Raw genomic sequence first — 144179 nt, forward strand, 5'->3', positions numbered from 1 at the left:
GGATTCCTATCCCGGTCGGGAACAAATTTTCGGCTGTTACGATTGATACATTGCAAAATGCAGCTAAAGGCCACAAACCTTCGAACAATTAATCATATGGCCGCTAGGTTGACAAAGGTGTCTGTTCTTTCAGACATGTGCAAAGAAACAGACACCATACATACGCATATATTGTCTACATACATTTGTGAATAACCTCTTAGAACTTTGGACTTTATACACTAGATAACGGACAGCCAAAGTGATATGACAAAAGGCCTGAAAACCAGCTCAAACACACATGTAAGACTGGCAGTGTGCTCAACCATTTGGAAAGCTATTCCTGTGATTATAGTATGAAGGCTTTCACGACCGGATGACATATCTTCTGGTAAACCTTCCGGGATGTAATGTCGTGGTCCATGAAACTCTTCAGCTCCTAACGTTTCGGCAAGACTCACCGGCGGAGAAACACCCCTCTGAAGATGTCCAGCGCAGCTCTGGACGAAACGTTAGGAGCTGAAGAGTTTCATGGACCACGACCTTACATCCCGGAAGGTTTACCAGAAGATATATTCCTGTCATTCTTTCAACGCCACAATTGTTTTTCCAAATTTGCGTTTCCGTTGATGCCGCTGATACTAGGGAAATGAACGGTGTACTTTATCTGGAGTGTCCCTTCAACAATGCGATTTTATTTTTAAATGAATCCTTTTTAGGCACGAAATTGGAAATAAGTTGCTTCTCACTTTCCAGTCAGTGTTTTACTAAAGCCAGTCGGCAGTCAACTCATTCTAAAGTTCAATATTAGCAGTCCATTCCGGAACTTCTCATTTTTGTTCTTGCTTTCCCTTTTGCTTCAGAAATTCAACAATAGCGGCATAAGCAGCATGCTCCGTAGTAAGGTATAAGTTCCATCAAAAACCATTGGAACTGATCATATAACAATAGGGCGACTTCAGAGAATTTAAATTCACATCACCATGCCCATCATCTGTTACATGCTTGCATAATTAACACAAAGTTTTTCTTGATGTACTAAACAACGAATCCTGTACAAATCGTTTGTCTTCCGTTAGAATCTTCAGCTCTTTCAGCGTCAACTGAATCAACATGATGTTGTAATGACGTTGCATACAAAATTTCTGGTTCCCGGCGATAATGCAACTAGATATTCAGAGTTATCATCCCTCACCTCTGCGATTCTTATTCGTTTTTGAAATATTAATTACCTCTTTCTGTGTAACAGATGATCGGCCTGTGAACTTCCTTTGTAGCACTGTCTAATGGCGAAGGACAAACAGCGCGTGTTGTTAGGCCAGAAATAGCCGCTAGTCCCACTACATGTATTACAACGTACTCTACACTACTGATCTTCTGCTTCAAAATCATACGGCTAGATAGTTTGTTCAAATTCATTACTACTGACCGAAAGGAAGACGCTCCGAATAAAATCAATTTGGTCACACCCGAACTAACTTCTACGTTATAATAATTTTCTCAACTAAAAATTATGACCTGACCTTTTTTTTTTGGGTCAGCGCTCTTCTGACTGGTTTGATGCGGCCCGCGGCGAATTCCTCTCCTGTACCAACCTCTTCATCTCAGAGTAGCACTTGAAACATACGTCAACCATTATTTGCTGGATGTATTTCAACCTCTGTCTTCCTCTACAGATTTTGCCCTCTATAGCTTCCTCTAGTACCATGGAAGTCATTCCTTCGTGTCTTAGCAGATATCGTACCATCATGCCCCTTCTCCTTATCAGCGTTTACAACATACTCCTTTCGTCTTCGATTCTGCACAGAACATCCTCACTCCTTACCTTATCGGTCCATCGAATTTTCAACATTCGTCTGTAGCACCATATCCGAAATTCTTCGATTCTCTTCGATTCCGGTTTTCCAACAGCCCATGTTTCACAACCATACAGTTCTGTACTCGATTCGTACATTCACAGAAATTTGTTTCTCAAATTCAGGCCAATCTTTGATACTAGTAGATTTCTCTTGTCCAGGAATTCCCTTTTTGCCTTTACTAGTCTTCTTTCGACGTCCTCCCTGCTCTTCCATAATTGGTAATTTTACTGCCTAGGTACCAGAATTCCTTAACTTCATTGATTTCGTGACAATCAATCCTAATGTTGAGTTTCCCGCTGTTCTTATTTCTGCTTCTTCTCATTACTTTCGTCTTTCTTCGATTTACTCTCAGTCCATAGTTTATACTCATTAGATTGTTAATTCCATTCAGCAGATCATTTAATTCTTCTTCACTTTCCCTCAGGATACCAATGTCGTCATCGAATCGTATCATTGATATCCTTTCACCTTGAATTTTAATTCCACTCATGACCCTTCCTTTTATCTCCATCATTGCTTCTTCGATGTACAGATCGAACAGTCGGGGCGAAAGACTAAAATCCTATCTTACACCCTTTTTAATTTGAGCACTTCTTTCTTTATAGTACATTCTTATTATTCCCTCTTGGCTCGCGTACATATTTTATATTACCCGTCTCTCAATATAGCTTACCCCTATTTCTCTCCGTTTCACATTGTCAAACGCTTTTTCCAGGTCGATAAATTTTACGAACGTGTCTTTCTACATCTACATCTACATCCATACTCCGCAAGCCACCTGACGGTGTGTGGCGAAGGGTTCCTTGAGTACCTCTATCGGTTCTCCCTTCTATTCCAGTCTCGTATTTTTCGTGGAAAGAAGGATTGTCGGTATGCTTCTGTGTGGGCTCTAATCTCTCTGATATTATCCTCATGCTGTCTTCGCGAGATAAACGTAGGAGGAAGCAATATACTGCTTGACTCTTCGGTGAAGGTATGTTCTCGAAACTTTAACAAAAGCCCGTACCGAAGTACTGAGCGTCTCTCCTGCAGAGTCTTCCACTGGAGTTTATCTATCATCTCCGTAACGCTCTCGCGATTACTAAATGATCCTGTAACGAAGCGCGTTGCTCTCCGTTGGATCTTCTCTATCTCTTCTATCAACCCTATCTGGTACGGATCCCACACTGCTGAGCAGTATTCAAGCAGTGGGCGAACAAGCGTACTGTAACCTACTTCCTTTTTTCCGGATTGCATTTCCTTAGGATTCTTCCAATGAATCTCAGTGTAGCATCTGCTTTACGACGATCAACTTAATATGATCATTCCATTTTAAATCACTCCTAATGCGTACTCCCAGATAATTTATGGAATTAACTGCTTCCAGTTGCTGACCTGCTATTTTGTAGCTAAATGATAAGGGATCTATCTTTCTATGTATTCGCAGCACATTACACTTCTTTCTTTAGTATTGCTTCCCTTATTAATGACAACGTCAGAATTGCATCTCTGGTGCCCCTACCTTTCTTAAAGCCAAAATGATCGTCATATATCACATCCTAATTTTCTTTTCCATTCTTCTATATATTATTTTTTCACCAGCTTGGATGCCTGAGCTGTTCAGCTGATTGTGCGGTAGGTCTCTCGCTTGTCGGCTCTTGCAATCTTCGGAAATATGTGGATGATATGTTTCAGAAAGTCAGATATATATTCTACACACCAACGTGAATAGTCGTTTTGTTGCCACTTCCATCAAGCATTTTAGAGATGCTAATGGAATGTTATCTATCTCCTCTTCCTTACTTGTTCTTAAGTCATCCAAAGCTACCTGAAATTCTGATTCTACTACTGGATCTCTTATGTATTCTAAATCGACTCCTGTTTCTTCTTCTATCACACAGACAAATCTTCTCCCTCGTAGAGTCCTTCAGTGTACTCTTTCCACCTATCCGCTCTCTTCTGCACTTAAGAAATGAATTACCGTTGAAGTCTTTATGTTACCACTCTTGCTTTTAATTTCACCGAATTCTGTTTTGACTTTCCTATATGCTGAGTCAGTCCTTCCAACATTCATTTCTCTATTGGTTTTTCTTCACATTTTTCCTGCAGCCATTTCGTCTTAGCTTCCCTGCACTTCCTATTTGTTTCATTCCTCAGCGACTTGTATTTCTGCATCCCTGAATTTCCGTGAACGTTTTTGTATATTCTTCTTCTTCTTCTTCACAGTAACCTTCTTTGTACCTATGCTTTTTTTTCAACTTTTAGAGAACTTCAAGAGTATCTCGTCTCTCCTTAACACTTCCATATCCCCCTTCTTTACATATTGATACTTCCTTACTAGTCTTTTAAACTTCATCATGATCTTCATCACTACTACATTGTGATCTGAGTCTATATCTGCTCCTGTGTGCGCCTTACAATCCAGTGCCTGATTTCGGAACCTCTGCCTCACCATGATGTAATCTTCCCGTGTCATCCGGCCTTTTCCAAGTATACTTCCTCCTGTTGTGATACTTGAACAGAGTATTCACTATTACTTACTGAAATGTTTTACAGAACTAAATTAATCTTTCGCCTCTCTCATTCCTGTTCCAAGCCCATATTCTCATGTAACCTTTTCTTCTACTCTTTCCCCTACAGCTGCTTTCAAGTCCACCATGGTTATTTACATTTTCGTCTCCCTTTACGCACTGTATTACCTCATATACTACCTCCATCTTTTCATCTTCAACTGACGACGTCGTTGTCGGTCTTGGTTTGGTGTCGATTCTCGTATGAATAACCCTATCACTGAACTGTTCACATCTTCCTATTTATAACGAATCTTACTCCCGTTATACCATTTTCTGATGTTGTTGATATTACCCTATACTCATCTGATCTGAAATCCTTGTCTTCCTTCAATTTCATTTCACTGACCCCTACTATATCTATATTCAACCTTTGCACTTCCCTTTTCGGATTTTCTAGTTTCCCGATCAAGTTCAAGCTTCTGACATTCCAACCCCCCCCCCCCCCCCCCACCCGACTCGCAGAACCTTATCATTTCGTTAATTATTCAATCTTTTTCTCATGGTCACCTCCCAATTGGCAGTCCCCTAGAGGAGAACCGAATGGCGGACTATTTCGGAGTATTTTGCCAATAGAGAGTTCATCATAACACATTTTCAATTACGGGCCTCATGGCCTGTGGATACACGCTACGTGACTTTACTGCGGTAGTTTCCATTCCCTTGCGCATCCTCATACCGTTTATCAATGCTGATTTTTTCCGCCTTTAGGGGCAGTTTCCCACCCCAAGGACAAGGGTGCCCGATGAACCTCTGTCCGCTCCTTGGCCCTGTTTGACAAGGCCGCTGGCAGAAAGCGGGTAACTTCTTATGTGGGAAGTTTTCGGCCGCCAATGCTGATTACTAATCAACATTTAAGCAGCGGCGGGATTCGAACCCGGGACCGAGAACTTTTGATTACTAATGAAAGATTCTATGCCTTTCTCTTTTTTAGCATTTTTTTCATTATTGTTCATTATATTTGGTCGTAGCAGACTTCACGTGAGATCCATTGATCCCTTCACTCATTTTCCTTTTAATTACAGAAAGCAGCCATCCCTCTGACCGAAAACACTGGGCTTCCATGCCGGTAGTAACGAACATAAGTACGCAATGTATTCCTACGATTTTGAAGCCGAAGTTCAGTGCGGTAGACTACGTTGTAATACATGCGTTGAGACTGGCGTCTATTCTATAATTCCTGTGTGTCTTAATTACACTACTGGCCATTAAAATTGGTACACCGAGAAGAAATGCAGATGAGAAAACGGATATTCATTGGACAAATATATTACACTACAACTGACATGTGATTACATTTGCACGCGATTTGGGTGCATAGATCCTGAGGAATCAGTACCCAGTACCTCTGGCCGTAATAACGGCCTTGATACACCTGGGCATTGAGTCAAACAGAGCTTGGATGGCGTGTACAGGTACAGCTGCCCATGCACCTTCACACGATACCACAGTTCATCAAGAGTAGTGGCTGGCGTATTGCGACGAGCCAGTTGTTCGGCCAGCATTGACCAGACGTTTTCAACTGGTGAGAGATCTGGAGAATGTGCTGACCAGGGCAGCAGTCGAACATTTTCTGTATCCAGAAAGGCCCGTACAGGACCTGCAACATACGGTCGTGCATTATTCTGCTGAAATATAGGGTTTCGCAGGGATCGAATGAAGGGTAAAGCCACGGGTCGTAGCACATCTGAAATGTAACGTACACTGTTCAAAGTGCCGTCAATGCGAACAAGAGGTGGCACCCCATACCATCACGTCGGGTGATACGCCAGTATGGTGATGACGAATACAGGCTTCCAATGTGCGTTCACCACGATGTCGCCAAACACGGATGCGACCATCATGATGCTGTAAACAGAACCTGGATTCATCCGAAAAAATGACGTTTTGTCATTCGTGCACACAGGTTCCTCGTTGAGTACACCATCGCAGGCGCTCCTGTCTGTGATGCAGCGTCAAGGGTAACCGCAGCCATGGTCTCCGAGCTGATAGTCCATGCTGCTGCAAACGTCGTCGAACTGTTCGAGCAGATAGTTGTTGTCTTGCAAAAGCCCCCCTCTGTTGACTCAGGGATCGAGACTTGGCTGTATGATCCGTTACAGCCATGCGGATAAGATGCGTGTCGTCTCGACTGCTAGTGATACGAGGCCGTTGGGATCCAGCACGGCGTTCCATATTACTCTCCTGAACCCACGGATTCCATATTCTGCTAACAGTCATTGGATCTCAACCAACACGAGCAGCAATGTCGCGATACGATAAACCGCAATCGCGATGGGCAACAATCCGATCTTTATCAAAGTCGGAAACGTGATGGTACGCATTACTCCTCCTTACACGAGGCATCACAACAACGTTTCAACATGCAACGTCGGTCAACTGCTGTTTGCGTGTGAGAAATCGGTTGGAAACTTTCCTCATGTCAGCACGTTGTAGGTGTCGCCACCGGCGCCAACTTTGTTTGAATGCTCTGAAAAGCAAATCATTTGCATATCACAGCATTATCTTCCTGTCGGTTAAATTTCGCATCTGTAGCACGTCATCTTCGTGGTGTAGCAATTTTAATGGCCAGTAGTGTATTTGTGTTCGGTAAAAGTTGTGTATACCAATATAAAACTAAATATTCACTGTCTACAAGTAGCGTATTATCTTAGAGCGACCGCTGCGTCCTAACACTCTTGGTGCACCTTCCTTCAAAACGTCTGACCCCGTGTTACTAGACTGTCCATTGTGAACCCCTAGGTCATCGCGCTGCCATGTGCATGAATATATTGTATGCCACCAGGGAGTATGACATCAGGGAGTTCCGGTGACTGATAAATACTTTTGTCAGCGCTGAAGGTCTGCTACAGTTAAGAAACAAGCTTAGTGAGCCATTTTCTCTCCTATTTTGTAACCGCTATGCTTAAAACGTCTGAAAGTAATCTGAACTACTGCCGTTACTTTCCCTAAAAGCAGGCATCTAGACTGTATGGCTAAATAGTGGCAGCATCATGTAGGGAAAGGTACTCCTGAAGTAAATAAACACGATAGGATAGTGATCAGGAAAAACAAAACTGGCTTGTTACGGGTCAGAGTGTGGTATATTAGGTCAGTCAGTCTGGAAGGTAGGTCTCAGTGCATGTACTATAACGTAACCTAATGCTCCCAAATTTGGGTTCACAGTCTTACAGAAACACCTCTTGTTCATGTTCATTACGACGACCTGGAAAAAGCGGCAATGTAAAATGTAACAAGATGTTCAACATTCTGAGAAAATACCCGTTAGACGAATGATACACATGGAGAATCTGTACAAGGACCAAGACGGAACAATAAGACCAAGAACTAAGTTCTCCGGTTAAAACAATTGTAAGACTGGGACGTCATTTTACGCCCCTACTGCTCAATCGAAGAAACAACGACTGAAATAAAAGCTAACGTCCGTGAGTGGGACTAAAATTTAAGGTGAAAGGATATCAATAAAATCATTCGTAGATGACATTTCTACCTTAATTGAAAGTGGAGTTACAGGACCAGCCGAATGGAATGAATAGTTCAAAGAGCACAGAATGTGGTGCTAGAGTAAATCGAATAAAGACGAAAGTAATGAGAGGTAACAGAAATGAGAACAGTGAGTAACTTAACGTCAGAAGTGGAGGTCACGAAATAGACGAAGTTAAGGAATTGTAACCGTGGTTTTGGGGTAAAGTCTGTCCTTAGCAATTAAAACATACTCAGTCCCAGGTTCGAAACTAGCCACATCGTAAACCTTGGATAATAATTAGCTTTGGCGGTAGAAGACTTCCGGCTTAAGAAGTCACACTTAGTCTACCAACGGCTCAGTCAGTGAGAGCGGAGGAGCGGATAGAGGTTCAGGCCACTCACTTGACCTTGTGTAGAAAACTGCCCCTAAAGGCGGAATACTCAGCAACATCAACGGCATGAGGATGGAGAAGGAAATGGAAAGCAATGTATTGAAGACACACAACGTGTAGCCACATGACATGTGGCCTGTAATTGACAAAGTGTCATGATGCTCTCTCCACTGACAAAAGATTCCGGAGTAACCCACATTCTGATCTCCTGGCGGGGCCTACCAAGGGGGAGGTGACTATGAAAAGAAGATTAAATAAAAAAACGAAGGGGTAACGTTCTACGAGACGAGGTGCGGAAAGACAGAAGCTTGAACGTGGTAGGGAACCTACAAAATCAGAAAAGTAAATGCAAAGGTGCAATCTAGATGTAGCGGGGGCGAGCGAAATGAAATGTAAAGAAGACAAGAATTTCTGGTCAGATTACAGGTCAATATCAAGAGTAGCATAAATTATATTACGGGAGCAGGATTCCTTGCGAATAGGAAGGTAGAGCAGAGTGTGTTACTGTGAATAGTTCAGTAATAGGGTTGTTATCAGCAGAATCGACAGCAAATCTACACCGACAACAATAGTTCAGGTATACATGTCGACATCGCATGCTGAAGATCAAGAGATAGAAAAGGTACATGAGGATATTGAACGGGTAATGCAGTACGTAAAGGTTGATCTAACCGGCATGGGGGACTGTAATAAGTTGTAGGGGAAGAATTACAAGAAAGGGTTACGGAAGAAAATGGGAATATGAAGGAGAAGAAAGATTGATTGAGTTCTGTAATAAATTTCAGCTAGTAATAGTCAATATTCTGTTCAAGAGTCACAAGAGGAGGAGGTATGCTTGGACAAGGCTGGGAGTTACAGGAAGATTTCAGTTATATTACATCATGGTCAGACAGAGATTCCGAAATCAGATATTGGAATGATGGTCGTACCCAGGTGCAGACATACACTCGGATCACACTGTAGCATGATGAGTAGTTATGGTGAAAATTAGGCTTAAGTTTAAGAGATTAGTCAGGAAGAATCCATACGAGAAGAAATGGGATACAGAAGTACTAAGGAAGGACGAAATACGTTTGAAATTCTCTAAGGTGATAGGTACTGCAACAAGAAATAGCTCAGTAGGCAGTACACTAAGAGAAATGGACATATCTGAAAAGGGCACTCAGAGAAGTTGGAAAGAAAAAAGTAAGTACAAGGACGTAAATGCGAAGAAACCACGGATAACAGAATAAATACTTCGACGAACGAAGGAACTGGAAAAATTTTCTGGGAAATTCAGGAATACGGAAATGCAAGTCGCTGGGGAATGAAATGAATAGAAAGGAGTGAAGACGAAAAGGCTGCATGAAAAATATGAAGAAATAGGAAAATAAGTGGTTGTCTGAACGACTAAAAGTATAAAAACAACCTTCGGTGAAATTAAAAGGATGGGCTGTTGCATTAAGAGTACAGCGGAAATTTCTCTGTTAATTGCAAAGTAGAGAGGCGGTAGGTGGAAAGAGTAGAATGAAGCTCTCTATGAGGGGGAAGATTTGTCTGACGTGATAGGAGGAGAAACGGATTCGAATTAGAAGAGACAGGAGATTCAGTATTAGAATCAGAATTCAATAGAACCTTGGAAAGGTTAAGATTAAATGAGGCGGAAGGGACAGAGAATGTGCCATCAACATTTCTAAAATCATCGGTGGAAGCGGAAATAAAACGACTATTATCGTTGGTGTGTGGAATGTATGAGTCTGGAAATATACTATCTGACTTTCGGAAAAACGTTATCCACACAGTTCCGAACACTACAAGAACCGACAAGTGCCAGAAGTATCACACAATGAGTTTAACAGCTCAACAGCCAAGTTACTGACAAGAATAAAATACAGAAGAATGGAAAATGAAACTGAAGGTGTGTTACTTGACGAGCGTTTCGGCTTTAGGAAATTTAAAGGCGCCAGAGAGGCAATTCTGACGTTGTGATTGATAATGGAACCATGACCAAAAAAAAATCTAAACCCGTTCATAGTATTTGTCAACCTGGAAAACGCGCTCGACAGTGTTACATGAAATTGGTATGAAAATAGGGGTAAGCTGTATGAAGAGGTGGCTATTGTGCAACATGTACTAGAGTCATGAATGAATAACAAGAGTGGAAGAGAGAGAACGAAGTGCTAGGTCAGTGATGTAGTCTTCGCCCCTACTGTTCAATCTATACATCGAAGAAGCAGTGACGCAAAGGAACAACAAAGGAGTGGAATTAAAAGTCAGGATGATACCAATTATAAGATTGTTTGATGACATTGTTACCCTTAGTGAAAGTGAAGAAGAATTACAGAATCTGCTGAATAGAACGAAATGTCTAATAAGTACAGAATATCTGTTGAGAGTAAAACGAAAAAAGATGGACGTAATGAAAAGTAGCACAAATGAGAACAGAGAGAAAGTTGACATTAGGATTGGAGATCACGAATTATTTTATTCAGAATATCTTTACAGGGAGCGTGATTTAATCATCCTTCGCATCTGGTTTAACAATTTTGGAAGAAGACTGTATACGTCGATGAGACCTGGAAACGCTGACTTTCCAGGGGTAGTCGTGTCCTTTGACCTTAATTTATTTATGTGAGGTTGATAAGTTTGACGAACAGAGGTTGTTGAGAGTCTCAAAGAGAGCATTGGGCAAGGATTGAAAGAAACAGAGGAAAGCAGTTCAGTAGCAGATGAATCTGTAGTTTTTAGATGTGAGATAGTGAATGCAAGGGAGAATAACACAGGGAAAAGACAAGATCTAGTAGAAATCGTTCGAGATCATAGAAGATATTAAATTTTATGAAAGGAGAAGAAATATAAATGCAGAAAATGAAATAGGTGAAATGCAATGCGTAAGTCTAATAATAATAGTGACAGAAAGTGTAAAATCACTATGCAGGAATAGGTGGAGGACAAGTTCAAGTTTATAGAAGCATTTGTAATTAGGGGGAACATATGTACCGCCTGTAGGAAAATTAAGAGGGCCTTTGGAGGAAAGAGAACCAGCTGTACGAATATTAAAAGGTCAGGTGTATAACCAGTACTATGGAAATTAGGGATTATATGAAAACACTGTACAAGGGAAAAGAAATAGGAATGGAAGAAGTAGATGAAGGCGAGACGGAAAATATGATGTTTCGGTGATAATTTGACAAGGCGTTAATATCACCAAATAGAAACAAGGCCCCTGGAGTAGGCGACATTCTCTCAGAACAAACGATAGGTGAAAAAGGGGCCGGGGGGGGGGGGGGGGGGGGTAGGGCTTGTCTGATGAAGTGATAGAAGAAGAGATAGGAATCGATAAATAAGAGATAGGTAAACCAGTATTGCAATATTGGAGTCAGAATTCAAAAGAGCTTTGAAGGACCTAAGGTCAAGTAAGGGTAGACACCATTCCATCGGAATTTATAAACTGATCAGGACAAGTGACAACAAAAGGAATATTCACGTTGGTTTGTAGAATGTGTGAGACTGGCATTACACCATCAGACTTTCGGATAACATCATACACCCAGTTCCGAAAATTGTAAGAGCCAACAATTGCGAAAATTATCACGCTATCAGCTTTGTTAAGTTGCATACAAGTTACTGACAAGAATAATATACGGAAGAACTGGAAAAAAGATTAAGGATCTGTTAGAGTATCATAGAATATTTAGACCTGGAGAAAAGTTCAACAATGTAAAACGGTGCAGTATTTTCGAGATTCTGAGGTAACAGGGGTAACATACAATATGTACAAGAACCAAGAGGAAACAATGCGGGTTGGTGACAGTGAAGGAAGGGCTTGGATTAAAAAGAGTGTAAGGCGGGTATGTAGTTTTTCGTCCCTTCTGTTATTTATACGTCAAAGAAGCTATGACGAAAATACTGTGACGGAAAGATTTAAGACTGTGATTAAAACTCAAGGTGAAATAATATCAGTGATAAGATTCGCTGATGACATTGCTGCATTGGTACCCCCAGTGAAAGTGAAGAAGAATTACACAACGTGTTGAACAGAGTGAAAAGAGTAGTGAATACAGAATATGAAGTGAGAGTAAATCGAAGGAAGACAAAAGTAATGTGAATTATCCAGAAATGAGAACACCAAGAAATTTAACATCAGTATTGATAATCACAAACTAGATGAAATTAGGGAGTTCTGTTACCTAGACATAAAATAACCCATGACGTGCGGAGGAAGGACGGCATAAAAAGCACTGGCCGATACGGCATTTCTGGCAAAGAGAAATCTACTAGTCTCCAACATTGGCCTTAATTTGAGGAAGAAATTTATGAGAAACTACTTTTGGAGCACAGCATCTGAGATGTGGGACTGTAGAGGAAGGTTCAAAATTAGGTGAACTGGAGGAGAAAGTTCTTCTCAGAATCGGCGAAGAAAGAAATATATGGATACCTCTGACAAGAAGAAGGCACACAGTGATAGTGCATCTGTTAAGACATCACGGAATAGTTTCCATGGCACATGGCATTAGAGGGAAGTGTAGACGGTAAAAAACGGTGGGGAAGGCAGAAATTCGAATGCATCGGACATAGGTTGCAGGTGTTATTCTGAGTTGTAAATTTTTGCACAAGAGACAGGAGATGAATTCGTGGTGGGCTGCATCAAACAAATCAGAAGACTAATGAATAAAAAAAGAAGAAAAAAGCCGGATCTTGTCTTGTACCGTTGTCATTATTCCAGACTCATGACAACCTGGACCAGCAACATAAACCACACACAAAAAAACTTTGTGAGATTTTGTCACATATGTAAGACGTGTTCTGAATAACTTAATTAGTTCGTTTGTTATGCACTCTGACGTAGTAACTCAGCTTTTGAGAGTGCCTGTGTACTTCGCATATCCAGTTAATACTGCGTCTCCAGAACCATGTACCCCGATTGGCACACCAGCTCCCAAGGGTTGTGGTCACAGAGCCACTGCAGCATGTCACAGGCGTATCTCCGTTGAGAGAGACTGTCGTGAATGCTCTACGATACTTCTATGAGACAGCATGAGTGTCCCAAAATCGAAATTTTCAGTTGTTTGGACTCAGAATCCATAGTACTGACAATACGAGAGGGCTTAGTGTGCTGAAAGGTTATCAGGAGATAAATAACGAATCGTAGCTACAAAGAACCAAATGCAATGCGTAAAATCAAATAAGGAATAAAACAGAGGGAAGGACTGGAAGGTTATGAACACAGTCACGGTACACAGATATTAGCCGTTACCTCCGCAATCCAAAAGCATTCTACCGTCGTATGGCTACACATGTTTGGGATAATCGTAACTCACTTGCGCAAGGAATTTCTAACAACTGTAAGGAGTGTGTCAGAACTTCCCATCGAAAACAATATAGCCAAATTAAGGCTTTTCTTTGCATTGTGTAAGCACTCACATATCGATAGTGACAATCTGAGGGGGAAACATGTGAGCGCGATTCTAAGCACTGTTGTGAGATGAGTCAGTGGTGTCAGTCTAGGGCTCGGAGACGACGTGACATGCTGCCCTTAACACACTCAAGGCCTGGTTTGATCCACGCAGCCAGGAGAGATTTAGATGGCTTAACTACGCTTGAAGATGGATTTCGAGGCAAAATTCGCAAGCACAGCGTAAAGCGCAATTGCTGGGTTAGGCTCGTGATTGTTAGTCCGAGTCTGCAATAATCCCATGTTTGTCTTGTCAGTTAAAGAAGCCAAATAAATATGCCGTGGCTATTAAATGTTAATGTAACTTTGAAATTGAAATAATTTGTTAATTTGACACTCAGCCACTATTGATAATTATAAAGTCATTATCAGGCATTTCGCCATTATTAATACTTGTCAAACTATTATTGGTCATAATGATTTCTGAAGTTTTTAAATAGACTTAAATTACGAAATCCCTTCTTACAAGTTGTTTAGTTGTTAATAGGCCCAAGCAAACTCCTTTTTATTAAACTCATTCTTAGTAAGAATAAGCTTTCCCAGCTGCTGCTGCATGCTACTACAAATTGCTGTAAACCACTTGGAAAAAGCCAGTAATCTAAAGAGGTGAGTGCAAAACTTAGGGCCAAAACTAAGACACTGACACACCGCAACATATCATGAACTCTAATCCAATATATTCCGTTGCACAAGCCAGAGTCTGTATCACTTGTAAATTCTTATTCAAAGACGCAGCCAGATAGCTTAGCTGTTCATTGTTACAGGTTCATTTGTTCCTGTAGTTTTCCATATTCCAATACGCAGTCAGATAGCTTATCCAAATGTTAGTTTTAAGTTTTCATGTAACGATCTGTTGTGGGTTTAAATACAGTCAACTGACACTCATGCATCGCGCACACTGTGTATGCAGATTAGATTCCGATTACTGGTAGCTCAAGTTGTTTATCGAGCCCATTTTCACAGACGGTCATAGGCGTATAATTTGTTGTAGTAACGTCACATATTTGTTGTAGGTACGTTACAAAACCTATCCGCGTTCACGAAACCAGGTACTGCATCTCTAAAGGTAGGAAAAGCCCGTGTTATACGCTCCAAGGAGATCCACTACTTTCTTCCTGATTTAGAAACTTCTAAGCATCATCCGTAGGAAACTATGTAAGATTCTGATCTTTCACACGAGCTTCACTGTAAAACAATTCGATTGGCTTTCGACTTGGTGAATTGCTTAACCCCATCATTAATTGCAACTTTTTATTGGGTATTGTCTCCGCTGTGATATCTCCTCCTACCCAAAGACATAAAATGTCTGACAGACATCAAAGCTAAATTTGGAAATAAATTGAAAATGTTTTTCCTTGACAACACCTTCTGTTCTGTAGAATAATTTCCGTTTTTGTAATTTGTAAAAGATGATGGGTACGAATTATTAACTCACAACAACGCTGAAAAAATAATAACGCAACTGATCAGCAGTTGCCATATATACATACCAATGTGTATTGTGAATGAAAAATGAGTCGTCGCACATCATTAAGGTTAACTGTAGAAATGACCCAAGGGACATGAAACTAGCTAAACACCATTGTAAAAAATCCCCGTGAATAAACGATAACAGCGTTATTCAAATTATGTGTGCGAGATGACGTTGCAAAATATTTTGAGCTATGATAAAAACTCAAGTTATTTCAACTGAAATCAAGACTATCGACGGAAACAAGGAAAGGTGGTTGAAGGCTATACTGCCGCTGGAAAAATAGGTGTTCGTGGCATGGTTCAAAATGCTTCAAATGGCTCTGAGCACTATGGGACTTAACATCTGAGGTTATCAGTCCCCTAGAACTTAGAACTACTTAAACCTAACTAACCTAAGGACATCACACACATTCATGCCCAAGGCAGGATTCGAACCTGCGACCGTAGCGGTCGCGCGGTTCCAGGCTGAAGCGCCTAGAACCGCTCGCCCACACTCGCCGGCTCGTGGCATGGTATATGTTGTTCTTTCACTTGCCAATCTTACCGAACTTTGTTAAAGGTCCTACATCTCTTGCATGCCAGCGCAATGAGCAAGATGTGACTTATACCTCCCAAGGAGCACGCAAAACTCACTCACTAGTGAAATAAACTGCCCGAACCTGCGGTGTGCAGTACAGCAAAATCACTCTGATATTTACTTGCTATCATAAGGGGAAACTACAGCCGTAATTTTTCGCAGCTTTAGTGTATGCTTATATGATGACGGCGTCCTCTTGGGTAAAATATTCCGGACGTAAAACAGTAAGCCACTCGGATCTCCGGGCGGGGACTACTCAGGAGGACGTCGTTATCAGGAGAAAGAAAACGCGTTCTACTGGTCGGAGTGTGGAATGTCTGATCCCATAACCGGGGAGGTAGCTTAGAAAATTTAAAAAGGGAAATGGATAGGTTAAAGTTAGTGGAAATTAGTGAAGTTAGGTGGTAGGAGAAACAAGACTTCTGGTCAGGTGACTACAGGGTTATAAATATAAAATCAAATAGGGGTAATGCAGGAGTAGGTTTAATAATGAATAAAAGGCGTGCCGGTAAACTACTACAAACAGCATAGTGAAAGTATTATTGTGGCCAAGACAGACACGAAGCCCACCCCTACCACAGTAGTACAAGTTTATATGCCAACTAGCTCTGCAGATGACGAAGAGATTGATTAAATGTATTATGAGATAAAAGAAATTATTCAGATAGTGAAGGAAGACGAAAACGTAATAGTCATTGGTGACTGGAATTCGGTAGTAGGAAAAGGAAGAGAAGGAAACGTAGTAGGTGAACTTGGAATGGGGGCAAGGAGTGAAAGAGGAAGCCACCTGGTCAAATTTTGCAAAGAGCATAACTTAATCATAGCTAACACTGGGTTCAAGATACTGCAAGGTTTCAAATAGATTGTATAATGCTAAGATAGACATTTAGGAACCAGGTTTTAAAATGTATGACATTCCAGGGACAGATAAAGACTCTGACTACAAACTATTGGTTATGAACTAAAGATTAAAACTGAAGAGACTGTGAAAAGGTGGGAATTTAAGCAGATGGGACGTGGATAAACTGTCACAATCAGAGGTTGTTGAGAGTTTTAGGGAGAGCATAGGCCACCATTGACAAGAATGGGAGAAAGAAATACAGTAGATGAAGAATGGGTAGCTTTGAGATATGAAATAGTAAGCCAGCAGATGATCAAGAGGGTAAAAAGACGAGGGCTGGTATAAATCCTTAGGTAACAGAAGAAATATTGAATATAATTGATGAAAGGATAAAATACAAAAATGCAGTAAATAAAGCAGGCAAAAAGGAATACAAACGTCTCAAAAATGGGATCGACATGAAGTGCAAAATGGCTAAGAAGGGATGGCTGGAGGACAAATGTAAGGATGTAGAGGCATGTACCACTATTGGGAAGACAGAAACTGCCTACAGGAAAATTAAAGAGGCCTTCGGAGAAAAGAGAACCACTTGCATGAATATCAAGAGCTCAGATGGAAACCCAGTTCTAAGCAAAGAAGCAGAAAGATGGAAGGAGTATATAGAGGGTCTATACAAGGGCGATGTACTTGAGGACAATATTATGAAAATGGAAGAGGATGTAGATGAAGATGACATGGGAGATACGATAATGCATGAAGAGTTTGACAGAGCACTGAAAGAACTGAGGCAAAACAAGGCCCCCGGAGTAGGCAACAAGCAAAGGAGGGAAAGCTGAAAGGTGGAAGGAGTATATAGAGGGTCTTTACAACGGCGGTGTGTATAGAATCTCAGAGTACATGTTAGACTTCATTCTAGTGTTCACCCAAGCAGTGAACGATTTACCTCTAACGCACGAGGCTGCCCAAATTCCAACTTTTCCACCACCAAAATTTCTGCTGTCTTACGTGCTGCTTTGTTCTCAGATCATGCTAATATACTGAAATCCATCTAGCCCATATAAGTTAAACTTCTTCCCATCACTGAAGATCACTTTGTGTTATGAAAAAATTTAGGTCACTCTGTCATGATTGTTTTTATCTTTCGTGCTTCTACAGAGAAGTAGTAAATACAGTAGTGGCAGGATTCCTACGAAGGTATTTTACTGGGCCTGAAGCAATGTCTATCAAATTTGTTACGATGACTCTGTTGATCACAAGTGGCTGTTGGCTCAGATCGAGACTCCAGCAGATCGCCTCATTGGTTTTTGAACTAGCCACTCTGTTTTTTCCAACAGACTCTGGTATCAGTTGCTGCCTTCCTTTTTTTTCGTGGTGAGATGTCGATCTGTATACCATACGTGGGGGACCGCTACCACTGACTTCCAGGAGTGCTAGTTTCCTTAGATATTAGGAAGAACGTCTTTGTAGTTTATATGGTGGGATATGAGGTACTCGTTGATATCAACCTCTGAAAAAAATGGTTCAAATGGCTCTGAGCACTACGCGACTTAACTTCTGAGGTCATCAGTCGCCTAGAACTTAGAACTAATTAAGCCTAACTAACCTAAGGACATCACTCATCCAAGCCCGAGGCAGGATTCGAACCTGCGACCATAGCGGTCGATCGGCTCCAGACTGCAGCGCCTAGAACCGCATGGCCACTCCGGCCGGCTTCAGCCTCTGAGGTGCGCCTGAATATGTCAGCACTTGCAAATAAAACGCTAAAGTCCTCGGTTCGATTCTTGGTTCTCGTTGTTGTTGTTGTGATCTTCTGTCCTAAGACTGGTTTGATGCAGCTCTCCATGCTACTCTATCCTGTGCAAGCTTCTTCATCTCCCAGTACCTACTGCAACCTTCATCCTTCTGAATCTGCTTAGTGTATTCATCTCTTGGTCTCCCTCTACGATTTTTACCCTCAACACTGCCTTCCAAAACTGAATTGGTGATCCCTTGATGCCTCAGAACATGTCCTACCAACCGATCCCTTCTTCTGGTCAAGTTGTTCCACAAACTTCTCTTCTCCCCAATCCTATTCAATACATCCTTATTAGTTATGTGATCTACCCATCTAATCTTCAGCATTCTTCTGTAGCACCACATTTCGAAAGCTTCTACTCTCTTCTTGTCCAAACTATTTATCGCCCATGTTTTGCTTCCATACATGGCTACACACCATGCAAATACTTTCAGAAATGACTTCCTGACACTTAAATCTACACTCGATGTTAACAAATTTCTCTTCTTCAGAGACGCTTTCCATCCCATTGCCAGTCTACATTTTATATCCTCTCTACTTCGACCATCATCAGTTATTTTGCTCCCCAAATAGCAAAACTCCTTTACTACTTTCAGTGTCTCATTTCCTAATCTAATTCCCTCAGCATCACCCGACTCAATTTAACTACAATCCATTATCCTCGTTTTGTTTTTGTTGATGTTCATCTTATATCCTCCCTTCAAGACACTGTCCATTCCATTCAACTGCTCTTCCAAGTCCTTTGCTGTCTCTGACATAATTACAATGTCATCGGCGAACCTCAAAGTTTTTATTTCTTCTCCATGGATTATAATACATACTCCGAATTTTTCTTTTGTTTCCTTTACTGCTTGCTCAATATACAGATTGAATGACATCGGGGAGAGGTTACAGCCCTGTGTTACTCCCTTCCCAACCACTTCTTCCCTTTCATGTCCCTCGACTCTAATAACTGCCATCTGGTTTCTATACAAATTGTAAATAGACTTTCGCTCCCTGTATTTTACCCCTGCCACCTTCAGAATTTCAAAGAGAGTATTCCAGTCAACATTGTCAAAAGCTTTCTCTAAGTCTACAAATGCTAGACACGTAGGTTTGCCTTTCCTTAATCTTTCTTCTAAGATAAGTCGTAGGGTCAGTATTGCCTCACGTGTTCCAGTTCTACGGAATCCAAACTGATCTTCCCCGAAGTCGGCTTCTATTAGTTTTTCCATTGGTCTGTAAAGAATTCGTGTTAGTATTTTGCAGCTGTGACTTATTAAACTGATTACTCGGTAATTTTCACATCTGTCAACACCTGCTTTCTTTGGGATTGGAATTATTACATTCTTCATGAAGTCTGAGGGTATCTCGCCTGTTTCATACATCTTGCTCACCAGATGGTAGAGTTTTGTCAGGACTGGCTCTCCCAATTCCGTCAGTAGTTCTAATGGAATGTTGTCTACTCCGGGGGCCTTGTTTCGACTCAGATCTTTCAGTGCTCTGTCATACTCTTCACGCAGTATCGTATCTCCCATTTCATCTTCATCTACATCCTCTTCCATTTCCATAATATTGTCCTCAAGCACACCGCCCTTGTACAGACCCTCTATATACTCCTTCCACCTTTCTCCTTTCCCTTCTTTGCTTAGAACTGGGTTTCCATCTGAGCTCTTGATATTCATACAAATCGTTCTCTTAACTCCAAAGGTCTCTTTAATTTTCCTGTAGGCAGTATCTATCTTACCCTTAGTGAGATAAGCCTCTTCATCTTTACATTTGTCCTGTAGCCATCCCTGCTTAGCCATTTTGCACTTCCTGTCGATCTCATTTTTGAGACGTTTGTATTCCTTTTTGCCTGCTTCATTTACTGCATGTTTATAATTTCTCCTTTCATCAATTAAATTCAATATTTCTTCTGTTACCCAAGGATTTCTACTAGCCCTCATCTTTTCACTTACTTGAATCTCTGCTGCCTTCACTACTTCATCCCTCAAAGCTACCCATTCTTGTTCTACTGTATTTCTTTCCCCCATTCCTGTCAATTGCTCCCTTATGCTCTCCCTGAAACTCTGCATAACCTCTGGTTCTTTCAGTTTATCCAGGTCCCATCTCCTTAAATTCCCACCTTTTTGCAATTTCTTCAGTTTTAATCTACAGTTCATAACCAATAGATTGTGGTCAGAGTCCACATCTGCCCCTGGAAATGTCTTTCAATTTAAAACCTGATTCCTCAATCTCTGTCTTAGCATTATATAATCTATTTGAAATCTGTTGCAAGGCCAGATCAGTCAATCATCCAGACTGTTGCCCTTGCAACTACTGAAAAGCCTGCTGCCCCTCTTCAGGAACCACACGTTTGTCTGGCCTCTCAACAGATACTCCTCCGTTTGGTTGCACCTACGGTACGGCTGTTTATATCGCTGAGGCACGCAAGCCTCCCCACCAACGGCAAGGTCCATGGTTCATTGGGGGGTCTTGGTTCTTAAGGCAGCTTTAATCTGTCAGAAAGTTTCAAATCAGCCGAGGCTCCGCTGCGTGGTGGAAATTCATTCTCAACATTGTACGTGGCCTCCGATAGTGTGTTTCCGGCTGAGCCAGAACCGAGGCATTTTTCTTTCTCTCGATACCATATTGATCGTGCATGTGGACTAATTTACTCACACTGCTTGGTAAATACTGTTCAACCATTGAGATTCAGTAAGCCTTCCTCCGTATCATGCGGCAGCTGCGGAGCTGGCCATTGGCATGATGAGAATATTATCGAGTATGTCATTCTGTCACTCATATGTGATCTCTGCCCGTAATTCTATGAATGCCAATTACTTGTTAACTGACGCGTTCCCTTGACATTAATATCGATGTGAAAATGTGTTTATCTGCCGCTATCAGGAAATTACACATGTTCTCACATTGTGAAGCAGCAGGTGTCAGTGTCAGATAATAGGCGAATGCATCTGGAGGAATGCGTTGCTCCTTATCACTGATGCTGACGTTCATGCGGCTGTGTTTGACGGAAGAAGATAGCCTGTTGAGGAGTTATTTAAGCGGTGCGAGTGTAAGTGTAAGCCACCTTTTGCGGACAGTAACTGACCTGAGCAAACATGAGAGGTAAGAGCCACTTGCCGCGATATTGGCACTTTTTTTTATTTTACTATAGCTTCTGCTTGGTTAGAGAATATATCATGTATAAATAAACTAAAATGTTCGAATAGAGTTCGTGCCAAAAGTTCACTTGACTCTATGATTTGTTGTGTACTAAGGTTTCTCAGGGTTAAACAATCTCAGATATTTACTTAGTAAGTAAGGGAGTTGATTAACTCTATACCTGTAAAGCAATAGCTGAGATAAGTTTGGCTAGAGCCGACAGAGAGAGATTCTGAGACTTCTGAAAGCATGTATACGTTAAGGTCACAAGCTACTTATAACGACGTTAGCACATCTACATGCAGTGTATACCTTTATCTAAGTATAAGACATTGAAACTAGTTGGAGAGACAAAGCAAAGCGACGTTTTTCTCGTGCACAGCAGCGACAGCGGGAATTGCGGCACAATTCAAATGATATCTAATGTTTGCTAATAATAATTCCGAACAGACTACGATTACCACTGAAGTAACGTTAGAAGCAATACATTTGTGACAGCTGTATTTTATTATACTCCATATTTAGTAAGCCAATGACTAACGTCTAGCATCCCATTAAATTCTTATGCTAGTTAAGTTTATAAAGGATAGAGAAGTATGTCGAACGTAGAATATAACAAGGAATAGTTCTTCCGAATGATGTTAATTTTACGTTAAATACAGTTCATTCTGTAGCAGTGAGAGGAATATGAGGTGAGCACTGAGGCTTCCCAAGAGTATTGCTCACATCGAAAGAGCAAATCGTCGAAACTTCTTAGCTTTACTTAAAACGAAAATTTCGCACAGAGCATCAAATAAATGAATTAAGTGTTAGCAAGCTTATCTGATAAGATGCGTGTTACATCGTGCTTTACATTTCAGGATTTCCACTACTTGCGACCGTCGTGCTAGCAGCCTTGGTTGGAAGCAGCAGTGCAGCTTCCATCCGAAAGGTGACTGTGGTAAGTGTATCCAGCAACCTGCATATTATGTTGCGTGTTCTTTAGTAAGAAACTAGCTGCTCGGTTAATGTATTCGATTGAAAATGTGGATGGGTGTACAGAATTACTATGTGATTCATTGAGGATGCAAGCCAGCAAGTTAATAGTACTAACTTAATATTATTCACATTTACTCTCTCTAAATACAAAGTGCGTAACTGAAAATCAGCAAAGATGAAATAATGTTGCTAACTATTACTTAATAGAACCTTCTCGGTCCATTTCTTTTAGGAAAAGAGATATCAATTTTTAAAAAAAAGTTCAGAATTGTGGATTCAGTTAGGGGCTAAGTCTAATCTGCTATTATTTGTTGTCTTCGTAAAGCAATACTTCTATAGTTATATTCAGTCGTTGAGACAAAGAGAAATTAGGATAAAACTATTAACAATCCTTATATCTAAGGTGTGTTCAGAAATTCCCGTTACAAGCTTCTAGGACTTGTGGAGGGGGGAGAGTGTATAATATATTGAACTGGAACCCATGTTTGGAAACATACCGTTTCCATGCTACAACCATTTGAAAACATGTTGGAAACGCGACCACTTTACACGAAATTGATTAGGCAGCGCCAAGGACGTTTCACAACTTCATTCACTAATAGCAAAACAAGTTGCTCGTATACTCGTTCGTGGGTTCTCTTCAACGTGATGCAGAACAGCCTCTTCCAATTCAGGTGTGCGGCTTCTCCTTGGTGCATCGCAGTCACGTGTGCTGACGGCGAAGCTACCATTTCTCGATGCCGTTAGGTAATTGTTGCGCAAAGAGTATGCGATGTGTTCGGACGGTGTGGAAAACGATCTTGATAAAGACGACGAGCATCGCTTCCCCTACCGCGAGCATCGCCATTCAGAAGGATCCATCAGTGTACTCATCTATGTTGCTCTGTGCAGACATTTGCATGAGCCTCGAACCAGATCAGAGAGGCAGGACAGACGTCAAATGACAGCAGCCAATCAGACATAACAGCCTCCCACCATGGGTACCCTGTTGCATACTTACCTACCAATAATGTTTTCAAACGGCTGCAGCAAGAACACGGTACATTTCCGAACATGGGTTTCTATTCATAGATTATGTACTCACTCCCCTCTACAAGTCAAAGAAGTTTGTAACGTAGCCGGACGCTGGGGCCGAGCGGTTCTAGGCGCTTCAGTCCGGAACCGTGCGACTGCTACGGTCAAAGTTCGAATCCTGCCTCGGGCATGGATGTGTGTGATGTCCTTGGGTTAGTTAAGTTTAAGTAGTTCTAAGTTCTATGAGACTGATGACCTCAGATGTTAAGTCCCATAGTGCTCAGAGCCATTTGAAACTTTTTGTAACGGGAATTTCCGAACACCCTGTATATTGAAAGTGAACCTACTAGTAATTAAGGGAGAAAAATATTATTGGAACGGAATAATTATATACAGTAGGAATATAGATCTTGTTATCTTTCACTTAGTTAAGTTTTGCAGATTCTGTGTCTTACTGAGCACGGATTTAGAAAGTCTAGACTTAGAAGGCTTTCATTTGTACGAGCTCTTCAATGAAGTTATATATCTTAAACAAAGAATCTGTAAAAATTTTTCGCATTAGATTGTAAGTGCATTCAGTCACAGGTACGAGAAAACCACGATGAGTTAACCAGACACTATCATCGTCAGTGTAAAATTTGAGCTGGAAGTCTATTTTCGTGGTAATATTTGTCTTCCATTTTCAGAAATAAATGTCTTGAAGGCTGCTATGTCACACATTCTCGCTGTAAAATGCTGGGTCCTCTCTCTTTCGAACGTCTTCTCTAGTATTGATCAGTAAGAAAAAATCATATATTTTCTTGCAAGTAGCAAGAGTTTAGCATCCCGGAATTTGAGAAGAAGCGCAGAACAGTTAGTACATATAAAAAAATTATAAGCTAACTGGTTACACTAATATAATGCTATATTTAGTATTATGAAAGTTACAGATTCAGAGTGAAACGTTTACCGCAAATAGCTGGTAAAACACTAACAGCTTAAGAATTTTCGTACACGGTTCCATCCTGTCTACAGTAATACAGCCGGCCGGTGTGCCCGTGCCGTTCTAGGCGCTTCAGTCTGGAACCGCGTGACCCCTACGGTGGCAGGTTCGAATCCTGCCTCGGGCACGGATGTGTGTGATGTCCTTAGGTTAGTTAGGTTTAAGTAGTTCTAAGCTCTAGGGGACCGATGGCCACAGATGTTAAGTCCCATAGTGCTCAGAGCCATTTACAGTAATACAATTTCAATGAAATAGCACTGAATTTCTATTATATTTGTGTAGGATGAACCACATGTACACTGACAAAATTTCAAGCCGCGCGGGATTAGCCGAGCAGTGTAAGGCGCTGCAGTCATGAACTGTGCGGCTGGTCCCGGCGGAGGTTCGCGTCCTCCCTAGGGCATGGGTGTGTGTGTTTGTCCTTAGGATAATTTAGGTTAAGTAGTGTGTAAGCTTAGGGACTGATGACCTTAGCAGTTAAGTCCCACAAGATTTCACACATATTTGAACACAAAATTTCGAAGATAATCAGAGATTTTTTCTTAGTAGTTTGACAGAAGAGACAATTATTCTCTGGTGGCACATTACAGAGTAATACTGTAATTATTAATTATACTGTCGGTACAGATGTTATTGCTGCAGATGCAGGAACATCGGTTTTGGGACTGTTTTCCATTGCAATAACTGGAGCCAATTAAGACTTACAATCAGCAAACACTCTGTCAGTAAACGTATCCATAGTAATATATGTCACTGGTAATTTACAGTCAACACTCCCGTAAAAACAAAGCTGAATCGGATGCAAGTATTACAAATCACGCTTCAGGATGAATAGTAGGCATTACTTTTGTCAACAGAAATACCACTAGTGAATGCACGAAGTTTGTTTCCAAGTAAGTCACACAGCATGTACTACCGATATTTCCATAATGATGCAACCAATTTCAGTATACATACAGAGGAAAATGGCGATAAAAAAGTCAGAAGAATGGCTATGCCCCTGTAGCGATCTTCTGAATGCCATAGGCCACTGTACCAAAATATTGGGAACAAAATACCTAGATAAACGAGGAGATATTGCCGATAGATTTAAGAATAGCTCTGTGTATTGCTAATTGAAGACAGTGATGAGGATAAACCAGGAATATTAACAAATATACAATTTCTTTCAGATGAGTGCTACTTGCAAGGGAGCTTCTGGACCATTTCCGAACCCAGACAGCTGCAGAAGCTTCCTACAATGTGAGCCATCAGGCGTTGCAACCGTCATCCCATGCCCAGCAAACCTCGAGTTTAATCCAAATCTGAGGGTGTGTGACTTCCCAGAGAGAGCTGGTTGCTCCTCATCACCGTCTGCACCAGCTGACGACGACAATGGAAATGGTGGGGGATCAGATGATAACGGAGGCGATTCACCAGATCCACCATCTGGCGACGCCCCCACCTGTCCCCCATGGAATCCTAATGACGTCACCCAGCTGCCAAATCCGAATGACTGCAGCAGCTTCTACAAGTGTGACGAGAACGGCGTTGCCTGGGTCATCGAATGCCCAGCCGGTCTCGAATACAATGCAGAGCTGAGAGTGTGTGACTACCCAGAAACTGCTGGTTGCTCATCGTCTGCACCAAGCAACCCATCTGATGATACACCTTCTGAGGGGGGTGAAAATAATGGAAATTCTGACGGAGGTAATGATGTGAGTCCAAATCCACCAGCTGGAGATGCTCCTACTTGTCCAGCTTGGAATCCAAACGACGTCACACAGTTGCCCAATCCCAGTGACTGCAGCAGCTTCTACAAATGCGACGAGAATGGTGTGGCTTGGCTCATACCATGCCCAGCTGGACTCGAGTACAATGCAAACCTGAGGGTATGCGACTACCCAGAGAGTGCTGGTTGCTCATCGTCTGCTGATCCAAGTAACCCATCTGGCGACGATTCCTCTAATGGCGGTCAAGACAACGGAAATACTGGCTCTGGTAACGGCGAAAGCCCACAGGATCCTGCTGCAGATGCTCCAGCATGCCCACCTTGGAATCCGGATGACGTCACTCAGTTGCCTAACCCTAGCGACTGTGACAGCTTCTACAAGTGCGACGAGAACGGAGTTGCCTGGTTGATACCATGCCCAGCAGGCCTCCAATACAACGCCGAGCTGAGAGTGTGTGATTATCCTGCGAGCGCTGGGTGTTCCGTCTAACGTGCCTAACCATCCATTAAGACAATATTTGAGGAATCACCCAGTGTGCAGTCATCAAATGTTTGCCTCAAAGCATGTTTAAAAAGTACTTTTTTGCAATATCTCAGTTGTCCGCCAACAAATACTGAGGTTATGATGCAGCGTGATAATTCTTCTATGAATTCCATGTGATAATTGAATGAAATAAAATACACTGAGCAAGACATATTCGTTATTAATCTGTCCTACTATCCTATTATGTTTTTTGTTTTTAAAGAAATCAACATGAAGAAATGAAGTAACTTAGATGTAGCTCTATGTCTACGAAAGAACTTCTGCAGTATTTTGCTTTATATTTTATCTCTGTGTATTAAAGACAACGTCCCGACAGAGTGACTCATCATCTCCCAGCCCATGCCGAAACTTGAAGTTTGGAGAGGGATTTTTCGAAATACTACAGATTAGAGGGTGAAGTATGGTGAAAAGGTGTATCTCCATAGTAAAACAAGTTTGAAGCTAGAACTTCAAAATTTGGTATTTGGTTTCTTGGTCAGAAATTAAGGAATAATTGTTTCTGCGTTTCTGGAAATGTAAAGCATAGTGGGGTGAAATAGTGGGTGACAGCTTCTTAAAAAAAAAAAAAAAATTATGAAAGTACTATTAAACCATTTCCAAAGATACATCTATGGAAATTGGTATTGTACTTTTGGTTATGAATAAAAGTCGTATGTTTAAGACTTTTTAGAAACTGAATCTCTAACAGGGTGGAATGGGGTTGAAAATATTTATGAAAATATGTCATTATGAAAGCATTTTTAACTGTAAATCTAAAAAACTTGCATTATGTTTCTCTGCTGGAAATAAAAAAAATGAAGTTTCAGTATTATTTGGAAATTCAACTCTTAATGGGGTGAAATAGGACTTGGTTGATTCACTGACGTATCATCGACCTGACCAAGCTGCTAAGGACATAAACTTGAAATTTGGTGAGGTTGCTGATCTCGTACTGCAGGCATCATTCAGTAACTGTTTTTTTCGAAGTCCATCCATAAGGAGATGATATGTGGCTTGATTTATTTCCTGAAAATATGCCGGTTTTTAGTAAATTTGGAAGCCAGAACCAAGAATATTGATCTTTGATTACTCAGTGAGAAATAAAGAAAATCATGCTTCAGCAACTTTAGGAATTAAACCACTAAGAGTCTTAAAGAGCGGGTGAAGGTTTATTTTGAAAATAAGTAAATATTAAAGTTATAGTAAAGAATTCTAAAGCTACATCTATGACAAATAGTATTTGATTTGGAAGTAATTCTGGAAATTACAATTCAAAGGGGGTGAAATAGCTGATAATTTATTTTAAATATCTTATTAAATAAGAACTTTGAAGTTACATGTAAGAAAACTTACATTTGGCATCTCACTTAGAAATAAAAAATTATTGGTTTCCTTGATTTCCGAAATTAAACCCCTAGTAGGAAAATAAGCAGTCATTTCCTTCTACATTAATTTACGCGTCGCATACCTCCCACGACTGCACTGTGAGTAATATTGCTATGACGTTCGATGACGTCCGCCACATTCGGACAACGCCACGTACGCAATAATTTTCTGTCACAAGCAGTTTTGTCAGTTGGGAAGAGTCTTATTACACTCAGTGAATGGAACATGTACACAACCTAGTGAGCCCCTATCTACATGGGAACTTCTGTTTTGCCTGTAGTTGGACAAATGAAATGGAATGATCTGGAGCAATGGTTCAAATGGTTCAAATGGCTCTGAGCACTATGGGACTTAACATCTGTGAGTATCAGTCCCCTAGAACTTAGAACTACTTAAACCTAACTAACCTAAGGACACCACACACATCCATGCCCGCAGCAGGATTCGAACCTGCGACCGTAGCAGTCGCGCGGTACCGGGCTGAGCACCTAGAACCGCTAGACCACCGCGGCCGGCTCTGGAGCAATGATTGGCGATGAAAACACTTCTGGCTATTTTCAGGAATCTTATTATTACAAATATTTAAGGGAAGATGAGCAGTTTCTGTTTTAATGGATATACACTCCTGGAAATGGAAAAAAGAACACATTGACACCGGTGTGTCAGAACCACCATACTTGCTCCAGACACTGCGAGAGGGCTGTACAAGCAATGATCACACGCACGGCACAGCGGACACACCAGGAACCGCGGTGTTGGCCGTCGAATGGCGCTAGCTGCGCAGCATTTGTGCACCGCCGCCGTCAGTGTCAGCCAGTTTGCCGTGGCATACGGAGCTCCATCGCAGTCTTTAACACTGGTAGCATGCCGTCGACCTGGGACCGGACAGCAGCGACGCACGGATGCACGCCAAGACCGTAGGATCCTACGCAGTGCCGTAGGGGACCGCACCGCCACTTCCCAGCAAATTAGGGACACTGTTGCTCCTGGGGTATCGGCGAGGACCATTCGCAACCGTCTCCATGAAGCTGGGCTACGGTCCCGCACACCGTTAGGCCGTCTTCCGCTCACGCCCCAACATCGTGCAGCCCGCCTCCAGTGGTGTCGCGACAGGCGTGAATGGAGGGACGAATGGAGACGTGTCGTCTTCAGCGATGAGAGTCGCTTCTGCCTTGGTGCCAATGATGGTCGTATGCGTGTTTGGAGCCGTGCAGGTGAGCGCCACAATCAGGACTGCATACGACCGAGGCACACAGGGCCAACACCCGGCATCATGGTGTGGGGAGCGATCTCCTACACTGGCCGTACACCACTGGTGATCGTCGAGGGGACACTGAATAGTGCACGGTACATCCAAACCGTCATCGAACCCATCGTTCTACCATTCCTAGACCGGCAAGGGAACTTGCTGTTCCAACAGGACAATGCACGTCCGCATGTATCCCGTGCCACCCAACGTGCTCTAGAAGGTGTAAGTCAACTACCCTGGCCAGCAAGATCTCCAGATCTGTCCCCCATTGAGCATGTTTGGGACTGGATGAAGCGTCGTCTCACGCGGTCTGCACGTCCAGCACGAACGTTGGTCCAACTGAGGCGCCAGGTGGAAATGGCATGGCAAGCCGTTCCACAGGACTACATCCAGCATCTCTACGATTGTCTCCATGGGAGAATAGCAGCCTGCATTGCTGCGAAAGGTGGATATACACTGTACTAGTGCCGACATTGTGCATGCTCTGTTGCCTGTGTCTATGTGCCTGTGGTTCTGTCAGTGTGATCATGTGATGTATCTGACCCCAGGAATGTGTCAATAAAGTTTCCCCTTCCTGGGACAATGAATTCACGGTGTTCTTATTTCAATTTCCAGGAGTGTAGATATATTTTCAAACTAATATTACAAGAGTTATTAATAGAAAGTACAAAGTGTACAATAGCTAACATCAGTATAACTATGCATTAAAATGTATTGACGTCTCAGTATTATGCTTGATGCATTATCGCGCAAAACTAAGAAATATGTGGATGATTTGTGAAGCTGAGTTACTTGCAGTCCGAAAGAACAGGTAGTTACTTTTGTAATCTCGCGTTACACTACTTCCGCACATGCATTCCAGTGAATGTACTCGCTGAAGGAGTATCTCATCGTTTACAACTCATGGCATGTCACCGTACGTTGTTTTGAGAAGAAAATATCATAAGTCACTTCCATACACGAAATAGAGTCATATTCCAGATGATATTCCGGAATACGTGGCTTACGATGTTGAACTTTTGTGGTTTCTAGGTGACATACTATTTCACAGTTTTGTCGCTTGGAGGAGTTAGAGTTGTCCAGGAAGATTGAGGATATGTTAGATGACGATATGTTCAGCTTCAGGAAATGCAGATGCACTACCGACGCTGTTCTGAAGTTGCAGCTGGTAACGGAAATAAGACAGAAGAAAAATGGAGACTCGTTAGTAGGAATTGTCGACCTGGAAAAGCGTTCGACAATGTCAAATGCTACAAGAGGTACAAATTCTGACAAAAATAAGTTTAAGCTATAAGGGAAAACAGGTAATATGCAATATGTACAAGAACCAGGACGGAACAATATGACTGGAAGTGTAAGTCAGGGATACAGCCTTCCGCCCCTACCGTTCAATTTATTCATCGAGAAAGCAACGACGGAAATAAAAGAAAGGATCAAGACGAAAGGATAACAACGACAAGTCTCTCTGATGGCAGTGTTTTCCTCAGTGAAAGTGAAGAAGGATTACAGGATCTGTTGTATGGAATGTACAGACTAAAGAGTACAGAATACAGATTAGTCGATAGTGTTAAGTGTAGCAGAAATGAGAACTGCAAGAAGTTTAACATCAGATCTGGAGATCAGAAATTTAATAGAGTTAAGGAATTCTACTACCTACACAGCGAAATAACCCATCACGGCCGGAGCAAGGAGAACACAGAAGTATACTAGCACTGGCAAAAAGGACATCCTAACCAAGAGAAGTCTACAAACGTTAATTGAAGGCCTGAGAATGTACGTTTGGAGCGCAAAATCGTCTGGTTGTGAAACATGGACTGCGGGAAATCCAGAATAGAAGAAAAACGAAACATTTGAGATGTGTTGCTACAGAAAAAAGTTGAAAACTAGGTTGACAGATAAGGTAAGGAATGAGGACGTTATGCGAGGATAGGAATATACGGAAAACAATGACAAGAATAAGGGATGGGACAATAGGACATAAGTTAAGACATCAGGGAATAACTTGCATTACACTAGAGCGAGCAGCAGAGCTTAAAATCCACAGCTGAAAATAGACATTACCAATACATCCAGAAAACAATTGAGGACGTATTCCGAGGTGAAAATGTTGGCAGAGAAGAGGAATTCGTGGTGGGCCGCATCAGACCGGTCAGAAGACTAATGACTGAAAAAAAAAATTTATTTCTCCAGGATAAGTACACACTTTTTCTGGCGTAATTCACTTACTATTCTGTTCCGAATCTATTTTTTTTTTTTTTAAATGCAGTATGTTTGATTTCCCGTGTTCTTAATATCTTGAAATGGCTGTGTTTGCTAAGACCACCTATCAAGAATCCAATAAGGAGTATTGTTTTGCACCTGTGGTATTACAGAAATGTCATATTGCCTGCTAGTATATATCGCTTGTGTAATATAAATTTTATAAGCTTTGTGCGAGAACGCAGATGTCTACCACATCTGATTAACACCCACAATGGTCTACTAAGAGAGCAAGTTCCGTTATTCACTACTTCTATTATGTGAAGTACTGCTAAGGAGCAAGATTCGTAATTTACTACTATTATATGAAGTACTTTTCCCCAAAGATGATTTTCCATCTCGTCATGAACCTCCACTGTAATTGTAACATTATATTAAAGACGCACAGAGGGTACCGAATTAAGCAGTATGACAAACTTTAAGCCTTTCTGAGTGATGACATGTGTTCCGAAGGATACTTTTAATATTTGTACGTCACAAGAGAATGGTTCAAGGTTACTGTTCATACAACGAAAAGACGCACTGTGTTGTGAGTCACAGATTTGTTAGATATTATCTACATAGCAAGAGGACGCGTCGCGATATCTCTCGAGACACGGTTTAGATACATGTACAAGGAAGGGAAATAGTTACAGCAGAAAAAAAAAGACATTGACTTGAGGAGTATTCGGCATACACTGCTTCAGACACGTGTTTCCATTTCCATTTGCTAACCCTCATTAGTCACTGATAAATTCTAAATGGGTAGTAACAAGTCAGTTTATGATTTATTTACATTCAGATCATTGCACTTTCATTCATGGACAGTATTTCATCACTTCGTCCTGAAGGACATATGATGCAGGCGAATATTATGATCCAACATTGCCAGTCAGTTGGGTAACAGAGTAGTAGCATCTGTGATCCTATCTCCGACTGAGTATGTAATGAATGGGAAAAGAAACTATAGTAGTTTCAAAGAGACAGCTGATAGCTTTAACTTGTGAAGGAGATTGGAGTTCTGCTTCCAAACAATGTGTGACGATACAAACGGTGTCACAAACCTTGAGGGTATTAAGATCGACAGGTGGTTGTGGAGACTACTCTGTAAGACGATACTAGGTATACAATGAACAATGAGTTAGAGCCAAGTGACTGAAATTGCTGTTGATTATTAACAAGCAACTGCTTGACGCATCGCTGTTGATGGTTTTACCTCGAAAAATAGTACCCAATCGTCTGTGATGTGCACACTATTTCTAGTACATGGTTGGTTGTGAAATGGGAGCAATACTCGTTTCAGTAACTTCCAGACACCCATGTAACGTGGGATGAATTGCCAGGAAAAGCTAAATGAAAGTAACAATGATTATCTCTATAGAGAAAAGTCTGTAAGTAACTGGGTCGTCCAGGGCGCAAGACGTCCATCAAAGAACTGATCGTAAAATGTGAGATTTTGTTGGATAGTGTGTGAGACGATTCATCAACTAATAACCATTTAAGTATAAAGTAAAACATTTTTTTATGTGCCGTATGGAGAAGACAAGTCAAAGTAGCTGTGGAAAGCAGCCTTACAAGGACAACGTGGGGAACTTGGCACAGTATAGTGTTGACGAAGCAGAAATGCACGTCTGCAGCATCTACATCTATACTCTGAAAACCACCTTAGGATGTTTGGCGAAGGGTACGTTGTGTACAACTGCCACTTTCCCACATTCTCGTTCAGCCCCGAGTAGTGGATGGAAAGAAATATTCATGTCTAGTTGATGTGTGAGTTCGCATATCTCCGATTTTACGCTTACAGTTGTTCCGCTGAATACATTGGTTGACTCTCCTAGGGACGTACTGTCTCAGAATTTTAACAGGGAACAACATCCGTGATGCAGAACGGCTCTCTCAATGGCGTTTGATGACCATCTCCGTGACTTTATGGTGCTTACGATGACGATACACGACGCTCTACTTTGCATCTCAGGTATATCCATTATCTGCCTGTCCCGGAATTATGAGCAATACTCAAATAGTTCCATTCGTCTGTTCAGTCATCAAACATATGTCATAGCTGTTTGAGACTTGAAAAGGTTTCTGGAACTACAGGGCTATTACAAATGATTGAAGCGATTTCATAAATTCACTGTAGCTCCATTCATTGATATATGGTCACGACACACTACAGATACGTAGAAAAACTCATAAAGTTTTGTTCGACTGAAGCCGCACTTCAGGTTTCTGCCGCCAGAGCGCTCGAGAGCGCAGTGAGACAAAATGGCAACAGGAGCCGAGAAAGCGTATGTCGTGCTTGAAATGCGCTCACATCAGTCAGTCATAACAGTGCAACGACACTTCAGGATGAAGTTCAACAAAGATCCACCAACTGCTAACTCCATTCGGTGGTGGTATGCGCAGTTTAAAGCTTCTGGATGCCTCTGTAAGCGGAAATCAACGGGTCGGCCTGCAGTGAGCGAAGAAACGGCTGAACGCGTGCGGGCAAGTCGACGAATAAAGCAAGCGGGGAGCTAAACGTACCACAGCCGACGGTTTGGAAAATCTTACGGAAAAGGCTAAAGCTGAAGCCTTACCGTTTACAATTGCTACAAGCCCTGACACCCGATGACAAAGTCAAACCCTTTCAGTGCGAAACTTGTTTTCAGTGATGAAGCAACATTTTTTCTTAATGGTGAAGTGAACAGACACAATGTGCGAATCTGGGCGGTAGAGAATTCTCACGCATTCGTGCAGCAAATTTGCAATTCACCAAAAGTTAACGTGTTTTGTGCAATCTCACGGTTTAAAGTTTACGGCCCCTTTCTCTTCTGCGAAAAAAACGTTGCAGGACACGTGTATCTGGACATGCTGGAAAATTGGCTCATGCCACAACTGGAGACCGACAGCGCCGACTTCATCTTTCAACAGGATGGTGCTCCACCGCACTTCCATCATGATGTTCGGCATTTCTTAAACAGGAGATTGGAAAACCGATGGATCGGTCGTGGTGGAGATCATGATCAGGAATTCATGTCATGGCCTCCACGCTCTCCCTACTTAACCCCATGCGATTTCTTTCTGTGGGGTTATGTGAAATATTCAGTGTTTAAACCTCCTCTACCAAGAAACGTGCCAGAACTGCGAGCTCGCATCAACGATGCTTTCGAACTCATTGATGGGGACATGCTGCTCCGAGTGTGGGAGGAACTTGATTATCGGCTTGATGTCTGCCGAATCACTAAAGGGGCGCATATCGAACATTTGTGAATGCCTAAAAACACTTTTTGAGTTTTTGTATGTGTGTGCAAAGCATTGTGAAAATATCTCAAATAATAAAGTTATTGTAGAGCTGTGAAATCGCTTCAATCATTTGTAATAACCCTGTATATACAGTAGTTCCATTTGATTAAAGCGCCTATGCCTGGGACTCAGTCGGAACCCTCCTTTAGCTCGATGCTGAGATAATATTCCCTTACAGCTGAAGAGCCTCCGCAATGTTTTCAAGTTAGGGGCTTAAATTGGATTTAGGAATGTGGAGGGATGTGTGTTAGGATAGAACCTGCAGTTGTGCAAGCCCACTGCGCCAGTGTGGCTCAGTGGTAAGCGTTTCTGCTTCGTGAGCAGATTCGAATCCCGTCCGTAGTACAAATTTACATTCGTCGCTTCAGCCTACTTGTATACACATAAATGAGTCGAATAGAGGTTTTGTAAGCCTCTGCATTCGCAGATAGACTACACTCCCAGTTGATTCTTCTCATGAATCTCATTGCGACACACGCATTTACTACTACCAATTCCACTATAAATCGCTTTGTACGCATACTCCTAGATATTCGTGACTCTGAGAGCTTGCAGCGATTTTTCGGCAATTTTGCAGTCGCATAATCACTAGTCTTTCAACCTATTGATGCACAATAAGTTAGATTTAAATTGCGGATCATTAGCCAAACCCTCTGCTGTATCTCGATCGTCTCCAAATGTTCCTGCAATTCGCAAAAATTTTCTAGCCTTGCCGCTTCTTCGATACACATATGTGAACGGTCGCTTGTAGCTTTGAACTTTATGCGTGTTTTATATACATATACACTAAACAGGTATAGGCATACGTATTCAAATACAGAGAAATGTAAACAGGCTGAATACGGCGTTGCGGTCGGCAACTCCTATATAAGACATCAAGTACTGGGTGATCAAAAAGTCAGTATAAATTTGAAAACTGAATAAATCACGGAATAATGTAGATAGAGAGGTAAAAATTGACACACATACTTGGAATGACATGAGGTTTTATTAGAACCAAAAAAATACGAAAGTTCAAAAAATGTCCGACAGATGGCGCTCCATCTGACCAGAATAGCAATAATTAGCATAACAAAGTAAGACAAAGCCAAGATGATGTTCTTTACAGGAAATGCTCAATATGTCCACCATCATTCCTCAACAATAGCTGTAGTCGAGGAATAATGTTGTGAACAGCACTGTAAAGCATGTCTGGAGTTATGGTGATTCATTGGAGTCGAATGTTGTCTCTCAGCATCCCTAGAGATGTCGGTCGATCACGATACACTTGCAACTTCAGGTAATCCCCAAGCCAATAATCGCACGGACGAAGCTCTTGAGACCTGAGAGACCAAGCATGACGAAAGTGGCGGCTGAGCACACGATCATCACCAAACGACGCGCGCAAGAGATCTTTCACGCGTCTAGCAATATGGGGTGGAGCGCCATCCTGCATAAACATCGTACGTTCCAGCAGGTGTTTATCAGCCAGGGTGGGGATGATGCGATTCTGTAACATATCGGTGTACCTCTCAACCGTCACAGTAGCAGTTACAAAACCAGAATCACGCATTTCTTCGAAGAAAAAAGGACCGATAACGTTTTTTTTGGTTCTAATAAAACCCCATGTAATTTCAAGCAAGTGTGTCAGTTATTACCTCTCTATCTACATTATTCCGTGGTTTATTAAGATTTCAAATTTATACTGACTTCTTGATCACCCGGTATCTGGCGCAGTTGTTAGAACGGGTACTGCGGCTACAATGACAGTTATCAAGATTTTAGTCAATTTGATCGTGGTTTTATAGTCGGCGTACGAGCGATGCGACACAGCATCTCCGAGATAGCGATGAAGTTTCCCGTACGACCATTTCACGAGTGTACCAAGAATATTAGGAATCTGGTAAAATTTTAAATCTCCGACATCGCTGCCGGAAAAAGCACCTGCAAGAATGGGACCAACGAAGAGTGAAGTGAATCGTTCACGTGACAGAAGTGCAAACCTTCCGCAAGTTGCTGCAGATTTTAATGCTTCGCCGTTAACAAGTGTCAACGTGAGAACCATTGAACGAAACATCATCAATTTGGGTTTTCGAAGTCGAAGGTAAATTCGTGTACCCTTGATGACTGCACGAGACAAGTTTTTACGCCTCACCAGAGTCCGCCAACATCGATATTGGACTGTTGATGACTGGAAACAACCACATGAATCCATGTACTCTGCACGTCAGCAGGGGACTTTCATATTGGTGAAAGCCCTGCAAAGGTGTGAGGCGTGTGCCGTTGGAGTGATATGGGACCCCTAATACGTCTAGATACGACTCTGACAGGTGACACTGACGTAAGCATTCTGTCTGATAACATTCATCCATTCATGTCCTCTGTGCCTTCCGACAGACTTGGGCAATTCCAGCAGGACAATGCGACACACCACACGTCCGGAATTGCTACTGAGTACCGACAAAAACTCTCTTCTGAGTTTATACACTTCCGCTGGCCATAAACTCCCAAACAGTAACATTATTGACCGTATATGGAATACCTTTCAACGTGCTGTTCAGAAGAGAACTCCGCCCCCTCGTACTCTTACGGTCTTACGGACAGCTCTGCAAGATTCATGGTGTCAGTTCCCTCCAGCATTGCTCAGACATTAATCGAGTCCATGGCACGTCTTACTGCAGCACTTCTGCGTGGTCGCGGTGACCCAAACCGATATTAGGCAAGTGTACCAATCTCTTTGGCTCTACAGTGTATAATGAACAACAATGGTTCAGTTCGTTGGGGAACGCACGAAGGTACCTTAAGGTCTGGAGGTTTCTCTCGGTTAGGAAGTACACCCCTATCAGAAATATTGTGAGCTAGCAGTGTATACCAAAGATTATGAGCTCAGAGCTCTGGTCAGTTAATCAATTATGTTGTAACGCATGCACTGCGCTTGGCGGCTATTACTACGAACAGTTGCTACGTGCTGTATGTTACTTTTGTTGATCTAAATACTAATTTCGATCAGCAGTGCATTATCTCAGAACAACCAGTGATAGGAAGACGCACTTGAGATAGTTCACAGCCTTCCCCCACAGTTTCTATATGTGTTGAATTCAGTTTAGTAGGCTGTCCAACTTGACGCCAAGCTAACAAGCAGTCTCGCTTCATCGTAATGAGTTTCCTTGAGTATGGACCGGTTTTATGACAGCCTGAATATTCCGACCGCCACTGACAACAATTATTTTTTTCTGCGTGTAAATTCATCCTACAATTCAGAAGTGAGGTGAATTTCGAGTGTCATCTGACTCTCGCTTTTGGAGGTACTATATAATCAGTACAATGGATTTCGAGAACGTCGCAAGGGATTGGTTGTGGAGGATAAATGGAAACTGTGTATTATATAATAGTGTTATTTTCGTAACATGATTCTGTTTATAATGCTGACTCGTTAGAGACAAAGCCGATGAACTGAAGTAAATTCACTTAATTCACGGAATTCAAGACGTTTCTCAATAAGGAAGTATATAATTTACACATACAGCCAATACAGATTCTCCAGAATCATGTACACCACCTACCAAGGTCGGTGCCCACGACTAATAGCAACATACCACTGGCACCGTCTCACTCAAAGAGAATTTTCTGGATACAGTACAGTCATTTTATGAGATAGCGTGGCAGTCCCAAAACCTCCGTATTCAGGCGCTTCGAGTCCATAGGAGTGAAAATCATGTTGGCTAATTATGCTGAGAAGATAAGCAGTAGCTGTAAGAAGAAAGAATTAAATGATCGTAGCAACACAGAATCAAATGTAAATAATCGAAATCACAAGAAGAATAAAGCTATCGTAAGTAGTGGAAGGTTGAGTAAAAGATCATGGCATTCTGAAGGCAGCCGTTAGCTTCTTTCTTTCATTCTTTTTTTTTTTTTAAAAAAAAAAAAAAAGCTACGTCCACTTTGCCTAATCACAACTCGTAAGAGTTTCTAACCGCCTTTCCGTGCTCTAGAGGTCAAATCTTGTGTAGTTGAAGGTAGCAACGATCACTATCTACTCCCTGATTTTGAGAATTCTAAGCATCCGTAGGAAGCGCTTGTGCTGAGATTGCCAGTTAGCGTTTTATACAGCCTCTACTTGCCATTGTAAGTTATTTAGCATCCCAAACAGAAAAACTCATCTTCTACGTTTAGTAGTCTCTTTTCCTCTCAATCGCCTGATTTAATTCGACTGCATTCTATTACCCTTGATTTACTTTTGTTTGTATTCATATACGTGTACAGCCTTTCTTCAAGGCAAGGTTCTTTGCAATGTTTGACATAATTACAGTGTTAAAGCCAATCTCTCAAGGTTCTATTTCTTGTCTCTGACTGAAATTAATTCATTGATTTCTCACTTTAGAGATTGAATACTATGGCGAATAGCGTACAATAGCTTCTCACTCCCTTCCGAACTAAATAAACTGGTATCTGTAAAACTTTTACACCTGTCTTTCCCTTTATCGAGTGGAATAAATTTTATATGATTTAGGTCAGTAAGATAACACGTGTCTCAGCGTAACTGGAACTGAAAATGTGTTGTGTCTTGAGTGGTACGAGGAAGAGTATTGTCGTTTGTTCTCATTATGAAAAGACGGCTTTAAGTTTCCAGATTTGGACGAGGTATGTTAAATGGCTATTGAATGCCAAAAGTTCATCAGAAAACGACGATTTTGCATGATATGATGCTATGCAGTTGTCACTGATGACGCACTGTTTTATTCGTCATAGAGGATCGATTAGAGTGAACGTAATGCAAATCGACGCTTATTCATAATGTTAAGGCCGTACAGTGGCTAAAGCTAGGGGGTGACTTTCGATCGGTGCACATTTGCACGATCTGGGACACGTTACTACTTTACTCTCAACTTCAGCGGTGCAATTAATGCAACACCATTTTCATCCTGTACTTCCCCAATGCCGCAAGTGATCATGGTTCGCTAACTGTAGCACCCAATAGCCAGGTGTTACTTCAAACAAGCACTCGACTTCCATAACACACCTGCCATCGCGATGAGACCGAACTCACTCACAGCGACCAAAAAATGTTATTATGGTATAAGGTTACCGGAGAAAATATCATTCACGCCTTGAAACAGCACACTGATCACTATGGACCATTTTGGGCGTTGCAGGGCTGATACCAGTTGGTAATGTGTCCATCCATGGTCCACCGATGAATTACGTAATGGGAGCGAAAAGATGTGTAAGTGGCCAGTCGGCTGCAAGGAGTCAGCGCAGTGACGCGTCTACTTGGAGAAACTATGGCAGAGAACGGCTACCGCGTTTGGGTGTGGATGTGATCGTATTGTGAATGGAGTTCATTAGTCGTAATATCAGCGTGAACTGTAATACGTGTCATCAAGGAATGACATGTCATTAGCTGACATGTTACACGACATAAGAACATAGATCGTTTAAAGATCCTAATTGAGGTGGACTAGGGTCGAGTGTCACACCTTGTGAACGACAATCGGCTTCACTTCCAGTAAGACAGGAATTATTTCAATCAGCGAACGCAGGTTCATTTCAGCCGTTTCTCATCATACATTCGAATGTTAAGTGCTTTCAGTGTGATAATCGCTGTGGGGGAGAGGGGGTGGGGGGGTGGGGAAGAGGAGAAATTTAGTGCAAACTACCGGTGATAAATTTATTTGCTAGGAATATCGCACGAGATTTTATTGACAATTGTTTAAAACACAGTTATAGAAATTTTGAACCGTAAGATCAACATACAAGAGGCGTTTTAACATACAGCTACGAAAACTTTCTAATCAAAATATCATTAGATAACCTTTTTAAAATTACTGAAGAAAATTCAAACACTGGACAACAGCATCTGCAGGAGGTTCAAATGGTTCAAATGGCTCTGAGCACTATGGGACTAAACTGCTGAGGTCATTAGTCCCCTAGAACTTAGAACTAGTTAAACCTAACTAACCTAAGGACAACACAAACATCCATGCCCGAGGCAGGATTCGAACCTGCGACCGTAGCGGTCTTGCGGTTCCAGACTGCAGCGCCTTTAACCGTACGGCCACTTCGCCCGGCTCTGCAGGAGGCGTTCAGGAACCAGAAGACACTGCAATTTACAACATAACACTAGGCGGCGATATTGCGCAGAAGGTGACTTACTGCATTTAGAAAATATTATACTTAAAAAGTTTTTAATCAAAATATATCTATAATAACAGAACAGTTTGACAAGATCGCAAGCAGATTAGGAGCAAACAGAAGTACTGGTTAGCTGAAGGCTGTTAATGAAGTGGATGGCACTTTTATTGCATTACAGTTGTAAAAGAAATACTATTTTAAAAGAAATACAAATACACGGCAATTTCCCTGAAATGCGAGATTACTAGAACTGCTCAGGCGCCAACTTACAGCTTTGAGAAGTTAATGTTATGAATATATCCACTGAAACACAAATGCCTAAGCTAGTGAAATACCAAGTTTCAGCAAACTAAAGTTGAATGCCCTACGTAAACATGGATAGATTATACAATTAATTTTATTACCAATAGAAGAACGTTCCTAATCCAGTCAACATAGATTGCTTCCGCTTATTGGTGACAGTTCAGAGTTTACGGTGAACTACCTAACTCTAGGCCAATAGTCTCCCGGGCTTATACGCTATACTAACATACGGTATGCGGTTGACTGGACGACCAGCCAGCAAAAGTCTCAGAACAACAGTAATTTCAAGCAAGAAAACACTGAGCAATACTACAACAGATAAGACGCAAAACGAAACACAGTATTAAACCATAAATCTAGGCAAATCCGGGAAGTGCATCTATCCAGTTAGTACCCCTAATCTCGTTCTTATTGACTCGAGAATGAAGAAAATAGTATATCCGAACTGAAGTATTATTCATTGAAATTAAACAACTCAGTGACTTTACTGTCACATACAGATACGATTTTATGTATACAGACTGAAGCTACGAGTGAAAATTGGTTCCATGATCTGGAATAGCATCTCAGCATCGAATGTAAGTAAAGGAGCCAAGCTGAAACCCAGGTGCAACTACACCCCTGGAAATTGAAATAAGAACACCGTGAATTCATTGTCCCAGGAAGGGGAAACTTTATTGACACATTCCTGGGGTCAGATACATCACATGATCACACTGACAGAACCACAGGCACATAGGCACAGGCAACAGAGCATGCACAATGTCGGCACTAGTACAGTGTATATCCACCTTTCGCAGCAATGCAGGCTGCTATTCTCCCATGGAGACGATCGTAGAGATGCTGGATGTAGTCCTGTGGAACGGCTTGCCATGCCATTTCCACCTGGCGCCTCAGTTGGACCAGCGTTCGTGCTGGACGTGCAGACCACGTGAGACGACGCTTCATCCAGTCCCAAACATGCTCAATGGGGGACAGATCCGGAGATCTTGCTGGCCAGGGTAGTTGACTTACACCTTCTAGAGCACGTTGGGTGGCACGGGATACATGCGGACGTGCATTGTCCTGTTGGAACAGCAAGTTCCCTTGCCGGTCTAGGAATGGTAGAACGATGGGTTCGATGACGGTTTGGATGTACCGTGCACTATTCAGTGTCCCCTCGACGATCACCAGTGGTGTACGGCCAGTGTAGGAGATCGCTCCCCACACCATGATGCCGGGTGTTGGCCCTGTGTGCCTCGGTCGTATGCAGTCCTGATTGTGGCGCTCACCTGCACGGCGCCAAACACGCATACGACCATCATTGGCACCAAGGCAGAAGCGAATCTCATCGCTGAAGACGACACGTCTCCATTCGTCCCTCCATTCATGCCTGTCGCGACACCACTGGAGGCGGGCTGCACGATGTTGGGGCGGGAGCGGAAGACGGCCTAACGGTGTGCGGGACCGTAGCCCAGCTTCATGGAGACGGTTGCGAATGGTCCTCGCCGATACCCCAGGAGCAACAGTGTCCCTAATTTGCTGGGAAGTGGCGGTGCGGTCCCCTACGGCACTGCGTAGAATCCTACGGTCTTGGCGTGCATCCGTGCGTCGCTCCGGTCCGGTCCCAGGTCGACGGGCACGTGCACCTTCCGCCGACCACTGGCGACAACATCGATGTACTGTGGAGACCTCACGCCCCACGTGTTGAGCAATTCGGCGATACGTCCACCCGGCCTCCCGCATGCCCACTATACGCCCTCGCTCAAAATCCGTCAACTGCACATACGGTTCACGTCCACGCTGTCGCGGCATGCTACCAGTGTTAAAGACTGCGATGGAGCTCCGTATGCCACGGCAAACTGGCTGACACTGACGGCGGCGGTGCACAAATGCTGCGCAGCTAGCGCCATTCGACGGCCAACACCGCGGTTCCTGGTGTGTCCGCTGTGCCGTGCGTGTGATCATTGCTTGTACAGCCCTCTCGCAGTGTCTGGAGCAAGTATGGTGGGTCTGACACACCGGTGTCAATGTGTTCTTTTTTCCATTTCCAGGAGTGTATTTATACAAATGGAATGACAGAGTTTCAGAGAATTTATTGGTCTCATACAGATTTGATTTTATGTGCGTGTTATAGTGGAAGTAGAGGTTTCAGGGTAAGTATACTATCACTGGTGATAATGCACCTTCACTGCTCCGTTTAATGAAAGTGGATTACTGATTCCAGTTCTGTCAAATAACGCATATTGACTAGTGATAGTGCAATATTACTAGTGAATGTATACCTTCATTGCCAAGAGGCAAGGAATGTGAACCATGGCTACAAAAACAAAACAGTCGTGCTTCGAAAGTTGCATTTACCAACTGTAGTTTGAAAGTATAGTCATGTTATGTAAAATTCATGTACTGCAGGAAGGATGCGCACCATGGCACTTTGAGTTGCATAACACAGTTTTGTTTTTGCAAGAGCATATCAGAGTGTGACATTTTTGTTGGCAGTAGCATTTGAAGAATCCCTGGCCGCTTCCCATCGACTGAGACGTCGCAACTGTCCTCAGGGCAACAGTGTCCACTGCTGGGACTTCCTCCCCTGGTCTTATTCTTAGAGGGCAAATACTGAACTGGGTTCTGAAACAAAATGTTGTAGTTGTAGCAGCAGTGGAAGCGTATCTTCCCTTCCATAATTATTTGAAAACAAACAATTTATTAACGTGCGTATAGTTGGCTTAGCACACCGTCTCTCATCCCGATTCGGTAGAAGCTATCGGTCGTTGTTTCGAGGACGAAACCCAAGATCGACCTAGCATCTCCTCTTCCTCTATCGGAGTCGGGAACTGGAACTCTCACAGCACAGTCCTTTTTCCCTGTTGGAAAGCAGTGACCTCAACACTGCCGAATTCTTTGCGCTTGTTCTTCGAAGCGCTTGTAGGCTTCAGTTCGATGTTTTTTAATAGCACGAGTCGACTCGTCTAAATCAGGCAGTAGTTATTATTGTCACGAATAGTTTCTTTCTCTCTGTTCCCAACCTCTGTTCCTGTTGGTATGTTACCATCTTGCAATGGAGATTTACTGTTGTCATTATGCTGCATCGTTTCGAGCCCTGTCTCACTGCTAACACTCACTGGCTTAATTATGTGTGCAAGGTCATCCTCAGAATGAACGTCCATCAATGCTTCAGGAGGTAAACTTGTTGAAGACAGGGCAGCTAAACATCGCTTCGTATGGAGATGTTTTAATTCCAAAATGTACAGAAATAGTCTTCATTAGCTGCAAAAATCTTAACACATGGCTCCACTCCGCGGTGTTGTGCTCCTGCATCCAAGTAGTTGGCATATTTTCTGTGTCTTGATTTGCTCGCTCTACGCGGTCTTGGCTCTGACTGTGTCTAGGGTTACCGTGGACAATCTTAAAATTGGCCCATAGTTCAGTTAAGCTGCTCATTGTTTTATTAACAAACTCTCTATCATTGTCAGACGGCAATATTGAGGGGGCGCTGAACAACGTAAAAATGTCAATAATGTTATCGCAAACCTTTTCAGCTGTTTTGGATTTATGTGGCCTAAGAACGACGAATTTAATTGGGTAGTCCTGATAAACAATTACGAATTTGTAATATCCATCTGATTGCGATTGGAAGTCGATGAGATCAGATTGCCATATGGAATTTAGCTCCTTGAACAACATTGGCCTCACTACTATTCCTTTTTTCTGACTTTTTTGCTTTTGTAAACGAGGCTCACACAAAGATAAATCTTGACATCTCTGTATGTTATATTAAAGAACTATAATTTCAAGCATTTCATCATTTGGTTACGTCCATCGTGGCCAGTCATTACATGACCATCATGCAGAATATCACACACTTCATCATCATCAACACAGAATTTAATCTTACTTTCTTCAGTTACACGTTGTATTAATTCGGTTATCTCATTCACTTCTAGCACTCGATAACTCTTCATAACTTGTAATCGTTGCCATCCCTCTTTCGTTCAGTTTTTCGTGATTAAGCCTTACTGATAAGTGAATCGTACTTTTCTCTGTTCATGAAGACACAAATATAACTTAGATTTCCCCATTCCACTGTCAGATGTTGGTATAACTTCACTGATTCAACCATAGCTGCACTGATGTGAACCGTAACTGCACTACTGTCAACCATAACTGCACTGCTGTATAACATAACAATAACGAGCTGGGAGGTGACAACAATTACATTCAACTGATGTGTGATACCATTGTTGGACGCACTAGTAGTAACCCGGTAGCAGCGATGGTACACCTTCACTAGTGGATAATATGCTGCTGTACAATTTCCCTAGCGGAATACAGTGATGGTTCACATTCAGTAGTGGAAGAATTTTTGCAGTTTATGGTAGCTCTCACTGATCATACTATAGTTCAATTCTTTTACCTTGGCGGCTCGCGCATGCCCGCCTAGACGCGGGAGATTGCTGCGTTGCCAGTTGCACACGACGCACGCGCCAAGAGAAGCAGCGCCATAGTATAGCGTAGTTCGCAAGCTTACGTTTAGGGGGTGAGCTCGCAGTTCATGAAGTAAAGCCACCACGGCCGCATTAACCCTTTCGCTGTTACAAAGACGTGCTCCCTGCATTCCGCACTGTGGGCGATTTTGTCACTGCACTGCTCGCCTGTGCAGACACGTTGTGTTCCGACTGCTTTGACACTCTTTATCTATCATTCGATTCCACAAAAACTATTTGGCTCAAAAATTAGATTCCTGACTGATACCTTCCCCCCATAAATGACTTAATTTTGTTTCGATGTTCAACGCAGTTATTATGCAGCATTAAATATAGTAAACCATTGCACGAAATTTTGAAGAGTTTGCTGAGGTAAAGTCCATAGAGTATACTTTCCGGATGGTCGATTTTAGTTGCCACAATGTTGAGAATGAAATGTGGACAAGATACCTATACATTTCATTTAATTTAAGTACCACATAAGTATCGTATGTAATATTGAGAAATATTCCACCTTTCGCGACTGTAACAAAAGTTTTACTTACACTGGGCACGTTTGGCTTTATTTTAAAGCACTTCAATCAATCAAAAGGAAATAGACAAAATACATGAAATAAAACTGTAGACTTACAAAAACATTAGGACTTGAATATACCGTCTGTCAGTGAAGTGCTCAGAGCTATGTCAAATATAATTTTGTGTGTGGCACACACAAACAGCATTTATTTGCTAAAACACTGATGAGCCAACACAAACGTTGAATATTGTGCTACCGCAGCACAAGACTACAAAAGGTGACTTGGCAATGGAGGACACAAAATACAGTCCTCTTATGATGCTTCAAAAGAGAGAAACGCGCCTGGTCTAAATAAGTCGCTTTTTACAGTTGCAGAAGAGGTATATATTTCAATACCATTGGTAAAACTGCAACTGTGGAACAAAAACAAGAAATAGAACATGAATACCATTGTGTATGTGCCATACCTTTCACCAATGGAAGTGCTTTAAAATAAAGCCAAACGCGCCCTGTATAAATAAAACTTTTATTACAGTCGCGAAAGACGGAATATTTCTGAATATTACATACGACACCTATGTGGTACTTAAATTAAATGAGATATTGTTATACAGTAAATATTATATGAAATTTAGGTATCTTGTCCACATTTCATTCTCAACATTGTGGCAACTAAAATCGACCATACGGAAAGTATACGCTATGGACTTTTACCTCTGCAAACTCTTCAAAATTTCGTGCAATGGTTTACTACATTTAATGCTGCACATCAAAACAAAATTAAGTCATTTATGGGGGGAAGGTATCAGTCAAGAAGACGTGTAAAAATCAAATTTTTTGGCCAAATAGTTTTTGTGAAATCGAATGATAAGTGTGTCAAAGCAGTGGGAACACCATGTGTCTGCACAGGCGAGAAGTGCAGTGATGACAAAATGGCGCACAGCGCGGAATGCGGTGAGCACGTGTCTGCAGCAGCGAAAAAGTTAATGAAGAGGCAAAGCACTAGAAATTTCATTCAAACGAATAAAATTCGTGAAGAAAGGAACTCCAATATTGTTTTTAAATAAAGAAAACATTAAGCCTCGCACAAGGTTTGAACTCATAACCTTTCACTTGGCAGCCCAACACGTTCTCCATTCCGCTACCTCAGCTCATCGAACAGTGTAACTCCATGAGGACTCTAACACCTCACGCAACTACTTATAAACTCTGTTGGTATGACTATGAATTACTCACGCTTCGTCGAAGTACAATAGGAAATAAACAATTACCGCTGTTGTTTATTGCGAAAAAGCAGTTCGTGAGATTGAAACAAACACCTTTCCTTGCTATCGACTAAATTAGGAGTCTTATTGCTTGTTTGGTTTAATTAATTAATAGAATATGAAGCAATTCGTATAAAGAATGCTTTTTCCAAACTTTCTATAAAAGAAAGTCTGCTATCAAGACATTGCTTTTGTTCTATTACTTTATTTATGACTGAATGTTTCTAAAACTGAAGACACTCGTCCGTGCTCTGCACTGCAGTCGAGATCTGGCAACGTCGTTCTCTGTTCATTGGCTGACTGTGTTTTGTGACGTCAGATGCGCAGAACGAACCTAAACTCGGCCGCCAAGATATATGACGCGCACTTTAGTGATGGTGTACATCCACTTTCACTATAACATATACAGACCGAACTATAGATACCAGGACATGGAGAGCTGCGGCAATTCCGTTCGTGTGTAATGACAAATTACGAGTAGACTGTGGTGGCGGTGAGAATTTGGATGAAGGAGGGAGGTGCGCCAGGGTAATCCATGCAATTCTATGAACAGCTGTGGCAAGGTCGCTTCATGGCTAAAGTATCTGCCTAGTGAACAGGAGACCCTGGTTCGATTCCAGGCTATGGTACACATTTTCAGTCACTGCTTCAGTATATGTACGTAAAATGGAGTATCATTGTTTGCCTAACTATTTATCCACTTTATATTCCGGTAACGGAAACCACAAATGTGTTCCATGCCGAAAATTATAAGTCATCCTCGTTATAATGGTATAAGTGGAGTAGGATTCGTTATGAATAGAAAGATAGGGCTGAGAGTGTGTTACTGTGAACAGTTCAGTGATAAGGCTCTTCTTATCAAAATCGATACCAAACCAAGACCGACAACAGTAGTTCTGGAGTACATGCCGAGGATGCAAGTTGAAGTTGAAGACATAGGTAAAGTATATTGTTGTTGTTGTGATCTTCAGTCCTGAGACTGATTTGATGCAGCTCCTCATGCTACTCTATCCTGTGCAAGCTTCTTCATCTTCCAGTACCTACTGCAACCTACATCCTTCTGAATCTGCTTGGTGTATTCATCTCTTTGTCTCCCTCTACGATTTTTACCCTCTACGCTGTCTTCCATGCTAAATTGGTGATCCCTTGATCTACCAACCGATTCCTTCTTCTAGTCAAGTTGTGCCACAAACTTCTCTTCTCCCCAATCCTATTCAACACCTCCTCATTAGTTATGTGATCTACCCATCTAATCTTCAGCATTCTTCTGCAGCACCACATTTCGAAAGCTTCTATTCTCTTCTTGTCTAAACTATTTATCGTCCATGTTTCACTTCCATACATAGCTACACTCCATACAAATACTTTCAGAAACGACATCCTGACACTTAAATCTATACTCGATGTTAACAAATTTCTCTTCTTCAGAAACGATTTCCTTCCCATTGCCAGTCTCCATTTTATATCCTCTCTACTTCGAGCATCATCAGTTACTTTGCTCCCCAAATAGCAAAACTCCTTTACTACTTTAAGTGTCTCATTTCCTAATCTAAAACCTTCAGCATCACCCGACTTAATTCGACCACATTCCATTATTCTCGTTTTGCTTTTGTTGATGTTCATCTTATATCCTCCTTTCAAGACACTACGCATTCTGTTCAACTGCTCTTTCAAGTCCTTTGCTGTCTCTGACGGAATTACAATGTCATCGGCAAACCTCAAAGTTTTTATTTCTTCTCCATGGATTTTAATACCTACTCCGAATTTTTCTTTTGTTTCCTTCACTGCCTACTCAATATACAGATTGAATAACATCGGGGAGAGGCTACAACCCTGTCTCACTCCCTTCCCAAACACTGCTTCCCTTTCATGTCCCTCAACTCTTATAACTGCCATTTGGTTTCTATACAAATTGTAAATAGTATTTCGCTCCCTGTATTTTACCCCTGCCGACTTCAGAATTTCAAAGACAGTATTCCAGTCAACATTGTCAAAAGCTTTCTCCAAGTCTACAAATGCTAGAAACGTAGGTTTGCCTTTCCTTAATCTAGCTTCTAAGATAAGTCGTAGGGTCAGTATTGCCTCAAGTGTTCCAATATTTCTAAGAAATCCTAACTGATCTTCCCCGAGGTCGGCTCCTACTAGTTTTTCCATTCGTCTGTAAAGAATTCGTGTTAGTATTTTGCAGCTGTGACTTATTAAACTGATAGTTCGGTAATTTTCACATCTGTCAACACCTGCTTTCTTTGGGATTGGAATTATTATATTCTTCTTGAAGTCTGAGGGAATTTCGCCTGTTTCATACATCTTGCTCACCAGATGGTAGAGTTTTGTCAGGACTGGCTCTCCCAAGGCCGTCAGTAGTTCCAATGGAATGTTGTCTACTCCCGGGGCCTTGTTTCGACTCAGGTCTTTCAGTGCTCTGTCAAACTCTTCACGCAGTATCATATCTCCCATTTCAACTTCATCTACTCCTCTTCCATTTTCATAATTTTGTCCTCAAGTACATCGCTTTTGTATAGATCCTCTACATACTCCCTCCACCTTTCTGCTTTCCCTTCTTTGCTTAGAACTGGGTTTCCATCTGAGCTCTTGATGTTCATGAAAGTGATTCTCTTATCTCCAAAGGTCTCTTTAATTTTCCTGTAGGCAGTATCTATCTTACCCCTAGTGAGATAAGCCTCTACATCTTTACATTTGTCCTCTAGCCATTCCTGATTAGCCATTTTGCACTTCCTGTCGATCTCATTTTTGAGACGTTTGTATTCCTTTTTGCCTGTTTCACTTACTGCATTTTTATATTTTCTCCTTTCATCAATTAAATTCAATATATCTTCTGTTACCCAAGGACTGCTACTAGCCCTCGTCTTTTTACCTACTTGATCCTCTCCTGCCTTCACTACTTCATCCCTCAAAGCTACCCATTCTTCTTCTACTGTATTTCTTTCCCCCATTCCTGTCAATTGTTCCCTTATGCTCTCCCTGAAACTCTGTACAAGCTCTGGTTCTTTCAATTTATCCAGGTCCCATCTCCTTAAATTCCCACATTTTAGCAGTTTCTTCAGTTTTAATCTACAGGTCATAACCAATAGATTGTGGTCCACATCTGTCCCTGGAAATGTCTTACAATTTAGAGCCTGATTCCTCAATCTCTGCCTTACCATTACATAATCTATCTGAAATCTGTCAGTATCTCCAGGGTTCTTCCATGTATACAACCTTCTTTTATAATTCTTGAACCAAGTGTTAGCTATGATTAAGTTATGCTCTGTGCAAAATTCTACCAGGAGGCTTCCTCATTCATTTCTTAGACCCAGTCCATATTCACCTACTACGTTTCCTTCTCTTCCTTTTCCTACTACCGAATTCCAGTCACCAATGACTATTACGTTTTCGTCTTCCTTCACTATCTGAATAATTTGTTTTATTTCGTCATGTATTTTTTCAATTTCTTCGTCATCGGCAGAGTTAGTTGGCATATGAACTTGTACTAGTGTAGTATGCGTGTGCTTCGTGTCTATCTTGGCCACAATAATGCGTTCACTACGCTGTTTGTAGTAGCTTACCCGCATTCCTATTTTTTGTATTCATTATTAAACCTACTCCTGCATTACCACTATTTGACTTTGTATTTATAACCCTGTATTCGCCTGACCAAAAGTCTTGTTCCTCCTGCCACCGAACTTCACTAATTCCCACTATATCTAACTTTAACCTATCCATTTCCCTTTTTAAATTTTCTAACCTACTTGCCCGATTAAAGGATCTGACATTCCACGCTCCGATCCATAGAACGCCAGTTTTCTTTCTCAGGTAAAATATATAATGATATTGAAAGGGTAATACAGTACCTAAGTGGAAATGAAAATCTAATAGTCATGGGGGACTGGAATGAAGTTGTAGGGGAAGGAGTAGAAGAAACGGTTACAGGAGAATACGGGCTTCAGAGAAGGAATGATAGAGTAGAAAGGCTAAATGAGTTCTGTAATAAGTTTCAGTTAGTAATAGTGAACAATCGCTTTGAGAATGAGAATAGGATTAGTTATACTTGCAGAAGGCCTGCAGATAAGGGAAAATTTCAGTTAGCTTCATCATGATTGTGGTGTGCGTACTGTAAGACCTTCAGTACACACACCATGAGATTATTTGACCTGCCGCTCTAACGAAGTAGGCGAGTGTCAGCAATATGCCTCGTGGTCTTATCATGGTGTGTTTATCTTCTGCCGTTAGGTCAGACGATAGAAATGCCACTTGCACGCTTTGAGTAGCAGATTCACGGTGACCAACTTTAAACAGAGCTTGATTAATTTTCACACACATTTATTAAAATAATAACAAGTATAAAAATTACTTAACTTGGTTCTGAATGCAATTTAAAATTGACAATCTGAAGTTCCTTTGGTATTGGTACGTTAATCTTATTGTCACATATATCTCTGATATTTGACAAAAGTGTGTATACATTTATCTTCAGGGCTATGTACAGGAATATGGTAATCTTATTAGGCGCAGACTGAAACCTGACTATAGACTGGCACAGACAAATGTAGAACTCATACAGACTGGTACAGACTAATGCAGACTGGTACAGACTGGTGCAGACAATATCAGACTGCTTAATCGGAGGTCTGTACACTCGTTATAATACCTCGCGCGTTCATGTATCACTGCGCGAGTGAGATCTGTGAGGAGAAAGGTTCAAGCAGCAATCTCATTGGCTGCGTTACATATTAATACGCGGATTGGCAGAAGCAGGATTTGGCCCGTCTCTATGGCAGCGCCATCTCGTAGTGCAGAGACGGACGAGCGCTGCACCTGTGCTGTTGTGCTTAGCAGGGCGCGCTCTAGTGGGAAAGTTGTGTATGTGCTGACTACGCGGAACTATGTACACAACAATGATCAGGCAGAGATTCCGAAATCAGATAAGTGATTTAAGGTGTACCGTGGAGCAGATATACCATCAGATTTCAATGTAGTGATCATGAACAGTAGGGTGACATTTATGAGCTTATTCAGTAAGAATCAATAAGCAAACAAGCGGGATACAGAAGTTCAAAGGAATGACGAGATAAGTTTGAAGTTCTCGTATGCTATAGATACAAATAGAAGAAATATCTCAGTGGGCAGTACATTTGAAGAGGACATTTCTAAAAAGGGCAATCACAGAAGTCGGAAAGAAAAACATAGGTACAAAGAAGGTAACTGACAAGAAATAATGTGTAATAGAAGAAATACTTCAGTTGATTGATAAAAGAAGGAAGTACAAAAATGTTCGGGGAAATTCAGGCACACAGAAAATCAGATCGCTAGGGAATGTATGAGCCTGGTGACATACCATGTGTCTTTGGAGAAAATATCACCTACACAATTCCTAAGATTGTAAGAGCTTACAGGTGCCAAAATAAGGCACAATCCGCTCAACAGCTCACGCAACCAACTGGCCGACAAGAATAATATACAGAATGGAAAAGAAAGCTGACGACGTGTCAGATGACGATCAGTGTGGCTTTAGGAAATGTAAAGGCAGCAGAGAGACAAATGTGATGTTAAGGCTGATAATGTAAGCAAGACCAAAGAAATATCAAGACACATTCATAGGATTTGTAAAAAAAGAGATCAGCAATGTAAAATGGTACAAGATGCACGAAATTCTGGGAGGGGGAGACGGGTAATATACAATATGTAATAGAACCAGCAGGAAATAATAATAGCCAGCCAGGGTGGCCGAGCGGTTCTAGGCGCTACAGTCTGGATCCGCGCTGCTACTACGGTCACAGGTTCGAATCCTGCCTCGGCCATGGATGTGTGTGTTGTCCTTAGGTTAGTTAGGTTTAAGTAGTTTTAAGTTCTTGGGGACTGATGACCTCAGAAGTTAAGTCACATTGTGCTCACAGCCATTTGAACCATATGAAATAACAAGAGTGCTCGGATTAAAAGGTTATAAGAAAGGGATGTAGACTTGTATTCTATTCTATTGCATAGCACTGTGGACCTAGAAACGACAGAGAGGCTTTTTCCACGCCTTGTCCCTCAGCGGTAGACAACCCCATAACAGGCTGCAGCACTCCACTCACCCCACCGCCGCCCCACACCGAACCCAGTGTTATTGGGCGGATCGGCCCCCCTCGATAATGAACTGTTGACCGCCTTGCCAAGAGGAGTATTACAGAAGTCCACTTACGCCCAACGCCGATTCCTTATGCGGATCTCACATCGACGATACGGAAGGCTGCTTATCACGATTCAAACTGTGAATGGTTTGTCTCTCAGCAAGGTCGGCTACCTTCCGGCAGTACTCATTGTATGATGTACGGATTTTGTTCTTTCATTTTTTTTCTTTTACAGTAAGAGCATATGCAAGTTCGTCATAATGTTGCTGTATAGCGCTGTTTGTAACTCTGCTCCAATGTCACTGTCATCACTGCCACCGGCTGTCTTGTGTTTGTCTAATTGCACATCTAGTTTAATTTAAGAGTGTCTTAATATGCTAACTTCGTAATTTTGTGCTACTCTGCTTTTTTGCGTTTATGTTTCCTTGCCAATTTATAGTCGTTGTTGACTGTATGGTCTTTGTAACCCACAGCCGAAACAAAGATGTATATAAAAACTGAAATCAACGTGCAGTGGGTAAGGAGAATTCTAGTTCAGGTCGAAGGTGGTCATGTCATATGTTGGCGGTGTTCTAATACGTGTGAGGCTGGTCCAGATCTACCTTCCTACCATAGTTGCGCAAGGGCGCTGAGTCATTGTCTTAGGAATTTGGAGTTGAACCTCCGGCGTCCAACGTAGGTAGTACGGAGTTTGTCCTTTCATTTTTTCTTTTAGTATAGGAGTATTTTTTATCCATATGTATGTTCGTCATAAAGTTGCTGTACAGTGCTGCTTGTAATTCTGCTCCAGTTCCATTGTCATCATTGCCACCGGCTGTCTGGTGTTTGTCTAAATACTTTTCTATTTTACTCTAAGACTGTGTTTGTATGCTAACTTTGTAATTTGGTGCTATTCTGCTTTTTTGCGGTTGCGATTATTTGACACTTTATAACCGTTGATGTCTGTATGATCGGCGTAACCGAAAGCAAAAAAATAAAGATATTTTAAAAATATGATCTGCGGGAGTATAGAGGAGTCCAGTTCACGTCGAAGGTGGTTGTGTTGTGTGTTGGCGGCGTTTTCTGTACATAATTTGCGTCAACAGATTCAGATAAGCACGAAATCCCAGACGAAACGTGTGGACAGTTTTCCTCATCGAATTGAACCCATTATCAATGCTAAATGCAGTGTGATGGTCACAAGTTTCTTGTCCGATGTACATTGTTTTAAGGTAATTACGTCTATTACACCGAAGCCTCTGCTTGCCTGCATGCTGTTCACCAAGCCGGACGGATTTCCAAAATTTGATTGTCATTAGTTCCTACACAATTATAAGCTGAATTTCGATGGTAGAAAATGAAAACTTTGTATGTCGATTTTGTTAAATGTTACAGGGGAAGCAACAAAGGTCTCTTTAAAGATAAGCACTGAAAAGCCAAAGAAACTGGTACACCTGAGTATTATTTGTAGGGCCCCCGCCACCACGCAGAAGTGCAGCAAAACGAAGTGGCAGGGACTCGACAAATGTCTGAAGTAGCGCTGGAGGGAACTGACACCATGAATCCTGCAGGGATGTCCATGAATCTGTAAGAGACGAGGGTATAGAGATCTCTTCTGAGCAGCACGTTGCAAGTCATCGCAGATATGCTCAACAATGTTCATGTCTGGGGACCATGGTGACCAGCGGAAGAGTTTAAACTCAGAAGAGTGTCCCTGGAGCCACTCTGTAGCAATTTAAACTCACCAGACTGTTCCTGGAGCCACTCCGTTGCAATTCTGGATATATAAAGTGTCGATTTTCTTGCTGGAATTTTCCAAGTCCGTCGAAATGCACAATGGACATGAATGGATGCAAGGTGATCAGACAGGATGACTTGGTGCGTGTCACCTGTCAGAGCCGTATCTAGAAGTTCCAGGGGTCCCTTATCACTGCTACTCGCATTCGGGAGGACGAAGGTTCAATCCCGCGTCCGGCCATCCTGATTTAGGTTTTCCGTGATTTCCCCAAATCACTCCAGGCAAATGTCGGGATGGTTCCTCTGAAAGGTTTCGGCCGACTTCCTTCCCCATCCTTCCCTAATCCGATGAGACCGATGACCACGCTGTCTGATCCCCCAAACCAACCAACCAACCAACCTTATCACTGCTACTGCACACGCCCCACGCCATTACAGAGCCTCCACCAGCTTCAACAGTCCCTTACTAACATGCAGGGTTCATGGAGTCATGAGGTTGTTTCCATACCCGTACACGTCCATCCGCTCGATACAATTTGAAACGAGACTCTTCCTAACAAGCAACATATTTCCAGTCATCAACAGTCTAATTTCGATGTTGACGGCAGTCATCAAGGCTAGACGAATGGATCTTCGGCTCCGAAAGCCCATATCGATGATGTTTCATTGAATGGTTCGCACGCTGACACCTGTTGATGGCTCAGCATTGAAATCTGCAGCGATTTGCGGAAGGGCTGCACTGCTGTCACGTTGAACGATTTTCTTCAGTCTTCGTTGGTCCTGTTCTTGCGGGATCTTTTTCCGGCCGCAGCGATGTCGGCGATTTGATGTTTTACCGGATTCCTGACATTCGCTGTACACTCGTGAAACAGTGGAAAGGGAAAATGCCCACTTCATCACTACCTCAGAGATGCTGTGTACCATCACTCGTGCGCCGACTATAACACCACATTCAAACTTCGGTCCTGATAACGTGCCATTGTAGCAACAATAGCCGCAACGGCGCCAGGAACTTGTTTTCTTATATAGTCGTTGCCGACTTCAGCGCCGTGTTCTGACTGTTTGTATATCTCTGTATTTGAATATGCATGCCCGTACCAGTCTCTTTGGTACTTCACAGTAGTTTGCAGCGTTCTACGTTTCAAAGTCAGGATATTTATGCGCAGTACAACTTCTAACTGAATAACGAAAGTTACGGCTTTTAAATATAGGGACTGTATTAGAACATAAATAGCACTAGGAAAAAAAAACAACGAGCAAGTTAACACCGTAAGTTACATGGGTGGCAAAACCTCTTATCTAGAACAAGTGTATCATCAAGTAAAAAGCAATGCAAATGGCATCTGAAAAACGAAAAAAGTCTTATGACAGTAGATATTTGTATGAATTTGTGGATACTAACAAACTAAAAATATGCCGCACGTACAAAATGACATTCACAATAAACGTACACTGTATGTTAGCTATTGCACGACGTAATTAGAGCGAACATGATATACCGATAAAGAATAGAGGCCATAAGCGAGTAATAAGATAGTAAGATATTGAACGAAAAAAAGTATGAAGGAATTTGTATGTTGGTGAAATGGATAAACATAACGCGTGTATAAACGAAGGAAAACAAGAAGAAGAACAAAATGATGATGATGATAGTGATGATGTTGATGGTGAAGCTGATGATGTTGATGGTATCACACCTATGAAAATATATACTGTCATTGGATGAATATACACTGTGATTGGATGAATATTTAATCCGTATCTGCAGAGGAGGTCTTTAATAATAGATACTGGCCCATCCTGGTTCTCTACTAACTGAAGGAAATTTCCATTTCTACGTGCTAACATGCAGTTGGCTGAAGTCGCGTATTTCGAAAATTCAAGCGAAATCGGATGTTGTCGTCTGCTATCGTCCGCTATTGCTGTCACAAGATCTTCTTCAGCACCAGAGTCCAAATATTATTCACATTCATACAAGAGTCCATTTGATTAACATTACCGTCGTGTTTAGTGATCTCAATTGCCTCTCTGTACAGCCTCATAATATTTGCTACTGGCTTCTGTATCTGCGTATTATCAAACCCACATCTACATGTTCATCTACACGGACACTCTGCAAATCACATTTAAGTGCTTGGCAGAGGCTTCATCGAACCACCTTCACAGCTCTGATTTCCCTCATTTAATTACAGTGATCTTTTCCCCCTACGTAGGTTGGCGTTAACAAAGTATTTTCCCATTCAGAGGAGAAAGTTGGTGATCGAAATTTCGTGAGAAGATTCCACAGCAACGAAAAACGCCTTTGTTTCAATGATGTCCACCCAAAACCCTGTATCATTTCCGTCACACTCGTTCCCCTATTTCGAAATTATACAAAACGTGCTGACCTTCTTTGAACTTTCTTGATATACTCCGTCAAACCTATCTGGTTCAAATGGCTTTGAGCACTATGGGACTTAACATCTGAGGTCATCAGTCTCCTAGAAGTTAGAACTACTTAAACCTAACTAACCGAAGGACATCACACACATCCATGCCCGAGGCAGAATTCGAACCTGCGACCGTAGCAGCAGCACAGTTCTGGACTGAAGCGCCTAGAACCGCTCGGCCACAGCAGCCGGCTGCAGTATTCTAAAAGAGGATTGAGCAGCGTAGTATGGGCAGTCTCTCCAGTAGATCTGTTCCATTTTCTAAGTATCTTGCCAATTAAACGCAGTCTTCAGTTAGTCTTCCCTACAATATTTTCTGTATGTTCCTTCCAATTTAAGTTACTCGTAATTGTAATTTAGCAGTCATGTGAATGACCTCACACTTGTCGTTATTTGGAAACAACTGCCAATTTTTGCGCCACACAGATATCTTTTGTAAATCGGTTTGCAATTTTTTTTGATGTACTGATGACTTTACTAGTCGATAAACGACAGCGTCATCTGCAAACAACCTAAGACGGCTGTTCAGACTGACTCTTCCACCATTTATGCAAGAAGGAACAGTAAAGGGCCTAAAACAGTACCTTTGCCAACGCTCGCCCAGTTAGCCGTGCGGTCTAACGCACTGCTCTCCGGACGGGAAGGCGTGCCGGTCCCGGGCACGAATCCGCCCAGCGGATTAGTGTAGAGGTCCTGTATGTGGATGGTTTTTAAGATGGTTTTCCATCTGCCTCGGCGAATGCGGGCTGGTTCCCCTAATAACAGCCCCAGTTGCACTACGTCGGCGATTGCACAGCAAATACTTTCTCCACGTACGCATACACCATAATTACTCTACCACGAAAACATTATGGCTACACTCGTCTGGTGTGAGACGTTCCCGGGGTGTCCACAGGGGGCCTAACAGGGCAATAGCCATGAGTTCGGTGTGGGACGGTGGTGGGGTGAGTGGAATGTAGTAGCCTGTTTTGGGGTTGTGAACGACTGAGGGCAACGGCGGTGTCGATGCTTGTCCGTTGTTTCTAGGTCCCCAGTTCCATACAGTACAATACAATACAATACTTTGGGGAACTGCAGAAATCACTTCTGTTTTCCTCGATGACTTTCCGTCAATTACTACGAACTGTGACCTCTCCGACAGGAAATCAAGAATCCAGTCGCAGAGACGATGTCCCGTAGTCACACAATTTCGATAATAGCCGCTTGTGTGGTACACTGTCAAAAGCCGTCTAGAAACCCAGAAATACAGAATCAACTTGAAATTCCATCTCAATAGCACTCAACACTATGTATGAGTAAAGAGCTAGTTGTGTTTCACAAAAACGATGTTTTCTAAATCCGTGTTGACTGTGTGTCAATAGACCATTTTCTTCGAGGTAATTCATAGTGTTCGAACACAATATGTGTTCCAAAATCCTGCGATAAAAGCCTGTAATTTAGTGGATTACTCCTATCACATTTTTTGAATACTGTTGTAATCTGTGCAACTTTCCAGTCTTTGTATACAGATCATTCGTAGAGCAAACGATTGTATGTGATCGTTAAGTATGCAGCTGTAGTATCAGCATATTGTTAAAGGAACGTAACTGGTATACAGTCTGGACCGGAAGGCTTCCGTTTGTTAAGTGATTTAAGTTTCTTCACTACTCCTAGGATATCTACTTCTACCTTACTCATTCCATCTAATGTGATGAATAAATTTATAAGTTTGTCTTCACCGGTTTCGACTGGTAAGAGTGTCATCTTCAGATCTTGAAAAGTGCTTTTGGTTGCACGTCATGTTCCATTGTATGTTCATTACTCAGGCAACGTGAAGATTTTTTTGGAGAGTATAATGCACATTCCACACAGATTTGAGAAAAATAAAATTACAAACAAGTTGCCACAAGTAAAATACACCTGGTGTAACTTGTCATCTCTACATATGTAGCACCCCTTTGTTGCTTTTCAGTTGTTAAAATCCACAGTATATAGAGCAGTGCGCAATTATGCCAATGTTTGCATTTAAATGACGAGAGGAACACGTCTTGGAACCTTCTTACTCGTAGAACTACGTATTTCGAGTGATAAGATTCCAAGATGTGCTTCTCTCAACAAGTAAATGCAAACATTGCATAATTGTGCAGTTTCACTATTGCGCCGTGGTATGGTCGCTTTAATGCCGTTTTTCCTTTTGGTCATTTTGTCACCATCGAGTGGCGTCTTATTCCTCCCTGAGTTACTGTCTGAACGAGTTGCTCACTTGCCTCCATCAGTGGCAGCAGCAGCGTTTATCGATACTGGTACGGCTGTAACTTCTTTGGTGTGGCAGCTATATTTCCGTGTCATGGTGTGTGTGTGGCAGTTAGTCGGGCACGGAGCAGCAGTCGGGGACGGAACAGCGGTCGGGGACGAAGGAGCGTCGGGCACGGAGCTCCATGATGTGTGGACAGCCAGTATTTGCCGACCGCCGGCGACACGCATGGACTGTCCGACTGAAGAAGACTGGAGCGGGAACGACCGTTGTTTGGTCGTTCGGTCGGTCGTCTCGTCGGCGGACGTGTATTTGATCATTTGGCCGTTTCCGCGTGAGGGGAGTTGGTCGGTCGCGGCGGAGCAGCGAGGATGACTCTGCGGTGTGTGATCAGGCCGGGGCCGACCCTTGGAACACTTCTGAGCACCACTCTTTGTTGTTTGTGATTGTCATTTTATTTGGTCGCAGGTACTGTGCCATGTCCTCAGCCGTGTATTAATATTGTCTGTTTTATGTTTAGTATATGACCTTCAGCCGAACTTCATAACTACTTTAAGATTAGGCCTTCAGCCGTGTTTCATTTACAATTCTTGTTGCTCTGTATTTAGGCCTTCAGCCGATTTTGTTTCAGAATCTGTGGCCTCAATTGTAAATCTTTGTCGGGAAGGTTTCTCTTTAATTATTTTCAACTCTTGAATCGGCCTTCAGCTGAGTTCTGTAAATGTTTGTCTAAAGGTTGTCTTTAATTATTCAGTAATTGCTTGGGCCTTCAGCCGACGAGATACTTCAAGTTTTCTTAAGATGTTTTTCTGTTGTACTGTGTAAAGGCTTATTCTTTAAGTCTTTCTTTTGTTATGTAAAGAAAATTATGTAATTGCGCTTTCAGCAGCAGAAGTAACTTGAATTTTCCTTAATATGGCATTTAGCCGGAAGATATTGTAATTTTACTTAAATAAGGCCTTCAGCCGTTACTCTACATCCTGGTGTTTTAAAAGCAATCATTTAAATTTATTCCGGAGAAGTTACTTGGGCCCTCAGCCGTAAATTGATCTTTGTTGTTTTAAAGAGAAAACTGTGCATTGGTTCAAGGAATAAAGTAGTGTGTGTGTTCCTGTATAACTAACAGTAATTGACCAAATTCATCCGCTCTGTCCTGCGAAATCAGATTTCAACTACACAGGGTGATTCACGAGAAAATGCCAATATTTTAACATGTTATTTCAGAAGTAAAACAAAAAAAAAATAGTTCATATAAGCACAGGTCCGCAATTGTTCAGTTACGGAGTTACGCTTAATAAGAGATTTCGTCTGAAATTTAGCAACATCGCTAATAAGAAGCAATCGCAAAACTTTATGCAGTTAAAGTAAAGCACGATTCCAATTGTTTTGTTATTGATCTGGTGAATCTAACAAAAAACATGTCCCAGACGTGTATCTACATAGGTTTTCCAGAACATCCAGAGAAGCAAAGACGTAATTTCTCGGAATCCTCTCAGTTGGATAACGAACGCGATATTCGTTAACTGCAGCCGTAGCATTACCATCACATTTGCTATAAATAAAGACCATATCGGCGTATTCCTCTGTCGTAAATTTGAAAGACAACCATATTTCATAAATAATGTAGAAAGTACAACAGTTACTACGTGGTTTCATTTAAATACACTATTATTATCATGTTCTTTCACTTAAAGTTAGGAAACAACTGAAACAACTCACTAACGGTTGCCAACAATGACATAAATATTTCTACATTCTTAATGGAAAGAAAACAAATTTTATTGTATAATAATCTTTGCATCTCTAAATGTTCTGGAAAACTACTGCAGATAGACCTTTGGGATGTGCTTTATTAGATTCACAGGCCAATAACAACAAAATAACGGAAATCGTGCTTTCCTTTAAACTTATACAGTTTTGCGGTGACTTCATACCAGCGAAGTCGCTAAATTTCAGGCAAAATCTTTTATTAGACGTAATTCCGTAACTAGACATTTGCAGATCTTCGTTTATCTCAGTTTTTTTATTTAGTTTTACTTGCGGAATAACACATTAAAATATTTGCGTATCTACCTGAATCACCATGTATATTGTGGATTTTAACAAACGACAAGCATCAGAGGAGTAAAACGTTAGTAGACACCCCAATTTCCACAAGTTGTATTATAGCTATGTAAAATTTTACTTATGATTAACAAATCTGTAACAGTTTTGCATCGACCTTGACTATAAACAGTCTCTTTAAAGTACAGAGATACCCTATTCTCGTTTCGCGTTATGAGAAAAAAATGTTCAAATGTGTGTGAAATCTTATGGGACTTAACTGCTAAGGTCATCAGTCCCTAAGCTTACACACTACTTAACCTAAAGTATCCCAAGAACAAACACACACACACCCATGCCCCAGAGAGGACTCGAACCTCCACCGGCACGTTATGAGAAACTTGAATAGAATGATGTGGTCCAGTGGCTGCAAGGTGGGTCCTATAACGGCCGATCTGCCTTTTTCTCCCCTCCTACTATTGTTCTTGTATTCTTCTGCTCGTTTCTGGACCATTCATTTAGCAGTACCAACGTAATCATCTTCACAATTACGTGAAGTCTTGTAAATTCCTACTTCTCCCAGTAGTATGCGAGTATCTTTAGCTGACCTTATGTATTCCTCTATATAACGGGTAGGTTAATAGATTACACATACATTCCATCTGTTCAAGACTTTTCCAATGTTTTTGGTAATGTATTTGATGCACCCCAGGAATGCCTTGGATTTCGCACACGTTTGTACATGACTATAATCTTCCCGTGGTTGTCTCAACGCCTTCTTTATCTCAGCGGACGGATATTCAGAACAATGCATTGGACCGCTAACTCAAGTCTGCGTCGGAGCACACATTTTTCTAGCTTGAACAGCCGTCTTCCTGAATGCCCTATCCAAAGTAAAAGCTCTGTAGACCTAAGAGCATGTTTAAATTTCCATCTTCATTCAAGTGAAAGATGAATCTTTTTTTAGCAACTGGTATTTTGCACGCGAGAGTAGTAGCTTAGACTTACATCGATCGTCTTAAACTTCGCAAATAATTCCATTAAGGGCAGTAATAGTTCTTCTTGTTATCTCTCAGGAGTAGATAACCCAGCGTGGAAATGAACATCCTTACTCCAAGCGCTTCTAGTAACTGACATGTGCGTGTTACCCAATTTTAAAATCAGCAGATTACGTATATTGAGCCAAAGCTCACAAGAGATCCGACGTTTTTTAGTTGTTCCCAAGAAACTCGCAATCAAAGTAGATGCAAGAAAATGTTGTACGTTTAACGATTATGTTACTTTAATTAACTAAATTCGGTCTCATACCGCGGCAATGAACACTGAAGGAAGTGCAGTAGTTATTCAGTGAGGGTCAGGTAAGTTGCCAGTGGTCATGGTTTGTTGTCGTCTCCCTAAAACTTGTTAACGGGTGTCGTATGTGTATATACATTGCCTTGAGTGCTTGTACAACATAGCAGCCGCGCAGCGTAGCAGTGCGGTCTAAGGGGCGTCTTGATACGGTTCGCGCGGCTCCCCCCCCCCCCCCCCCCCCCCCCCCCCCCCCCGTCGGAGGTTCGAGTCCTCCCTATGGCCTCAGCAGTTTAGTCCCATAAGACCTTACCACAAATTTAGCAGTTTAGTCCCATAAGACCTTACCACAAATTTCCAATAACATAGCAGCGTCGTTGTTCCTAAGGATCACTCTGGGCATCGTGACATCATTTCAAAGAAGCGTCGATGAATGAGTGGGGAAGCCGACGGACAAATTTTCGAAGTGTCATTTAGTCATCTAGTCATTAGTCTTGCCCTAGACTATGGCCTGCAGGATATTAGATTGTTTATTTGTCCACTGAGAGAAAGGAAAGATGAATAAAAATTTAAAATAGAATAAGACGGGAAGTGCCTATGCCGACACATACACCTTTCCCTACGGACAGAGGCACTCTCAGTGCTGAGCACAGAATCCCCATCTTAATTTCGGATCAATATCCTCAGTGTTACATGCCTTAACAGCAGAAAGGGTTGGTGTTTGACCTAGGACGGTGTTACAAAATATGGTGTGTTGTAAAGCAGCTCAACTGGGTACTTAACAAACGAAATTAGAGCCCCATACATCTTCATTTACACGGCGAACATAGCAAAATATTTTATTGCCATCTCTTCGAAACTAGTTTAGTTTACTACAATGTTGAAATGGAGGGAAAAAATTGCAAATTTTATCGTATTTGGTACATTGTAGTAGGACAAACAAATTAATTCATTTGAGGGTATAGACGATGCTACGTTTATCGACGAAACAGTCACTTCTGTACGAGCAACGACTCTGTACCCGCTGACAATCTACCCAAGCTGAGCCTCGATGACAGATAAGGGCATGTAAGACCTTCTAGATCTCCATTATGCACATTTTATTTATAAAGTCGTTTCGTCTGCTGCCATTAACAATTCAAAATTTGGAACTTCTAATAAAACTTTCAGTGTCATTATCAAGAAAACCTCTTTGTAAACGGAGCATAGGTATATTAGATGCTGACATTAAACGTTGTTTTACAAGTCCTGGTTTTGGTACGGTGATGGGAGTAGTCGAAAAGAAGATATAGAAAACAAAATTTATTACGACATGTAGACGGTCTTGTGCAACAAAAACCTGCTAGGATCGTGGGGCCGGTGAGGAAATTAATTTCCTGTATTAATAAGACACCAGAAGGGTATTCCATGCAGCATCAAACTTACGCCAGAGCCGTCAGGGGTAATAGCTGGCTAGTAGTGGCACGAAATGGACTAACAAGCTAAGGAATGACGAGGTTCTCCAGAGACAAGGTGAGGAAAGGTATGTGTGAAAAACACTGATAAGAAGAAGGGACAGGATGATAGGATATCTGTTAAGACACGACGGAATAACTTCCATGGTACTAGAGGTAGTAGACGGTAAAAATTGTAGAAGAAAACAGCGATTGGAATATATCGAGCAGATAAATGGGGAGAAAGGTCACAAGTGCTACTATACGATGAAAAGGTTGGCATAAGAGAAGAATTCGCGGTGGTCCGCATCAAACCAGTCAGAAGATTGATAAAGAAATAAATAAACAACAACTAGTGGTATGACTTTTTCTCGGCCACCCAAGAGCACACGGTTCGAACAGGTGGGATAGCAGTGAACATGCCAGCTGGAATAACATTTCTCAGATGGTGTCGCATCGACTGTGAGGACTTAATCGAAAAGACGTCCCATGAAAGAATCAACCGAATGGGCTGAAACTGGAAGAGGTGAAGTACATTTACAGACAAACAAATCATAATGATTCCAGGAAAATTGGAGGATTTATTCAACAGAAAGAACTTTTCAAAATGAACAAGTCAATAACGTATTAGTCCACCTCTGTCCTTTTGGAATCAGTTACTGAGCTTGGCACTGTCCTTGCTGCTGTGGGCTACGTGCTAAATCCAGTCCAATAGGCGTGTTTAATTGTCAAATCCCGAGCTGATTGGAGAGCACTGCCCATAATGCTCCAAGGGTCTTAATTGGGGGAAAGATCCGTTGGCTTTATTGGTCGCGGTAAGGTAAAGCAAGGACGACGACCATCAGTAGAAACTCTTGCCGTTTGCAGTAGGTTTTTATCTTGCTGAAATGTAAGCCCAGGATGGCTTACCTTTAAAGGCAACAAATCGGGGCCAAGAATATAGTCAATGTACCTCCGCACTGAAAGCCAAAGTGGTAAAACTATGAAATAAAATGCCCCCCCAGAGACTATCACTGCTGATTGTCGATCAGTTTTTCAGGCGACAGTTTGGTGTACCACCTTTGTCTGCTGGTCATCGGGTATCAATTCCTAGCGGGACTCATCGCTGAAGATATTTCTACTCCAGACAATGAGATTCCATTCCGAATGTACCCAACACCCCTGCAGTCGGGCTTTCTGGTCTACAGAGGTCAATGGTAGTTGGCGCATGGGGCGCCGTAAACTCAGCCCTCTTTCTGTGAGCCGCCTATTAGTGATCCTTGTAGTCGCTGAAGCAAAAGTCAGATCAATGATAATGAGGAATGCGGTGTTCTGAGTGATTCTCTGACGTCTGCTCGGTCTAGGTCGACCATTTCCTTCTTCACTTTGTATTTGGCCTTTTTATTTTACGATATTTATTATATAATTAATTTATTTCTTGGGTCATTACTCTTCTGAATAGTTTGATGCGAGCCGCCATGAATTCCTCTCCTGTGCCAACATTTTCATCTCAGAATAACACTTGCAACCACTGTCTTCAGTTACTTGCTGAATACATTTCAGTCTCTGTCTTTCTCTACTGATATTACCATCTACAGCTCCATCTAATACCATGGAAGCTGTCTGATGTCTTAACAGATGTCGTCCTCTCCCTTCTTCTTGTCCATGTTTTCCACATATTCCTTTTCTCTTCAACTCTGCGCAGAATCTCCTCATTCCCTACCTTACCACTCCAACTGACTTTTAATCTCCGTGTGTAGCACCACATCTCAGACGCTTCGATTCTCTTATGTTCCGGTTTCCCCAAAAGTCCGTGTTTCACTATTATCCAATGCTGTGCTGCAAACGCACTTTCTCAGAAATTTCGTCTCGAGTTAAGGCCTATGTTTCATACCGGCAGAATTTTCTTGGCCAGGAATGCCCATTTTGCCAGTACTAGACTGCTTTCGATGTCCTCCTTCTCCGTTAGTCACGTTTATCTTGCTGCCTTTCCAGCGGAGTTCCTTAATAATTTCATCTACTTAATGATGTTAATTTTCTCGCTGTTATCATATCTCCTACTTCTCATTACTTTTACCTTTCTTATAGTTACTCTCAATTCACACTCTGTACTCATTAGCCGTTGATTCGATTCGGTAGACCATGCAGTTCTTCTTCACTTTCATTGACGATAGCAATGTCATCTGTGAATCGTATCACTGATATCCTTTCACATTGAACTTTTATCCCAACACGGTTTACCCATTGTTGCCAACATCGTCCAATAGTGGTATCGCTCCTATTGAATTTTCCAAAGTTTCGCCGATTACTCCATCCGTCTTGTTTGAACCCAACTACATGTCCTCTCTCTAATGTTGAAATCTACATATATAGTCCACGCGCCCGTCTGTTAGGCATTGTTACTATCTAACTGAGTAAATGGAATGGAATTTACGAAGACTTTATGCCGTGGAATCAGTATGACTCCAGTTGGTGCATTGTTTTCCTGTCTTAGAATGTGTTTTTCCCTCACTCAATGTTTGTGACGTATGTTTATAATTCAGTATTCCCGACGAAACAGAATATCCGTCATCTCGGGCGCTAATCCACGAGGGCGTTAAGATCTTACATGTCGTTGTATCCGAAACTTTTGAACCCCCGTTTCCACATTAGCATAACTGACGAACAAAGCGAGCAGCAATTTCGTGGTACGGTGAATCACTGTCTCAACACGTCATTTTCCTACTGCAGACCAAGCCTCATTCGTTCTGGTAGACGTTTCTGCTTCCTACACGAGACTTAGCATCAGCTTCATTAACGACCAGATATCTATTGCGTCTTGGAATGACAACGTTTGCATTGTTTCTGCTCATAAGTAGCATGTAAAAGCTGTCGCTTATGACTACTTTGTATACTATATGGAAGTTTCACGTTTGTTATGTGCCATCTACATTGTAGTGTAATTTAATGACGTGCATGGTAGTTAGGAAACCACATGACATGTTTGGTTACACAAATTAATTTTGTCTCATGAGGCGAGACAGTCCACAGATAACGTTTCAAAGCTGTTTGCAGGACAGAGGAAAGAGGAACCAAAACATCTGCTACAAAGGAAGCTATGTAATAGACTGAAGGGCTCGCAGGGTACTGTGTGCTTATCAACTGTCAGACAGCATAGTAGCAAGGAGTGCCAAACAGTTAGTATGCAGTTAATTCAGTATTTGTGCTGTGACCGTTGGGCACTGATGAAGCTTCTACGCAAGTCGCACAGGGTCCGCACTCGCAACAGGTCAATGTTGTCATAAATGTACTCCATTTGATTATACAATGAGAGCTATCTTTGTGTCTTTATACTATCAGTTTCCTCATTTTAGTCTGAGATTAACGTTGTGGTATAGAGCCACAGTCAATTATATTTGCTTAAGTAAAGGGTTCGCCAACATCGTGTTTCCAGCACTGTTGTGCTTAATTTAAGGTACATGATTAGAATTACCTCTCAAATGGTGTTTACCTATGGCCTTGCTTGTAGATCCCGAAGATTATAGTGGAAAATGGTCCAAGCCATTTTAGTTCCAATACACTCGTATGCGAGATTCTATGAGTGCGTCCTGAAAAGAAATGCCTCCGAATTTTTCAAGCGAAGAATCTTCAAACTGTTTAAATAAAACGAGCGTTATTAAGAATCCACAGCTTTGTTTTTCATCTTTATTCTTCCTTCGAGGCTAGAGGGTTCCGAATCGTAGCATGTAACATGGCAGGTAACATGGCAGTGAGTAACTTAGCTATGGTGGTGTGTGACAAACACCTTGTTGTAATCGAGTTTCGAATTCCAAGAGTTCGTCCAAACATGGAGCACATTCCTCCTTCAGCATCGCAACGCCAGACCACACAAGAGCTCTGTGACCTCTGCAACAATCCGACGTCTTGAGTTCACTGTCATCAATCATCCTTCATAAAGTCCCGAATTAGCCCCATCCGTGTTTCATCCGTTTCCAAAACTTACAGAACACCCTCGTGGAATTCACTTTGAAAGTGATGAAGCAGTGCAAGCAGATGTGACGTTGTGGCTCCGTCAACAAAGCCAAATACTCTACAGTGATGGTATTATCAAATTTGTCTCTCGTTGGGAGAAATGTGTTCGTCGACAGGGTGACTATGTTGAGAGATAAATATGTAAGCATGAGGGAGAAAACACAGCATGTTAATATCATTTGTTTTATTTAAAATCCCCAAGTGTTTTCACACATAGACAATTACTTTCAGTACGCCCTCTTAGAATTTAACACGTCCTGTGACAGGCAGAATTATAGATGACGCTATCAGGAAATTACACATGTTCTCACCTTGTGCAACAGCAGTTGATAGTGTCAGATAAGAAATGAATGCATCTAGACGAATGCGTTGTCCACAATGGCAGATTTGTTTCTTATCTGCGACGCTGACGTTCGTGCGGTTGTGTCTGACGAACGAAGATAGCCCGTTGAGGGATTATTTAAGCGGTACGAATGTAAGTCTAAGCCACCTTTTGCGGACAGTAACGTGACTTGAGCAAACATGAGAGGTAAGATCCAATTGCCGTGATATTGGCCCTTTTTTGACTTTGATATAGCTTCTGCTTGGTTAGAAAGTATACCACGAATAAATAAACTTATATTCTCGAATAGAGCTGGTGCCAAAATATTTACATAGCTGTGTGCTGCGTTGTGTATTGTGGTTTCTCTGGGTAACGTATCTCAGATATTTATTTAGTAAGTAAGGGAGTTGATTTATTCTACTGTATATCTCTAAAGCAACAGCTGAAATAAGCTTCAATATAGCCGACAAAAACAGATACTGAGAACTCTGAAAGCATGTATACGTTTAGGTAACAAGCAAACTAAGAACATCTAAATGCAGTGCGCACTTTTATCTAAGTATAAAATATTGAAACTAGTAACACAGACAAGGCTAAGCGACATTTGTCTCGTGCACAATAGCGATAGCGGGTATTGCGGAACAATTCAAACGATATCTAATGTTTGCTAATTATGATTTGTAACAGACTACGATTACCACTGTATATTATTACACTGCATGTTCAGTAAGCCCATTGCTAACATTTAACGTCCCGTCGGTCATGATTTCATTAAATTCTTATGCTAGTTGAGTTTATAAAGAATAGAGAAGTATGCCGAACGTTGAATATAACAAGGAAAACCTTCTGCCGAACGATGTTAATTTTATGGGATGTTACAAGTACGAGTGCAACTCATTCTGTCACACTGAGAGGAATGTGGGATGAGCGTTGAGAATTTCCATCAGTATTACTTATAACGAAAGAACAAATTGTCGAAATTTCTTAGCTTTGTTTAAAACGAAAATTTCACACAGCGCAACAAACAAATGCATTAAGTGTTAGCAAGCTTGTGTTATAAGATGCGTGTTACATCATGCTTTACTTTTCAGGATTTCCACTACTTGTGACCGTCTTGCTAGCGGCCTTGGTTGGAAGCGGCAGTGCAGCTTCCATCCGAAAGGTGACTGTGATAAGCGTATCCAGCAACCTGCATATTATGTTGTGTTCTTTAGTAAGAAACCTGTCGCTCAGTTGATGTAATCGATTCCAAATATGGGTGTGTGTACAGAATTATTATTCTACCCATTCAATATGTTAGCCAGCAGTTTACCAGTATTAACGTAGTATTATTAATATTTGCTTTCTCTAAATCCAAACTGCATAAGTGATAATGGCCAAAGATGAAATAGTTCTGCTAAATTTATTTCACAGAATATTATCGGTCCGATTGTTTCAGGAAAATAGCTGTTAATTTAAAATAACATCCAAATTGTGAATTCATTTAAAGGCTGAGTCTAATCTGCTATTATTTGTTATCTTATGCAATACTTCTACAATTATATTAAGTCGTTGAGACGAAAAGAAATTGCGATAAAAGGGTTAATAACCTTTATACCTAAAGGGTGTTTAGAAATTCGCATTACAACAACTGGTAGACGCGAGTGAATGTGTAATATTTAAAATTGAAACCTTTATGTGAAAACATACGTTTACGTGCTACAGCAGTTTGCAAACATGATGGTAACGCGACTACTTTTACAAATAATTGGTTGGCATCATTTGTTTCACAATTACACTTATTAATAGCCAACGAAATTGCTCGTTTACTCGTTCATGAGTTCTGTTCAACGTGATGCAGTACAGCCTCTTCCTATTCGAATGTGCGGCGTCTCCTTCGTGTATCACAGTCACGTCAGCTGACGGTGAAGGTACCATTTCACGAAGTCGTTGCGTAATTGTTGCGCAAAGGGTTAAGATGAGTTCTGACGTTGTAGAAAACGATCTTGACAAAGGCGACGAGCATCGCTTCCCCTACCGCGAGCTTCGCCATTCAGAAGGATCCATCGGTGTAATACGCAAACGTGTACTAAACTACACTGCTCTGTCACAGACATTTGACTGAGGCTCGAACCGGATCAAAGAGGCAGGACAGACGTCAAATGACATCAGCCAATACGACATTACAGTCCAGCCCCCCCCCCCTCCTCAACATGACTACCCTGTAGCACACCTACCCAACAAACATGTGTTCAAACAGCTGTAGCAAGGAAATGGTATGTTTCCGAAAATCGGTTCCTATTCATGGATTATGTACTCACTCCCATCAACAAAAGGTAGAAGTTCGTAATGAGAGTTTACGAACACCCTGTAACGGAGTAAAATATTATAGGAATGGAATGATTACACACTGCAGGAACATGGATGTTGTTACCTTTCACTTAGTTAAGTTCTGTGTCTTACTGAACATGGAATTTGAATTTCACAAGATTAAAAAAAGAAGCTATAATATGTTTTCGCATTTTGTTGGATGTACGTTTAGTGACAGTTGTAAGAAAATAACCATGAATTACCGAGTCGGAATTGTCTACAGTATGACATTTTAGATCGAAGTCAGTTTTCGCTGGTATTCTTGTCTTCCATTCTTATGAGAAAGCAGTGTCTTGAAGGCTGCTATGTCACACATTCTCGCTATAATATGCTGTGTCCTCTCTCTCGACCATCTTCTATGGTATCGATCAGCAAGAAAAAGTGTTATATTTTCTTGCAGGCAGTAAGAATATACCACCAAGGTAAGCACTGTGCCACTACTACTTAACAAAAAGTTATAAGCTAACTGGTTACACTAATATAATACTATATTTAGTATTATGAACATTACAGATACAGACTTACATGTTGGTCATATACAGTTGGTGAAACACTAACAGCTGAAGAATTTTCGTAAATGGTTCCATCCTATATACGATAATATTATTTCCGTGAATTAACACTGAACGTGGATCTGTATTTGTATATGATGAACCACAGCTCCACTGACAAAATTTCGAAGATAATCAGAGATATTTTCTGAATAGTTTGACGGAAGAGACAAGTATTGTCTGGTGGCACTTTACAGAGTAATACTGTGATTATGATTTATTCTGTCGATTACACAATACACGTACAATTGTTCGGCAGTTCCTTCACACAGACACCACAGGCGCTTATATACTGATGTTATTGCTGTAGATGCAGGAACATCGTTTTTAGGACTGTTTTCCACTGCATTGAGTGGACCTAATAAAGATATGCATATCTGCAAACTCTCTGCCAGTAAACGTATTCATAGTAATATGTATAACTGATAATTTACAGTCAACACTCATGAAAAAACAAAGGTGAATCGGACGCAAGTAGTAAAAATCACGCTTCAGAGCGAATAGTGGGCATTACTTTTATCAACATAAGTATCACTAGTGAATGCACGAAGTTTTCTTTTCAAATAAGTCACACATCACTACATCCTATATTTCCACAATGGTGCAAGTAATTTCAGTGCAGTGCTGATACAAAGGTAAACGGAGATAAAAAAAAGAATAAATGAAAAACACCAGTTTGCTTTTGTTCTACAATATTAGTTTTATTGTTAACAAGGCCATCTTCAGACATTTACTCAGACTCGTAAGACGAAAACCGTTTAACAATAAAAGGCCATCTTCAGACATTTACTCAGACTCGTAAGCCGAAAACCGTTCAACATTAAAACTAATATTGTAGAACAAAAGCAAACTGGCGATTCTCATTTATTATAATGTTGCTCTAGCAAGAACTGACGGAAGAATCTGTCAACATGACAAAAAAAAAAAAAAAAAATCAGACGAACTGCTATATTTCTTTAGCGACTCTCTGAAAGCCACAAGCCACTGTACCAATATATTCTGAAAGTAATCCTAGACAAACGAGGAGATATTGACGATAGAAATAGCCCTGTGTATTGCTAATAGAATATAATGATAATGAAAATCCAGCAATACTAACAAATACGCAATTTCTTTCAGATGAGTGCAACTTGCAAGGGAGCTTCTGGGCCATTTCCGAACCCAGACAGCTGCAGAAGCTTCCTACAATGTGAGCCATCAGGCGTTGCAACCGTCATCCCATGCCCAGCAAACCTCGAGTTTAATGCGAATCTGAGGGTGTGCGACTTCCCAGAGAGAGCTGGCTGCTCCTCATCACCGTCTCCACCAGCTGACGACGACAATGGAAATGGTGGGGGATCAGATGATAACGGAGGCGCTTCACCAGATCCACCATCTGGCGACGCCCCCAGCTGTCCCCCATGGAATCCTAATGACGCCACCCAACTGCCCAATCCGAATGACTGCAGCAGCTTCTACAAGTGTGACGAGAACGGCGTTGCCTGGGTCATTGAATGCCCAGCCGGTCTCGAATACAATGCAGATCTGAGAGTGTGTGACTACCCAGAAAATGCTGGTTGCTCATCATCTGCACCAAGCAACCCATCTGATGATACACCTTCTGAGGGGGGTTAAGATAACGGAAATTCAAATGGGGGTAATGATGTGAGTCCAAATCCACCAACTGGAGATGCTCCCACTTGTCCAGCTTTGAAATCCAAATGACGTCACACAGTTGCCCAATCCCAGTGACTGCAGCAGCTTCTACAAATGCGACGAGAATGGTGTGGCTTGGCTCATACCATGCCCAGCTGGACTCGAGTACAATGCGAACCTGAGGGTATGCGACTACCCAGAGAGTGCTGTTTGCTCATCGTCTGCTGATCCAAGTAACCCATCTGGCGACGATTCCTCTAATGGCGGTCAAGACAACGGAAATACTGGCTCTGGTAATGGCAAAAGCCCACAGGAACCAGCTGCAGATGCTCCCACATGCCCACCTTGGAATCCGGATGACGTCACCCAATTGCCTAACCCCAGCGACTGTAACAGCTTCTACAAATGCGACGAGAACGGAGCTGCCTGGTTTATCCCGTGCCCAGCAGGGCTGCAGTACAACGCCGAGCTGAGGGTGTGCGATTACCCTGCAAACGCCGGATGTTCCATCTAACATGAATAACCCCCCATTAAGACAATATTTGTGTAATCACCCAGTGTTCAGCCATCAAATGTTTGACTCAAAGCATGTTTGAAGAGTTCTTTGTTGAAATATCTCAGCTGTCCGCCTACAAATACTGAGGTTATGATGAAATGTGTTAAGTTCTCTATGGATTACATCTGATAATTGAATGGAATAAAATTATGATGAACAAGACATATTCTTTTCTAACCTTTCCTACTAATTATCCCATCATTTTGTGTGTTAAAATGAAATCTAAATGAAGAAATGAAATAGCTTTGATGTAGCTGTATGTCTACGAAATAACGTGTGCAGAATTTTGATCTAAGAGCTTATCTCTGCATATTAAAGAAAATGTCCTGACAGAGTCGCCCAGCCCATAGGGAACTTTAAGTTTGAAGAGGGCATCGTTTAGGAAGAGATTTTCCGAAATGCCACCTATTAGAGGGTGAAATAGACTGAAATGGTTTTTGAAAATATCTCCCTAATAACGCAAGTTTGAAGCTAGAACTACGAAAACTGGTATTTGGTTCCTTGGTCAGATATTAATAAATACTTGTTTCATCATTTTTGGGTATTTAAATCATATTTCGGTGAAATAGTGGGTGAAAGCTTTTTTTCAAAACAATTCATTATGAAAGTACTATCAAACCATTTCCAAAGATACGTCTATGGAAATTGGTATTTGACTTCTTGGTTAGAAATAAAAATCGTGTTTTTAAGGGTTTTTGGAAAGTGTATCTCTAACAGGGTGAAATGGGGGATGAAAATATTTATGGAAATATTTCATTATGCGAGCATTTTTAAAAGTAAATCTAAAAAAATGTTTGCTTTCTCAACCGGAAAAATAAAAGTTTCAGTATTTCTGGAAATTCAAATCGTAATAGGGTGAAATAGGACTTGACTGATTTACTGACTCATCATCGACCAGCCCAAACTGCCAAGGACAGCAAATTGAAATTTCGACAGGATGCTTATCTTGTACTGCATGAATGGTTCAGTAACAGATTGTTCGAAGTTGCATCCCTAAGAGGATGATATGTGGGACGACAGATTTACTGAAAGTATGTCAGGTTTAATTAAATTTTGAAGCCAAAACCACGAAAATTGATCTTTGGTTTCTCAGCCAGAAATAAAAAAATTCATAATTCAGAAACTTCAGGAATTCAATCACTAAGAGGATTGAGGAGTGGGTGAAAATTTGTTTTGAAAATACATTGTTATGAAAGATATACTAAGCATTTTTAAGGCTATATTTACGAAAAATGGTATTTGATTTGAAAGTAATTCTGGAAATTCAACCTCCAAGGGGGGTGAAATAGCGGATGAATTTTTAAAAATATCTTATTAAATAAAAATTTGGAAGTTAGAGCTAAGAAAATTTGTATTTGGTTCCCTACTTAGAAATAAAGAATAATGGGTTTCATTGTTTTTCGAAATTTAACGCCTAAGGACGAAATTAGGGGACGAAACTTATTTCGGAGATATTGCATCACGGAATCACTTTCGAAACAAAATCTTTGAAAACCAGTATATTTGGCTCCTCGGCTGGAAACAATGAAATATGTGTTTCAGTGTATTTTGGAAATTCAACCTCTTAAGTGGTGAAACAGGGGATGAAAATTTGTATGAAAATATCTAATTATATTAAAACGTATATAAAGCTAAAGCTATGAAAATTGTTGTTTGACTTCTAAGGAAATATAGGTTAGGAAATGAAAGGTTTCATGAAAATATCACCGCTAAAATTCAAAGGGCGGATTTAAGAGAGACCTCTGACTCCACCTACCAGAATTGCTTTTTGATCAGAAGTACATTAGGAAAGGAATCCGGAAGCTCCGAGGCTACTCCTACAATCATTTCCTTCTACATCCATTTACACATCGCATACCTCTCAAAACAGCACTGCGAATAATATTCCAATGACCTTTCATGATGTCCGCCACATCGGATAACGCCACCTCCGTAGTAATTTTGTGTCACAAGCAGCAGTGCTCTCTAACAAAGCACACGAAAGCCAATATAACGATCTTTACTAATTAAAAATGTGAAGAAGTATTGTTTATCTTCTTCTTTTTGTCTGTTTTGTCACATGGGAAGAGACTTATTAGACTCAGTGAATGGAGCTGGTACACAGTGAGCCCCTGTTTACATGGTTATTTCTATTCTGTCAGTAGTGGGTCAAATGAAGTGGAATGATCTGGAGCAACAACTGGCGATGAAACAACCCCAGGCTGTTTACGGGTACCTTGCTATTATAGCTATTTAAGAGATGACTATTAATTTCTGGTTTAGTGAGTGTAAGATATATTTTTCGAAATAATGTTATAAGAAATATTAATAAAAAGTAAAAATTGTAAGAGGACTAACATTTGCTTGATAGGTTATCGGACAAATGTAAGACGTACATAGAAGATTTGTAAAGCTTAGTTTCTCTCAGTCCAGAAAAAAGAAGCTGATATTTGTGTCAACTCTTGTTACATTATTTTCCCACATGCATTCCAGCGAATGTACTCACTTGAGAAGTATCTCGTCGTTTACATCTTCACCCACTCATGGCATGCCACCCAACATTATTTTGAGACAAGGAAGGATATCATAAGTCAGTCTGGTCAACGACGAAAGGGTCATATTCCAAATGATATTCCGAAATACTTGACCAATGATGTTGAGGTTGCGTTGTTACTAGGTGACTTACTTTTTCACAGTTTTGTCACCTGGATGAGCTCGAGTTGTCCAGGCACGTTGGGGACGTGTTAGATGATGATCAGTTCAACGTCAGGAAAGGTAGAGGCACTACTGAGGCAGTTCTGATGTTGCAGCTGATAATGGAAGCAAGACTGACGAAAACTCGTAACACCTTCATAAGAATTGTCGACCTGGAAAAAGGTGCGAAAAACAGGTGTAAGCTGTAGGGAAAAACAGGCACTACATAACATGTACAAGAATCAAGAGGGAACGAAGAATCGAGAAAGAAGTGTTAGCACATAACGGGGTGTAAGTCAGGGATGTAGTCATGCGCTCCTACTTTTCGGTGTATACATCGATAAAGGAAAGACGGAAATAAAAGATACACTCAAGAGTGGAATTACACTTTAAGATGAAAGGGTAACAATGATACGACTCACTGGTGGCAATGCTATCCTCAGTGAAAGTGAGGGAGTATTACAGAATCTGTTGAATGGAATGTACGGTCTAAAGAGTACAGAATATGCATTATGAGTAAATAGAAGAAGCAGCAGAAACAGAACAGCAATAAGTTTAACATCAGAATTGGGGATCATAAATTTGATGAAGTTACGGAATTCTGCTACCTAGGCAGCAAAATAACTAATGATGTACGGAGCAAGGTGGACATCAGGAGCAGCACTGGCAGAAAGGGCATTCCTGGTCAAGAGAAGGCCATAGTTTGACTGAGAAATTTCTGAGAATGTACATTTGGAGCACTGCATTGTATGGTAATGAAACATGGACTGCCGGAACCCGTACTAAAAGAGAATCGAAGCATTTGAGATGTGGTGCTACAGACGAATGTTGAAAATTAGGTGGACAGGTATGGTATGAGATGGGAAGATTCATAGCAGAATAGGAATATACGGAACACAATGGCAAGAAGAAGAGACAGGAAGATATGATGTACCTTACGACATCAGGGAGTAACTTGCATGGTACTAGAGCGAGCAGTAGAGATTAAAAACTACAGTCGAAAACTGACATTACCAATACGTGCAGAAATTAGTTGAGAATATAGGTTGCAAGTGTTACTCCAATGCAAAAATGTTGGTAGTAGAGGAATTCGTGGCGGGCCGCATCAGGCTAGTCAGAAGACTGATGACTCAAAAAAGAAAAATAAAACTTTATTCACGATAATTTCACGCTTTTTTGCATAATTAACTTAGTATTCTGTCTCGAATCGATTTTAAAAAATCACGGGATGTTTGATTTCCTGTGTTGTGAATAGCTGATACGGTGTGTTTGCTAGGTCAACCTATCAAAAATCAAATGAGTACTGGTTTGCATCTGTATAGTATCTGAAAAATATCATTTACCGCCTCGTATATATCGCTTGTATGATCTAAATTTTACAAGCTTTGTGCGAGGTCACAGAAGTGTACCTTCTCTAATTAATACCCGCAAAGAGAAGAAGTTACGTTATTTACTACTTCTATTACATGAAGTACATTTCTCCAAAGGTGATTTTCCTTCTTGTCACGAACCTCCATCGTTATTGTTGCACTACTTTTAAAGACGCACAGAGAATACCGAATTACGCAGTATGGCTAACTTTCTGAATGTCTCTGACGTGTGTAGTGCAGGCTACTTTTAAAATTTGTACTTTATAAGACATAGGTTCAAGATTACTGTTGGTATAAAGAGACGACGCACCTTACCGTGAGTCAAAGATGTATCAGATGTTATCTAAACAGCAAGAGAACGCGTCCCGAGATCTGTCTGTCGACACATTTCTTTTCCGTGTACAAATATCTGAATCCTGATTTATGCCACAGTTGTTATATGAAGCATAAATCACGATTTAGATATTTATACAAGGAAAAGAAATAGCTACGACAGCAAAAAGCAAATATCATCTTGAGGAGTATACAACATACACTTTTTCAGGCACGCGTTTTCCACTTGTTAACCCGATTATTTGCTGCTAAATTATAAATACGTAGTATCAAGTCAGTTTAGGTCGTTTTTAAATTCAGATCTCTTCACTTCCATTCAGGGACACTATTTCATACATCTTGAAAGGCTTATGATAATGCCAAATATTATGATCCAAAATTTCTAATCTTCTGGTTAACAGAACAATACCTTACTTACTTGCTACATCCTCGACTGAATACGTAATTACCCAGAAAAAACATTTCCTGTAGTTTCAAAGAGACAGCAGAGAGCTGTGGCTTCTGGTGGTCACATATACTTCCAAAGTATATATGACGATACAAAAGGTGCAACAGACCTTTAGGGTTTTAAGATCAGCAGATGGTTATGGAGATTATTGTGTAAGACCGTACGAGGTATTGAATGAGCAATGGGTCCAGGCCAGGTGACTGAAACCGATGGTGCTTATTAACTAAGAGCTGCTTGGCGCTTCGCTGTTGATAGTGTTACCTCGAAAAGTAAAGTACAATCGTCTGTGATGAGCACCCTGTCTCCATTTCATAGTTTGCTGTGAAACTGGGAGCATTATTAGTGGGAGGAGCTTCCAGACATTCATTTAATATGCGATGCAGCAGCCTGAATTACCAGCAAAAGCTAAATGAAGCTCGTAATATCTACCGCGAAAGAGAAATATCTGCAAGAATATTGGTCGTTTAAGTCACAAGAGTCCAACAAAGAATTGACCGTAGAGTATAATTTGAGATTTTGTTGGATCGTGTGTAAGACGATTCATGAAGTAAACCCCATCAGTGTACGAGTTACAACATTTTTTTATGTGTCGTCTGGAGACTAGCCGTCAAAGTACCTTTGGAAAGCAGGCTTCGGACAGTGTAGGGAACTTAGGACTACAGTTTGGACAGTAATGATGAACATAAATTTACGTCTGCAGCATCTACATCCACACTCTGCAAACCACCTTAGGAAGTCTGGCGCTTTGCGTAAAACTGACATTCACCTCCATTCTCGTCCCAGCCCCTTGTAGTGGACGGTAAGAAAGATTAAGGGTCAATTGCTGTGTGAGTGCGCATCCCTCCGATTTTACCCTCGTAGCTGTTTCGCTGAATACATTCGCTGACTCTTCTAAGAAGGTACTGTCTCAGAATTTTAACAGGGTACAACACCGTGATGTAGAACACTTCTCCCAATGCAATTTGATGAGCACCTCCGTGACTTTATGACGCTAACGGTGACGAAACACACTGCTATACTTTGCATCTCCCGAATTTCCTATACCTATCTGAAGCAGAAGGACGAGCAGTATTCAAATATTTTCATTCTTCTGTTCAGTCTGCATATATACGTCATAGGGTCTGAGACTTGAGAAGATTTCTGGAACCGTATAGTTTCATTTGATTAAAGCACCTGTGTATGGGTTTCAGTCAGGATCCCCCATTCAGCTCGATGCTGTGTTACTATTCCAATGCAGTTGGAAAACCTCGCCGTTGTGGCCGAGCGGTTCTAGGCGCTTCAGTCTGGAACTGCGCGACAGCTACGGTCGCAGGTTCGAATCCTGCCTCGGGCATGGATGTGTGAGATGTCCTTAGGTTTGTTAGGTTTAAATAGTTTTAAGTTCTAGGGGACTGATGACCTCAGATGTTAAGTCCCATAGTGCTCAGAGCCATTTGAACCATTTGTATTTTGAACCATTTTTCGATTCTATAACTATAACCAACACTACACAAGCCTCCGCAATATTTTCGAGTTAGGGGCTTCAGTGGGAATTTGGAATGACGACGGATGTGCGGTAGGGTAGATTGTGCAGTTGTGCAAACTCACTGTGCCAGCCTGGAACAGTGGCTAAGCGTGTCTGCTTCTTGAGCGAGAGATACAGATTCGAATCCCGGCCTTAGTACAACTTCAAAACTCGTCGCTTCATTCTGCATATATATTCATGTATGGGTCGAAATAGCATTTTGTAAGGTATTATCTTCACAGATGGACTACATTTCCTGTCGATTCTTCTCATGGATCTCATTCTGGCACGCGCGTTTACTACCACCATTGCATTCCCGTGTCCCATTTTGAAACGCTCCGTACGCATACTCCTTTCGTGAATACGAGTGCCTGAAGTGATTTTTCGGCAATGTTGTAGTCGCGCAGTCACTGGTCTTTCAGTCTATTGAGGCTTAATAATTTATATTTGAATTGAAGGTGAAGAGCCAAACACTCCACAAAACCTCCATCCTTTACAGGTTTCCCTACAGCTCTGCAGTTCGCTAGAATGTACTAGACCAGTAGCTTCTTCGGTACCATATGTGTGAACAGCCTTTTGTAGCTTTGGGTGATCTATATACAGGGTGATAATAATTATAGTTAAACTTTCAAACTGCTGTAGAAACAACACCACTGATTAGATTGAGGTTAAACTGCAACGTAATATTATCGGAGAAGGGGGAAAAATAGTGTGAAAATTGATCAATAGATGTCGCTGAATGTGTCAGAATATGTAAGTGAATACAATTTCAATGCGCACGACCCACTCAAGTTGTTATAAACACGCCGAGTACACGGCTTTTCCTCCTTTCGCGTCTCCGACGTTCGCCATGACTGTCTCAATGCAGGATCGCGCTCTGATTCTAAAGCTTTATTACAAGAATGAAGACTATGCACATGTCGCTCTGCAGAAGTTCCGGAAAGTTAGAAAAAGGCGTTGGTCCGATGACTGCCGCGGGTCTGGAGAAAATGATTCGGAAATTCGAAAAGACGGGTGCTTTTGGCGTTTAACTAGGTAGAGGGAGGAAACGAATTGATTCGTCGTCAGTGGAATGGCCACAGCAATGCAGGGGGAGATGAGTGGTGGTGTGCAAATGTGTAGTGCACGGAAAATTGTCCGAAAATTTGACAAACCCGTGAGCATGGTGCGTAAAATCCTACGCAACATTCTTCTTTGCTATCCATTCAAAACTACCTATGTGCACGAGTTGCTTCCTGTTGACCTTCCAGCAAGAGCGACCTTTGCTTTAGAATTTCTTGCTCGCATGGAAATGGACTATGATTGGCCATGGAAGATTTTGTGAACAGACGCAGCTTACTCCCATCTGACAGGATATGTCAGTACAGGGAATGGTCGAATATGGGCAACGGAAACCCACACGCAGATCAACCAGTACCACTTCTTCCTGAAAAGTCACTGTTTGGTGTGGGTTTACGGCAGCATTTATCATAGGGCCATATTTTTTCGAAGAGACAGTTCCATCCGGACCTGCTACTTGTACCGTCACTGATATGTTCTGTGAGTGTCTTTTGCACAACCACGGCGTTCCACCGCTCCGACAGCGTGGATGTGGGGATGAGATCAGTTTTATGCAAGATGGCGCACCTCCGGAAATTGCAAATCCAGTTAAGCAGCTGCTAAATTGCCATTGCGGAAACGCAAGAACTATCAGCCGTCATTTCCCTACACCCTGGCCGTTCCGATCACTTGATCGTAATCCGTGTGACTTCTGGCTGCGGGGTTATCTCAAAGATGCTGTATTCAGTGTTCCGATTGCCAACTTAGCTGAACTGAAGGCAATCATTGCGCAACAGATTCTGAACGTGACCCCGGAAACACTTCGATCAGTTGTGGAACATGCTGTTTCTCGATTTCTACTTGCTGCACAAAACGGTGGACAGCGTATTGAACACGTTTTGCGCACGTCACGCGTAAATTAATAATCCGATTTGATTTTGATTGATGTTTTTTATGCGGTTTTTGACCTCAAGACTATTATAAACCGCTGTGATTGATGCTTTTTATACGGTTTTTGGCCTCAGCACAAGTAAAAAGCGATGTGATTGATGCTTTTTATGCGGTTTTGGCCTCAGGACAATTAAAAATGAATTTTTCCCCATCTGATGAGATATGAGCTTGCCATGGTGGATGGGCTTACGTAACTAACAGTATCACACCCGTACACCCTACACCCATGCACGCTGAGTGATACAGTGTGTTTAACGTCAGACGCACCTTAGGCATAATTGTACGATTCATCTATCATTTGTAGTCAACCACTATTAAATTATGATGCTTATAGCACCATCCATTGCTACAATCGTAACTATTGTATTTGGTACCAAGAGCTGATTAATTAGAACATTAATGATCTGGTACAAACGAGAAAGGAAAGGCAATATAATAGCGGAACAAATTTTCAAACGACAGCCAGTGTCTTAGTGCAATACTACTGCCTATACTTACGAACAAAGAGCCGACCGAGTAAAACTCTGAGTTCCACGGATCCACGGATCCACGGTGCGTCGCAAAAGTTACTGAGTGGTGCCGATGAAGCTGAGGCAGAAGAGGGCAGTCAGGTCACAAGCGGTCGCCCGACACGAATGTTGCCAACCAACCGGCAGGATGTCGGCCTGCTGCTTATAGTCGACGGTGCCCTCTCGGTGAAGTACTCCGGTATCTCCGTTCTGCGCAGGCCCTCCTTGGGCAGCTCGTGGCTTGGGTCGCTCGGGCCTCGTGACCATCCATGGTTGGGACGCTACCGCCTATCCCCAAACTTCGTGTCTCTCTCTCGGGCTAACGAACGCCATATATACAGGGTGGTCCATTGATAGTGAGCGGGCCAAATAACTCACGAAATAAGCATCAAACGAAGAAACTACAAAGAACGAAACTCGTCTAGCTTGAAGGGGGAAACCAAATGGCGCTATGGTTGGCCCGCTAGATGGTGCTGTCATAGGTCAAACGGATATCAACTGCGTTTTTTTAAAATAGGAACCTCCATTTTTATCACATACTCGTTTAGTACGTAAAGAAATATCAATGTTTTAGTTGGACCACTTTTTTCGCTTTGTGATAGATGTCACTGTAAAAGTCAAAACGTGTAAGTACGTGATATCACGTAACATTCCGCCAGTGCGGGCGGTATTTGCTTCGTGATATGTTACCCATGTTAAAGTGGACCGTTCACCAATTGCGGAAAAGGTCGATATCGTGTTGATGTATGGATATTGTGATCAAATTGACCATCGGGCGTGTGCTATGTATGCTGCTCGGTATCCTGGACGACATCATCCAAGTGTCCGGACCGTTCGCCGGATAGTTACGTTACTTAGGGAAACAAGGAGTGTTCAGCCACATGTGAATCATCAACCACGACCTGCAACAAATGATGATGCCCAAGTAGGTGTTTTACCTGCTGTCGTTGCTAATCCGCACACCAGTAGCAGACAAATTGCGCGAGAATCGGGAATCTCAAAAACGTCGGTGTTGAAAATGCTACATCAAAATCGATTGCACCCGTACCATATTTCTGTGCACCAGAAATTGCATGGCGACGACTTTGAACGTCGTGTACAGTTCTGCTGTACAGTTCTGCCACTGGGGACAAGAGAAATTACGGGACGTTGACAGATTTTTTGCACGCGTTCTATTTAGCGACGAAGCGTCATTCACCAACGGCGGTATCGTAAATCGGCATAATATGCACTGTTGGGCAACGGAAAATCCACGATGGCTGCGACAAGTGGAACATCAGCGACCTTGGCGGTTTAATGTATGTTGCGGCATAATGGGAGGAAGTATAATTGGCCCCCATTTTATCGATGGCAATCTAAATGGTGCCAGGTATGCAGATTTTCTACGTAATCTTCTATTGTTGTTACTACAAGATGTTTCCCTGCATGACAGAATGGCGATGTACTTCCAACATGATGGATGTCCGGCACATAGCTCGTGTTGTTGAAGCGGTACTGAATAGCAAATTTCATGACAGGTGGATTGGTCGTCGAAGCACCATACCATGGCCCGCACGTTCACCGGATCTGACGTCCCCGGATTTCTTTCTCTGGGGTAAATTGAAGGATATTTGCTGTCGTGATCCATAGACAACGCCTGACAACATGCGTCAGCGCATTGTCAATGCGTGTACGAACGTTACGGAAGGCGAACAACTCGCTGTTGAGAAGAATGTCGTTACACTTATTGCCAAATGCATTGAGGTTGACGGACATAATTTTGAGCATTTATTGAATTTATTTGGTATTCACAGGTAATCACGCTATAACAGTATGCTTTCTCAGAAATGATAAGTTCACAAAGTTACATGTATCACCTTGGAAAAACTGAAATTAAATGTTCAAACGTATCTACGTTCTGTATTTTAATCGAAAAACCCAACCTGTTACCTACTATTCGTCTAAAATTGTGAGCCATATGTTTGTGACTATTACAGCGCCATCTATCACAAAGCGAAAAAAGTGGTCCCACTAAAATATTCATATTTCTTTACGTACTACACGAATATGTAATAAAAATGGTTCTTCCTATTTTTAAAAAAAACGCAGTTGATATCCGTTTGACCTGTGACAGCGCCATCTAGTGTGCCAACCATTACGTCATCTGGTTTCCCGCTTCAAGCTAGACGAGTTCCATTCCTTGTAGGACACAACCCACAGATACCAGCTTTCCCTCACAGATACTGGCAATGGGGCCGCAAGAGGGATAGTCGATGGTATACCTGAGCCAGTGAGCCAGACAGAATAGCCTACTAATTTGCGCCACAGCTCTAAGGCCACAAGCAAATACGAAGATAGTTCGATATTGAAGGAAAAAAAAGTGAAGGGATTTACATGTTAGTAAAATGGATAAACGTAATACGTGCATGAAAAGTAGAAGAAGACGATGATAGCGATGATGACGGCGATGAAACTGATTATGATGATAGTATCACACCTACGAAAATATACGCCGTGAAGAGATGAATTTCTTGTTGAAATTCAAAATTTAAGGCCCATCAGCGGAGGAGATCTGTAAAAACGTTGTAGGTTTTTCGAAGTTCCAATGCGCACCCTGATTCTCTACTAACTGAAGTAAAATTCCATTTCCACGTGCTCCCGTGCTGAGGGGTAAAGTCGCATATTTAGAAATATCGACCGCAATTGGCTGTTGTCTGCTGATATCGTTCGCTATTGCTCTCACCAGATCTTCTTTAGCAGTGGAGTTCAAATATCATTCAGATTCGTACAAGAGTCTTTTCGAATAAAATTACCGTCGTGTTTACTGATCTCAAGAGCCTTTCTGTGCAACCTCTCACAATATTTGCTTATGGTCTCAGTGTCTTAGTTTTATCAAATCTACACTTACATTTAAATCTATACGGATAGTCTTCAAATCACATTTAAGTGCCTGGCAGAGTGTTCATTCCAACCTCTTACAGCGCGCTGAGTAAACGAACGCCTATATCTTCCGTGCGAGCTCTGATTTTCCTTATTTTATTATAGTGATCATTTCTCCCTATGTAGGTCGGTATCAACAAAATAATTTCGCATTCGGAGGAGAGGGTTTGTGATTGAAATATCGTGAGAAGATTCCAATCCAACGAAAAAGGCCTTGTTCTAAATATGTCCGATCCAAATCCTGTATCATATAAATGACACTGTGAGATGCGCGACTTAACCCGCAGGACAGGACAGGTAGTTTAAATTGTGGAAAGGGGCCAAAATAAGGGGCTGTCAGTTACACTCTGACATACAACTTTATTATTTGATCAAACATTACAAGAGCCAAAAAATATTTTTTCTTGCAACACACAGCTTTAATCCTTGGGCCTAATTACCTGCTGAAAGCCACTTTAATTTAAAAACGGATGAAAGCCAGCAACTTAAAACGCAATCATAATCAGAAATTTAAAAGGCAAGCCTTATGTTACAACGGTTCTTTATTTGGACTGAATGCCCAAAGAATCTGAGATTTTCAGAGCAAACAATTTGAATTCAAGAATGGCTGAAAGCCCAACACATAAATCTATTTTTGTTTTTACGTAAGACATTTCTTAATTAGCCAGAACTCAACCAAAACAGAAAAAAGGCAAAGCCTTAAATTAAAACAGTTATTTAGTTAGGCTGAAGGCCCAAAGAATCAGATACTTCAAGAGCAAACATATTAAATTCAATCGGCTCAATGCCTAACACTTAAAACTCCATAAGATTATTTTTTTAAATACCATAGGCCTTACGTGAAACAGTTCTTTGAACTAGGCTGAAGGCTTTAAGAGCAAAACAAATCAAACTCGAAATCGACTGAAGGCCAAATACTTAAAATACAACAAAATTAAAATGTTTAAAATGCCAAAGGTCCTAGGTGAAACAGTTCTTTAAATTAGGCTGAAGCCCTAAAGAATCTTACGTCTTAAGGGCAAAAGAACCTTAATTTTAAAAAAAAATGGCTAGAAGCCATCCAAGTACAAACAACAAGAACAAATAAAAAAAAGTCAGTACACACAAGGTTGTTCAGATTTTCGAGGATCGCCCTGGAATTCAAACACTACCTCTCGCTTAGGTGAGACATTTAGTCGGGCCAACCATTCACGATCCGACAACAACCCAACCAACCTACAGTCAAAGGACCCACCTTTGCGGTGAATAAGTTTTTAATTGCCGAGATCGGGTTCAAAGCTACTGTTATTGGCCGGTTTCTACATGTCTTACCTGTCGAAGCCTTTCAATAGTAACAATTTTGCACTCGACCTTGGCTATAAAAAGTTTCTTTAAAGTTCTCGTTTCGCGTTATGAGAAACTTCAATAGAATGCTATGGTCCAGTGGCTGCAAAGCGTGTCCCATAACAACTGATCTCTCTTTTTCTCTCCTCTTAAAATTGTTCTTGTATTCTTTTACTCGTTTCTCGAACGTTCGTGTAGTAGTACTAAAGCACACGTCTTCACAACTACGTAGACTCCTGTAAATCCCTGCTTTTCCCAGCAGTATCCTTAGTTGACATTAAATGTTCATGTATCTACCGGGTGATTTAGTAGAGTGTATATATAAGCGGTGTGTTCAACATTTGTCCTGTGTTGTCAGAAACTTCTCTGATGAACGCTAGGAACGTCTTGGATTTCACCCACGTCTGTATAACACTATAGGCTTTCTGTGGCTGTCTTAATGCTTTCTATACCTCAGAGGAGGAATATTCAGAGGAATGCATTGAAAAGCTATCTCAAGTCCGCATAGGAGTAGTTCCGGTACAGAATTTTCCCAGCCTGAACAGTCGTCTTGCTGAATGCCCTTTCAAAAGTAAAAGCTCAGAAGTCATAAGCGTATGTTTAAATTTACACTAGTTTCCATCTTCATTCAAGTGCAAGTTGAAACTTTTTAAGCAAACGGTATTTTGCATAGAAGAGTAGTAGCCCACATTAGTATGGATCATCTTAAGAAACGCCAATCATTCCATTAAGAGCAGGAATAGTTCTTCTGTTATCAGTTAGGAGCAGATAACCCAGCGTGCAAATGAACTTTCTTACTCCAAGTGCTTCTGGTAACTGACATGACCGTGTTACGCAATTTTAAAACCAGTAGACTACGGATATTAAGCCGTCCATCACACGAAATCTAACATTTTTTAGCTTTTCCCATGAAAATCGGAATCAAAAGAAGATACAGGGAAGTGCTGCACATTGAACGATTACGTTAACTCAATTGCTCGAAACCTAAATATGGTCTCATACCGCGGCAGTGAACACTGAAACAAGTACTGTAATTATCCACTGCGGGTAAGGTGGAAGTTTTCTGTGGTCATGGTTTGTTGTCGCCTCATTAAAACTTGTTAACGGGTGTCGTATATGTATAAACACTGTGTACATGTTGCCTTGAGTGGTTGTATAACACAGCAGCCACGCGGGGTAACCGTGCGGTCTCGGGCGTCTCGTCACGGTTCGCGCGGCTACCGCCGTCGGAAGTTCGAGTCCTCCCTCGGGCATGGGTGTGTGTGTGTGTTGTCCTTATCGTAAGTTAGTTGAAGTTAAATTAATTAGTACGTAAGCCCAGGGATCGATGACCTCGGCAGTTTCATCACATAGCCCTTACCACAAATTTCCAATAACATAGCAGCGTCGCTGTTGCTAAGGAATACTCTGGGTTGGGTTGGGTTGTTTGGGGGAAGAGACCAAACAGCGAGGTCATCGGTCTCATGGGATTAGGGAAGGACGGGAAAGGAACTTGGACGTGCCGTTTCAAAGGAACCATCCCTGCATTTGCTTGGAGCGATTTAGGGAAATCACGGAAAACCTAAATCGGAATGGCCGAACGCGGGATTAAACCGTCGTCCTCCCGAATGCGAGGCCAATGTGCTAACCACCGCGCCACCTCGCTCGGTGAACACTCTGGGCATCGTGACGACATTTCAAAGCAGCTTCGACGAACGAATGGGGACGACGAAGTACAAATTAGCATAGTAGCATTTACTCGTGTAGTCTTTAGTCTTGCACTAGACTATAGTGTGAAGGATATTACGAGTAATTCGTTTATTTATTCATTGAGAGAAAGGAAAGGACAATAAAGATTTGAAATAGAATAAGAGGGGAAGTACCTAATGCCGACACATAGACCATTCTCTGCGCACAGAAGCAATGAGAGTACTGAGCTCAGAATCCCCATCGGAATTTCGGATCAGTATCCTCAGTGGTACGTACCATAACTGCAGAAATGGTTGGTACTTGACCTAGGACAGTGCTACAGAATATGGTGTACTGTAATGGTATGATAAGCTAAGAAATGGCGAGATTCTCCGGAGAATCTGTGAGGAAAACACTGACAAGAAGAGCGGATGGGATGGTAGGAAGTCCGTAAAGACATCCATGGTACGTCAGGGACCTACAGAGTTTAAAAAATGTAGTAGAAAGCAGAGATTTGAATACATTCAGCAGACAACTGAGGACATAAGTTGTGGGTAGTACTGCAGGACGAAGAGGCTGGCAAAACTCAAATAAAAATAAGGAAATAAATGAAATAAATAAAAATAAACTAAAATGAGAAAATAAAAAATACAGTGTTGTGACTGTTTCTAGTATATCCAATAGCAGATGGTTGGAATAGGTGAGAGATCAGACGAACATGCCGGCTGGAGTAACATTTCAACACAGCCGGCCGAAGTGGCCGTGCGGTTAAAGGCGCTGCAGTCTGGAAGCGCAAGATCGCTACGGTCGCAGGTTCGAATCCTGCCTCGGGCATGGATGTTTGTGATGTCCTTAGGTTAGTTAGGTTTAACTAGTTCTAAGTTCTAGGGGACTAATGACGTCAGCAGTTGAGTCCCATAGTGCTAAGAGCCATTTGAACCATTTGAACATTTCAACACCACCACTGTTGAGATAGATTAAGGCTCCACCATGTGGTCCTACTTTATTCTGTTGACGGATAACATGACAGAGGCATTTACACCCGGCTTGGCCGGCCGGTGTGGCCGAGCAGTTCTAGGCGCTACAGTCTGGAACCATGCGACCACTACGGTCGCAGGTTCGAATCCTGCCTCGGGCATGGCTGTGTGTGATGTCCATAGGTTAGTTAGGTTTAAGTAGTTCTAAGTTCTAGGGGACTGATGACCTCAGATGTTAAGTCCCATAGTGCTCAGGGCCATTTGAACCACTTGAACACCCGGCTAAGTCATCGGCCTTCAGTCAACAGGGATCTAATGGTTGTTGTCAGAATTAACGAGTGTGTGAACGTGAGGTGACTGAGCTGTGTACCCAATGGGAAGATCACGCTAGGCGTCGTTATTGACGATGAGTAATTCTATATGGAAATGTTCTTTCCCCTCAGAGCTTCCACAGGTGTTTGTGTCAACCGTGATACTGTACGCAGAGAAGGGTCTTATCTGAAAATATGACGTGTTGCGAATCCTGCGTCCACTGTTGCACGTGTGCGCCCTGCAGCCGGACCTCCTCTCTCCTCTGCAGTGTCAAGTAATCTGCAGCAATGGTCGCCATTCTGACACTCTGTGGTGGCTCAAATGGCGCCACATTGACTGTGAGGATATAATCAAAGACAAAAGACGTACCTCGAAAGAATCATCCGAATGGGCGGAAATGATAACTACTTCAGTAAAATTGGAAGATTTACTCAAGAGAAAGAGCTCCAAAAATTGTTCAAGTCAATTACGTGTTGGTCCACTCTGGCCCTTGTGTAGCCAGTTACTCAGCTTGGCATTGGATGTGCGCCTGAGACATACGTGCCAAATCCAGTCCAATTGGCGATTTGAGTAGTCAAATCGTGAGTTGATCGTTGGGCCCGGCCCATAATGCTTCAGCGTACTTAACTGGGGAAGATTCGTCGATCTTACTGGTCTATCGTAAGATATGACAAGGACGAAGACAAGCAGTAGAAACTCTTGCCGTGTGCGAGCTGTTATAATTTTGCTCATATGAAGGACCAGGGTGGCTTACCATTAAGGGCAACAAAACGGGGCTACGAATATCGTCGGCGTACCGCTGTGCCGTAAGGATGCCACAGACGACAGCCAAAGGTGTTGTGCTATGAAACTAAATAGCCCCTAGAGTGTCACGTCGGGGATGTCTCCAAACACATGTCTGCTGGTCACCGGGGCGGGACTCTTCGATGAAGATAGTTCTACTTCAAACAACGAGATTTCAGGCCGAATGTACCCAACACCTCTGCTGCCGAGCTTGCTGGTGTACAGAGGTCACAGTCAATCGGTGCATGTGGGCCCGTAAGCTCAGCCTTCTTTCTGCGATCCTTGTAATGGCTGAAGCACCACACATATCAGTAATTAGTGAGAAAGTCGTGCTCCTAGTGCCTCTCTGATCGCTGCCCCAACCTCACGTTCTGTCGTCTGTCTAGGTCGAAAGTTTCGTTCTTGACGCTGTGTTTGAAGTTTTTATTTTATGTCATGTTGTTTATTCTTTTAATTTTCTTTGAGTCATCGCTCTCGCGAATGGTTTGATGCGAGCCGGAAAGAATTCATCTCCTCTGCCAACCTTTTCATCTCAGAGTAACACTTGCAACCTCCGTCCTCAAATATTTGCTGGATGTAATCCAATCTCTGTCTCCCTATGCAGATTTTCGCCTCTACTGCTCTCTCTAATAACATGCAAACTTTTCCATGATGTCTTAACAGATGTCTTGTCATCCTGTCCCTCCTTCTTGTCGGTGTTTTCCACTTATTCCTTTCCTCTCCGATTCTGCGCAGAACCTTATCATTTCACCTAATTTTCAGTCTTCGTGTGTAGCACCACATCTCAGACGCTTCGATTCTTTTCTCTTACAGTTTTTCCAGAAGTGCATGTTTCACTACTATACAATACTGTGCTCCAAATCTACATTCTCAGAAATTTCTTCTCAAATTAAGGCCTACGTTTCATAGCAATAGACTTCTCTTGCCAGAAATGCCCTTTTTGCCAGTATTATGCTGCTTTTGATGTCCTTCTTGCTCCGTCATGGGTTATTTTGCTGACTTAGTAGCAGAATTCCTTAACTTCAACCGCTTCGTGACCATCGTACTGCTGTTAAGTTATTCACTGTTCTCATTTCTGCTACTTCTCATTACTTTCTTCTTTCTTCGATTTGCTCTCAAGTCACACTGTGCACTCATTGGACTGTTCAAAAAATGGTTCAAATGGCTATGAGCACTATGGGACTTAACATCTGAGGTCATCAGTCCCCTAGAACTTAAAACTACTTAAACCTAACTAACCTAAGGACATCACACACATCCATGCCGAGGCAGGATGCGAAGCTGCGACCGTAGCGGTCGCGCGGGACCAGACTGAAGCGCCTAGAACCGCTCGGCCACTGCGGCCGGCATTAGACTGTTCATGCCATTCAATAGACCATGTGATTCCTCTTCATATTCACTGAGGATAGCAATGTAGTCACTGAATCGTATCACTGACATCCTTCCACCTTGAATTTTCATCCCACTATAGTTAACCCATTCGTGCCAGCATCATCAAACAGTGGTATCCCACCTATTCAGTTTTCGGAAGTTTCGTGGATTACTCCATCCGGCTTCTTTGAACCCAACTACACGTCCTCTTTCGAAAGTTGACATCTTCGTATATTGTTCACGCGCCTGTCTACGAGGCATAGTTACGACCCAGTTGAGTACACTGAATGTATTTCGCGAAGACTTTATGCCCTAGTGTCGGCATGTCCTTTGTTTACTCATGTGGTAATCAGTTTCAGACCAATTTGTATAACTTCTTCGTGGTATGCTGTTTTTTCTGTCCTAGGATGTATTTTCTAACTGCAAGTAAGTCCATTTCCTCACTCACGTAACAGTATGTCTGTCATCTCGGGCGCTAATCCACCAAGGGGTTAAGATCGTGTATGTTGTTTCATCTGGAACTTTTGAACCCATGGATTCCGTAACGACATAACTGTTGAGCAAAGCGAGCAGTAATATCGCGCTACGGTGAATCATTGTCTGAACAGGTCATGTTCCTACAGAAGCCGTAATCTGATTCTTGCTGTCACACGTCTCTGCTTCCTACACGAGACTTAGCACCAGCTTCTCATAAACGCCCAAATTTCTCTGAATTTTCGAATGACAAACATTTGCGTTATTTCTGCTTATAAGTAGCATGTAGAAGCCATTACTTATGACTACTTTGTACATTTCATGCCAGTTTGACGTTCCTTACATGCCGTGTACATTGTACCGCAATGTAATGGCTTGCACAGTAGTTATGAAGCCACAGGATATTTTATGGTGCATAAATTAATTTCGTCTCACGTGGAGAGACAGTGCACCGAAAACGTTTGAAAACTGTTAGCAGGACAGAGGATAGCGGAACCATGAAATCTGCTGGAAGGAAACCTACGTAACAGACCGAGGGACTAGCACGGTAGCATGGAGTGTCAAACAGTTAGTATGCATTCGATTTAGTATCTGTAGTGTTTCCGTTCGGCACTAACCAAGTGTTCTGAGCTGGCCCCACAGGTTTCGTTCTAGCAGTGGGTCATATTCTACAGTGAGGGCTATCTTCGTGTCTTCATGCTATCAATTCCCCATCTGTAGCCTGAGGTTGTCGTGGTGGTATAGCAGCCACCACCAGTTAGATTTGCTGAACTAAAGGGTTCGCTAACATCGTTTTCCTGCCACTTTGTGCTTACTTTAAGATATATAGTTAGAATTACCTTTGTAATGGCGTTTACTTACGGCTTTGATTACACATCCCGAAGATTATAATGAAAAACTGGTCTGAGCCAATTTACTTCCCATACATTTGTATGCGAGATTCTATGGTGGTGTGATGAAAAAAAATGCCTCTGAATTTTTTATGCGACAAATCTTACAACTTTTTACATAAAACGGACGTTATTATGATGCTACAGCTTTGTTTTTTATCGTTATTTCTCCTCTGCTATTATAGGTCTCCCAATTGTTGCGTGTAACATGGAGGCGGCTAACTTAACAATGTCGGTGTAGGACAAACACCGTGTTGTAATCGAGTTTCAAATTCTAACAGTTTGTCTACAAGTGGAACACTTTTTCCTTCAGCTTCACAACGCCAGATCACACCCGAGATCTGCCACAATCCGACACCTTGGGTTCACTGTCATCGATCATCCTTCGTAACGTCCCGAATTGGCCCCATACCTGTTTCATCTGTTTCCAAAACTTAGAGAACACCTTCAAGGAAATCACTTTGATATTGATGAAGCAATACAAGCAGAGGTGACGTTGTGGTTCCGTCACAAAGTAAAATATTGTACAGTGATGTTATCATCAATCTTGTCTCGCATTGGGAGAAATTTGTTCGTCACCAGAGTGACTATGTTGAGAAATAAATATGTAGGCTTGAAGAACAGAGATGTAGAATGTTAATAACATTTGTTTTATTTAAAAATCTGTTAGTGTTTTGACATCAAGACATCGTTTTTCAGGACGCCCTCTTAGAATTCTACTGTGACCTCTGAGAGGCAGAACTAGGGATGCATGTCTATGACGCGTGTGTAGTGTAAAACATGGCTTATGATGCGTAAATTTTTTTTCTGCACGAGGTGCAGGCGTGCAGAACAAGTAAAAACTACTTGTCTCCAGGGTGCCACTGTAGAAATCAGCGATCTAATGAAGGTACAAGCTCTTAACGTGTTTCTGTGGTGCGTACTCCACCTGTTGAGCGTCTGACAGAGTTGGATGACTAGCATGCATTTGTTAGGCGACATATTGTTTGCGATCTCTGCAATCGGGCGGCGGGGTGAGCCAGTACCAAAACATTTTCCGTTGTCTCAGATGCGTTTTGGTCGTGAGTACCATATAGCGCGATTTTCTCACAGTGAGTACTAAATAGCGTTCCACCATACACATTCGGAACTGCTTCTCCAATATCAAGAGACAGCGTCTCAGTATGTGTAAGCGATCTTGGCTACGAAGGCTAGAAGCAACGTAGTTGGTTACCGTGATAGTAGTTTAATGTGTAGTCGTGCCACTCATACGCAGTTTCTGCGAATAGCGGTTTGTATCTCATCTACAGCTCATCCGATACATTTCCTGGGTAATCACTCTGGCAGAGTGTTTAAAAACCACCAACGGTAAATTATATATGTTCTCAGGTGATGAAATAGCAATTGTCAGCATCAGATAAGTAACTAATGCATCGGGAGTACTGCGATATGCATAATGGTACATTTGTTTCTTATCGGAGGAGCTGCTGTTCGGGTGGTTTCGTTTGACGCAGGAAGACGGCCCCTTGTGAGACTATTTAAGCGGTGCGAATGTAAGTCTGAAGCACCTTTTGCGGAAAGCAACGGACTGGCATCATGAGAGGTAAGAGCAACTTGCCATGGTATTTGCGTCTTTGTAACTTTTCATACATTTTCTATTTGGCTAGAAAATCTACATCGTACTTTTAAACTAAGTTGTTCGAACAGAGTTGTTGCTAAAATGTTCTCTTCTGTACTGTTTATTGAGGTTTCTCCATGCTAAACATTCTCAGATATGTAACAAGTAAGGGAATTGACCACTATCTGAAAATACATTAAGTGTAATGCTAAAGCCTGTAAAACAACAGCTTAAAGCAGTTTGGAACAGAACCGACTGAGACAGGTTCTGGGAACTGTTAAGGATATACACAACTGCCCATTAAAATTGCTACACCACGAAGATGTGCTACAGACGCGAAATTTAACCGACAGGAAAAAAATGCTGTGATATGCAAATGATTAGCTTTTCAGAGCATTCACACAAGGTTGGCGCCGGTGGCGACACCTACAACGTGCTGACATGAGGAAAGTTCCCTACCGACTTCTCATACACAAACAGCAGTTGACCGGAGTTGCCTGGTGAAACGTTGTTTCGATGCCTCGTGTAGGGAGGAGAAATGCGTACCATCACGTCTCCAACTTTGATAAAGGTCGGATTGTAGCCTACCGCGATTGCGGTTTATAGTAGCTCGACATTGCTGCTCCCGTTGGTCGAGATCCAATGACTGTTAGCAGACTATGGAACGGTGGGTTCAGTTGGGTAATACGGAACGTCGTGCTGGATCCCAACGGCCTCGTATCACTAGCAGTCGAGATGACAAGCATCTTATCCGCATGGCTGTAACGGATCGTGCAGAAACGTCTCGATCCCTGAGTCAACAGATGGGGACGTTTACAAGACAACAAATCTGCACGAACAGTTCGACGACGTTTGTGGCAGCATGGACTATCAGCTCGGAGACCATGGCTGCGGTTACCCTTGACGCTGCATCACAGACAGGAGCGCCTGCGATGGTGTACTCAACGACAAACCTGGGTGCACGAATGGCAAAACGTCATTTTTTCGGATGAATCCAGGTTCTGTTTACAGCATCATGATGGCCGCATCCGTGTTTGGCGACATTGCGGTGAACGCACATTGGAAGCGTGTATTCGTCATCGCCATACTGGCGTATCACCCGGCGTGATGGTATGGGGTGCCATTGGTTACGCGTGCCGGTCACCTCTTGTTCGCATTGACGGCACTTTGAATAGTGTACGTTACATTCCAGATATGTTATGACCCGTGGCTCTACCCTTCATTCGATCCCTACGAAACCCTACATGTCAGCGGGGTAATGCACGATCGCATGTTGCAGGTCCTGTACGGGCCTTTCTGGATACAGAAAATGTTGGACTGCTGCCCTGGCCAGCACATTCTCCAGATCTCTCACCAATTGAAAACTTGTCAATCGTGGCCGAGCAACTGGCTCGTAAAAATATTCCAGTCACTATTCTTGATGAACTGTGGTATCGTGTTGAAGCTGCATTGGCAGCTATACCTGTTTGACTCAATGCCCAGGCGTATCAAGGCCGTTATTAGGGCCAGAGTTGGTTGTTCTGGGTCCGGATCTCTCAGGATCTATGCACCCAATTGGGTGAAAATGTAATTACATGTCAGTTCTAGTATAGTATATTTGTCCGATGAACGCCTGTTTATCATCTGCATTTGTTCTTTGTCTATCAATTTTAATGGACAGTAGTGTGCATATTAGGATCAGAAACGCCTTAATAGAAACGCAGTACATCCGAAATTAATGCATTCTGTTGCCTAAGCAGCAGGTGCTGAAGTTAACTTTAGAGATAAAGTAATGGCTTTACAGCGATTTTTTTCCAGTTCACAGTGTTGTGTTGGAGATCAGAGACTACCAAAAGTTTGCTGATTGTGACTTATAACAGTACTCGGCTACCACCGCAATGATGTTAGAAACAATGCATTTGTGCAACTGTAGTTTCGTATTACATTTGTACCGCTGACACTTCATATCCAGCTCTCCGTCAGCCTCAACTTCAGAGAAGTGGAGAGCTAAGTAAATTTGATAAGAATAGAAAAGTGCTTCGGGTTTAGCGTTCAAGAAGGAAATCTCTTTCAAATATTCCGTTTTATGGAGAGATCAAGAGCAATATATATTATCCCACATAGAAGAATCTGAGATGAATAGTGAAGCTTCAAACTGTAATCGCTGTAATTCCTTTGCTTTACTGGAAATGAAAGCTTAGGGCAAACCGACGAGTAGGCGCATTAAATTTCAGCTTCATTTTGGAAAAATCGTTTGTATCTTTGTATTACCAATCTCCTCGTGTGAAAAGTTGTGTGTTGCACTGTGCGTTATCTTCCAGGATCGCCACTACTTGTGACTGTCGTGCTAGCGGCCTTGGTTGGAAGCAGCAGCGCAGCTTCCATCCGAAAGGTGACTGTGGTAAGTGCATGACAAGCATTTTGCAGAGTATGTGGCGCTTGCTGAGTCTAAAAACCAATAGCTCTATTAATGTTTTCAGTGCCTAATGTACGTGGGTGTTCAACTTCATGATTTACAGTTTACTTACTTCAATATACCAGAGAGCCATTTATTAGTGTGATTGTTCTGTTGAAATTCTTATCTCTCCAAGTAATACGTATGTAGGTGAATAGTAGCGAAGATGAAATTATCCTGCTTTGTATTTCTTAACTCGAATCTTCTCAGTCGAAGTGTTCTACGAATGTAGCTATTAATTACAAAAACAGTTCAAAAGATTGAATTCGGTTTAAGGTTAAGTCTCATCTACTAAACTATTTTACCTATGTAACGTAAAACTTCTATCAGCTATATTCAGTCGTTAATGCCTGTAGTATCTACATGACAGGTAACACTGTACGAAGCATAGAATTAATGCTACAGGATTATCCTATAAAGCAGAATATAGGCTTTTGATGTCACAGGCGTCTTGTACGGCCTCTGTATGAAGAAAAATTCTCTCTGTCGTCTGTTTCTTGCTAAGCGCGGAAATAGAAAGGTCTAGGTCTTGTGATGTATGATTTACAGGAGGCTTCTGATGAAGTTATTTACACTCATTTAGATCCATTAGTGTAAAATAAGGTGTAAAACGTCTTCCATTTAGGCTGCAATTACTTTTAATCACGGATATAAGGAGACTGGCTCTTCGAAATTTTGAAGGTATCAGGGAAAAATACAGGGAGCGACAGGCAGTTTACAAGACGTACAGAAACCAAACGACAATTGTAAGAGTCGAGGAACATGAAAGGAAAGCAGTGATTGAGAAGGGACTGAGACAATTACGTAGCCTATCCCCGGTGTTATACAATCTGCACATTGAGCAAGGACAAAATTTAGAGTAACAGTTAAAGTTCAGGAAGATGAAATCAAAAGTTTGAGGTTTGTCGATAACTTAATTCTATCAGAGACAGCAAATAATTTGGAAGAACAGTTGAACGGGATGGACAGCGTCTTGAAACGAAGAGAGTCGAATTAAATCAGGTGATAATGTGGAATTAGATTGCGAAACCAGATGCTTGAAGTAGTATATGAGATGAGATCTACCATCAGGGCGGATAAATAACTCGTGATGGTCGAAGTAGACAATATAGGCGATGGCAAGAATAATGTTTCTGAAGAAGAGAAATTAGTTAACATCGAACATAGATTTGTGTGTTAAGAAGTCTTTTCAGAAGTTACTTGCCTAGAGTGTAGCGATGTATGGAAGTGAAACGTGGAAGATAAACAGTTTATTAAAGAAGAGAATATAGGTTTTCAATTAGTATGGTGCTACAGAAGAATGCTGAAGACTAGATGGGCAGATCTTGTAAATAACGAGGAATTACTGAATAGAATTGTGGAATTCAAGTATTTGTGGCACAATGTGACTAAAAGAAGAGACCAGCTGATAAGGCACATTATGAGTCATAAGGAGATCACTAATATAATATTCGAGGAAAGTGTGGGACGTATAAATTGTAGAGGAGGAAGGACACAGACGAATATAGTAAGACTAGATTGTAATAGCTACTCACAGATGCAGAGGCTAGCACAGGATACAGTAGCAAGGAGAGCTGCATCACATCTGTCTTCAGCCGGAAGATCAGAACAAATGACAGTAAAACCACCTCCAATTACAGGGGAAGAATCGTCTGACTTTTAAAAAAATGATCTGTCTTCGCTCAGACGCCAGCCATTATTTTGAGAAGGTCTAGTTCACAGGCTGTTTCTCAGACGTTCTCGCTGAAGCAAGTTAGGTCCTATTTCTTGATGGTCCCCTCTGTTGACCTGAAACAAAAAAAATCTTAGGTTATTGAAGTGCACGTTTAGCGTTCTACCACTGGCCAGATACACTGAAATATCGAAACACAACGAAAAGTAAAAGATACGGTAGTAAGGGTACGATAGTTGGTCGAACTAAAAATGTAGTGTGACAAATACAATGAGAAGCTACAGGTGAGGAGAGAAATGTATGAAATATGTAGCCCACAAAACTCTAACATCTGAAGAATCTTTTTGAGTACTTGACATACCATTTATAGACAAATAAATTCCAAGAAATCACACTGAAAGTAGGTTTATAGTTGTACAATGTGAATCAGAACTCCTCCGACTAGGTTTTGGCAATTGGTCAGGAAAATTTTTTGTCTTTAGGTACAATCGACTCTCGACCTACTGTCGATCATTGGAAAGTAATAATTTAATTGTGATTCATTTGGATTAATATCACATCTACATTTATTCTCGTAAAAATATCTTCACAGCAGATGCTTGTATTATAAAATCACTTAAGTTTCCAAAACAAACACCGTGTCATGCAGGCGCCTGTACACAGATGTTGTTACCATAGCTACGTCGTTGTGCCGCTCTTCTATCGCAGTCAGTAAATCCTTGCACGAGATTCATATCTGACAATTCTCTGTAGGGAAACTTATCCGTACCTCTGTCTACCACTGTTAAATACCAGCTAACGCTGCTCTAAAGACAATACCAAGACAGTACCATGTAGTACAATGCATACATGGTGGCGATGAGTAAAGTGCATATTACTATTGTCAACAGCTTATTAGCTGGGTGAATGGAACATGTTTGTTTCCATACAGCATACACTGCTTACTGTCGACAATTACTCTATGGTGCAGAAATTTTCAGTGCAGTAGACATACAAAGATAAAAGGAGTAAAAATTCAATTGAATTGCAATTACTCTGTAATGATCAACTAGAGCGCCAAATAACTTTCCAAATACCTTTTAACGTACCATATTCCTGAACAAGCTCCGAAATATTGTCGATGGGGTTCGGTTTAACCACGTGTTTTGTATATCAGTGATAATGGAAGAACACTAACATGTAAGCAATTTTTTTCAGGTTAGTGCAACTTGTCAGGGAGCGTCCGGGCCATTTCCGAACCCGGACAGCTGCTCAAGCTTCCTTCAGTGCGAGCCATCAGGTGTCGCAACGGTCATCCCGTGCCCAGCAAACCTCGAGTTCAATCCAAAGCTGAGGGTGTGCGACTACCCAGAGAGAGCTGGCTGCTCCTCATCCTCGTCTCCACCTGCTGACGACGACAATGGTTCTGGTGGGGGATCAGACGACAATGGAGGTGCTTCACCAGCTCCACCTTCTGACGACGCCCCCACCTGTCCACCGTGGAATCCTGATGACGTCACCCAGCTCCCCAATCCGAATGACTGCGGCAGCTTCTACAAGTGTGACGAGAACGGCGTTGCCTGGGTCATTGAATGCCCAGCTGGTCTCGAATACAATGCAGAGCTGAGAGTGTGTGATTATCCAGAAAATGCTGGTTGCTCAAGCAACCCGTCGGAAGATACGCCCTCTGAGGGGGATGAAGATGACGAAAATTCTAATGGAGATAATGAGGTAAGCCCGAATCCACCAGCTGGAGATGCTCCTACATGTCCAGAGTGGAATCCAAACGACGTCACGCAGTTGCCCAATCCAAATGACTGCAGTAGCTTCTACAAATGCGACGAGAACGGTGTGGCTTGGCTCATACCGTGCCCGGATGGACTAGAGTACAACGCGGAGCTGAGAGTGTGCGATTACCCTGAAAGTGCCGGTTGCTCTTCGTCAGCTACACCAAGTAACCCACCTGGCGACGACCCCTCTGACGACGATCAGGAGAATGGTAACGCCGACTCTGGTAACGGCGAAAGCACGCAGCAACCACCTGGAGATGCTCCCACCTGTCCACCTTGGGATCCAGAAGACGTCACCCAGCTGCCGAACCCCAGTGACTGCAACAGCTTCTACAAGTGCGACGAGAACGGCGTGGCCTGGTTGATACCGTGCCCGGAGGGCCTGCAGTACAACGCCGAGCTTAGGGTGTGCGACTACCCTGCAGATGCCGGATGTTCTGTCTAACGTGCTTACCACTATATTCAGAAACTACGTGTCACATCATCGGATGTGCAGTCATCAAATATTTGCTACAAGATGTGATCAAAAAGAGGTTATTTATATTACTTGTGTTGTCCTATTATAACTACTGTGGTGTATGGCGTGATTTGTTAATACTGCAATGGCTTACATCAGATTCTTGCATGAAATAAAACTACAGTGATGTAGACTTATTAATCTTTAATACCAATTACCCTGTCGCTTTGTGTGTTTAATCAAAATCTCCATGAAGAAACGGAATCACGCGTGTGTAGCTACGCTTTTCTGGAACGACTTTCATTGAAGCATTGGTTCAAGATGTGCTGGGGCATATTGCTTCCACACGTTTGTCAACTACTAATGTTAACGTTGTGTTTGTTTGTACTGACGAAATCACTGGAGCAGTTAAAATTTGTTGTTACCCTCAGTTATTCATTTTTTTCCCTTTTTAACATTTGGCTTAGTTCATTATACTAGTGCTTCATGTATGATAGAACCTACGCTAGAAACCCTTCGAGTCGTGAGCGAATTAAAGACTTTGAGAGAGAGGAAATCTGTAAAATATTGTGCCTTGGTACGACTATGGGAGTGGTTTGAGCTGCAGTCCGATGAGGACCAAAGAATGCAATAGTTGTTTTAGGTCGCTTTGAAAATTATCTAGCAACTATGTATGCAGCGTAGAGCAACGAAATTTAAGTTTTACCTTTCACGCTGAAAGTATTTCATCACAAGTGTTGAATTTTAGAATCCTTTTGTTAGGTATTCAGCTACAAATTCGGAAAAATCAGGGAATTAGCTGCTCATTACATTTTGTTGTTATACTGACTACTACACGACTGGCCATTACAATTGCTACACCAAAAAGAAATGCAGATGATAAACGGGTATTCATTGGACAAATATATTATACTAGAACTGACATGTGATTACAATTTCACAAAATTTGGGTGCATGGATCCTGAGAAATCAGTAGTAACTGGCGTATTGTGACGAGCCAGTTGCTCGGCCACCATTTACCAGACGTTTTCAATTGGTGAGAAATCTGGAGAATGTGCTGGCCAGGGCAGCAGTCGAACATTTTCTGTATCCAGAAAGGCCCGTGCAGAACCTGCAACATGCGGTCGTGCATTATCCTGCTGAAATGTAGGGTTTCGTAGAGATCGAATGAAGGGTAGAGCCACGGGTCGTAACACATCTGTAATGTAGCGTCCACTGTTCAAAGTGCCGTCAAGGCGAACAAGGGCTGACCGAGACATGTAGCCAATGGCACCCCATACGATCACGCCGGGTGATACGCCAGTATGGCGATGACGAATACACGCTTCCAATGTGTTTCACCGCGGTGTCGCCAAACACGGATGCGAACATAATGATGCTGTAAACAGAACCTGGATTCATCCGAAAAAATGACGTTTTACCATTCTTGCACCCAGGTTCGTTGTTGAGTACACCATCGCAGGCGCTCCTGTCTGTGATGCAGCGTCAAGGGTAACCGCAGCCATGGTCTCCGAGCTGATGGTTCGTGTTGCTGCAAACGTCGTCGAACTGTTCGTGCAGATGGTTGTTGTCTTGCAAACGTCCCCATCTGTTGACTCAGGGATCGAGACGTGGCTGCACGATCCGTTACAGCCATGGGGATAAGATGTCATCTCGACTGCTAGTGATACGAGGCCGTAAAGATCCAGTACGGCGTTCCATATTATCCTCCTGAACCCACCGATTCCTTATTCTACTAACAGTCATTGGATCTCGACCAACGCGAGCAGCAACGTCGCGATACGATAAACCGCAATCGCGATGGGCTACAATCCGACCTTTATCAAAGTCGGAAACGTGATGGTACGCATTTCTCCTCCTTACACGAGGCATCAAAACAACGTTTCACCATGCAACGCCGGTCAACTGATGTCTGTGTATGAGAAATCGGTTGGAAACTTCCCTCATGTCAGCACGTTGTATGTGTCGCTACCGGCGCCAACCTTGTGTGAATGCTCTGAAAAGCTAATCATTTGCCTATCACAGCATCTTCTTCCTGTCGGTTAAATCTCGCGTCTGTAGCACGTTATCTTCGTAGTGTAGCAATTTTAATGGCCAGTAGCACAATATCACAATATCGTTATTAATGGGGAGTAGGAAGGAATAGAATCTCTGTCCCGCCAATAAATTAAATGTAAATATCGATCAGTAACTGCAATTCATCAAAGAAATGGCAATACGCCACGTTACCGCGCCGAAATTGTTCTGATTTGTTTTGACGAACATTCTGGAGAAATTGAGTGAATGATTTTGCTACCCACTTCACCAGACAATCCCGTCGAACAAGTGTGGGACGTAATCAAGAGGTCAGTTTGTGCAAAAACTCCTGTAGACGCAATTTTTTCACAATTATGGACGGCTATACAGGCAATTTGGCTCAACACTTCTGTAGGGGACTTGCAGTGGCTTGCTGAGTCTATCCCACGTCGAGCAGCTACACTGCGCCGGACAAGCGGAGGTCCACCAAGATATTAGGAGATACCCCACAACTTTCATCACCTCAGTGTATTACACTATATTTACAAATTAACTCTATTTGCAATAATATATAATAACACAAACACAGTTTACATTCGCACATGATAATGAAAATAGTAATTTCAATTTAAGGTAAGGTGGGTTTTAGGTATTAGATCTAGCTGCAGCCCGCACGAGAGAAAAAACTGGACGTGGGAGGGAGATGAGAACGAAATATCACATAGCAAATGAATGTAAGGCGACAGAACGTGCCATGCCTTAAGGAAAGGAACAAGACTTGCAACTGGGAGGAGATAGGGGCATGGAAAGTTATGTCATGAGCGTTACTTTTGACATTTCGTTATGAGGGTGACAGAAATAGGAGCTTTCACTTCTTAGAAGCTACAAGGCATTCAATCGTGTGCGGAGTGGACAGTATCTTGTTCTAGAGGCGGACAGCGATATCAGCAAAGGAGTTTGCGAATATCTTAGTTTTATAGGGGGGGTCTGCTAGACTACTAAATGAGTTGGAAATCCTGCTTCTGTTGTGATAGGATGACTGGTGTATAATCGCTGATGTGAGGTATTGGGGCGCTTGCGCACTGATGAACTGATAAAGTAGATATAGTGTATGTAGTTTATGTTACTATGGCCGCAACCAGCAACAGATGCAGGAGGCACTGACATGGTCATATAGATGAATATCGCAGATATAATGCACACAAGCATTCGTGTTAATTCTACTCGTCCAGTCTTCTCACTACTGGATCCCGACAGATTGTGTCGCAATAGTTATATAGAGCGAGTGGCTGTAAAAGTTTACGTTTCGCATCCTGCAAATATACGTTCTGGAATCTTTTGACGTCAAAGAGGCAAGCGGTAGTCTTCCGGCACATGGCGACAAAATCTTCTGCCCAGTTAAGATGTTCACCCTAAGTCTTCAGTATTTTCTTTAGTGATATATGATCACCGAACAGACGAGCATAATAGGAGGCCATTGTTCGGGTAATTCTGAACTTACTATTTTTTCATGGGCTACTAAAATGACTTGTGACTTTTCTGCATTTTCTTTGTGTCCTAGTTTACTGATATCTTGCAAGCAAAATTGAAAGAATGTGACTTTGTTGGACCTGACTTAAGAAATTGTGTTCGACGCTGTTTTACTATCAAAAGTGACTGAAACTGAGAGGGAAGCTTGCCTATCATTCAAAGAGTTCGTAATATCCAAAGAGACCGAAATTACAATTATTTTGTACTCAGCATGCTGGAAAACAGAACCTCGTTCGTAGCTAGACTGCTTAATGAGCCTTAAAATTCAGATACTGATATGAGCGTTGAGCTAGGTGAACGCTTTAACCGAGACGTCAGAGTTGTGAAGACACGGTATCGTGACTGTTAGATAACTGTACGGTAAGACCCTACAATTGGGATAACCAGCTCATCCTGAAACAGCTATACGAGTATTGAATGTTACTACGAGAAGACAGGAAGCAAATAAAAGTGGCTGTACACTATATAATAATTACAAAGTTGTATCACGTTCATACTGTACAAAAATTTTTGTTCATGTAGAAAAATTAAACTACATTTAATTCCGATTACTTGTTGCTTCGAAAAATTTCTAATTTATATCGACGTCACGTTGTGACAAGACTTTACGTGAAAGAAAAAGACACTGGGCTCACAAGTATGTTCAGTAACCAACAACCATGTGACTTAGATATCAGTTAAAAACGATTTTCTGTAGGTCTATGAACTGGTATATGTAAGTGATTCTTATCACCGCCACTTTTCAAAGAACTAGACAAGAGAAGTAATCAGACACTACTTCACGAGTAGAAACTATTAAACCGTATTCTTGTTGAAACGAAGATTGGAAAAAGTGGGTCTTACAAATTCTCTCAGTGAAATAAACATTATTGTGCTCAGTAATCAGTAAAATGACAACAATCAATAGCACCACCTCTCTGTCAACGACACCACTATTAGAATACAGAGAAGCTTATCATACATTTAAAGCAATAAGAGGAAGTCTATATCTTCTGGAATTCATTTTAGCCAGAATATCTTTGAGATAATTTGGCTGTCTCAGCTTCTCGGGCTTACATATATGCCTCGAAGTGACTGTGCTTTGTCACCACTCAGAAAACACGAGAGACATAAGAAATGCCATAAACACAGGAAAGTCGTGGTCCCACTAAGAGAAAGTGACGGCTTATGTAGTAATATTGTTAACAAGTATTGTAATACGATTTTAAGTGTGAATTAGGACTGTACTTTGCTATAAAATGATCAGGAGGGGCAATGAATAGAATACAGGTAAACAGGTGAAAGGTACCTCTTATTAATGACATTATAAGAAAATAATCTGAAAGGTAAAGGAGGAAAATGAAGAAGAATAGACGTGAGAGGCGTACTGAGAATGTGCACCGATTTGTGTGCTGTGAGAGTTGGAAACTGAGTTTCATCTGCTTCTTAAGTACGATATGAAGCTGGAAGTTATGTAAGCAGAACCAGATAGTTTGATCGAGAGGTAGATGCATTTTTTAGTGGTAAGCTATTGATCTTTCTGATATGGCGTGGATTACGTGCCTCAACAATATAGAGAGCCATATCATACATGCAACGACAGTTGAGGGGTATTTATGAAGATGCCAGATGAACGTGTGGTTCCTGAAGAGCAGTAGCAACCTTTTCAGTAGCTCCAGTGGCAACTGTCTACACGATTAACTGAGCTGGTTTTATAACATCAGCCAACATGGTCCTGCGTGCTGGTACTGCGAACGGCTTTTCCCGACGTCATGATACTCTCCTGTACGGTTAAATAGTGATCAATCCTGTGGCGTGCGTACTGTAAGACCTTCCGTACACATACCATCAGATTATTTGACTTGTTGGTCTAATGAAATAGGCGAGTGTCAGCAATATGTCTCGTGGTCTTATTGTGGCTTCTTTATCTTCTGCCGTTAGGTCAGACGATAGAAATTCCACTTGCACAATTAGAGTAGCAGATTGACGGTGACCAACTTTAAACAGAACTTGATTAATTTTCACACACATTTATTAAAATAATAACAAGCATAAAATTACTAAACTTGATTCTGGATGCTTTTTACAATTGACAATCTGAAGTTCCTTTGGTCTTGTTACGTTAATCTTATTCTCACATATCTCTGATACTTGACAAAGTGTCTATACATTTATCTTCACGCCTATGTACAGGAATATGGTAATCTTCTCAGGCGCAGACTGAAACTTGACTATAGACTGGTACAGACTAATGCAGACTGGTACAGACTGGTGCAGACAAATGCAGACTGACTAATCGGAGGTCTGTACACTCGTTATAATAACTCGCGCATTCAGGTAACACTGCGCGAGAGTGATCCATGAGGAGAAAAGTTTCTACGTTAGCAGCAATCTCATTGGCTGCGGTACATATTAATACACGGATCGGCGGAAGCTGAATTTGGTCCATCTCTAAGGCAGCGCCATCTCGTAGTGCGAAGACGGACGAGCGCTGCGCCTGCGCTGTTGTGCTTAGCAGGGCGCGCTCTAGTGGGAAAGTTGTGTACGTGCTGACTACATGGAACTATGTACACAACAAATCCTCTTAAGTAAAACCGATGGTAATATAGTCTTACATCTACATCTCCAGATTGAGGCTACTAATGAAAGGCATCGTCAGGAAATAAAAGACTGGTGTTCCATGGGGCAGAGAGTGGAATCTTAGATCACTTAATGGTTTAGGTAGGAGAATAAATAATTTCAAGGTAGTTATTGTGGAAATTAGTGAAGTATGGTGGTTGGTAGGACACGACTTCTGGTCGGGTGGGTAGAATATTACAAATACAAAATCACATAAGGGTAGTGCCAGAGTTACTGCAGTAATAAGAAAATAGGGATGTCGTTAAACTAATGTGAACAGCATAGTGAATACAGTATCATAGCCAAGATAGATATGAAGTCAGCATCCACTACAGTATTTCGAAATTTATTCGTCAACAGAATTACTTGACATCAGCTGTGTTACGTAAAGATACACTACCCATTGGTGACACATCGAAATTTGTGCCGGACCGGGACATAAGCACGGATTTCCGACTTCCTGCAAATGGTCGCCTTAACAACTTCCACTGTACCTGCATGCTCCCCGTGCTGAACCAAACTTCCGTATGTTACACTGTCTACATCCTGATGCCAAGGAATTAAAATCTTACATAATTGGTTGAACAATTCATACAGTATAATAAGTGTTTACATACAGTTGTTAAAACTATAAAAATATAAAACTGAATAAAAGCCCAGTAGTCCGCTGTAGCTGTAGCTGATTACAAAACGTGTGAGTTTTCAACAGGTCACCAGTCCCAGCTGCAGTCAGTGGAAGGACCATGACACGTCAGCAGCAGCAGAGATCGCCCAGCGCCTCCCAGCAGAGCACCAGCAAGCAGAAGAGTAAATACCCCTAATTAATGACACTGCATCTTTACTTGTGACATCTATGTCTGTAGGTGCTATTATTATTATCATCATCGCATGTAATGGTTTTTTTTTTTTTTTTTTTTTTTTTTTTTTTTTTTTTTTTTTTTTTTTTGCTATACAACCGGGTACTGCAGTGGCGGTGACCTCCATCTTATGGAGATCTGCAGCAGCACAACAGCCCAGCTTCCCAGTGGTTGTAACAGTGGCAGCGACCTCCGGCACATGGGGTCTTTATCGGCAGTATGTTGGAGCAGGACAACAAGCTACTATTGCCTGTGCTGCTCACAAATTTGTGGATGAAGCGAACAAACAGCAGACCACGGATGTATCTGTCTACGAGTCGCAAAAGTGCACAAGAGGCTTTCAATTTCCGCAACCACAGCCTGCTGAACATCAGCATTGCACGGGGAGTCTCAAACAGCATGGTGCAGGTCTATTCCGGACTCCAACATAGACACGATCCATTGAACTGCGGGACATTCCAGATATAAAGGCCGACATTTTGTACCCGCTAAGGTGGCCTTCAGGTCATTTTTGTACAGGCCCAATAGTGACCGGTTATCAAAGAAAACTTCTGTTAGAGTGTTTCGAACCATACACTACATATCCTACAAAAATGCCCATGATAATGAGTTCGTCACTGATATTAATGGGGTATCCTCAGAAAGATAAGAAGAAAAGCCAACTCAACGGATTGCATCGTAATCAATGCCGGTAGTCGGAAGGCTGCAAATATCACGTATCATAAGATCCCGTATTTATTCTTATTTCCGAAAATATCGTCAGACGTTGAGGACCAGAAATATTGAACCAGCTTTCTTCATTCCCAGTAACGTTGGCACAAACAATATGCACAGTGAACGTGCCCCTTGTTCCAAACATAACGCAACCAGGGTGTATTGCATCAGCTGCAATGATTGCGGCATGCGAGGCATCGGACGAACAGGCAGGAACTTTAGCACCATATTTAAAGACTATTTTAGGGTTTCTAGCTGAAAATTTGCCTTCAGTACTCACTTTCTTGAATAGAGGCATCACGTCGCCGATCTCACGACTAACTTAAGAATTTTACATGGAGAAACCAAGGACCACACTTTAAGTTACCTGGAGGAGCTCGAAATTATAAGATTCATTAGTCGTTTTCTACACCAAACTCAGAATGGACAAACAGAGTTGGGACACCTTAAGATTCTGGCAAACCTTGACCGCTTAAATTAGTTGACATAATACTTTATTTACCTACACCCCCTTAGTTCCTCCTGTACCTTTCCATTTTCCTAACCACCCCTTCCAACCTCACCACCTCACTTTCCCACTTCTTGCGCATCCTCCTCATTATCTTAGATTTTCCACGTCTTCCTTTCAAGTAAGTTTTAAAATATTTAGAAATTTTCTTAAGTTTTATCTACTCTTAATAAGCATCAAAATTCACTACAGTTTTGTATCTTTTTAATTGTCAAAGTGAGGAATTTTTTAAAATATTTCTATGATAAAATAATTTTTAAAATTTTAATGATCTTAAAGTTTTTTGAAGTTTTAAGGTTTATTCAGTCGACTCTGCCACCCGATCTGTTTTCTTGTCGTAATATATGCAAATGATGTTCCTCTTTTATCCCCTAGCTTTAGCATAACTTGTGGGCGTAATTATGTCTGCTGTCACTATCATATTCTTATTCTACAGATTGTTTTTCAAAAAGTATCTGTACTTTAGATTCCATTATTTTTTGTTATCATTGACCATTGACCCGAAAGACCGTCAATCATCCGGTCGAGGTCGCACATTATCAGCGTATCTGCAAGCTGTCAACACGCAAGCTGCCGGCCGTTGTGGCGCTTCAGTCTGGAACCGCGCGACCGCTACGGTCTCAGGTTCGAATCCTGCCTCGGGCATGGATATGTGTGGTATCCTTAGGTTAGTTGGTTTAAGTAGTTCTAAGTTCTAGGGGACTAATGGCCTCAGATGTTAAGTCCCATAGTGCTCAGAGCCATTTGAACAGGTAAGCTGTTTACTTTCCTGTCGTTACTTTCACAGAGCATGCGGCCGCGCCCCCTGTTCTCGTTTCCGTATAGATCTGAGAAGCGATAAGTGCGGTTTTTAGGTTCTGCTTTTCCGTCAATAAATATTAACTTGACGATTTTGTCCATGTAGGATATCCCTCCATTTTGTGGCATCCACTTCTTGGTTTTTCATTCTGGCCCAAAAATAGATCTTAATAGTTATCATTCATTTTCTCCTTACCAATGATCACTATGGTATGATTTGTTTAAGACTCATCCATTACAATGGAAACCGGCTGTTTTATCCTGTGAGAACAGCCTTTTAGCGATGTTTTGTTTCCGACAGACAACGAATGTTAGGAAAATAGTTTCCGAACTTTCCCGCTGTAATGTTTTAGTCATGTGAGTACTAACATTTTAATATTCTATGTAAAAGCTTTTAATATTTAAAAAAATTAAAATCTTAAAAATAATTTACCATACCAGTGCATATCTCAGTGTTGCTTTTCCTTCTGGATTTATTGCTATGCAGATGTTCACCAAAGATTTGGCTTTTAGTGTCACGAAACCGTAGGTGATCCAATAATAAAAGGAATAAATACAACTGAATCGGTTTATTAATAGCCAAGATTACTACTTACAGCTGTGGTTGCTGTACCTACGATGTGTCTGCAAAATATCAGCTACCTGCTGGAACACTGCCAATCGCCTCTTGCTCAGTGGAAGAGGCAGATTGACTACCTGTTTCAAACAAGGTCGCCAGTTAGAGCATCACCAACCGTCTGCGTCAATTACGAAATGCATCTTCAAGCCATCCCACAGAGTCATCAGTATTTACTGAAAAGAATTATTTTTACACTCTTCCTTTGTCATTTCTTCCCAGTCCTTATGTAGGAAGCTAAGCACACAATCCTTAGTCACAAACTTACAGGTAATACAGTCATTAAAGCAGTATTGAAGTCCTCTCTGTTCAACACTAACATTTCTTGAGTAGAACATATCGTAACCACATACACACACACACACACACACACACACACACACACACACACACACACGCACGCACACACACTCTGCTGCCTCCACATCTACAACTCAGCACAGTCTGAATTTTTCCCACCAATTTCCAGGTGGTGGAGGAGAGAGCAGGGACATTGGATAGGGTGGGGATGGGAGAGGGCTTGGGTGTTGGAAGGTGGGAATTTTCCCAGTCTGGAAGTCAGAGAAAATACGGGGGGAACCAACAGGAATGCTTCTACAGGACGATATTGTGAGGGAAACAAAGGTCTGTGGGGTCATACATGTATGAGGTGGGATGGTCTCCAGACAGGTCCTTCGCTGTTGTTTTACAAGGGAAGAGTGTCGTTCGGCCCTTCCAATCGTTCTGGGAAGTACACTTAAGGATAGAAGGTATTTATAAATGGTGGAAAAATCTATTTTTTATGACTTTCTTAAATTCTACAGGCTTTCTTGATTACATTGATATATACATTATAGTGCTTCAAATGAAAAATACCCTATACATACCAAAATGTTAAAGTTACGGTCATGTATGCCGTAACTCCCCCTTCAATTCTGTTACAGAAACCAGTATTATTCCGAAAAGAACTGTGAACTTTCTGTTTCCAGCGATTACACGTATGATACATTGTATATGTTGGTAACAGTGCAGGTTTATAGCGTTTGTAAGTGACTATATTTGCTAGTGTTTACTTTTGTTTCGCTGAAGCAGTTTGTTCACGTGTTACTGAATGTATGTTGCCCAAGTGCTACATGTATTTAGGGAGGTACATATCCTTTAGTGTGCTGTAAATACGAACTATGCCACGCATCAAGAAATTCAATAAAGGGAAATTCCGAGGTAACCCGTTCACGAACAAAGCAAGCTACACTGTTGAAAGTAACCTATGTATCAGTTCTTCAGTGAAGAAACGCCCAAATGGCATGCCCAGTGGTGATTCAAATTTTTGTGTTAACAATGACGCTGTTTCTAGTGGCTTTGTTGTTGATGTGGGCATCTTATCTTCTTTGATAAAGGAAGCGGAGGAATGTAAACAATGTGATGGTGTAGGCTGTCTGGAAATAACCGAACAAAAAAGTAGCAGGAAGGGTTTAGCCTCAAAACTAGTTTTCTGTGTAGATCCTGCAATAAATCTACCTCGAAAATGACTTCGAACGTTGTGCATAATTCATATGATGTGAATTTGAAGTTAGTTTATCCAATGTGTGCAATAGGAAAAGGAAAAAAAGGCTACTTAAATGTTTTATGGTTTGATGAACCTTCCTCCTCCACCCAGTAGGTTCAGCAAGTACATAAAAATACTTTTAGCTGCCTTGACGGTTTTGTCTAAAGCTTCTATGAAACGTGCAGTAGAATAAATTGTGAATATTAATGGAACCAGTGACACTGCTGTTGCACTTGATGGGACATGGCTAAGTCGAGGACATCGTTCCTTGAATTGTGTTGTAAGTGCTACTTCACTGGTGAATGGAAAACTTGTTGATGTTGAGTGCTTCTCTGAGTACTGCCACACATGCCATGGTAACACTTGAGGACATATTGAACGTCAGTGTTCTAAGAATTATTATGGTTGCAGTGGAGGTATGGAGTGTTATGGAGCTCTACAAATATTTCGAGGGACATGAGAGGGAAGCAGTGATTGGGAAGGGAGTGAGACAGGGTTGTAGCCTCTCCCCGATGTTATTCAATCTGTATATTGAGCAAGCAATAAAGGAAACAAAAGAAAAATTCGGGGTAGGTATTAAAATCCATGGAGAAGAAATAAAAACTTTGAGGTTCGACGAAGACATTGTAATTCTGTCAGAGACAGCAAAGGACTTGAAAGAGCAGTAGAATGGAATTGACAGTGTCTTGATAGGAGGGTATAAGATGAACACAAAAAAAGCAAAAAGAGGATAATGGAATGTAGTCGAATTAAATCGGGTGATGCTGCGGGAATTAGATTAGGAAATGAGACACTTAAAGTAGTAAAGGAGTTTTGCTATTTGGGGAGCAAAATAACTGATGATGGTCGAAGTAGAGAGGATATAAAATGTAGACTGGCAATGGCAAGGAAAGCGTTTCTAAGGAAGAAAAATTTGTTAACATCGAGTATAGATTTAAACGTCAGGAAGTCGTTTCCGAAAGTATTTGTATGGAGTATAGCCATGTATGGAAGTGAAACGTGGACAATAAATAGTTTAGACAAGAAAATAATAGAAGCTTTCGAAATGTGGTGCTACAGACGAATGCTGAAGATTTGATGGGTAGATCACATAACTAATGAGGAGGTATTGAGTAGAATTGGGGAGAAGAGGAGCTTGTGGCACAACTTGACTAGAAGAAGGGATCGGTTGGTAGGACATGTTCTGAGACATCGAGGGACCACCAATTTAGTATTGGAGGGCAGCGTGGAGGGTAAATATCGTAGAGGGAGACCAAGAGATGAATACACTAAACAGATTCAGAAGGATGTAGGTTGCAGTAGGTACTGGTAGATGAAGAAGCTTGCACAAAATAGAGTAGCATGGTGAGCTGCATCAAACCAGTCTCAGGACTGAAGACCACAACAACAACAAGCATCTGAGCCTGTTATGAATGAAATGAAACCAATTTTTAGAGATGTGAGTGGCCCTATTTTCCTTAGTAAATTTCTTCATGTTGGCACTCAGATTACAAATGAAAGTTTCAATCATAGCATATGGGATAATTACCCAGGAGTGTTTTTGTAGGTCTAAATACATTAAAAGTCGGTGTAATAAATGCAGTGATATGTTTCAATGGTGAAGTGATAGGAAGGTTGGAAGTCCTGGGTCCGCAGCTCATGGTAGTGCGGTAGCGTTTTCACTTCCCGCTCCCGGGTTCCCGGGTTGGATTCGCGGCAGGGTCAGGGATTTTCTCTGCCTCGTGATGACTGGGTGTTGTGTGATGTCCTTAGGTTAGTTAGGTTTAAGTAGTTCTATGTTCTAGGGGACTGATGACCATAGATGTTAAGTCCCATAGTGCTCAGAGCCATTTGAACCATTTTTTTTTTTTTGGAAGTCCTGAGAAATTAAAGCAAGAAATGTGGCTCAAATATGGAAGATTAATTGCTTGCGTGTGAGAGATAACTGGTACACGAAGCTGAATGATTCGCTGTTCAAGTTACCAAAGAAGTAAGAAGTGCTAAAAGAATGCCAAGAGGTAGCTTGAAGATGAAGAAACGCTGCAGGTTGAAGACTATGCTTCAGGAATGTTCTGAGGCACAGTTTAATTGGACTCGTATCTTCATTCGCAATTTCCCGCAAGTTGTATTTTTCAGAATTCAGGTATAAATATTTCCTAAAGCTTATAAAGCATTGCTCAATTTTTTTTCTGTAACTTGCGATACTCCACACTTATGCAATAGACCTAAGCTTTATTGCAGAATCAACTAAATTATAGGCAAAATAACATTTTTAATGGGAAACAAATCATAGAAATTAAAGTGGTAGATGCGATATATTTTTATCCTTAAATAGGTCTAGTACCTCAACCATCATGTCGTGCATATCTGATAAAAATGTCGTCTCCCTCAAATTTAGAACATTGGATTGAATGGTATCTTAATTTGAGGTAGCATTTTGGAAAAAAATTGCATTATTTTCTTTTTAATTATTTTAATAACCTTAAGCAGGTTGCAAAATATTCAAAATATTTATAACTTGTTTAGAAAGTGTGCCGCATTACCTGATATTAAAAAAAAATCCGAAAAATATTTACATTGTAAACAGTGCCTGAAAGAAACAGGTGTTGATTTTTACATAATATTGAGCCGGAAAAGTGCCCTGTATCCTTAACAGTGTGCAGATGGGAGTGCAGGAATGAATTGTTCAACGTCCTGGTATTTCTCCAGTAACATCTAAGTGTCTAGGTTTTGCGAGAAGAATAAGAGGCTGGACCAGCTGATGGACGTCTTTGTACCACCAATATTCCACAGGCGGTTATTCTGAGGGAAAGACAGGTCTATAGGCTCATACGCAACTGGAATGGATTGATCAACAATCTCTTTGCTCTTTCTCAGTGTCTTTTGAATGTGCAGGTATCCCTCTTTGACGGAGTTTCAAGAGGCATATAAAAGAGCACTATGAGCAGCGAGTCCTCAAAGCCTGGTGAAACCTTAGATCCACAGGCTTGGGCATGTTTAGGATGGGGTGGTCTCCAGAAAAGTATTTTACTATTGTTCACAGGGTTGGTCTTTCTGGCATAACTGGAAAATATATCTCAGAACATTTCAGTTTGTAGGTGGGAAGCAGAAACCATATTGTTTAACGTCCTCGTATTTCTTCTAGTGACATTACCACTCAGTCCGTCCAAGAAGGGTAAGAGTGCTTTGGAGAAGTTGAGGAATGTCTTTGAACCACTCGGTAATGATTTCTACACGTCAAATGCCGCCTGTTTAGTTCTGGGAAGTACGCATGCTGACCTTCTTTTCCATGTTTAAAGTGGTTGGTGGCGCTTAAGTGTGCATATGTCCTGGATCTGCCAGACAACAACAAAGCAAGTTAGCGCTAACGTAGGTCCCCTGAGCATTACGAGCTGCTGCAGACAGTCAGAAAGGCCCGTGGGATAATACACAACTATAGGCCATGTGACCAAAGTGGCTGACGACATGGAGTGCCTGACTGTGCTAGACCTTAATAGTTAATATGGAGACCACTGGGTGGCGTATGCATGCAGTTCGAGTGTCAGCTAACGTGGAAGTTCCAACAGATACCACGTGGAATCGCTTGTGGTGGCTGCATGCTCAAATGCATAGCTTGCAGTCAGCCACATGCTGCCACATGATGGTGACATAGAGGGCTGTGTGCTCGCAGCAGTCAGAGAGCGTTCAACACTCATGGATGGTGCACATATAGTGAGCGATCCTTACACTCAGTTCGCAGTATGTAGGGTGCCTGTTTACCATCGGCAAGTGAAGGTTGCGAGTGTTGACCAACATGTTTAGATCTTTATATGGTCTGTAGATGAAGTTTAGGCGAGATTTTTACCTGTATTTGTGTACCTTTTTCTGCATTATTTACGGAAACTTTATAGCTGCCAGTTTTTAGGTGTACTCTTTTTGCAGTATATGTGGGATTCTGTAGCTGTGCATATACATGTTGATTATTTTTTAATTTACCTAGATTGATGATTTGTAGCATTTTAATTAAGGTATATAGTTGTTGTTTGACCCAAAAGAGTAATAATGGCACCTTCCTGAACTTTTGCCGCCAATTTCTGGTGGTATTGGAAATTCTTCCCTCAGGATAACACATGCACATTTTAAAAAAATATGGAACAAAGAGAACCTTCCACACCAACAGACTGAGGTTTTCCTGCCACTTCCCAGGTGGGGTACGAGGAAAGGGAGGGGAGGTATGGGGAGGGGAGGGTGGTGTGAGAGGGGTGGGGGAGGAGACAGGGGAAGAGGGAGCTGGGGGAGGGGAAAACCATCTTCCAGCGATGTCATCATTGCGGTACTGCAGCATTTACCACCGCCATCTTGATTAAATTTGGCAACAATGCAGACTCACCCACTTCGATCCGGGCACCACTACTGACAGTGTAATCCAAAATGGCAGCCAGCCAGAACTGTCACCTGGGAGTGTTTCAGTCGCTGTCTCAAAGTCATATTAGATATTCAGCACATTCTCTTTTGTACTTGTAATCCACAGTTGCCAGGTCTTTGTGCAGTAAAGTGTCAATTTATCGAGGCTCGCGGACTGCAGTGCGTATTTTTGTAATTGTTAATCGAGGTAGGTAGACATGGAGCTAAATACAGTTGAAATTCACAGCTAGGATTAGCTCCCTACTTACATAGTCGACTTTGCCACTGTACATGAAGAAATCTCTCCTCTGCCAGGCCAATAAAGGTACGTCGTAGGACAATTGTAGTATGCCCATTTGTTTTTTCGCTACAGAGTTCTTCGACTAAGCTACTCTGGCGGAAGGGTTGAAGGTCTTCATTTACATCTCTTGCGACTTCATATTTATTTTTTCTGTTTATGCTTTCTAATGTATTAAATCATTTGCTAGATATTCCTGTCCTTTGCATCTTTAAGGGCCCACTTTGTGCTTAAAAAATTTTTGTGGACGGGGAATCCGGGCTCTAAAGACGGAGTGCGAGCTAAACCATTTTTACTCGAAGGTATGCCACGTCCTGCATTAGTGCATTACGCAAGATGTGTTGGCAGGTAGCGTCATATCTGCGTAAAAGCCTTCGTATTTCCTCTACCTCGACCATACTCACATTTATTTGAGTGGTCGAATGCTGTTTCTGCAATGTAACTCCTATATGTGTGGGACTGCGGCTTCCTTGCTTGTCGCTCATGTTTGTCCAATTTCGAAACGTGATGGGTGTTTTTTTGTGTGGGACAGGCGTTCAAACTGATGTTTCGTTGCCCATTGAATGTGCCATATGTTGTACCGTGACATAAAGCCATGTTACCGTATGTCAGGACACTTGAAATCGAAACGAGATATTTTTTCTTCACTGGGACCACAAGTGATCCCATTCTGCATACAGGAATAGACAAAATAATGTGAACATCTGTTCTTACTTGGAAATGGTTTATTAATAAGGAGTTGGACCACCATCTGCGCGTGATACAGATGCAATTCTTCTTGGAATACTGGCATATAACGATTGAATAGTCTCCAGTGCAATGTTATGCCACTCTTCGGTCAGAACCTCTTCTATCTCCTGTACTGACGAGGGAGGCGCATATCTGATCAGGAGTCTGCACTCCGATACGGCCCACAAGGTTTGGATCACGTTCTAGTCCGGGGACTACGCTGGCCAGGGAAGACGCTGCAGTTCAGTTGCATGCTCCTCATATCACGATTGTACTGTTCTGGCTGTGTGAATGGGTGCTTTATCGTACTGAAATATTGCATCATTGCTGGGGAACAACATTTGAATCATGGGGTGCACCTGATCACCTAAAATGACTAATAGCCTGTGAGTGTAATTATGGGGCCAGCAGAATACCATGATATGGCGGCCCACACCGTCACACTTTCACCTCCAACGTGAAACGTTGGAATCAAGCAATCAGGATTGCAGGCTTGTTTTGGTGTTCTCCAGAAGTAAAAAAGGCCCAATATTGGAAATAACGAAAACTTTGACTCGTCGGATCATATGACGTGTTTCCACTGATCGGCTGTCCAGGATTTATGTTCCTGACCCCATGTTTTACACTTCTCTGCGTTGGTTGTCGTCACTAATAATTTCGGTATAGCAACTCGTCCTTGATATTTGCTTTATGGAGTTCTCGCCGGACAGTGCCGATAGATACTGGGTCTCGAAGATGTCATTGAGTCCTGCAGTTACTTTAGCCTCCGTAGTTTTGTGTTGTTTTGACAGAATTCGTGTTAGCGTACGACGTACTCTGACATTTGGTTTTGTTTTTCGCTCACTATTTCGCTACAAAATGATGTCTCTCTATGTTTTCAGTAGGCTGTCATGACTGTTGAAACAGCTGCTCTTGAAACATTCAATAAGTTGATACTTCCTGGCAGATTAAAACTGTGTGCTGGACCGAGACTCGAACTCGGGACTTTTGCCTTTCGCGGACAGGTGTAAGGTTCGCAGGAGAGCTTCTTTAAAGTTTGGGAAGTAGGAGACGAGGTATTGGCAGAAGTAAAGCTGCAAGGACTGAGCGTGGATCGTGCTTGGTTAGCTGATATGGTAGAGCACTTGCCAGCGAAAGGCAAAGATCCTGAGTTCGATTCTCGGTCCGGCACACAGTTTTAATCTGCCAGGAAGTTGCATATCAACGCACACTCCACTGCAGAGGGAATATCTCATTATGGATTGAATAACTTGACTGTCTTGATAGTGATACTCCAGCTAATCAGGACCCCACAATCTGCCCTCTTTGGAACTCTGTTAATTCTCTCATGGCACGTCGACCTTGGCCTCTGAAAGCAAATACGAAGTGTTCACTACTCGTAAATAACCAGCACTGATGGCTAGTCCGTAGCGAACACGCACAGCCCAGTGCAACACGTGCTTTAACTGCGTTGTTAACCGTCAAACACGACCATCCCATTACTATTACTGTTCACATTATTTTGCCTATCCCCTGTATGTACCACACCCTCAAATCAGTAAATCGTATATAACAAAGACCTTGTGAGTGTATACAGAACGGAAAGAGTTCTTGTAAATCTATGTGAACTAACATACACCTTTAGTCACACTTCTAAAAATGTGACATTTTACCAATTTTTGATCAATATTTTGCAATATTAATCAGAACAGTGACATAAGTAATCGTAAAGTATAATTAGGTTTATAGAAAGGTAAGTTATATACAACATATTTCAACAGTATGCAAATAGATTGCGTAGGTGAGTATGACATCACGTTTTTCTCTCGATGTTGTTCTGAAATTCAGTATTTTGCAACTTCAAATATATTTTGATGGCTTGGAAGTCATATATCAGAGAGATTACTTGTCTTTCCTTAAATTTGATATTCTCGGCTAACCATTGAACCATTTCTACTGCCGCGCGGGGTAGCCGCGTGGTCTAGGGCGCCTTGTCACGGTCCGCGCGGCTCCTTCCTTCGGAGGGTCGAGTCCTCCCTCCGGCGTGGGTTTTTGTGTTGTCCTTAGTGTAAGTTAACTTAAGTTAGGTTAAGTAATGTGTAAGCTTAGGACCTTATGACCTGAGCAGTTTGGTCCCATAAGATCTTACCATAAATTTCCAAATTTCCATTTCTGCTATCTTGAGGTGCCCGTGACCAAAAGGTTACGCGAAATGTAAAATACAAGTCTTCACTGGAACTGCTATGGTCGACTTGCAACAGTCAACGTTGATCAGTCTCCCGCGGGCCTAGAAACAGACGGAGCTCAGCCGTACAAGTGGAGAAGTGAGGGCACGTTTCGAAGAATACCAAATTAAATATCCATTTATGATATCGTGGATGTAGCAAGGAACATTTGGCCACCTACGTGCGCACTTGAAAAACTCAGTTACATATCGTTACGGCAGGAAAACAACATTCGGAATGTTCTAACGATCATTAAAATTATTCAACGGCAAAAATCCGCTCCTTGGTCATGGGACTGTACGAACATTGTAATCATTGCAAAATCTCTTTCCACTGTGTTCCTTCAGCTTGCTGAAAAGATGGAGGTGGCACGATGCAAAATCCGGACTTTCCGATCAGGACGTCTGTGGGGCCTTGATCAGATTGTTCGCTCGTTTCACTACGGCTAGACGCGACATTGCATTTGGTCCATATACAGGCAGAATTTCACGATGAATCTGTGAGGTATTTAGACATTTTGCCCTCATGAATCACACTACCCCAAATACAACTTGGGTTCACGTTTCCATTTACAGCGCTGTCGTGGCCGCTAATAGCAGCTCCTTAAGGCCAGACTTCTCTCCAGGCACAGGGACTGAGCGGTCAGCCTACACACAAGGCGCAGCGAGTCCGTTATAAGATTCTAGGTGCCTACTTCACAACTCGGTAGTAGAACGGGATCTATGTCTCACGCGAAACAGCACATGGGTCAGATAATACAGAACTTGACATCTCTGTGCACCAGGATGTAAGGCGTGTACCACGTTTCACCAACGGCAGATTCGGCCAAGGCCAGTCGAAATTCTAGTTCCATTTCCTGTCGCAGTCATACATAGTTAGAGCTCGAGTTCACTGCATTTCACCTGACGCTTCTCATCGATAACACGCTCCGCCGACAAGGAAGTGACTGTAAAGCAAAGAAGCAGTAGTATCGATTGGACAGAGTGCAGGCCTGGCACAGATTAGGACTATTCTTCAACAGTATCCTAATGTTGAGTATGTGTATTATTGAAAAAAGTAAGTGTTTGGGAAATGTAATCAGTCTTCATTTCAGTATATTTCATTTCAGTTCTTTTAATGCATCCGTTCCTGATGCTACTGATGGGGAGTTGCGCCATAATTACCAGTTGCACTTCGAGGTTTGTTGTCAACGTGCAAGGGAAGCTACAGCTCACGCAATTTGAATTGCACTCTGTAATATAGTTACTGAACGTATCACAGCAGACCCGTGTGTGTTGGAGACCCAGAACATGTGCTCTCTTACAGCAATACAACACTCTTATTGTGCAATGGTCTCCTCATGGGACGGCTTGTGTACCTTACTGTTATAACTGTAACAGTAAGAGATGAATGAGGATTTGTTCGACTTCCTGGTTAAGACTGAGAAGGTGAACCGCAATGACAAACATTATTCCCATGAGCCACACATGTAAAGACTATGTAGACATAAAACTATTGTGAGATGTGAACTGTACTAATCGGTGGTGAATAACAAGTGATAAAAATCGCGCTCCATCACTAAAATCTATTGGGGGATATCATTGACTGTATTAAAATGCTACTACGTCATATGCATGACAGAAGATGAAAATGTGAAATTGGAAAACTAATGCAAGATGAAAAAGAAAAAGGGTTTAATAGGAGTGCGTAAGCCGCCAGCCGTACTGTTTATTGATTTGCAGTTAATTGTTACTTGCCGCGCGACTACTACGGTCGCAGGTTCGAATCCTGCCTCGGGCATGGATGTGTGTGATGTCCTTAGGTTAGTTAGGTTTAAGTAGTTCTAAGTTCTAGGGGACTGATGACCACAGATGTTAAGTCCCATAGTGCTCAGAGCCATTTGAATTGTTACTTGCTATAGTCTGACCGGTTGGAAAATTAGTCTTCGAACATTCGTAAATAGGTATTGATGGCGAACTTACTCACAAGCGCATCTGCCAATAACTAAATTTCTACCGTCTGCCAGCAGCGCATATTATATCCATTCTCCCACTATGTTCTATACATAATCCCCTTCAAAATATTATAAAAATGAAGAATTTGTAATATGTGAACACATTTGTACGACACAGTAAGTTTATTGCACTTTGAATTCTAATGTCACAAGACTACTTGTTCTGATGTCATTACACTGCAATTACTCGCTCATCTATCACGAGCTTGCCGTGCGATCGACGTTTAATTATATAACATCTCCCCAGATACGAAATTAGTCCTGAGCTTCAACAGTCTCACTCTGCCACACAAACACATACACACGCGCGCACATCCGAACACACACACACACACACACACACACACACACACACACACGCATACTCATACGCATACGCGTCCCATTCGCGTGATAGCTTTGGAGTGATTCTCTACAATCTTTCCGTAAAATACTTCAATTTTATATGCGATCGTGAGAAGTGCGGGCACTCGGTATCTGTCCTGCAGGCATGCCCCTGCTCTAAACTCACTTCATCTCTCCAAACGATCTCCAGGCGCCAATCTCTACCTTCTAGCACTCTGAGGCATCCACGTCAGCAATGCCACTGTAAAGAATCGTAAGAGGAAATCGTTATCTGTACCCTTGGAGGCAACAATTACACAAACAATTATTTGAAACTGTCACAACACTCACAACAAAGATTCCTTGTTTGTTATATCAGATCCGTGGCGCCATTCACTTTGTAGATAGTTCTGTCCGGCGCCAGTGGCTCAAGGGTAGTATGGACTATCGTTCCTGCGGCCCCATTGCCAATATCTATGAAGAAGAGTTGGTAACTGTCGATTGTGTCCTTAGAAGGTCTTTGCTTGCCGATATATATATGAGGTCCGCTGGCCCAAAGGAGGATTGGCGGTAGCGTCGCGACAAGAGGTGGTCACGAGGTCCGAGCCGCCGAAGCCATGAGCTGCGCAAGGAGGGCCTGCACAGAACGAAGATACCGGTGTACTTTACCAGGGTCAGCGTCGACAATAAGCAGCAGGCCGACATCCCGTAGGTTGGTTGGCAACATTCGTGTCGGATGACCGCTCGTGGCCTGCCTGCCCTCTTCTACCTGGACTTTATCGGCACCACTCAGTAACCGCCGCGAAGCACTGTGGATCCATGGGTTTGCTGATAAAGGGAGGTAACATTCTGTAATCCTCGTGGTGATTTTTGTCATTGTCTACAAGAGCTCTTTATTATTTTCTGGTTTGTACCCAACACTCAGAGTTTTACTCGGTCGGCTCTTTGGTCGTAAAGATAGGTCGCAGTATTATACTAAGAAACTAGCTGTAGTTTGAAAATTTATCCCGCACTTATATTTCCTTTCCTTCCGGGTTTATACCCGATGATTATTGTTCTAATGAATCAACTCCTGGTTGTAAATATAACGGGAACAACTACACTAAGTCACAGGTCGCCGTTAAACAAAACGTGGGGCCTTGTTATTAGATTTGGATGTTAACTGGTTTAAATCTTTGATTGTAATTACATTACTAAGTCATTGGTTGTAATCTGAAGCTAAGCTGTACGTTGCTGTGTTTGAAAGACCGGGACATTATTAGTGTATTTTAGCTGAATCTTGTGGTTCCGCCAAGTGAGTCTCTTGTAATGTTTTAAGACTTTCCTTCAGAGCCGGCCGCGGTGGTCGAGCGGTTCTAGGCGCTACTGTCTGCAACCGCGCGATGACCTCCGAAATTAAGTCCCATAGTGCTCAGAGCCATTTTTTTCCCTTCAGAGCGGTCTTAATAACTGACAATCAGTTTAATTTTAACAATATTAGCCAACTGTCCCCAGAGCTTTAGTCAAAATAAGATTAGGTCGAGTTTCATTTCACGCAACCTGCTTCAGTTTAAATTTGATGCTTCATTATTTTGGGACACTGTCGAATTATTCTCCTTTGTCCACAGCCGCACCATGTGTCCACCTCAGTGTCCCGGTATTTCGTACCTAAAACAGGGTCAGCTCGGGTATGAACTGAGCATTGAGAAATAAAATGTTCACGGTACGGTGGGGGAGCTGCCAGTCAGGCTACGGGCAGCGTTGTCAACACCACTCTCCGTTTCTGTCAGCACGGTTGGCGGCGTGAGCCAAAATTTACAAACTGTCACGGTAGGATTAAATCTGTTACAAGAAAACCTTTCCTTTCTCCAAAATAATCAATCAACCGTCAGGCAGGTGAAGCGCATTCATGCACAATTAGTCCACCTGGGCAATAGAGTAAAGTATCTTAAGCTTCTAGAACCGAGCCTTGAACAGTTAGCACGTGTCAGTTAAATAGTCTTTTGTTTGATTTGCAAATACAAACCGCAGCTTTAGAATAAGAAAGTGTGGCTGACAATCCAATAGCCGAAATTGGATCCGTCGACCGAGTTCCAAGTGATCAGACTGGGGAATATTTTGCCTCTCTGACCCGATGATGTGTCTCTTAAATAGTATTCAGGAATTGTCAATTGAAACCTTAGAAAATATACAATAGGTATTGTGGCTGCTAGTTAAGTTTGAGTCTCATGCTGACACATTAAGGATCCCCCATCACGTAGTACTTATCGCACTCTACCCGTTAGCACGCGCCGGCCTGTGTGACCGAGCTTCAGTCTGAAACCGCGCTACCGCTTCGGTCGCAGGTTCGAATCCTGCCTCGGGCATGGATGTGTGTGATGTCATTAGGTTAGTTAGGTTTAAGTAGTTCTAAGTTCTAGGGGACTGATGACCTCAGACTTTAAGTCCCATAGTGCTCAGAGCCATTTGAACCATCGTTAGCACGCGGTAGCGTAAGTAAGCTGTTTTCCGAAATCTTACAGCAGGGTAAGACGATCGGGCAACTGAGGCAATCTATCGTGGAGGGGAAGATATCACACTGTATGCGCAATGGGCTACAGTTTAAATATTATCGGCGAATGCAGGACTCCGGCGAACCGTTGTTTGAATATGTAGAGCGGCTTCGTGAGGCAGTATCAACACCACGTATGGATGTTCCCGAGGCGAATTTAGCTGCTAATGTCTTGGAAGGTCTTCGGCCTGAAGATAAGTCTCGGATCGCTCTCTTTCCTCGTCCGGTCTCTCTTCGTGAGTCAGAGACTCTTGCTGACTTGTTATGAAATTGTCCTTTGCCGACAACCAGCGAAATTAGTTAACGGGGTACATCAAGACTTTTCTAACTCAGGTCCAGAATGTAGCACGATAGGTAGAGTGCGCGGTTCAATGAAATCAGAGGCTTCTTTTAGGTGCGGCGCACGTGGCCATTTAATACGAGGATGCCCGGTTCCAAGGACGCCTCGCGCTGAGAAACGAGAAACGACGCCAGGCGGTGGAGGGGTCGCATCCTCTGAGACAGGGATGGTGTAGGCGTATACAGGTTGCCACCACGCGTACCTTACCATTTGTTTGTGCGGCTATAGGGCATGAACCATTGTGTGGATTACTGCATTCTGGTATCTCTGTGTCACTTCTTAATTACGAGTGGTTTATAGAATGTGGACACTCATGTAGGTTATCTCCAGTACGTCCCTCAATTGAGACATGTCGGATGGCCAATGGCCAAGAGCTACCTCTGTGCGGGGAAGTGCGGGGAAATCTTTCCATGTGTGAATTTTCATGGTCTGTCAAGTTTTTATTAGTTAATAGACTGGTGCCTGGCTTAATTCTGGGTCATGTTTTCATCCTAAGACCGGTATGGTGTTAGATTTTTATACCCGGACCTTTTATATCAAATTTTCCCCAATCCATCGAATAGCCTTTTGTTCATGCGCTCATGTGGGGGTGGGACGTGACACCAGTAGTAACACGTGCCTGCTTGGCACAGACCACAAGGGAAACAGTTAAATGAACTTTTGGGAGAATTTCCTGACGTGCTTTGTGACGGGTTGGGAGTCACCGACATCACTAGATACCATATTCGTGTCGTGGATGACGTGCCGATTCGCCAGTATCCGTATCTCTTGTCACCACCTAAGTTAAGACATTGCGGCACAAAATTGAGGGCATGTCAAAGGGACGGAGTCATAAGACCGTCCATCTCTCCGTATGCTTCCAACATTTTCTTAGAACGTAAAAATCAGGGGAGTAATTTCCGACCTGTGGTTGATTACAGGCTCCTCAGTAAAAAGCTGATCTTGAAATTGGTGTGACTCCCTGATCTCCACAACTGTTTCACCCGGTTTTCTGGAGCATTTCGGTTTACGTTGTTAGATCTTAATCCGGCTTATTACCAGATAACCTTGACGAAGGAATCTGAGCATCTCACCGCCTTCGCCACGGATTGGAATTTATATGAGTTGAACCGGGTTCCGTTTGGTTTGTCAACCGGTGCAGAAATTTTATCCCGGTTATTGGATAAAATCTTAGGTGATGGTTGGTTCAAATGGCTCTGAGCACTGTGGGACTTAACATCTATGGTCATCAGTCCCCTAGAACTTAGAACCACTTAAACCTAACTAACCTAAGGACATCACACAACACCCAGTCATCACGAGGCAGAGAAAATCCATGACCCCCCCGCGAATCGAACACGGGAACCCGGGCGCGGGAAGCGAGAACGCTACCGCACGACCACGAGCTGCGGACAAAATCTTAGGTGATTTTAAGTTTAATTGTGTCTTCAATTATTTGGACGATGTGGTCATATTTAGTGCCTCCTCTGAAGAGCATTTAGAGCACATCCGGAAGGTACTATCTAGACTCAGTGATGCGGCGCTGACTGTGAAACCCTCAAAGATAACTTTGGCTAAGAGCCAAGTGTCTTTTTTGGATCACTTGGTGTCTGGGGACGGAATTAGCACTCATCAGGAACGCACTAAGGGGTTGAGGAATTTTCCGCCGCCGCGAAATAAGAGGGAGGTGGGCCGATTTGTAGGAATGGCTAATTACTTCAGCAGATTTTTCACAAACTATGCCCAACTTGCAGCTCCGTTAAATTTATTGCGCAGAAGTAATTCGAAATTGGTTTGGGCTGAAAGTCAGTAGGCATCCTTTGTAGGAATTAAAACTGCGGTTGCCAACCCACTTGTTTTAGCAGTATCTGACTTTAAGAAAAGCTTTGTGGTCCAGACTCATGCTTGCAGTATTGGCGTGGCGGCAGTTCTTTTACAGGAAGATCTAGATATCAGGCGTCCATTAGCATTTTCTTCCCGACGTCTCGAGGGGCCTGAGCTCAGTTACTCGGTATATGAGTAGCTGTGCTATTTGGCCTGGAAAAATTTAGATTCTATCTCTAACATCGTGAATTTGACCTAGAGACGGATAATCAGGCCCTCCTTCGTTTGGTCCTAGCTCGTCCTAGGAAGACAGGGCGTACCGCGTGATGGGCGGTCCGCATTTCGGCTTTCGATTTTATGGTTCGGCGCGTTAAGGGATCTGATAATCAGGTTGCTGACGCCCATAGCAGCTTGATGAGAAAACGCTGGACAGTCACCTAGTATTTACGATCCTAACCGAAGTACACCAACTGTTTAATAATACGAAAGCTGAACTGATTTGTACCCAACCCTCCGAGTCTTACTCTGCAGACTCTTTGACCGTAAATATGGACCGTAGTATTGTACTAAGAAACTAACTGTAGTTCGACAATTATATTGCCTTTCCTTCATAGTTTATACCTGATCATTAATGTTGTAATGAATCAGCTCCTGGTCGTAAATACAGTCGGAACAATTGTACTAAGGCACAGGTCAGCTTTAAACAAAACAGGGGCCTTGTGGTTAGATTTAAATATTAACCAGTTCAGTTCTTTGATTGTAATTACATTTTTAAGTCATTAGTTGTAATATAAACAACCTGTAGTACTAAGATGAGCGTTGCTGTCTCTGAAAGACCGGGTCACTATTAGTGTATTTGAGCTGGATCTTGTGATTCCGCAAAGTGAGTTCTCTTGTAATTAGTGTTCACAAGTAACGCTTTAAGACGTTCCTTCAGAGCGGTCTTAATAACTGACAGTCAGTTTAATTTTGATAATATTAGCCAACTGTAACCAGGACTTTAGCCAAAATAAGATCGTCAAAAGGGACGGATTGTGATCCAGTTGAACCTTGGTTGTCGATTGAAATTAAGAGGTTGGTTGCTTTGAAGTAAGCCTTATCATTGTTTCCTAACCTTTTTAACCTTTAAGCACAGGTGAGCATCTTAACCCCGAACCTTTCGACATATAGGTTTCAAATTAAAAGTTACGTAATCTGTTTTCAGTAATTTAATCACTCTTGTCGTCAATGGTGCTTACATAGTTTTCAAGTGTTGCAGAAGGGCATTTAATAACAGAGACCGTGTCCAGCGCGGTAGCAAACACCGCTGTTTCAAACGACAATGGGTGGGCTGCAGGTCTGGCCGTCTTGTAATCATTGTCATATTGTTGCAGATTTGATTTCTTTACAAAAGCTTATTCATTTGAAGGCCTAAGGTCAAAAGAATTTTGAAAATTGTTTATTTTCTAAAAAAACATGTTTATGGTCATGCATTGTTAAAAAGCAGGTTGTGTGGAATAGAAAATTAGATTGGTGGGTTCTTCCTTCCACGCTTCCCTTAATTCCAGTGAGCCCCACCTCTCAGTATCCATGAATTGGAGGAAATTGTAAACACAGCAAAAACTACAGTTCCAGATTAGCATTAAACAGAATACAATACGAGATAAAGAAACTAAAGAGGGAAGCTCTTTCTCCAAACGAAAAAGAAAATCAACAAGAAAATCGTGTATAACAGCATCTGCCAACACATTTGCGGTGTGAAGAGAGAATAGAAAGCGTATGACAAGAACCTGTAAAATTTAGGTAAAGTGGAAGTGGATGAGGTATTAAGGAGAGGAGGATATTAGGAAATCTGATATCAGAAGAAGGAACTGGATTGAAACTTCCTGGCAGATTAAATCTGTGTGCCGGATCGAGACTCGAAATCGGGACCTTTGCCTTTCGCCGGCAAGTGCTCTACCAACTGAGCTACCCAAGCACGTCACATGCCCGGTCCTCACAGCTTTACTTCCGCCAGTACCTCGTCTCCCACCTTCCAAACTTTACAGAAGCTCTCCTGCGAACCTTGCAGAACTAGCACTCCTGAAAGGAAGGATATTGAGGAGACATGGCTTAGCCAAAGCCTGGGGGATGCTTCCAGGATGATATTTTCACTCTGCAGCGGAGTGTGCGCTGATATGAAACTTTCTGGCAGATTAAAACTGTGTGTAAAGTTTGGAAGGTAGGAGACGAGTACTGGCGGATGTAATGCTGTGAGGACGGGGCGTAAGTCGTGCTTGGGTAGCTCAGTCGGTAGAGCAATTGCCCGCGAAAGGCAAAGGTTCCGAGTTCAAGTCTCGATCCGGCACACAGATTTAATCTGCCAGGAAGTGTCATATCAGCGCACACTCCGCTGCAGAGTGAAAATCTCATTCAGGAACTGGATTGTTTAACGTTTAAAGAATCTGTTAGAAATATTTCGTCAAGGAAGAGGAGGCAACTCAAACTAAATTTTTGTGATCAGGTTTTTTAGAGGATTAAATAAGTGTACTGTTTATTAGTAAGGGATGCTCTGTTTATTACTAAGGAAAACTTCAGTAATATTACTACGGTCCATTACTTAAATAGGAAGACCAGATAGAAAAATATGAGACGTCACCCCATCTGATTCAATGAAGACGGGAAGCCTGATGCCTCTTCGCAAAGACAGGAATGTAAAGCTTCAGTAGAAAGACTGATTGCATATCCCGTTGTATGTAATAGCTGGAAGAGCTCCCAGAGTTATATATTCTGGCTGGAGAAATACTATTTCTCATTAAAGAAATTTAGAAGTTTTGCAAAGGCATGTGAATATGAGTCTATCTGTGTCTGTTTGGAAATCAGGAGATACAATAACAGACAAACACTCACCGTTTTTCGGTGCCCTTCATAAACTCTACACATTATTTTTGCTGTGTCCTGTCCTAGGCCTGATTTGCATTTCTCGTCGCTAGTGAGTCCCTAGCAAGCCTCTTAAAATCTGAATAACTATTCCTAATCTACATGCATCTGAACCTGCTTACTACAGACTAGCTTTAGTCTCCTTCTGCAGTGTCTGCCCTCCGCATGTTCTTCATTCTCTGGCACCTCAGGTTGTGTCCTATTAACCTATCCCTTCTTTCAATGAATTTCTGCCATAAATTTTTTTCATCCCGCAATTCATTCTGTACCTCCTCATTAATTATTAGACCTACGCCACTCCGCCACCCATAATACTCAGCATTCATCTGTAGTAACGTATTTCAAAATTTCCATTGTCTATACTGGTTATCGTTCACACGTCACTTCTGTAAATGTCTCCATTAAGGACCAATACCTTCAGAAAATATTTCCTAACATCCAAATGTGTATTATACATTATCAGATTTCCCTATTTCCGAATTTCCTCAAAATCACCTGATCTTGAATCAGTTCCATTAAGTTCGATTTACTTTAAGTTCTCTGCATCTTACAACCTCTTTAGAAGGGCCAATCCTATCTGTTCAGTCACTCTTCCGAGTCATATGCGATCACTTAAAGAAACACAGTGTCGATGGCAAACCTTAAAGATCTCATTTATTCCCCATGACCTTAAATTTATTTTTCTGATTTCTACTTGGTTTCCTTTATTGCTCTCTCAGTGTACAGACTGAAAATTTGTAACTGACAGTGCCGGTTGCTACAGCATTAAGAGAGACATAGTTTGCTGTACGTTACTCAATCTACTAAGTAACCATCAGAGCTCTTAGAGAGCTGTATGTTTGACAAAGTATAGTATATATTCTTGACTCTCCCCCCATGAATCATGGATCTTGCCTTTGGTGGGAATGCTTGCGTGCCTCAGCGACACAGATAACCGTCCCATAGGTGCAACCACAACGGAGGGGTATCTGTTGAGAGGCCAGACGAACGTGTGGTACCTGATGAGGGGCAGCAGCCTTTTCAGTAGTTGCAGGGGCAACAGTCTCGACGATTGACTGAACTGGTTTGGTAACACTAACCAAAATAGCCTTGCTCTGCTGGTACTGCAAACGGCTGAAAGCAATGGGAAACTACAGCTGCAATTTTTCCCGAGGGCATGCAGCTTTACTGTATGGTTAAAAGATGATGGTATCCTCTTGGGTAAAATATTCCAGAGGTAAAATAGTCCCCCATTCCGATCTCCGGGCGAGGACTACTCAGGAGAATGTCGTTATCAGAAGAAAGAAAACTGGCGTTCTACGGATCGGAGTGTGGAATATCAGATCCCTTAATCGAGCAGGTAGGTAAGAAAATTTAAAAAGGGAAATGGATAGATTAAAATTAGATATAGTGGGCATTGGCGAAGTTCGGTGGCAGGAGCAACAACACTTCTGGTCAGGTGAATACAGGTTTATTAACACAAAATCAAATAGGGGTAATGCAGGAATAGTTTTAATAATGAAATAAAATAATAAGAAAGCGGGTAAGCTACTACAAACAGCATAGTGAACGCAATATTGTGGTCTAGATAGACACGAAGCCTACGCCTACAACAGTAGTACAAGTTTATATGCCAAATACCTCCGCAGATGACGAAGAGATTGATGTATGATGAGATAAAAGAAATTATTCAGATACTGGAGGGAGACGAAAATTTAACATTCTTGGGTGACTGCAATTCGATAGTAGGGAAAGGAAGCGAAGGAAATGTAGTAGGAGAATACGGAATGGGGGTAAGAAATGAAAGAAGAAGCCTGCAGTTAGAATTATGCTCACACCGTAACTTAATCATAGCTAACGTCTGAATCAAGAATTATGAAAGAAGATAGTATACATGTAAGAGGCCTGGAGATACTGGAAGGTTTCAGATAGATTATATAATGATTAGACAGAGATTTAGGAACCGGATGAGGACTCTGACCACAATCCATTGGTTATGAACTGTAGATTAAAACTGAAGAAACTGCAGAAAGGTGGGAATTTAAGGAGATGGGAGCTGGATAAACTTAAAGAACCAGCGGTTGTAGATAGTTTCATGGAGAGAATTAGGGAACGATTGACAGGAATGGGGGAAAGAAACATAGTAGAAGAAGAATGGGTAGCTTTGTGGGATGAAATAGTGAAGGCAGAAGAGGATCATGTAGGTAAAAAGATGAGGGCTAGTAGACATACTTATTGAATTTAATTGATGAAAGGAGAAAATATAAAAATGCAGCAAATGAAGCAGGTACAAAGGAATACACACTTCTCAGAAATGAGATAAACAGGAAATCCAAAATGGCTAAGCAGGGATGGCTAGAGGACAAATGTAAGGATGTAGAGGTATATCTGATTAGGGGTAAGATAGATACTGCCTACAAGAAAATTAAAGAACTGCCTACAGGAAAATTAAAGAGACCCTTAGAGAAAAGAGTACCACTTGTATGAATATCAAGAGCTCAGATGGAACCCAGTTCTAAGCAAAGAAGGGAAAGAAGAAAAATGGAAGGAGTGTATAGATTGTCTATACAAGGGCGATGTAGTTGAGATCATTGTTCTGGAAATGGAAGATTACGTAGATGAAGATGAAATGGGAAATATGATACTGCGTGAAGAGTTTGACAAAGCACTGAAAGACCTAAGTCGAAACAAGGCCCAGGGAATAGACAACATTTCATTAGAACTGCTGACAGCCTTGGGAGAGCCAGCCCCGACAAAACTCTATCATTTGGTGAGCAAGATGTATGAGACAGGCGAAATACCCTCAGACTTCAAGAAGAATACCATAATTCCAATTCCAAATTACTCGAACTATCAGCATAATAAGCGGTGTCTGCAAAACACTAACACGATTTCTTTACAGACGAATGGAAGAAAAAGGGTAGAAGCTGACCTCGGGGAAGATATTTGGATTCCATAGAAATGTTGGAATACGTGAGGCAATACTGACCCTACGACTTATCTTAGAAGGTAGGTTAAGGAAAGGTAAACCTACGTTTCTAGCATTTGTAGACTTAGAGAAAGCTTTTGACAATGTTGACAGGAATACTCTCTTTCAAATGCTGAACGTGGCAGGGGTAAAATATAGGGAGCGAAAGGCTATTTACAATTTGTAGAGAAACCAGATGGTAGTTATAAGAGTCGAAAGTCATGAAAGGGAAGCAGTGGTTGTGAAGGGAGTGAGACAGGGTTGTAGCCTATCCCCGATGTTATTCAATCTGTATATTGAGCAAACAGTAAAAACAAATGAAAAATTCGGAATAGGAATTAATATCCATGGAGAAGAAATAAAAACTTTGAGGTACGCCGATGACACCGTAATTCTGTCAGAGACAGCAAAGGACTTGGAAGAGCAATTGAATGGAATGGACAGTGTCTTGAAAGGAGGATATAAGATGAACATCAACAAAAACAAAACGAGGATAACAGAATGTATTCGAATTAAGTCGGGTGATACTGAGGGAATTAGATTATGAAATGAGACACTTAAAGTAGTATAGGAGTTTTGCTATTTGGGGAGCAAAATAACTGATGATGGTCGAAGTAGAGAGAATATAAAATGTAGACTGGCAATAGAAAGGAAAGCGTTTCTGAAGAAGAAAAATTTGTTAACATCGAGAACAGATTTAAGTGTCAGGGAGTCGTTTCTGAAAGTATTAGTATGGAGTGTAGCCACGCATGCAAGTGAAACATGGACGATAAATAGTTTGGACAAGAAGAGAATAGAAGCTTTCGAAATGTGGTGCTACAGATGAATGCTGAAGATTTGATGGATAGATCACATAACTCACGAGGAGGTATTGAACAGAATTGGAGAGAAGATAAATTTGTGGCACAACTTGACTAGAAGAAGGGATCGGTTGGTAGGACCAGTTTTGAGGCATCAAGGGATCATCAATTTAGTATTGGAGAGCAGCGTGGAGGGTAAAAATCGTAGAGGGAAACTAAGAGATGAATACACTATGCAGATTCAGAAAGATGTAGGTTGCAGTATGTACTGGGAGATGAAGAAGCTTGCACAGGATAGAGTAGCATTGAGAGCTGCATCTCGACTGAAGACCACCACAACATCATATTCTTGAATAGAAGACAAGTGAGAGTATGTAACGGTGAAGATCTGTAAAGTATACAAACGTCTATTCAGTGATAAGAATAATCGAGACTCAAAGAAATGTTCGTACTAGTCCACCTGAACCTTGTGAGCATATCCTACAAAGTATTTCTATAACCACATAAGGTGTTACTTGGTCCAAGTTCCTGAGCTACGCTACCAGCAAAGCAGGTGTCTATCTTTGGTGGCCTATCAAGTAGGTGCAACGAGCGCAAGGTTTCGTTCCTGGATATACAATCATATTACAGGGATGCCTAAGATTCAGGCGTGCTCTTTCATAGTGAGAATGCTACTGAGCTACAAAACTGAAGTCAAGTTATTCATTCTACTGTGTTAAATAACATTGTAATATGCTGAATATCTTCATAATATTTAGGGTAAGGCTCATTAAACTTGAATGATTTACGTTTGTTCAAATAGTGCAAATGGTTCTGAGCAGGATGGGACTTAACATCTAAGGCCATCAGTCCCCTAGAACTTACAACTACTTAACCCTAACTAACCTAATAACACACACACATCCATGCCCGATGCAGGATTCGAATCTGCGACCGTAGCAGTCGCGCGGTTCCAGACTGAGGCGCCTAGAACCGCTCGGGCACAACGGCCGGCTTACGTTTATTACTTACGTCATGTTCACAGTTACTCTGTGGTCAATATTCAGCACTACCTTTAACAAAAGTGGGTAGATTTACTTCTCAGACAAAAAATTCTGATATTTTAAATATACCGTTTTATGACGTAAACTTTATTTGTCTAATACATAAAGAAATTATTTGTTTAACTTCATTAGCACTTCCAAGAATATGTGGACGTCATGTTGTATTTTCAGTTGTAAGATGTAGTTTCAGAACCTATCATTTTTATGTTAATTTTTAACACAGTACTATCTCATTACGGTTTATTTATATGCTACCAAATCTTGCCTTACGTCATCCTCGCAGTACCAGGGTGGCGGGGAGACGGGGGGGGGGGGGGGGGGGAGGTGGGAAATTACTTTATGTCTACCATTTGAAAATATTATAATCTAGTCAGCTACATTATATTATTAAAAATTTGTGTTGTTTATAACGAATTCTTCTATCAGATTCGATACATGTATAATTTTTCAGTTGAACTTAACCCATAAACCTAGTATCAGTAGTAGATGTGACGCTCCCAATGAATATTGGGATCAATATCTGCAGGTTCAGTACCTTATTTACACATCAGTATCTCTTTAAATGAATGTTGAGGGTAAATGTCAGCAATAATGGACCAAAACAGAATTTAAATTTTGTTGTTGTTGTGGTCATAAAGTTGGTAGGAAACATTACTTAAAGTACGGATAGCTGTGGCCGATGTCATTTGTGGGTGTTTTGCCATGGAATATAAACAAGATAGCGTGGGCCCATCCTGAACACGCTGTACTGTAGCATGTTCGCCCACAATTGGGAAGTCATGATACTGGAGAAGAAAGCACTGGACTATGGTACGTGTATTAACCATCAGTGACTTCTGCAGTATTAGTTACGTAACTGTGTGGAGATTGAGCAGTAACTGTTACTTTTCAACGAAATTTACGATTGTGTGAAAGTGTTACCAATGCCGGATAAAATTATAATATTTCTTATTTGTGAACATAATTTTCTGTTATCAGGATTACTCACTGGAGAGAATGAAATTTTCAGTTCTGCGCTGTAGTTCAACGGATTATAAGTAATGAAATTTGACAGATATGCTAACTGTGAGTTTTGAATATGTTTTTATATCTGCGTGTTAAATGAAAGTTAATTTTGAAGTTTGTAAGGTACCTTTCTACCATTACGAGTCTGTAAGTTTTTATTTGGAAGTGATGTTGTTTGCTACTGTTATTGATTGAGAATTTTTTACCTGATTAACAGTTATTTAACCAGTCTTTCAATGAAGTGGTTTAAGACTTGTTTGTCAGTGAACTATTATTAATAAATTACGTAAATCAGTAATGTTGTGTAAGCAGTTACTGAATCTCCATTAGCCGATCAACCATTGCCAGGTGGGAACGGGCATTGATGTAACATTAGGAGACTAGAGGCTATTTTTTTATTTGTGGCAACGCTAACACTGTTTTTTGTTGTTCTTGTTGAAGTGTCTAGTCGCCCCTAAATTAAAATTAATTACGCACACTATGTGATCAAAAGTTTCCAGACACCTGGCTGAAAATGACTTACAAGTTTTCTGTGCTCACCATCGGTAATGCCGGAATTCAATATGGGGAATGGCAGCCCATTCTTTACGGAGTGCTGCACTGAGGAGAGGTACCGATGTCGTTCGGTGAGGCCTGGCACAAAGTCGGCGTTCCAAAATGTCCCAAAGGTCTTATATAGGATTCAGGTCAGTCCACTGCAGGGATGTTATTGTCGTGTAAACGCAGCGTCACAGGCCGTGCATGAGTTGCTCGGTTTTGTTGAAAGATGCAATCGCCATCCCCGAATTGGTCTGCAACAGTAGGAAGCAAGAAGGTGCTTAAAACATCAGTGTAGGCCTCTGCTGTGATATTGCCACGTACAACAACAAGGGGTGCTTGTCCCCTCCATGAAGAATGCGGAATTTCACTGTTGGCACGACACACGGTGGCGGATGACGTTTACCGGGAATTCACCATACCAGCACCCTGCCATCGGATCGCCACTTTGTGTACCGTGATTCGACACTCCACACAACGTTTACCCACTGTTCAACCGTCCAGTGCTTACTCTCCTTACACCAAGCGAGGCGACGTTTGACATTTACTGGCGTGATGTGTGGCATATAAGCAGCCGCTCGAAGATGAAATCCAAGTTTTCTCACCTCCCGCCTGACTGTCATAGTACTTGCAGTAGATCCTGATGCTGTTTGAAATTCTTATGTAATGGTCTTGATAGATGTCTGCCTATTACTCATAACGACCCTCTTCAACGGTCAGCGGTCTCTGCCAGTGAACAGACGAGGTCGTCCTGTATGCGTGTCCCTTCACGTTTCCACTTCACTACCACATCGGAAACAATGGACCTAGGGATTTTTAGGAGTGTGGAAATCTTGCGTACAGACGTATGACACAAATGACACCCAATCCCCTGACCACGTCCGAAGTCCTTGAGTTCCGCGGAGCGCCCCATTCTGCTCCCTCACGAAGGCTAATGACTACTGAGGTCCCTGATATGGAGTACCTGGCAGTAGTTGGCAGCACAATGCACCTAATATGAAAAACGTATGTTTTTGGGGGTGTCCGGATACTTTTTATCACATAGTGTATCTGTGGTTCAGGTGTCCCTCACTTTACACTTAAGGTCTGTGAGTTCAAGTTCACAGTGACCCATTAATGCGACCATCTGCGACTGGCAATACACCATGGAAACCGATAATCTCAGGTACTGTAAATCGTGGTAATATTTTTACAGGTATTGAATATATGAATAAACTTCAGTACATGAGAGTAATACATCAAATGTAATGATCTGACAATACTGTTTGACAAATAGTGCTAATTTCCTCTTTCTCGTTTTCTCCCCTGTACCATACGAAGGATATATAATCTTGAAAGCTATAACTCTCATACGTAATTTACTAGGGCGTCTAACATAACCCTTTCAGAGGTAACTAGGTTTTCATCAAACCTCGAATAACTGTTGAAGTGCGAGTTCTGTACTTGAAACTCTACGCTACAGCAAGCTAACAATGGTTGCATATCTGCAGAAAAGTCGTATGCCACTTGATATCAACATGTTCCTAATCGTACCTCTGTTTTATTCTTACGAAATGTATATGACACATTTCAACGCGTAATCCTATCATGAACAGTATTTTCCGTCTCCTGAAAAGGAGATAATCTTTGTGACTGTGCATAGCGAATCGCTGCTCTCGTTAATGACTGACGTCACAGCGTTCCACCTACTGAAGTTCAACCCATACAACACTTACAATTTCTATGCTTCATGTACTATGCATGAGATTTCAATGTTTGGAACGTAGCGTTCTGTGGACTTCAGTGACGGTGGAAAACTAATTCTCTCCGTTTTATAACGAAACATTTACGCCATGGCTAGCCAGGAATGGGTGTTGTGAAAACGTGAGGGAACCTGTATAAGATGTATTAGAATACGAGACATTCTTCATGATCACGCTGTGTTAGAAACACTAACGCGCTATCTTTTAGTGTCAGATGAGTTGTCATACAACGCGGAATTCGAAATCTTTGCTAAGAGAGTCGATTGTGGTAGTGCGTATCCTCCATACAATATGTATGTCTTTTTTAATCACTAGAAATGATCCATGTTCCTGGCGTTAATGCCAAAACTTCGCGATTACCTTTCTTGTAAAGGTTAGCGTGCAGATCTAATGACGTTCGACATGGGCGTTAATTAGATGTGTGATTTTGTAACAAATATTTCTCTCAAGGAACAAATAACAAACAATTCCGGTTTTTGAATCAACGTAGTTTCCTCAAGAACAGGTCGCGTAAACAAATGTCGTTGTAGCCGTCCATGAGCTCCACAGGGCAGTAGATAGAGGAACTGAAATTGATGCGTTCATCTCCAGAAAGCTTCAAAATAGTTACGCACTTTCGGCTGGTGGATAATATACTTGTACATGTAATATCCGAAGAGATATGCGACCTAATTCACAGTCTAGCAAAGAGAGCTCATTATTTCGTTCTTAATTTTTAGGGTGAGCTGAGAGAGCTATTATCACTAAAGAAGGTTGTGTTTGGGGTACCGCAAGGTGTTGTGCTTGCATCGATGATGTATACGATACACATAAATGATCTAGTTGCTACTAGGGCCATTGCGATACTATTGTCTATTACATTTTTGTGTTGACGTGTGTCCGATCCATGATGTAATACATTTTAGATTTCCATCTTAAGCCCTTTAAGTGCGGTTGCTCCGCAACAGACAGCTACAGCAAAAAAGCGTTCCAAAATGGCATGTGATATGGACGTGTGACTATAACTGGCATGTCATTTAATTATTGAATGGAAATTTTTCAGGACCTGTTGGTCCAATACGAGGCTGGAGATAACACTTTTTAGAATGCTACAATAGAGATGCACTGACACCACTAGGGGTAAGAAATTAGGAGACATTGAATGGCGTTGCGCAAATTTTCCTACGAAGAAGAAACATTAGACTAGGACCTCTACAGGCAAAGTGTTCAGTAGTCTCGGACAGGCAAGGGCTAGTTCATTTGGATCTCTTGGAGACTAAAGCGGTTGAGAACCCCCTTTTTCGATTCTGACGCCATTTCCAGATTCATAGTCGAAGCTGTAAGACAGTGTCTATCTTCAGAAGGTTAGGCTCATGACGACTACTGCCTTTGGTTCGTCGCTAGCGTTAATGCATAAGTAATGGAAATGACTGACTGCAAGTTCTGAACTCATGCTTTGTCTAGCTCTGTCATTTTGCTTTCTGTATCTGATGTAGTTTCCATGAAAATAAATAACTGGCATCCATTAGTTTCGGAATGGCTGTCGCATAAGACGTCGTCGAATAACGGTCTTGGAAGGGGTGTTGATCAGCTGTAGGCACGTCAAGGTTTCACACAGCTGCTGTCGCAATACACGTAAGAAAAAGTCTCACATGATGACAGAACAGATGCTGTCATACAACGAAAATTGTGGACTAGTTTTGCTGTCGAAGGAGTACGTGAAAAGATAACACCGAATATATTTAAACAACTTACTTCAGTTGAATATTAGTCAAACATTTAAAAGCTGAAGATAACCGTGTTTCTACCAGTGCTACACCAACAATAGAAGTGGCGTGTGTATCCGACGGTGATTTATTACCACACAGTTGAGTTTCAAACAAAATCCGGTTTACATTTAAAAACAATGTCGAAAACTGATGCCAGATGGAAGTGAACTAAAACAGAAATAGTTCCATCAGACTGACGAAACTTAGTCCGGGATGTACGCAGAAAATAAGGGTAAAGAATAATACGTTCGTTTGCATGGCCATCTTCTGCAGCAGCTGTTAAATCAGTTGTTATTGTTTCTCCTTTTCTTGCTTATTGGAATTAATTAAAGAGATATTTACCACAGAGCCGTTTCGCTTTTATTTACAAAGCTTCTGCTACGGTAAATCTGGCATAACTGGTAGGTATATTTGTCATTTAGTTTGTTATAAATGAAAACAGTACTTCCTTATAAAGCTGGCGCGTAAATTACTTACTGTGTCTTTCACTCTTGTTGACATATTTCTCAAACCACTGCTTTTTCCTTCGTTGTTAGCGAAGACTGAGCTCGAAGGAAAATTCGTTCTGCATACAGTTTTGGCAGTTTTTTTGCCTCTCTTGGAAGCACTTTCTCCTACGTGGCACAAGCGTTATTTGCACTTCACCACACTGCGCTGAGTGTAAACAGACGTACCTTCAATTTCATTTCTACAGTCGTACAAATGTAAATATCTGTATTTCCACAACGACTACAGAAGATGCTTTGTAAATAAAAGCGAAACGCGTGTGATGTCAAATTCTCTTTAATAATTTCCAATAAGTTCAAGACGGAGAAGCGAATTATAAGTATATTTAAAGAGATGTACAGTCAGTATGAAATCAGTCACCATCGTTGACGGTCCAATATTCACAACAAATAAATAAATACAGGGCGAACATTAATGAAACAGACAAGCTGTAGGGAGAGGTTTCTGACTGGAAATGGAGGAAAAAAAGGCCCTATGAACACGGGTCCGGAAGTGCATCGTTGCCAAATTATACAGGATGGTCCTTTGATCGTAACCGGGCCAAATATCTCACGAAATAAGCGTCAAATGAAAAAACTACAAAGAACGAAAATCGTCTAGCATGAAGGGGGAAACCAGATGGCGCTATGGTTGGCCCACTAGAAGGCGCTGCCATAGGTCAAACGGATATCAACCGGTTTTTTTTAAAAGTAGGAACCCCCATTGTTTATTAAATATTCGTGAAGTACGTAAAGAAATATGCATGTTTCAGTTGGATCACTTTTTTCGCTTTGTGATCGATGACGCTGTAATAGTCACAAACAGTTGGCTTACAATTTTAGACGAACAGTTGGTAACACGTAGGTATTTAAAATTAAAATATAGAACGTAAGTACGTTTGAACATTTTATTTCGATTGTTCCAAGATGATATATATACCTTTGTGAACATATCATTTCTGATATGTAAATACCACATTAATGCAATGTATGCTCAAAATTATGTCCGTCAACCTCAATGCATTTGGAAATACGTGTAACGACATCCCTCACAACAGCAAGTAGTTCGCCTTCCGTGATGTTCACACACGCATGGACAATGCGCTGACGCATGTTGTCAGGCGTTGTCGGTGGATCACGATAGCAAATATCCTTCAACTTTCCCCACAGAAAGAAATCCGGGGACGTCAGATCCGGTGAACGTGCGGGCCATGGCATGGTGCTTCGACGACCAATCCACCAGTCATGAAAAATGCTATTCAATACCGCTTCAACCCACGTGAGCTATGTGCCGGACATCCATCATGTTGGAAGTACATCGCCATTCTGTCACGCAGTGAAACAACTTGTAGTAACATCGGTAGAACATTACGTAGGAAATCAGCATACATTGCACTATTTAGATTGCCATCGATAAAATGGGGGCCAATTATACTTCCTCCCATAATGCCGCACCATAGATGAGCCCGCCAAGGTCGCTGATGTTTCACTTGTCGCAGCCATCGTGGATTTTCCGTTGCCCGATAGTGAATATTATGCCGGTTTACTTTACCGTTGTTGGTGAATGACGCTTCGTCGCTAAATAGAACGCGTGCAAAATTCTGTTATCGTCCCGTAATTTCTCTTGTGCCCAGTGGCAGAACTGTACACGACGTTCAAAGTCGTCGCCATGCAATTCCTGGTGCATAGAAATATGGTACGGGTGCAATCGATGTTGATGTAGCATTCTCAACACCGACGTTTTTGAGATTCCCGATTGTCGCACAATTTGTCTGCTACTGATGTGCGGATTAGTCGCGACATCAGGTAAAACTCCTACTTGGGCATCATCATTTGTTGCGGGTCGTGGTTGACGTTTTACATGTGGCTGAACACTTCCTGTTTCCTTAAATAACGTAACTATCCGGCGAACGGTCCGGACACTTGGATGATGTCGTCCAGGATACCGAGCAGCATACACAGAATACGCTCGTTGGGCATTTTGATCACAATAGCCATACATCAACACGATATCGACCTTCTCCGCAACTGGTAAACGGTCCGTTTTAACACGGGTAATGTACCACGAAGCAAATACCGTCAGCACTGGCGGAAAGTTACGTGATACAACGTACTTATACGTTTGTGAATATTACAGCGTCATGTGTCACATAGCGAAAACAGTGGTCCATCTAAAACATTCATATTTCTTTACGTACTACACGAATATGTAATAAAAAGGGGGTTCTTATTTTAAAAAAATCGCAGTTGATATCCGTGGGTCGTGGTTGACGTTTTACATGTGGCTGAACACTTCCTGTTTCCTTAAATAACGTAACTATCCGGCGAACGGTCCGGACACTTGGATGATGTCGTACAAGATACCGAGCAGCATACACAGAATACGCTCGTTGGGCATTTTGATCACAATAGCCATACATCAACACGATATCGACCTTCTCCGCAACTGGTAAACGGTCCGATGGCAGCGCCATCTAGCGGGGCAAGCATAGCGCCATCTGGTTTCCCTATTCAAGCTAGACGAGTTTCGTTGTTTGTAGTTTTTTCGTTTGATCCTTATTTCGTGAGATATTTGGCCCTGTCATTATCAATAGACCACTCTGTACAGTGCTGCCGAATGAGAGTTCCTTTCCTCACGTGCCGGGTTATCCTCGTGAGTTGCACGCTGTGTGGTTGACGCAGCGTACTTTACGCAGCAAAATGGTCCTGCATTCATGGCATGAACAAGCCGAACAAGCCGAGATAGTGGTTGTGAACGGCCAAGCAGATGGAAATGTGAGGGAGGCGGTACGGCTGTACAGAAGTACCCTTACAAACGCCAGTCAAATCATAGAACATTTAAAGCCCGTTTTGGACGTTTGTTTGATCATGGGTCCTTTCAGACAAACGCTGTGGGTGGCGGCGGACTGTGCGTACACCAGATTTGGAAGACAGGGTTCTATGGGATATTGAGAACAATCCTAGTACAAACTCCAAATTTGGTGTACACGTAACACAGGGAGTATACCGCACATGCGCATCAAAAATCATACGAATAAGGACAACTTCTCTCGGACAACACAATATTTTGAGTATATACGAAGTAATGCTTCTCAGCTGTGCAGTGATGATAGACATGATTTTGTGAACATGCATATTTCTAATATCACCGGACATTCCTCTTACCACAGAAATTATGTGTTTTGACAGTTGTTGCTCTTTTAAGATAAAAATTTAATATGTAATATTTCTCTACATTCTTTTCGTTCTTATCATCTGTCTCGGAACAGCAATTTCAAATTGAAGGAACTAATGACGTAAAGTGATAAGTTGGCGAAGGAAAAACTGGATTTTGTTTAAGAATTAGTACTTTTTCAGTGTTGATGCTGTCTACGAAATCCCTTCACAGCTTCTTCCTACAGAGCGCTCTATATGGAACTGTAAATCCGTTAATCAGCGCTTCGAATTTCATGACCGCGCAAGTGAACCATTCATTAGGATCTGGCTCGAAGCTGTAATGAAATAATACAAACGAGATATTTTTGTATTTATTGTAGATAATTGTTCGTCGCTACATTCTAAATAAAAGTTATAATAGCTGCAGTC

The 144179-nt window shown here is 41.8% G+C and overlaps 2 protein-coding genes across 2 annotated transcripts; both read left to right on the forward strand.

Annotated features, from left to right (window-relative positions):
* Positions 1–21447: 21447 nt before the first annotated feature.
* Positions 21448–73595, forward strand: LOC126484803 (chondroitin proteoglycan 2-like). The gene is made up of 4 exons (XM_050108400.1): positions 21448–21454; positions 22351–22430; positions 25637–26626; positions 73101–73595. The coding sequence occupies exons 1-4, from the start codon at positions 21448–21450 to the stop codon at positions 73593–73595; spliced, it is 1572 nt and encodes a 523-aa protein (XP_049964357.1).
* A 25-nt stretch (positions 73596–73620) lies between these two features.
* Positions 73621–101632, forward strand: LOC126484804 (chondroitin proteoglycan 2-like). Its single transcript, XM_050108401.1, has 3 exons — positions 73621–73625; positions 73710–74091; positions 100616–101632. The coding sequence occupies exons 1-3, from the start codon at positions 73621–73623 to the stop codon at positions 101630–101632; spliced, it is 1404 nt and encodes a 467-aa protein (XP_049964358.1).
* The last annotated feature ends 42547 nt before the right edge of the window (positions 101633–144179 follow it).

This window comes from Schistocerca serialis, chromosome 6 (assembly GCF_023864345.2).
Source record: "Schistocerca serialis cubense isolate TAMUIC-IGC-003099 chromosome 6, iqSchSeri2.2, whole genome shotgun sequence".
In the NCBI taxonomy this organism is placed as follows: domain Eukaryota; kingdom Metazoa; phylum Arthropoda; class Insecta; order Orthoptera; family Acrididae; genus Schistocerca; species Schistocerca serialis.

Bases quoted from the DNA above. Each gene is read 5' to 3' on its own strand.
- LOC126484803 (XM_050108400.1), top strand. The intron at 22,431-25,636 runs GTAAGTGTATCC...AATTTCTTTCAG, and splicing joins CCATCCGAAAGGTGACTGTG to ATGAGTGCTACTTGCAAGGG. The intron at 26,627-73,100 runs GTGTGTGATTAT...AATTTCTTTCAG, and splicing joins AATACAACGCCGAGCTGAGA to ATGAGTGCAACTTGCAAGGG.
- LOC126484804 (XM_050108401.1), top strand. The intron at 74,092-100,615 runs GTGTGCGATTAC...AATTTTTTTCAG, and splicing joins AGTACAACGCCGAGCTGAGG to GTTAGTGCAACTTGTCAGGG.